Raw genomic sequence first — 136,726 nt, forward strand, 5'->3', positions numbered from 1 at the left:
GAAAGAAAAAAGGCAAGACTGGAGTTTGGACTGACAGAAAGGATTTGGAAATAAACATAACAAAAGGAGTACCTGATGAAACTTGGAAGGTGGATGAGATCATCAATAGCATGTACATATAAGAAGATGCCAATGATATAGAACCATGGAAAGTGCTACAGCTGACCCCTGAACAATGTAAGGGGTCGGCAACAACTTCTCTGTAAGTAACCCCATTCATTTTATCGTTGCAGTTAATATTTTTAAAAAGCCATTTCTTCCAATTGTTCTTTTTTTTTCCTATAGCTATTCATATTAGAAGGTACCTATAATCCTTTCTCTCTCCCATATCATCTTTTGTCCCTCCTGCTCTGCGGTTCCAACTACATGCCATAATTTTGAACAAATTCACTATCTTGGTCATTCTTTTTTGAATATCACATTAAAATTAATGCCCAGAACTGAACACCAGATTCCAGATATGGTGTGACTAATGCCTAGTGTAGGAGGACTGTATATCTCTCAATTTTGGGTATCACTAAGACAAAGGATACAAGTATGCGCCTTCGCTGTTAAAAGGCTTGCAGTGCTCACTAAAATTAGTTGTGATTGGTAATGCAGGTTTTAACTTCCTTCCAGCCCTCCACATTATGCATTAGCAAAAGGCAGGCCTTCTGTTTTTGTCTACATCATAACGCACACTATATCACACTGAAGTACAATTTGCTCTTTTTAAACAGCTTATGGCAAAGCTCAAGGTAAATTACAACACTCTGGACTTTTTCCCATCAGGAACCTGTCATACTGCATTATCCTGTATTTACTTAATATAGGGCCTACATTGATCCAAGCCCTAGTTATGTTCTCTGCCATTTTCCCTTTCTACTTGTGAACTCTCTAACATTAGCGTATTTTATGAGTGATTAATTAGCTGGGATCAACTTAACTGCCTTTTCGTACTTTCATGCAACAGATTACTTTTTAAAAAAATATTTCACATTAGGTTACTGATTAAACGGCCCTTTCCAAACTGAAGACCCTTTGTCTCTAGTACCAGTATCTTACTATATTAAAGTGAATAGCTTTGTATTTAACATGGAACCAGTTTCAGCATTGTTCAAAAATACTACTCAAAGTTTTAAGTTATAGAATTGTTTCCTCTTTGCAGACTTTATTTTACATCTACTATTATTACCCTAAGCAAGATAAAGGAGGACTAACGGAACTTAGCGCCTGTGACTGCTGGGACGTGGGTGGTGTGGGGAGAGTAGTGTGAGTACACACGTTACGGAGCTGTGCGCTGCACATGTGCTTTTTGGCCATTTGACTCTGCACTTGGGGTTGGTCTGTACTTACGTCATTGTAATGATTTCACTCCTGCCTGTGACATTTTTATCAAATGTGTGAATAAATAAAGATTAGTATGAAAATAAAAAGACAAAGGAGGACTAAAATTAACTAGACTATAGCTTACTAAAATTACCTAGACAACAACTAATCAATAAAATTGCTTAGGGAATAGGGATATTATGATTTGCTAAATACTGCAATAAACTTATTGCCATATTGTATAGCTGATCATAAAATACCTTTAATACTAAACTTAAAATAATTTAATTCTGAACTGTAAAGCATGTTTATTAAAGCATGATCCATGTACAACTTGCATCAGAATCACCTATAATTAAAGAAAAAAACTGATTTGGGATGATCCTACAGTGCTTGTTAAAAATGCAGTTTCCCTATGTGTACTGATACAGAACAACCTCCAAGACTCCAAGATACATTAAATGAGAAAAGGCAAGGTTCAGAACAATGTACGCAGTATCCAGCCATTTGTACAAAGGGGAGCACAGGTTTATGTTGACATGTGCACAGACCATGTGTGGAAGGATATACAAATGGATAACACTACCTCTGGAAAGGGGAACCATGTAATGGGAAAACAAGGGGAGGCAGAAGGTATTTTATGCTGTAAACCCCTTTATAATTTTTGACTTTTGTAACATGTTATGAACAATCCGTTCAAACAAACTAAGAGAAAGTCATCTTAGAATGCACATTCTCAGGCTTATTCTGGCCCCCCTTAGTCAGAAATTTCTGGAATTAGGGTTTAGGAATCTTAATATTTAGAATGTTCCCCACATGACTCTCATGAACAAATTTGAGATCACTGCTATGCATATTATCCATGACACTATAAAATTTGCCCTTTATTGGGAAAAAATTTTTAAGTTAGCTCTGCCAAATTCAGTACAAAAGCCCTACAGGGCCTCACTCAGTTTCACTCCACCCTTTTCACTGATACTCCTCAATCTTGAGGACAGATATTGGACAAGAAAGGGAACAATCATTTTGGATAGAGATGAAGTTTTCATTTTTAATACTAGCTTATTTAAAGAAATAGAAGAAACAATAGTGGTGAAGACAAAAATCTAATTTGTAATGCATCATGTAATTGGGGGATGGTTGAGAGGAATCAATTTGTTTTATCTGGGTTATCATTACTGAAACATAAGCATGCACTATAATAACAAGGAGAGCTAGTTTGAGATGCAGAGAAAACTGATAAGTAAATTAGTTGCCGAAACAACTGGTTCAAGAATGCATTAGCATGATAACCAATGCTTCTTTTGACTAGAAAGTTTATAATTTTCTTTAAAAACTGTCAAAGCAGAAGAAGAGATACTAACAAATACTCAAGTCAACTTTATTTCATATAAGATGGTTAATGTGGATCTAGCTACAGCTGTGAAAACCATTAAGCCGTGCCAAAAATAAATAATACTGAAATAATTATCTTCGTAAAAAAATTTAAGTGGCACCACTTGTATATCTGGATGAAGACACCTGAAACTAAATGCAAAAATTTGGAACTTGGGCTGAGAACATTTTTAGAACATAATTAATTGCAAGATGAAGGGAGCAGGCTGGGAAAGTGCTGAGCATAAACTTTGATACCTGACTTTCAATTTCAACTCTGTCACTAAATTGATGTATTAACATTAATTAGCCACTCTGGGCTTTAGTTTTCTCACCTAAAAAATAAGAAATACAGCACCTTCACTTACTCTTAATTTGTTATGATAGTTTTAAACAGGAAAACGCGTGTTAAGACCTAGCATGGTGTCTGTCATTAGTGAGTGATAAATGTCAGTTCTTTTCTTCTCTTAAGTAAGAGAACTGTGAGAAACAAAATTCCAAATTTTTTACTGGGTGACTAAAATGAGACCCGGAAAGATTAAAAAAAAAAAAAAAAAAGAAAAGATGCTTGCTCGAGTTACAAAGACAGTATGTGACACATCTGGGAGAAGAATCAGAGTCTCCTGTTCTATTTCCCCAGCGGCTGTCTCCTACAGTCTCCTGGTCCTCTAAGAGCCTGGGGGAAGATCCTGACCCAAGACGGTATTGAATTACCATTGAATTTTCTGGAAATTATGTGCCCAGGAAGCATCATTTGTCAGAAATAACAAGATGTAAGTAGCCAATAAATTTGAATATGGTTTTACTGAAGCATACGTCATTTCAAAGCAGAAGTATTTATGTCAATTCTAACATATAATACATTTAAGTCATTATATGAATTTAAGTTTTTATTTGTGTATTTCACTGTAGTGCTGTGACAACAAAATGACATTTGTGTACCAGAGCATACATATATCAACAGTAAGATGTAACTTTTCATTACACCACTGCTAGAATATTTAGCTTTTTGTAGGACACATAAGCAGGTAAGATGGCCACACCAAATAATTTTCTGTTTTTTTTTCCTTAGATAACCTTAATTTTTTTTAATCAGCAATACTCTATCAACCTCACTGTTAGTAGAACTGTAAATTATCTGGGTGATGGGGTGTGGGGACAGGGGGGAGGGATCATTCAACTATTATTATACTGTAATAGTCGCTAGAGTAATCTCACACACACCAATAAGGAACTGTCTTCATAATTAAGGGCTAGTTACTGTTGTTAGTTGCACAATGATACAGTTCCTTTTGAAAATATTGGTTAGCCCACTTACATATGAAAAATGCCCTTTCCACTTATGCAGAAGAAAAAAATATTCAGAAAGTTATTTTTGGCCTTGCTATGTCAAAAAGTCAACTGTACAAAGATCTACGTGTCAAACCTAAAATTATAATTTTAAAAGTATTAAAAACAAAAATTTCATGCATTTTTATTATCAATTATGCAGAGGCTTTAAAACTGTTGCAAGACCATATAGTATATATTAGCTTTTATACTGCTAATGCACAACTAACAGCAAACTTGATTAGATTAACAGAAATCTGTCTTAATTACACCTTTATATATCACACTAGAGAGACAAATGCCACAAGATCTGCAGAAACATTCAGTTCTGAGCACTTAAATGGCAGGATAACTTTTTTGTGTTGTAATCCATCACATAAAGAATAGCAAAAGGAAGAAATTCTGCAGTCTCACGTTACAAAAAAACGTACTGCTGTAAAATATTAAGAGGGGGTAAAGGATATCTGTAACACAAAGTAACAACTAGTATCAAACAGCAAACAAAACCTCTAAATAAAAATATCAAAATACACATAGCAACTGAGCACAAATACTGCATTAAATATAGTAAAGATTTAATAGGACTAGTTAATAAAAGACACAAATATAGGGGGAGCTAGGGCAATCAGTAAATAAAACCAAAAATAATGGGAAAAAAAAATCAGAACAATTGTTTTTCCCCTAGTTGGAGCAGTTTTTTGGGGGTGTCTTTCCATTCATATAATACCTAACACTGTACATTAAAAGATTTTAATATCATAGAAAAACTTGGTTCTTCCATGAAATTCTTTAAATTCTTGATAATTTTTTCAAAGTAGACATCATTATGAATGAAAAACAGCCAACAAATGGGCACCTGTTGTCTTTTAACACTGCAGATTTTACAGAAACTTTTTAAAAGTTATCATAATCCTTTTTGTCTTTTTTCCCCTCAGCTTCAAATCCATCAACTCCATCACTATCCCTTCTTCGTTTCCTGTTGTTGTGGATGTTAAAACGTTGGCTCATTTGGGGTAGTGGATCCATGCCCAGAACTTTGTGTATCTGGCGGAATGCAAGGAGTCTCAATGCAAACTACAACAAAAGAAAGAGTCAGAATTTAGTTAATTTAAAAAACCAGTATTAATTCTTATTAGGTTTATAGCCCCAAATGACAATATAAAAAAGCATGTTTAATGAAAGAAACATCTTGAACGATATTAAGTTTCACAAATGAAATACTCCATATGTTCTGATGTTTTTATTTTCAGGCTTTAATGTGTGCATGCTGTTTGTTTTTTAAAGCATAAGTTAAAAAAATAATTCTTAAAAAAAATTAGTATAATGTTCATTAAAAAAATCCTAAAACAATATACAGCAAAAGTGTCTCACTTATTGAATGAACATCTCTTTGGTTCATATTCACTCATCTTCCCCCTCTTCCTGTGGATGCCCATGTACACAGGCTCAGTCATGGGGTACACGTGTGCACACACACACACACACACCTCTCCCCAGGTTTACAAAATGAGGATTATACTTCTACAACTTGTTACTTCATGAACTAAAAAAAAGATTTTTCACTATGTGGCTATGTATACATAGGAGTATGTTAGGCATCAATGTCACAAGACCTTATATGTCACAAGCTATTTGAGACATAATTCCCCAGTTTTCTGGGGGATATATACCCTTTAAACTAATATAAGGAAATTTTACAGTCATTTGATTAAATGGCAATTTTCATTATGTAGTTAAACCTTCAATATAACTGTTTAGACTATTTCTTGAGATATAATTCACATATAAAATTTGCCCTCTTAAAGTGTACAATTCAGCGTTTTTTTTTTTAGTATACTTACAAAGTTTTTCAACCATAACCACTCTCTAATTCCAGAACATTTTCATCACCACCTCTCACCCGTAAAAAAACCCCATGGCCCAAGAGCAGTCATTCCTCAATTCCTCTACCCTGAGGCCCTCACAACCACTAATCTACTTTTCTATCTTGATAGATTTGTCTACTATGGACATTTCATATAAATGAAATCATACAACATGACTTTTTGTGTCTGGCTTCTTTTACTTACATTAAGGTTTTCAGATTCATCTACATTATATTATGTATCAGCACTTCATTCCTTTTAATGGCTGAGTAATTTTCCACTGTATGAATATACTATATTTGTTTATCCACCTATCTATCAATTGATATACACTTGGGATGTTTCCACTTTTTGGCAATTATGCACAATGCTTCTATGAATATTTGTGCATAAATTTCTTTTTTTTAAACTTTTTTATTTTTTATTATTTTTTGTGTATAACTTTTTAATAAACATGTATTTGCAGTTCTTTGAATATACTTAGGAGTCAAACTGCTGGGTCATATGGTAACTCTATGTTTAACTTATTGAGGAAGTGCCAAACTGTTTTCCACAGTGGCTGCTATTTAGACTATTTTTAATCCCTGTTTATTTTCTTCAGCTGAGATACAGTTATTGACTACAATCATCCAAGTGAGAATTTACAGTTCTAAAACTTTTTTCCAGATTAGATGATTCTAGTTCCTTAGAACTCTGCTCATACATTCATTGACTGGCTTTTCAAACCTTGAAAAGTCCCCAAATCATCTTGGTTGGAACTTGATACAGCATTCTGTGTAAGCCTGCAGTTCTGGATCTTTGGCAGTACTGGGTACTTCTCTATCTCATCTAAGTTATAAGGCTGTTAACTTTCTGAAGTGAAACTAGGAATATTTATCATAACAGAATACTAATTCTTTATTTAGAGATACTTATAAAAGGTCCTTCCCAAAGATAAACAGAATAATGTTTTCTTCTGTATTAAAAGAAAATATCCAAAGATATCTGGTGTATAATAATGAATAGTAGTAATACACTTCTACGACAGACATATTGCTACTGATCATCAGCTTTTTCTAATATTAGGAGTTTCTAAATAGAAGAGTACTCCAGTAAGGAAAACTAAAATAGCATCTGAGGATGGAGTGCACACTCTGTAAGCTCTTGTTCTGCATGTGATTGATATACTTTCCTAAATTCTAACAAGGAGAGATTTCTACTGTGTCATTGTAAATTATTTAGCAGCAAACGAAATTTGAGGATACTGAAATTATTCCCATAAAAAGTCATCTTGGAATTTTTAAACAATATCAAGGAAGACAAGGTTTACTTAATTCCTTTTTTGAGGGGGCTGATTAACCTTATTCTCCTCTTAGTACACTTCTGGACTCAAAAAAAGAAAGCTATAGCAGTTTTAGACTGATTGAAATATTAACTTATTTAATCTTCCCAACAATCCTATTTGAGATAGATACTGCTCTTATCCCTTACAGATGAGCTGGCAGAGCTGGTATTCAAACTCAGGGAGTCTTGACTTCAGGGCCCACACTTTTAATTACTACATTAGCTGGCTTTTTCAGTGGCAGGAAAGGCTAAAACATAACAAAAAAATTTCCATAAACCATACAACATATCACTTCTGTACATCCAGAGGACATAAATAGCTTCTCTACTGATCTTGATATACAACGTAATACCCAGATTTAGTGACACTGAAAATACTGCTGTATTTTTATATTTATATAATACACTTAATGAGACACACACATAGTTAAAATAATAAAATTGAAGAGTATATTAATGAAATCTAGTTTAAATTATATTCTCTTTAAGGGTTTACTTACAGTGATTTTTTCTAAAGGACAATTATAAAAAACCAAAACTTTAAGGGCAGTGATAGAACAAAGCTTTGGGATTAGGAAGACACTGGTACCTGTGCACTGGATGTGATGTCTTCACGCTGCTGGTCAGTCATTGTTGCCAAGGTATCAAAGGGATCCTTCTCACAAGGATCCAGAAGTCCAGGACTACCTACAGCAATCACCGTAGGGAGAAAAAAGCATTACCATCATCCATTTGTAAAATAAAGAAGAGTTCTCATTCAACCATCAAACACAAAAACAAACATTAAAAATGAAGTAAAACTTACCTTTAAGAATAATCCCCGAAGAAATGCACTCAAAAACTCTTCTCAGCGCATCTCCAGGACTCTGAGGACTAGAAGCACTACTGATGGCTTTCTCTACCAGTAACTCCATAGCCTAAAAACAGAAACGTAACAATGTGCTTAACAGCTTACAGCCCAAAGGAATTATTCATTTTCAAACACCAGAATGACAAACTACCTGCAAAACTGTCATTAAAAATTTTAAAGATTGAAAAAGTTACATAGACCAAGTCACAAAATTAGAAAAAAATTACATATAACATAAAAATAATCAAAATTAAATAATAAGTAATGAAAACAAAATTAGTAAGACTAGATAATTGACATCTTAAAAATATTTTATAATTTATGCTTAATGAAAAATAGATTAATACGGTTTTTTGTTATTTTTAGTTATTGTTATCCTTTCTTATTAAAATATGACAGTCCTCAAAATTCTTTAGATATTTAGGACTCACATACATATGTTCTTTAATACCTACATACTGATGATACTAAGTAGTTAGAGCAAGACAGTATTCTACTAAGTAAAGACTTGTTTTCTTTACGAACAATTATCTAACTTTCATTTAACATACAACTGTACTTCTATTATCCTTAAGGAAAACACAACTTATGCTTTCACTGTAAATTACACTTGAGAGACTCAAAATATAAACCAATGAATAAAAGAAAAAGTACAGATTTAGATCCAGAAAGCGTTTTGAAGGGTCTCTTATTAGAAAAATTTGTTTCCATTTAGAGTTTAAAAATTGAGATATAACGTACAACTCAGCGGTTTTTAGTACATTTACAAAGTTGTTCAACCATAACCACTCTCTAATTCCAGAACATTTTCATCACCCCCCAAAAAAACTCCATACCTATTAGCAGTCATTCTCCATCCTCCCTTTCTTCCATCCCCTGGCAACAACTAAACCACTTTCTATTTCTATAGATTTGCCTCTTCTAGATACTTCATACAAATGGAACCATATAATATGTGACTTTTTGTATCTGGTTTCTTTCACTTAGCATAATGTTTAATGTTTGTCCAAGTTGTAGCTTTTACTTAAATTATAAATAAAACCACCAATAACACTTCAAAGAAACTAAATAGATTGCAACTAGAATGAAATCCTTAAAATGATACTGAAACTGAAAATACCTTAGGGAGAATCCATTTTTAGTTGTGTACTTAAAAAACTCATAAATTTAATCAGAGGTAAAAACTACATCCGCCTATTCACCCCGAGGCCATTACTCAGATCTTTTAAGTAAGAATAATTCTTAAAAGGCTGGACATTTGGAGGCTTCAGTCCCAAACAAATTAGGAATAAATTGTAAGAGAGATGTGAATTTAAAGAGATAGTGCACATTAAGAGCTATAAAAAAATGATAGCTGGAAGCATGAAGTTAAAAACATCTGAGAATAATGAATGTTAATAATGATAAATGTAAATTACAACAAAAAAATTAAGATGGTTCAGTTTACTCAACTGAAGAATGCAGTAAGATGTTCAGGACAATTTTTAAGGATTTTCATTTTAAAATTTTAGTATTTTAAGAAATCAGCTTCACTTATCTAGACGACTCTATGAATGTAGAATAAACACCTTTCCTTTCCAGACAAGTCAAGTATTATTTCAAGATGTCCAAAAGACTGAAATCTTTGAAGATTAAAGGATTGTCAAGTGTCATTTATTTTGGATTTTAAAAAATTTTATTTATTTTTTTTGGCTTCGTCAGGTCTTAGTTGCGGCACGCGGGGTCTTCGTTGAGGCACGTGGGATCTTTCATCTGGGTGCGGGCTCTTCGTTGTGGTGTGCGGGTTTTCCTCTAGTTGTGGAGCACAGGCTCCAGGGCAGGCGGCTCCAGAGTGTGTGGGCTCTGTAGTTTGCAGCACACGGGCTCTCTCGTTGAGGTGCACGAGCTCAGTAGTTGTGGTGCTGGGCTCAGGTGCCCCGTGACATGTGGGATCTTACTTGCCCAACCAGGGGTCAAATCTGCGTCCCCTGCATTGGAAGGTGGATTATTTACCACTGGGCCACCAGGGAAGTCCCCCAGATGTCATTTATTTTGAACCCCTCTGCCTAGTCTAAGTGGCCAGTATGTAGAAAATACTCAATAGGCTTCCCTGGGGGCGCAGTGGTTAAGAATCCGCCTGCCAATGCAGCGGACATGGGTTCGAGCCCTGGTCTGGGAAGATCCCACATGCCACGGAGCAACTAAGCCCATGCGCCACAACTACTGAGTCTGTGCTCTAGAGCCCGCAAGCCACAACTACTGAGCCCGCGTGCCACAGCTACCAAAGCCCGCATGCCTAGAGCCTGTGCTCCGCAACAAGAGAAGCCACCGCAATGAGAAGCCTGCGCACCACAACGAAGAGTAGCCCCCACTAGCTGCAACTAGAGAAAGCCCGCACACGGCAACGAAGTAAGTAAGTAAATAAATAAATGAAAACACTCAATAAATGTTTATGAAACAGAATACTTTTGGAAAGAAATATGAAAATAATCCTGCTAATAAAAGAAATCAAGGCTTATAACTAACAAGTTAATAAAATACAAAATTGATGTCCTAAAATATGCAACTTTCCCAAAATACCTCAAATTTATAATACTTTTAGAGAATGTTAAGAGAAAAATAAGTATTAAATAATCAGCTATAATATAGCTATGTCAAGATATAAAATGTTACAAGTAATTCAAAGCTCTTTCAAAATCTGCTTACTGACTGACCTTAGAAGTGGGAATTTGTAATTTATACTTATATATTAAGGTAGAAACTAACTAAAAACCAAGGAAGAAATGAATTATTTATGGAATACAGAAAGTCCATATATCTTAATCACACAATAAAACTAAGTCAACTCTCTGCCTTCTGAGATCATTTGCTCTGAAGGAAGCAATTTAAAAATGTTAATTTTCTATGGAACATGGTTGTTCTCCAAGCAGAGGTCTACAGTTAAGAAAGCAACAAAAGTAGAACACAAGAGGTTTATATACTCTGAAATGTACGCATTCAAAAGTAAAAGGACAGAAAACTAGGGCACCTAACAGGTACTGGTGAGGGACCACAGACACCTAAGGGGACGGGAGGAACCCCCAGTGACTGGTTGTTTCAATCATATTTCTATTTTTCCCAATATGTTTTTTTTAATCTTTCTGATTTTATTTTGTTTTTTATTCTTTGTTATTGTATTGATCCTTTCTGGGGTTTTTTTGGCACGCTACATGGCTTGTGGGATCTTGGTTCCCAGGCCGGGGGTCAGGCCCGAGCTCCTGCGGTGGGACCTCTGAGTCCAAACCGCTGGACTAACAGAGAACCTCAGACCCCAGGGAATATTAATCCGAGTGAGGCCTCCCGGAGGTCCTCTTCTCAGCAGGAAGACCCCGCTCTATCCAACGGCCTGCAAACTCCAATGCTGGATGCCTCACGCCAAACTACCAGTAAGACAGGAATACAGCCCAACCCCTCAAAAACAAAAACAAAAACAAAATTGAAATGACAAAAAGATACGTTACAGACGAAGGAGCAAGGTAAGAACCTACAAGACCAAATAAATAAAGACGAAATAGGCAACCTATCTGAAAAAGAATTCAGAGTAATGATAGTAAAGATGATCCAAAATCTTGGAAACAGAATGGAGAAAATACAAGAAACATTTAACAAGGATCTAGAAGAACTAAAGAGCAAACAAACAGTGATGAAAAACACAATAAATGAAATTAAAAATACTCTATAAGGAATTAATAGCAGAATAACTGAGGCAGAAGGACGGATAGGTGAGCTGGAAGATAAAATGGTGGAAATAACTGTGAGGGAGCAGAATAAAGAAAAAAGAATGAAAGGAATCGAGGACAGTCTCAGAGACCTCTGGGACAACATTAAACACACCAACACTTGAATTATAGGGGTCCCAAAGAAGAAGAGAAAAAGAAAAGGTCTGAGAAAATATTTGAAGAGATTATAGTCGAAAACTTCCCTAACATGGGAAAGGAAATAGTCACAAGACCAGGAAGCACAGAGAGTCCCATACAGGATAAGCCCAAAGAGAAACATGACTAGACACATTAATCAAACTATCAAAAATTAAATACAAAGAAAAAATATTAAAAGCAGCAAGGGAAAAGCAACAAATAACATACTAGGGAATCTCTGTAAGGTTAACAACTGATCTTTTAGCAGAAACTCTGCAAGCCAGAAGGCAGTGGCAGGACATATTTAAAGGATGAAAGGGAAGAACCTACAACCAAGATTACTCTACCCAGCAAGGATCTCATTCAGATTTGATGGAGAAATCAAATGCTTTACACACAAGCAAAAGCTACAAGAATTCAGCACCACCAAACCAGCTTTACAACAAATGCTAAAGGAACTTCTCTAAGCAGGGAACACAAGAGAAGAAAAAGACCCACAAAAACAAACCCAAATCAATTAAGAAAATGGTAATAGGAACATACATATTGATAGTCACCTTGAATGTAAATGGATTAAATGCTCCAACCAAAAGACACAGACTGGCTGAATGGATACAAAAACAAGACCCTTACATATGCTGTCTACAAGAGACCCATGTCAGACCTGGGGACACACACAGACTGAAAGTGAGAGGATGGAAAAAGATATTCCATGCAAGTGGAAATCACAAGAAAGCTGGAGTAGCAATACTCATATCAGATAAAATAGACTTTAAAATAAAGACTGTTACAAGAGATAAGAAAGGACACTACATAACGATCAAGGGATCAAACCAAGAAGAAAACGTAGCAATTATAAATATTTATGCACCCAACATAGGAGCACCTCAATACGTAAGGCAAATGTTAACAGCCATAAAAGGAGAAATCGACAGTCAACACAGTAATAGTGGGGGACTTTAACACCCCACTTATACCAATAGACAGATCATCCAGACAGAAAATAAATAAGGAAACAGAAGCTTTGAATGACACAATAGACCAGATAGACTTAATTGGTATTTTTAGGACATTCCACCCGAAAGTGGAAGAATACACTTTCTTCTCAAGTGCACACGGAACATTCTCCAGAATAGATCACATTTTGGGTCAAAAATCAAACCTTGGAAAATTTAAGAAAACTGAAATAGTATCAAGCATCTTTTCCAACTACAGCGCTATGAAAGGAGAAATCAATTACAAGAAAAAAACAGTAAAAAACACAAATACATGGAGGCTAAACAGTGCGCTGCTAAATGACAAAGAGATCATTGAAGAAATCAAAGAGGAAATCAAAAAATACCTAGAGACAAATGACAATGAAAACACGATGATCCAAAACCTATGGGATGCAGCAAAAGCAGTTCTGAGAGGGAAGTATACAGCAATTCAAGCTCACCTCAAGAAACAAGAAAAATCTCAAACAATCTAACCTTAAACCTAAAGCAAGTAGAAAAAGAAGAACAAAGAAAACCCAGAATTAGTAGAAGCAAAGAAATCAAAAAGATCAGAGCAGAACTAAATGAAACAGAAACAAAGAAAAAATATCAAAGATCAATAAAACTAAAAGCTGGTTCTTTGAGAAGATACAAACAAAAATGATAAACCTTTAGCCAGACTCATCAAGAAAAAAAGGGAGAGGACTCAAATCAATAAAATTAGAAATGAAAAAGGAGAGATCACAACTGACACCGCAGAAATACAAAAGATCGTTAAGACACTACTACAAGCAATTATATGCCAATAAAATGGACACCCTGAAAGAAATGGACAAATCCTTGGAAAAGTACAACCTTCCAAGACTGAACCAGGAAGAATTAGAAAACATAAACAGGCCAATCACAGGTAATGAAATTGAAACTGTAATTAAAAATCTTCCAACAAACAAAAGTCCAGGACCAGATGGCTTCACAGGCGAATTGTATCAAACATTTAGAGAAGAGTTAACACCTATCCTTCTCAAGCTCTTCCAAAAAATTACAGAGGGAGTAACACTCCCCAAACTCATTCTACGAGGCCACCACCACCCTGATATCAAAACCAGACAAAGAGATCACAAAAAAAGAAAATTATAGACCAAAATCACTGATGAACATAGACGTGAAAATCCTCAACAAAATACTAGCAAACAGAATCCAGCAACACATTAAAAGGATCATACACCATGATCAAGTGGGATTTTTCCCAGGGATGCAAGGAATCTTCAATATAGGCAAAACAATCAATGTGATACACCATATTAACAAATTAAGGAATAAAAACCACATGATCATCTCAACAGATGCAGAAAAAGCTTTTGACAAAATTCAACACCCATTTATGATAAAAACCCTCCAGAGGGTGGGCAAAGAGGGAACCTACCTCAACATAATAAAGGCCATACACTACAAACCCACAGCAAACATCGTTCTCAAGGGTGAAAAACTGAAAGCATTTCCTCTAAGATCAGGAACAAGACAACGAGGTCCACTCTCACCACTATTATTCAACATAGTTTTGGAAGTCCTAGCCACAGCAATCAGAGAAGAAAAGAAATAAAAGGAATACAAACTGGAAAAGAAGAAGTAAAACTGTCACAGTTTGCCGATGACATGACACTATACATAGAAAATCCTAAAGATACCACTAGAAAACCACTAGAACTAATCAATGAATTTGGTAAGGTTGCAGGATACAAAAGTAATGCATAGAAATCTCTTGCATTCTTATACACTAACAACGAAAGATCAGAAAGAGAAATTAAGGAAACAATCCCATTTACCATCGCAACAAAAAGAATAAAATACCTAGGAATAAACCTACCTAAGGAGGCAAAAGACCTGTACTCAGAAAACTATAAAACACTGATGAAAGAAATCAAAGATAACATAAACTGATGGAGAGATATTCCATGCTCCTGGACAGGAAGAACCAATATTGTGGAAATGACTATACTATCCAAAACAACCTACAAGTTCAATGCAATCCCTATCAAACTACCAATGGTATTTTTCACACAACTAGAATAAGAAATTTTACAATTTGCATGGAAACACAAGAGACCCCGAATAGCCAAAGCAATCTTGAGAAAGAAAAATGGAGCTGGAGGAATCAGGCTCCCCAACTTCAGACTATACTACAAAGCTACAGTAATCAAGACAGTATGGTACTGGCACAAAAACAGAAATCTGAATCAACGAAACAAGATAGAAAGCCCAGAGATAAACCCACACACATATGGTCACCTTATCTTTGACAAAGAAGACAAGACTATACAATGGAGAAAAGACAGCCTCTTCAATAAGTGGTGCTAGGAAAAATAGACAGCTACATATAAAAGAATGAAATTAGAAAACACCCTAACACCATACACAAAAATAAACTCAAAAATGGACTAAAGACCTAAATGTAAGGCCAGACACTATCAAACTCTTAGAGGAAAACATAGGCAGAACACTGTATGACATAAATCACAGCAAGATCCTTTCTGACCCACCTCCTAGAGTAAGGGAAATAAAAACAAAAATAAACAAATGGGACCTAATGAAACTTCAAAGCTTTTGCACAGCAAAGGAAACCATAAACAAGACCAAAAGACAAGCCTCAGAATGGGAGAAAATATTTGCAAACGAAGCAACTGACAAAGGATTAATCTCCAAAATATACAAGCAGCTCATGTGGCTCAATATCACAAAAACAAACAACCCAATCTAAAAATGGGCAGAAGACCTAAACAGACATTTCTACAAAGAAGACATACAGATGGTCAACAAATGCATGAAAAGATGCTCAACATCACTAATCATTAGAGAAATGCAAATCAAAAGTACAATGAGGTGTCACCTAACACCAGTCAGAATGGCCATCATCAAAAAATCTAGGAACAATAAATGCTGGAGAGGGTGTGGAGAAAAGGGAACCCTCTTGCACTGCTGGTGGGAATGTAAATTGATACAACCACTATGGAGAACAGTATGGAGGTTCCTTAAAAAACTAAAAATAGGGCTTCCCTGGTGGTGCAGGGGTTGGGAGTCTGCCTGCTAATGCAGGGGACGCGGGTTCGAGCCCTGGTCTGGGAAGATCCCACGTGCCGCGGAGCGGCTGGGCCCGTGAGCCACAATTACTGAGCCTGCGCGTCTGGAGCCTGTGCCCCGCAACAAGAGAGGCCGCGATAGTGAGAGGCCCACGCACCGCGATGAACAGTGGCCCCCGCTTGCCACAACTAGAGAAAGCCCTCGCACAGAAACGAAGACCCAACACAGCCATAAATAAACAAACAAACAAATAAATAAATAAATAAAATTAAAAAAAAAAACCAAAAAACTAAAAATAGAACTACCATACGACCCAGCAATCCCACTACTGGGCATATACCCTGAGACAACCATAATTCAAAAAGAGCCATGTAGGGCTTCCCTGGTGGTGCAGTGGTTAAGAATCTGCCTGCCAATGCAGGGGACACGGGTTCGAGCCCTGGTCTGGGAAGATCCCACGTGCCGCGGAGCGGCTGGGCCCGTGAGCCACAACTACTGAGCCTGCGTGTCTGGAGCCTGTGCTTCGCAACAAGAGAGGCCACAACAGTGAGAGGCCCGCGCACCGCAATGAAGAGTGGCCCTTGCTCGCCGCAACTAGAGAAAGCCCTCGCACAGAAACGAACACCTAACACAGCCAAAAATAAAAATAAAATTTAAAAAAAAAGAGTCATGTACCACAATGTTCACTGCAGCACTATTTACAATAGCCAGGACATGGAAGCCACCTAAATGTCCATTGACAGATGAATGGATAAAGAAGATGCGGCACATATATACAGTAGAATATTACTCAGCCATAAAAAGAAACGAAATTGAGTTATTTGTAGTGAGGTAGATGGACCTAGAGTCTGTCCTACAGAGTGAAGTGAGTCAGAAAGAGAAAAACAAATACCATATGCTAACGCATATATATGGAATCTAAGAAAACAGTACTGATGAACCTAGTGGCAGGGCAGGAATAAAGATGCAGATGTAGAGAACGGACTTGAGGACACGGGGAGGGGGAAGTGTAAGCTGGGACAAAGTGAGAGAGTGGCGTGGACATATATACACTACCAAATGTAAAATAGATAGCTAGTGGGAAGCAGCCACATAGCACAGGGAGATCAGCTCGGTGCTTTGTGCCCACCTAGAGGGGTGGGATGGGGAGGGTGGGAGGGAGGGAGATGCAAGAGGGAGGAGATATGGGGACATATGTATACGTACAGCTGATTCACTTTATTATACAGCAGAAACTAACACAACATTGTAAAGCAGTTATACTCCAAAAAAGATGTGGGAAAAAAAGAAACAAGTAAAAAGACAACATCAAAGACGAACAGAATCAAATTAGGAAAATGATTATTTAGGTTGCAATGTGAAGCGTCTTGGTGGCTGAAGTTATTTAAAGAAAAAAGCTCTCTTAAGTATTACCTATTAGATGACGTGAAACCTAGGATTGTAATATTTGCTTTAAAAAACATTCATGTGGTATATATTTTTCTTTCCCATCTTTAACAGTAGTAAGAAGAAGAATGCTTAGTAAGGGGCAGGCACCATGCTAAGCACTTTTAAATAAATGATTTCATTTAATTTCTCATAACTAGATGCCACTATACCACAATTTTAAAGATTAAAAAACAGAAAACCTTAAAGAGGTTAAAAGGTCATACAACTAGAAGCTTAAGGGGCTAGGATTTAAACCCAGGTCTGACCGACTCAAACCTTTTTTTTTTTTTTTTTTAAAGACAACTATATTTCAATAAATATCCTTTACAACTGATCCAGACAGATAACATTAACTAGTTTCCTTGGATAGTAGTTTCTAGTTCTGACAGAGGTAAAGGGCTATGAAAAAAAAAAAAAACTTTGGGAGATTATGGTAACACAGGTAACTTTCATTTGGTGGTAGTGTATACCTGTAAAACCTTCTTAAAAAAAAAAAAAAAAATCACACAGTTGGCAAGTTCAAAGGCACATACTAATGAACCCAGTAAAGTCAGTACTAAAGATTTACAATAGGGCTCTTACACTTAATGAAAAAACAAAAAATATTCAGTGAAGCTGCTTATCTGCAATGCACTGGAAACAATCTAAATATCAAACCCTAGGAAGTTTGGTCAAGTAATTGTAATAGTAGTAAAGTTAGCCTCTTCATCATTATATAACTAACACTTACTGAGTGCTTATTATATGCTAAGCACTGTTCTAAGCCTTTACATGCAGTAACCAATTTTAATCATCATAATCACCTCTTGGTGGTAGATACAACTATTATTCCAATTTTACAGATAAAAATGTTTATGCTATTAAAATAGGATTTTATGAATACCATTACAAGCACTGGTCTGTATAAAAGCCATTTCCGCATTCCAGTGGACACAGGTGAAGATTGATACATGCATGACAAACTTCCCACTCCTAAGTCCATGTGTAGGATGTTATATTTTTGCACATGCACAGCACTTTATTTCATACTCATACACATGTTGTATGCACAGCACTTTATTTCATACTCAACAATTCTTAATAAAAACTGTCAAGCCTTTTTTTTTAAAATTTATTTATTTTTGGCCACACTGGGTGTCCGTTGCTGCACGTGGCCTTTCTCTAGTTGCGGCAAGCGGGGGCTACTCTTCATTGCGGTGCGCGGGCTTCTCACTGAGGTGGCTCCTCTTGTTCCTGAGCACAGGCTCTAGGCACACGGGCTTCAGTAGTTGTGGCACAAGGGTTTAGTTGCTCCGCGGCATGTGGGATCTTCCCGGACCAGGGATCGAACCCATGTACCCCGCAATGGCAGGCGGATTCTTAACCTGTGAGCCACCAGGGAAGTCCTTTTTTTAAAAAAAAAATTATTTATTTGGCTATGCTGGGTCTTAGTTGAGGCATGCGGGATCTTTTAAGTTGCAGCATGTGGGCTCCTAGTTGCAGCATGCGGGATCTAGTTCCCTGAGCAGGGATCAAACCCGGGCCCCCTGCATTGGGAGCACAGAGTCTTAGCCACTGGACCACCAGGGAAGTCCCAGAACTGTCAAGTCTTCTTAAAAAAGGTTTACTAACAGCTTTTGGTGATTTGGGGATGTGTATGTACTCAAGTAGATGGTTTCTGTTATGGGGTAGCTAAGTGCTGAGTTATTATTTTTAAGCTAAAGTGAGTGAGATGATACAGTCCAAGTACAACTTGCTGATTCTCCTGCAAGCTAAAAGAATGTTAGCTATTTGCCCTGTGATGTCAGTGTTCTATCACTTAAAACATCTTTTATACAGACAAGTGCTTGTAATGGTATTTACCAAGCTGAAGACTCTTTGTGGAAGACAGGGAAGGAAGAGTAGAAAAATTCCAATTATCCACATCTAATTGTATCTAATAATAAATAGACATTTGACTAACATGTAGATAAAAGAAAAAAGAAATAATGTAAGATCTTCCAAAGGAGTAAGATGCAGGGGAAAATTAATATCAAAGTTGGCTGTGAATTCTCAACACAAGTGTCCCAAAGCGGCTTCACATACCCAAAACCCTCTGTTGGTTCAGGGAAATAGAAATTGTTCTTGAAAGGAGATGGTGAATAGGTTTCGGAAACAAACAGAGCAGATTCTGCATAGGCAAAGCCTCTAGGAGGCCATCCTGGGTTTGAAACCTGAAGTGTAAAGGTGTGCCAATGGAATCCACCTCACAGACTATCACAGCACATTCAATCAGGACACAGGAGAGACAAAGCCCATGTCTGGGAAATTCCCTGGTGGTCTAGTGGTTAGGACTCAGTGCGTTCACTGCTGGGGCCTGGGTTCAATCCCTGGTCGGGGAACTAAGATCCCGCAAGCCAAAAAAAAAAAGCCCAAGGTTTACATGCAGCCAAACCCTACTCCTTTCCATCAGCAATCCTCAAAGCAGAGCTCATGGGGGAAGAAAAAGGAGAATTATTTTAAAAGGTGTGGATACATTCAAATACAGTTCTTGTTTGGTTGTCTCAGCATAAAAGGATGATTTTGTAATGGAACTGACAATGCTAAGCACTAACGAGATGAAAAAACGGAAACAAACCAGACACAACATCTGTGCATTTGGGAGGAACACAGCATGAAAAATAGAGATGAAAAATCTATTCTTGGGACTTCCCTGGTGGTGTGGTGGTTAAGAATCCGCCTGCCAATGCAGGGGACATGGGTGCGAGTCCTGGTCCAGAAAGATCCCACGTGCCGAGGAGCAACTAAGCCCGTGTGCCACAACTACTGAGCCTGCGCTCTAGAGCCCGTAAGCCACAACTACTGAAGCCCTCACGCCTAGAGCCCATGCTCCGCAACAAGAGAAGCCTGTGCACCGTAACTAGAGAAAGAATATCCCCTGCTTGCCGCAACTAGAGAAAGCCTGCATGCAGCAACAAAGACCTAACCCAGCCATTAAAAAAAAAAAAAAAAAAAATCTACTCTCTACGGACTTTGAGCAATAATAGTATGTCACTGCTTGTAACAAGTAGTATCACTTGTTACAACAAATGTATCACTCTGGTGCAAATATTGAGGGGGAGGCTATGTATGTGTAGTGGAGGAGGGTATGTGAGAACTCCGTACTTTCTGCTCAGTTTTGCTGTGAACCAAAAAGTGCTTTAAAAAATATCTATTAAAAAATAATCTATTCTGGAAGAATCTTAATTAAAGGAAATGAAGATATAACCTGCTCACATTCTGAGTAATAGAGAACTTGATAAATACAAAAAGCCAATAAAATTAACAGCTCAAAGTTGAGATGAAAAGGAAGACTGCAGAGCTAATTAAGCAAACTGAAATGCAAAATAACATTATTATAGAACTACTAATGAATTATAAATAGCAAAGAAGATTAGGACATAGTTGGAAACTAAATTACTACCAAAGAGACAATAATAGGGAACGAAAGAGGAAAGAGAACAAAGATTAAAACAATCACAAAGATAATAGATACGCAGGACAAAGGCAATGCAATATAAGGATAATTGGGGGCTTCCCTGGTGGCGCAGTGGTTGAGAATCTGCCTGCCAATGCAGCGGACACGGGTTCGAGCCCTGGTCTGGGAAGATCCCACATGCCACGGAGCAACTGGGCCCGTGAGCCACAGCTGCTGAGCCTGCGCGTCTGGAGCCTGTGCTCCGCAACAAGAGAGGCCGCGATGGTGAGAGGCCCGCGCACCGCGATGAAGAGTGGTCCCCACCTGCCGCAACTAGAGAAAGCCCTCGCGCAGAAACGAAGACTCAACACAGTCATAAATAAATAAATAAAAGAACGTGAATTTCTTTAAAAAAAAAAAAAAAAGCAAACTGGGCTATTCATTTCAGTAACAGTCAAGTGGTCTTAGTTTGCATTCAATTTCCAATCAGTTTCTCAATCTATTTCATCTGAAGTCTTCACAGTACCCACTATAAAAAAAACCCAACCTATTTATTAAAAAAAAAAAAAAAAAAAAGGATAATTGGTATCCCTGAAAATAGAGAATCATATTAATAATCTGTCAAATCTGCAGGGCAAAACGGACAAAGTTTTCAATGAAATGCTGACACTGAACAACAGATTCCAAGACATAATGTGCTTAAGTTACTAAAATTCAAGGATAAAGAATTCTTTCAGCAGCCTGTAGAAAAAGTAAAGGCAAAAAAATTAGGCTGGACTTAGATGTAGTAATACTCAGCGCTGGAAGACAATGGAGCAACACCAATAAATGGAGGAGGAAAAATTGTGACCCAACAATATATTTCTCAATAAAGTAATGGTAACTGGCAAAGATTCTCAAACATGAAAGAAATTTTAAAAACTTAAAACACTTTTTGATAAGAACTATATGATGATAAAATGCAGTCAATTAAGAAATGAAAAGAGGAAGCCCCAGTAAAAGATCTAATGGTTGGCATCAAACCATTCAGATACAGAACATTAAACAAAGGGAATATGACTACAGAAGGTAAATGTAGTTATTTTTAAACCTTCAAGGTTTAAAAAAGCATTAAGTGTAAACTTTCCTTGTTCTAAGTGGAATCAGCATATATTAAGACATAAATCAAGAAACAGGTTTTAATACATTACTTAAAGGAATGAATGAAACAAATGAAAAAAAGAAAATATAACAAAAAACCCAAAAGAGGATTAAGGAGTACGAAGAAGTGGTAATTTTCTCAGCTTTTATAGATGAGAGGTTAACAAACATTGCTTAAAACTGTTAAACAAACAGATTAAAATACCACAAAAAACTATAAATAGGGCAACAACTAATTGTATAAATTATTAGAGGGAAACCCATTCACACATAAAAAAGACCAAGAAAAGGATAAGAATTATGGGAAAGGGCAGAAGAAAACAAAGGAAACAAACAGAATCATACCAGACAAATGCTAATATAAAAAAGCTAGAGTTTAGGAGGCTGGGGGTACAGACAAAATAAGTGAAGGGGATTTAGAGGTACAAACTTCCAGCTTTAAGATAAGTAAGTCAGAGGGATGTAAGTGCACATAGGGAATATGGTCAATAATATTGTAATAACTTTGGTAACAAATCATAACTGGTCATTATTTCAGTAATCATTTCATAATGTATAAAAATATCAAATCACAAAAAAAAAGAAAAATCAAATCACTATGTTGTATACCTGAAACTAATATAATATTGTAAGTTAGTTATAATTCTTTTTTTAAAAGCTAGAGTTTTGATATTAATAAATGGACAAGGCTTATTAATAACAGAAAGTGTTAATTAAATGCCCTTTATAATGGCAAAAGGTTCAAATTCACAATTATGACATAGTTGTATTAAGTGTCTATGTCCAAAATATTACTGCAACAAAACAATAAAGAACAAACTGTAGAAAACACAACAAAATAGCAGATTTTAATTTATCTTTGTCAGTCCATGGACAGATAAAGTAGACAAAAAATATGAAGGAAAGGAGATATGAACAGAATTGATGAAGCTGAACTAAGGGGTATATATTAAATGCTATACCTTGCTGAGAACACATTTTTTAAGTGCCCACACTTAACAAAAACTGTAACATATGAGACCACAAAGAAAACTTGAAATCCCCAAAATTGCAAATAGTAGAATATATTTATTGCATTATTTTTATATGGTATAAAAACTAGAAGTTATTTACAAAAACAAAAGCAACTCTTCTTCAGTCATGTAGAATTTAAAAATTCCCTCAAAACTACTCTTGGCTTAAAGACAATATTAAAATGAATTTCGGATTGCATAGGAAAAAAAGAAAAAATATTATATATACACACACACACACACACACACACGTGTATATATATATATGTATATATGGCCAAAACCTATGTCCAGCCTTAAATTACTGCTTTAAAACCTCTATAATTAAAGAGTGAGTGAATGAAACAAGTATCCAACTCATGAAGTTTGTAAGAGAACAAAAATAAACCCAAGGAAAATAGAAAATTAGAGATGAAATAAGAAATTAATGAATTACTAAGAAGGAAAATGGCAGATCTGGCAGCTAAATCCAAGGAGCTGGCTCTTTGAGGGGAGGAAAAAAATAATAAATTGGATAAACTACTGCCTAAAGGATATAATACTAGGAGAGATTTTTAAATGTCAAAATACTGACATTTTGGTGTGCTTTAACCTACCAAAATACTTGCGTATTTTATGGTATATGTACGTGATTTCAAAGATGGGCCAGCGGCTTTGTTTGCCCTCCCTGATTCTCCCATCATTACCCTGCCATGGCCTATCTTCCCCCAGTTCCTTTCACCTGTGCATCCATCCTCTCTTTTACTCAGTTCTTAGATCTCTGCACCCTCAAAGGAGAGAGGGTCCCTTGAAGTTTATGACTCTCTCTGATAAAGAGGAAAAGTAAGGTGTAGGCAAAGGGCCATCTGTAGTGTTGGACCTCCAAACTCCAAGAGTAGCCCAGGAGTGGCCTGAGAGTTCAGTCTCAAAAGTACTGAAGCTTAGACTTACTACAACAGAAATAGCCTCAAGGGCACCTGGGTTGAAGGGACTGAAGTTGAAGGAATCAGGAAGTAAAATGATAATGCATAATGCTTATATCTTTAAACATTTAAAAAATTTAAAGTTATATAATGCTCATAAATTTTTATATTTAAAATCAATTAAGAATTCAGTGAATTCTCATCACAAATAAATACTGAACACCCATTTGTTATTTTGCTCCTATACAGCAACTGCTATTACTAGCTAGTCCAATCAATCAAAGAATTAAAAGTAATAAAAAAGATGCTACAGGTATTTTTAAAACTCTAAGAGAGCAAAACTCTAAAAATCTGAGTATCTGGCCGAATTGGTCAATTTTTCTAGGAAAAGGTAAGTTGCCAAAAATAACCCCAAGAGAAAGGAAAACTAAACAAACCAATTAATCACAATAAAAGAAACAAGAAAGCACCACCCCTTTTATAAGTGACTGATGGTGTCACATGAATTTTATAAATTATCAAAAAACATAGTTTTTTTAATAGTTTATATATATATATGTATGTATTTATTTATTTACTGGCTGTGTTGGGTCTTAGTTGAGGTGCGTAAGCTCAGTAGTTGTGGCTCATGGGCTTAGTTGTCCTGCGGCATGTGGGATCTTAGTTCCCTGACCAGGGATTGAACCAGCATCCCCTGCATTGTAAGGCGGATTCTTTACCACTGGGTCACCAGGGAAGTCCCAAAAAACATATAGTTTTGATGCTACTAAAAACTGTTTCAGAGTTTAGAGGAAGAACGAAAGCTTCTAAATTATTCTTATAGAGTTAGTGTATTATTGATCCTAAATCTAACGAAGAAGACAAAAATAAAACCACAAAAATTTCCTTTATGTCACTGCAAAATTCCTAAATAGACTATCAGCAAACAGAACTTAACAGTTCATTAAGATTATCCTCAAATATAAGAGAATCATCTCTGGAATGCAAAGGTAGCTCAATATCAGGACATATATTTCTAAATATACAATATTAACAGAATGAAGGAGAAAAACTATACATTCATGTCAAGAAACCTTGAAAAATTGTCTGATAAAGTTCAATTTACATTCCTCATTCAAAATTACTTAGTAAACTAAGAGAGGGTTGACATTTCTAACATTACAAAGAAATATCTCAAATAAAAGGCTATACCACCATGCTTAACAGACTTTACATACTAGAAACATTTTCAAAGCAATTAGAACATAACATGCATGTAAAGTATTATTTCTTTTATTCCATAATTATTCTAGGAGTATCAACCAACTAAATTAGAAAAGAGGTTGGTAGATATGATTCTAAGCCAAGAGAATCACATGAAAAAAATTACTACAAATAAAGGAATGCAGTCAGGTGGTGGGTTACAAAATTAATATATTTAACATATATAAACAATAACCAGAAGATGGTATTTTTAAAGACTCTAAAAGATAAATACCTAGGTACAAACAACTATGCTCAGAACCCATTCAAATCTAAATAAGTGTGTAACATTCATTCCAATAAGTAGGACATCCCATAAAGAAGAGTCAGTATTATAAAAGTGATGACATTCCACCAACTATCTACAGTGCTACTTAAAAATCATCAAGAGAACTTCGGAGAAACTGAACAAAATGGTAGTCAAGTTCTTTCAGAAAAAGAAGCATAGAAAAGCACCCCCCCCCCAAAAAAAATCTTCTGTGTAAGATGGTGTTTATAATGAATAGCAGAGAATGAAGAGGGAAGACTTCTGATGAAGAGGAAGAGGACAATCAGAATTTTAAAACACACTATGAAGCTTTAAAAATTAAAAGAGTTTGGTACTAGAAAAGACTGAGCAATGAAAGAGGGCTGCAGAAGTAGGCCTGGAAAAAAGGAACTTTGGTTTGTGACAGGGTTTCTCTTCCTCAGCGCTACTGATAACCAGTTTTGACAACCAAAGTTATCCCCAAACATTGCCAAATGTCCCCTAGAGGGCAAAACTGATGGTGGCTGAGAACCACTGGTTTATGGTAATGGTGATATTTCAAAATGGGGGCTGGGAGAACAAACATCACTACTAAATAAAATGTTCAATGGTACTGGAATAATTGGTAATTGGTCTGGAAAAACATATAGCTGGATCCACCTTTAATCCATGTATGATTTTTAAATTAATTTTTAATTATACAAATAATAAAATATATATTTCATCCTAGTAAAATCCAAACATTACAGACCTCTACCTAATCCCACTACTCACGACTGAGAGACAACCACTGTTGTAATATGAAATACATCCTTCCAGGAGGTTTGCTATGCATTATGACTAAAGAACTAAAATAAACAAGCAAGCAAGCAAGCATCTGTAGAAAATATAATTTGATGGGAGGAAAAAAAAAGCTCTAGAAGAAAGCATGTGTGAATAATTTATAACCTAAAATATGAAAGAATTTTGTAAGTAGAAATAAAACCATTAAGTCATAAAACATTAATGGATTAGAATTTGCAAAGATTTTAAAGCTTTTATAAAACAGCAAAAATTAAGTTGAAAAGCAGATGAAAAACTGGAAAAAATTATTTTTTAATACAGATAAGAGTTAATTTCTTATAGAAAGAATTATAAATTGCGAAAATGATGAATAATAAAGGAACTGGCAGTTAAGAGAAAAATAATTACAAATGCCAATAATCACGTAAAGAAATCTAAATAAAAAATGAGACACCATTTTTTTTACCTATCGTGTTAAAGGAGTGTGATGATATCCCAAAGTTAGCGAGGGTGTGAAGGAAATGATCAGTTCAACAATTTTTGGAAGTTTTAAATGATCCACCTTTCTGGTAACAATCAACACATGTCCTTTGACCTTGGAATTCTATAGCAATTGACCCTAGCCATTTATCACATGTATATAATACTCATAAAAGCCTGACAACAATACAATGAAAATTTAATAGCAAAAGAATGCAAACAATGCAACTGTCCATCAAATGGATACCAGTTGAATAAAATACTGCATGTCCATACAAAGGCAACACCATGTAGTCAATACAGCTCTCAAAGAGCTGAAAGATGCAAACAATGTAAACAGCATGACCCACTCCTGTGTTAAAAAAAGAATTAAGATAACCCTGGCTATTCAACTCTCCCTAACCTAACTCTGGAATCAGTAGTTTCAGTTATATTTCTGAATGAATCCCTCTCTATCTGAATTCTTGTAGGAACCCAAACAGTTCAATATCAAAGGGATATGTGTACATAAATAAAAATAGGAACATACATGGGACCTCCCTGTGGCGCAGTGGTTAAGACTCTGTGCTCCCAATGCAGGGGGCCTGGCTTCGATCCCTGGTCAGGGAACTAGATCCCACATGCATGCTGCAACTAAGAGTTCACATGCCACAACTAAGGAGTCCACGTGACGCAACTAAGGAGCTGGTGTGCTGCAACTAAGGAGCTGGCAAGCCCCAACTAAGGAGCCCGCTTGCCACAACTAAGACCCAGCACAACCAAATAAATAAATATTTTTTTTAAAAAAGGAACATACACGATATATATGCATGCATTTTTTTCCCCTAGGAAAAAAATCACAACAAACTGTGTCAAGATAGCTTGCCTTTAAACGATGAGAAGGCTCTCATTTCTACTTCGTGCCTTTCTGCATTATTTGAATTTCCTAATTTTATGCATTTTTGAATAATGTATATTTCTAAATCTTAAAAATTCCTTATACATTATTTTGCTAAAATGTCAACAAAACCTTGCATAGGTAGATTAACAGCTCATTTTTAGTTTTCTTTGTACCTTTATGTATGTACAACTAGTAATCGGTCCTATTTTAAAGAAAGTAATAAACACTGTGAGAAGAGTTAAAAAAAAAAAAAAAAAAAAAGGAGAGGAAAATACAGAAAGAAAATCAAGTGGAATTCTCAGAAAATTAAGACCCCAGGATTTCTCACTAGAAGAAGAAAAAAACTACATTTAGGAAATGAAAAGAAAGTTGATAATTAGACGTAAGATGAGTCTATTAAAAAAACTGCAGAAACATTTCCTATATGTTTATTTTTCACACCATACAGTTACATATTACTCACCCAGCTTGGAAAATCGGACCAAGTTGGAACTCGCTGACAGAGGTCCCGAAGAATACGTATGATAATCACACAGGACTGCAGACCATTAGCTCTAGCCTTGAGAGCAACACAAAAACCAACTGAATTAATCTTAGAAATACTGAAAGTATCCCTTGACGAAAAAAAAGTTAAAATACCACTGTTCAATGGAAGCTCAGATAAAAATAAAACAAAAATAACCACGCTTAAAATTGGATTCAATGAGCTGCCATTTACAGCAATATTTTATGCCAGGGTTAGTATTTAAAAGCTGATATTTTAGGTCAAAGTAAACAGATTATACAAGAATAATTGTTCTTGATCCCCTGTGAACCTTGACCTGTGTTCATTTAAAACAGTAAACTTCAAAAAAAAATCTGCCTACATTAGAAATAAAAGAAAAAGTAAAGAGCTAAAAAGTTTGTCTAGGGACTGAAAGATTAAGGAAATCTGTTTGGTTTCCTTTCTGTGCCTTTGCATAACTGCAAAGTCACTAAACCAAACAGCTGCTTCCTCACCTTTCATTCCCTACACTTATTAACTTAGAGAAAGAGGGGGGGAAAAAATCTTAAAACTATACACAAAGCTTTAAACACATATTCCATTATTTAAAGCAAAGTTAATCTGCAGCCTTATGGAATATAATATATGTACACAAACATGTGATGTCCCTAAACAAGTCAACTTTAAATATAGCCACTAAAAATAAAAATTAAAAAACCCAAACCACAAAACACCCCCAAAACCTGAGTTTATTGTCAAATTAATAGTAACTGCAATATGCAGATCTTCATACCCAGCTTTCTATGTTAACATTTTCTCATATTTAATTTAAAATAGTATTGCTTGGGCAATCTTTTGAAATGTTTAAACACAGTTAAACATGTTGTACTGAACTACTCTCTCATAAGGCTACAAGAAAAAAGTAAAATGATGTTCCGAACCTGGAACCACTTAGCGTGGCGTAGAGCAGCCAGAGCGTCAAGGCATTTTTGCCTGTCCAAGACGTCCGGTGGGTCTTTCACCATACCCGAGGTTACATCTAAAATGGATTGAATTGGCAAAATGCAGTGAGGAATGGGTGTTTGACCAGGTGAGCAAGACACTTCCTTAAAGTAGCATCAGTGTCACATGAGCCATTTGAGAGTTTGTCAACACTTTAAAGTACCCAGGGAGTTATTTTCAACAAATTCACATAATCTAATATGAACATCAAGATGAGAGTTAAAACTCTTTATTTTAGAAATATAATAAATAATTTCTGCAAATATAAACCCTACCCACCAAAATAAAATCAAAAGGAAGGATTACTGGACACAGCGCACCAGCACAAAGACGACAAGACAAAAGGGAACACAAAAATCCACCTTAATAAATGAGAATGTACAATAAACTACTGAGTTTGTTCAGTATTTTAAATGGTCATAGGTTATTCTGGGGCTAATATGTCAAAGAACTAATGATAAATATGGGATGATCAATGCAGAAATAATCATAGAAAAAAATAAAGAGCCAAAAACAGGCATTTCTAAGAGTTCAATGACTTCTCTTCCACAAGAGAATTTTAGCTTTAAGAATTGAGGAAATATGAAATGCCCTTTAAAATTCAAAGTTCCCATGAAGTATTTCCAAGAATAATTGGAGAGAAACAATGAGTAAAGTAGAAAAGGGCAATAGGAACTAGCATGGTTAAATTGAATAAGTATAGAAATAGAACAGATGCAGTAAGCAGAATGGTTTGATGATATACCTGTAGAATCTTTTAAGTTGCAAAGTCAGTTATAATAACTGATTTTAATCAGATTATTGTATTAAAACATAAATGAGCTATATAAAACTTGAGAAGAAAATCTGAACCTAAATCAGGACAAGAAGTTAACTTTTCATTCATAAAAGGCCAGCTTTACGTTCATCTAAACATATCTGTAAACTGTGTATAAAAGTTGCTAATCAAATTTGCTAATCAAACTATTCATAAGTGTAAGTCAATCTAATTCACAACTCTTGGTGATTTTAAAATATTTTCTACATATAGGAAAATTACACACCAGGCAAGTAATCTATTGAAAACAGTCTTCTAGATTAAAAGCACCAAAATTATGGGACATTTAGGATTTAATTTTATAAATCATCGAGGGCACCAAATGAATATGTGGAACAAAAGATGAAATATATGGTAAAAGAAAACATGAAGATGATTTTACTTTAAGAGTACTATTGCAACGCTGGGCAAATTACTTGATTGTCTATTTTTATATGAGCATTCAGAAATCTTAAAAGATATCTGTCCTTATTTTGAGTAGATGACATATTAAAAAGCATATTTAAAAAGTAATAAAGAATTCCATTCCTCGTCTGGGCTTTTTATTCTTAGTTCCTACTCCTTACATAATCAGATGGCACAGATTTTCAGAATACATATTAGAAGGGAATTTTACAGATAATCAAAGAACACTGTGTGGCATTCTGAAAATGAACACTGAAAGAGGAATCTGGGTACTAAAAAGAAAAGTATCAAGTCAGAAATATTAGTAATTTTAAAAAACTAATAAACAATCTCAGAACCTGAAAAACCAACTACTGAATCCAGAAATATAATGAACATAAGAAATGGGCTATTCTGAGAGAAGGAAAAGGAACACAGGAAAGCACAGCTAATTAAAGAAGTAAAAAAAAGCAAGAAACAACAACAACAAAAAACCACTCCCCAAAGCAAGGTTACAGAACACGCTGAAGAACCCTTTCCATGTCCCTTATTTATTTACATTATCTGCTAAAGCTAAAATGCAAATAGGTGATAATGTACAATCTCTTTCTAAGTTTCTGAATTTTTAATGTTAATTCGTGTTTTAATTTCCTCCAATACGGAAGAAAAGTTTTCCTTTTGCACACAAGCATTCATAACTTTGGAAATTTAAATTAATATGATACAATATCAAAGATGCCAAGACACCTATTGCAATTTAAAAACAACTTAAGATCTATAAGTAGGAAATTTCTGTCAAATTTAGAGTGTGGATTTTTGCACCCATTCTATATTTCAAGTGGATTAACCCCTTAGATATACTGTACTAAAATCATACTTGCTTCCTAATACCCAGTTAACAAAACAAAAATCAGTTAATTTATTTAAAAGAAAGCAAATTCTTACCCTACAAAAATGTATTTCATAAATTTTAAGGGGTTAATCACCAGTTAGAAGACATGCTGTGTCCACACTATTTTATGATTAAAAGTTAATGGGAATATATTAAATAAATTAACATGGTTATGTAAAATATGTAATCCACCCAACAATTTAAAAACTAGTGTGAACACTGCTCAAATCTAGAAGAGACAAAGACAAAACAAACAAAACAGCCACACAAAGGACAATAAATGCCAGACTCTGCATCCAAAATCCCTCCTTAATCAAATGGCAGGTGTGACACTGAGCTTTTGAAAACCTTGGTCAAAAATCCTTCCGATGTCTTGGCAGCAACCCCTGACAGGAATCAATTCCCTCTGCTAGAAGGCTTTGGACCGGGCCTGATAAGCTAAAGGTGGGGAAAAAAACACACAATACTTGACTTGCTACAGAAGAGACGCTGTAGCAAGGGTTAGAGCATTTTGAACATTTCAAGCTTCAAGTCAATTAAACGTTTACTTAATGTTTAACTGTCAAACACAGTAACATAAAATAGATCTGTAATGTGTTTAACAGTTATTTGGGCAATTTAATCATCTCCTTTAAATAATTTTTGGTATCAAACAGGACCATTACGCATTAAGAGGCTACCACAACTATGCGCAAGTCGCCAGTCTCATGATTTACAAGTGCTCTTCCGGCAAAGCCTTCCTTACCCCTGTACTAACTCCCCAAAGCAAGCTATAGGCTTTAAATGATTTTAAGACACAGAGCATTCAGAGCTGCAGTGAGAGAGAATACATACCGTTACTCTGCAGCAATCTTCATAATGAAGCTAAAGACATGATTTACTGCAGTTATCTGCAGCAAAGAACACTATCAATGTTTCTACACTTTTTGCACATCCAACTTTTCAGCTCAGTGTCTTGAAGTAAAATCTTTCAATTTTGGACTGACCATTTCTCTCACCATAATATTTATGAAATTCAGAACAATAACTCAAGTCTGGGTCAGACAAAAATATAATTTTGTTTCCTTTAGAAGGGATAGGTTATTAAAGACTACTACAAATATGATACTATTAACTTTAGACTTTTGCAACAAAATAAAATTACTTGATACTGCACAAATTTAAGTAAGCCTAAGTATAACTGGACAAGATGTGCTCTGAAATAAAGTTAAATGGTTATATGAGTATAATTTCATATGAAATACAGCAACTATTATTTATAACATAATCTCGAAAATTTCTTTTTCAACTCCTAAGAGTCATATGCTGCATATGAATTGACCAGATTGACTCAGGAACTGTTTTTCCAGCAATATTCACGGCCAGACCTTTAGTGGGAACTCATGCTCATATAAAAGATCCTCTACACAAACCCCATTTATTTTTAAGATGCAAAGCTTACACAACATACAAGTCCTGATATATGGTGTATATATAATGTACGCAAAGTTAGACATGTCTCCCAATGATCCCATTTTTTAGTAAAAATGGTCTTTTCCTGGGTTGTGGAAAGCCCAGTGCCTTAAAAAAAATTGCTTTGCTGTAAGAAAACAAATTTAAAGGGACAGTAATTGAGAGCCTACTTATGCTATTAGACAAATTAATTTTAAGTATTCTTTTCTCCTCTATCTGTATCACAAAGAAATATTAGTGTAGACTATAACTCCATATCAACAAATTAAAATGTACAAAAACAACATGAAAGGAAACAAAGTAAATTTTATCTGACCCATAAAACAACAGAACCAACATACGGCAGACACTGACCATGCTTTTTGGCTTAAAAGCTTTTGAAGCTTTGAAAATGTTACAGAATAGTCCCTAAAGCAACATTGCTGGCACCAGCAGGATTTCATATTCTACAATTGTAAAGTAAGTTTAAAAACCCTGAATTGTGCTATAACTCACTAACTATGCCAACACCGTTTAGTTTTCAATATCTCTAGTATAATAGTGGGGTCAGATGCCCAAATCTACGTGCATTAGGATGCTCTGCATTTATGAAAACGCTTCAAACCAAAGAGCAACCTCAGAGAACCAGAAATATTTACCTCAGGACAAGCCAAATCCATGATTACATATATAACAATGCCTCTTAAACTGTGTTATGAATATTTAACCAATTTTATTTATGGAACTCTCTTGTCTTTTTGTAAGACAAGAACAAGAACTTAACAGAACTTAAATTTGTGGCCCCTCACTAGCACCATTTCTTTAATTTGTTCATGGGTCAACTATGCTGGTAAGAATAATTTTGAACTTTTTTTTTTTTTCCAGAAATCTGAGGTTAGCAAGAAAAGAAAAAAAAAATCAAGAAAATCAATAATACCATGAGTGTTTTATATAAAAGTACATTGCTAAAAAGACATTAATAAAAGATCTGGGAAATGATCTTAAGCAAAACTGGTTGCTATATAAGTCAAATCTATCAAATTCATATGTAATGCCAGCATGTTGCCTTCTAGGGCTTAATGCCATCTTAAAGAGTAGGTAAATGGGGAAAAAAAAAGTTAATAAAAAGTAGAATGTTTAATGGCTTTCCAACCTCCTTCCCTCATGTTCTCTTCTCGAATAATTGGAGACGTCAGGGTGATAGTGACTTGCATTTTGGGTTCCACACATGAGTTCAAAATTATTGCCGCTTCAGAAACTGCACATTTTATGTCATACTTCTCAGGACTTATAACCTATGTAAATGAAGAGCACAGGAAATTAGATGGACCTTTTAACATTATCAAACAAAGCAGTTGCACTATGGCTCTTTCATTTTCTCACTGCCTTAACCATTTTATAAGGACTAGATCATATACTACTCCCCCCAAGAAGCCTTGCAATACGTGCAAATATTATAAATCTCTTGCTCCTCTTTCCTTTTAGAATTTTGTTGAACTAATATTTACCATTACTTGTATCATATGAGTTATTTGTATGTGTGTATGTCTCTCCTAGATGATGAGTTCTTGGATAAAAGAAACACTGCCCTATTTATTACCGTACCTTCCTAATAGCATCTTGGGTAGTTAAGTACTTGCAGAATATGAATGAGACTAAAATAGATATCTGAAACTAACGGGAGCCATAATTCAAACATTCCCAGTGTACCTTGTCAGGGAGCAGAAAGTCCTGATCAACAAAAGAAAAACCAGGATTCACTGCAATTCAGTACACATGAAATAAGTCTCAGTATATATGAACAAATGAAGACTCAACAGAAATTACATGGAGTGTTTACAGCATAGTATCTAGGTTCAAATCCTAGCTCTGCTACTTTACTAATAATAAGAAGATGGGCAAATTATTTAACTCCCCTTTACCTGTTTTTATAAAATGGGGACAGTAATTTTATCTAACCTATAGGATTGTTGGAAGAATAAATGAATTAACTATGTAAACCACTTAAAACAGTGCCTGGTACATAGTAAGAATTATATAAACGTTAACTATAAGAATGATGATGACGATAATAAATTCTATTTCTCTTGCTTATCCACTTGTACAATAAGTACGTAGAATGATTTGGAAAGAGTATGCTGCTTTTAGTGTAACTGTTAATTATTTAGTTAGGATACAGTATTTTCTGCTTTGTAGTTTTTTTGGGCTGTGTTGGGTCTTCATTGCTGCGCGCGGGCTTTCTCTAGTTGCTGCGAGTGGGGGCTATTCTTCCTTGTGGTGTGCGGGCTTCACACTGCTGTGGCTTCTCTTGCTGCAGAGCATGGGCTCCAGGCACGTGGGCTTCAGTAGTTGCAACATGCGGGCTCAGTAGCTGTGGCTCGCGGACTCTAGAGCGCAGGCTCAGTAGTTGTGGCGCACAGGCTTAGTTGCTCTGCAGCATGTGGGATCTTCCCGGACCAGGGCTCGAACCCATGTCCCCTGTACTGGCAGGCGGATTCTTAACCACCGTGCCACCAGGGAAGCCCCCCTGCTTTGTAGATTTACTAAACACCACAATTTAGGATCAAGATGTTTCTTGCAAATTATATAATTTTTTCAAAGTCCTCAAACCTCTTCTGAGTCTCCTCCCCTTCACTGCTCTAGCAGCCTCAACAGAGGGTAACAAGTAGACACACAATTACAATTCTCCTGGCTCCTAATACTTAAAAAAGACTAATCCACAATGAGAAACTTCACATCTGGAACAATGGTAATATAAAGCAAACAACAGTAAGTGCCACAGTCGTCAGAGCTCAAGTTTAATAGCATGCTTCACTATCCCTTTTGGTATCGGTTGCTCTGCTGTGGTCTGGTACTATTTATTCTGACATTACTGTGGAATACATATTACCAATGAAATGTCAATTCTTGGATTTCAAATACCTAAATAAGTTTTATACATTAAATCATTCAAGAAATCTTTATTTTAAAGCCCAGTCTGCGATTCTGACAAAGATACTATATAAAAATTTTAAAAATTCAAACTTAAAAAAGTTTTGTTTTTGTAGGACCAAAAGGGGATATTCCATTAATTGTGCATTGCCACAATTTGCTGAAGAGAGACGGTGAGAGGTAATACCTATGATTATAACGTGTAGAAAACTGAAAGTAATCATAATAAAACTGGGAAAATTCAAATCAGAAAGAGTCTCTATTTTAGTTACTATACTTTATTAAAAACATGTATTCAACTAAATAGGCAAGAAGTTCATGAATTCTAAAAATTTAAGCTTGCTATACATACATGGGCTTTGTTTAAAAAACAAAACAAAACAAAACAAAAAAACCCCATTTTTCCCCTAAAGTCTTATCTCTTAATGATTCAACTCTTGGAGGAAAGAACAGGAAGAGGACATGTGCTGCAACTTTATATTTTAAAATAAATTAGCAAGATGGCTTCATGCCAGAGGAGCACTATAAAACCTAAAAAGACAAAGAAGAAAACAGTTCTACCAATTTGTACAATCAAGCAAAAAATTCAATTTGGAAAGTCAAGCCAAAACTTTAAAGGCTGGCTTAAGATTAAGCTGAAGCACAGTTAGTCCTGCCAAAAACTTTTGAACCAGACAAGGGGTAAAAATGAACATTTCCATAATACTTACAGCAAGCTGCTTGGGTAGGTTTTCTGCAATACGGCTTAATAATGTCTTTGAAGGTTTCTCTGAGCACAGCAAAACAAGGTTGACATTTCTATCTCCTCGGAGAAGTAATCCTTTTGCCAATACTCCCACTCGCAAAACTCCTTTTAAAGCTCTGCAGTGAAATCAAGTTATATTATCACATTTCCCTTCTCAACCAGAACCACGATAATCTCTCAACACACAATAGTAAATGAAGTAACTTTTACACCATTAAAATTCTCAATCAACTACAGTATAAAAACATTCAATATTTTTAGAAGTATCCTTCACTTAGATAAGAAATATGGATAAATTAATAAATCAAGAGCTAAGTTCTCACACGGACAACTGCAAAGCAAAGGCCATTAACACTTTTCTGTGTCTCACTTTACAAATTAGAATAAAAGTCATGTTCAATATATACAAAGGTATTTCCAAATGGTAAGGGGAAAATGAGAAGTTATAGATCATAATGCAAACTTGGTATGAAAGATGTTGCTAAAGGTTGAGCTTATTCACACTTATGGGTCAATGTGTTAAGGAAAAAGAAGCTGCTAAAACAAAGAGTAAACAGATGCAACAAATAAATAAAAACTGAATAGCAGCTAAATGCAATTGAAAACTATAAAGGCTGCTTTGAAAACAGACTTGAAATAGGTTTTATATAAATTTAAATAAAATGAGTAAAATTACAAGGTTGGAGACTGTACGAAATTGTTATTTTTCATTTCAGCAAAAAACAGCTGAATACATTAAATATCTAACACAAGCATAACACATGTAGACTGACAACAGAGAATTTTCAGTCTTTGTAACTTTTATTTCAAGTATAAGAAGCCCACATAAGGGAAACCAAAAGTAAACAAAAGTAAAAAACTCTGAAAACACACCTGTCTTTACCTCCCTCTTTCTTATCATCTCCCTCTTTGCTCTTGCTCTTCTCATGTTCAGACAAGCTGTCTGAAACAAGTTTTAAAGCACGTTCAGTGATAGAAACAATTTTCTGAACTGCCTGTAATTCCTCTTCAGTTGGATAAATGGTTGCATGTTTTGTCATTACATAACGATCATCAGATGAGTCAGGACGACGTAAGGGCTGGAGAAGACAAAAAAGATAACTTCATTAAAAAAAGATGCTTCCCAAGCAAAAGTAAATTATTATTTTTCAACTATACATATGTTTTCAAATCTTTTCAATAAGAAAGTCAATTATGCAAAATGTCCATTTAAAGCTATCTTCTCCCTTTTTTCCATTTCAGTAAAAACAAACATGTAAACTATGGAAAGTTACACTATCAAGAATGAGTATGTAACTACGTATGTACACGTGCTTTGCCTCAAAACAAGTAAAATTACAATACACACCATCTAAGGTTATAAAAATACTTTCTACTCAACTTTAATAACCAGTGACTCTGAAATGTTTTGCTTTTAATAAAACAAGTTTCACAAATACATATTCTATGGAAAGACAAATGAGAAAGAATAGTTTAAAGAGCAGGAATTTGTTGCTGTTTCCTTCTAAGTGCCCTCTAGAAAACAGAACAAAGAATAAAAACATCTTGTTTTCTGTAGTCTGAACTTACATGAAATATTCCTCATAACCCAGGTATGTCTTCTTTTATCTAGCTTCCACAGAACACAAACTCTCAAGATGCAGCTCTTGCCTACAGTTCTCCTAATACATCCACTGTGTGCTCATCTTGGACCATTTACTTACCCCTTATCCTGCACTTAATTTAGAAGTAGTGGTAGGGTTTTTTTTTTCATGATTTGAAAAAGGAAAAAAGACTCTAAACCACTGGTAATGGGAAGATAAGAATAATTCTGAAAGCAAAGCAACTGCTTTCAAAATTAGTTGTTCTTGACAATCTAAAGAACAAGGGCAAGAAAATCTCTTATGTGAAAGAAGAGTTGGCAAAAGAAGCTCTGCTCCCTTAGCTTATACTGAAAGTAAGAAAGATGCATGGAAATTCTACGAAGTCCTCATATATAAGGACACGAGTTGAGAACCTGTAATAAAAGGAGGGAAAATTCTAAATCAGATGAAAAACTTATATTGAGATTTGGATATTATTAAGTCTAAAAATTAGCTCCCCGGGACTTCCCTGGTGGCGCAGTGGTTAAGAATCCACCTGCCAATGCAGGGGACAGGGGTTCGAGCCCTGGTCCGGGAAGAGCCCACATGCCACGGAGCAACTAAGCCCGTGCGCCACAACTACTGAGCCTGCGCTCTAGAGCCCGCATGCTGCAACTACTGAAGGCTGCGCGCCTAGAGCCCGCGCACCGCAAGAGAAGCCATGACAATGAGAAGCCCGTGCACCGCAACAAAGAGTAGTCCCTGCTCGACACAACTAGAGAAAGCCTGCGAGCAGCAACGAAGACCCAAAGCAACCAAAAATAAATAAATTTATATTAAAAAAAAAAAAAATTAGCTCCCCAAACTGTTATCTTTCAATGCTGAGCCAGTCTTACACTTTTACTCCCTATGTAAACAAAGTGGACACTCACTGCCGGCCCCTGTGGCTGAGGAGGCATGCCTGGTCGGACTCCCAGAAGGCCTAGTGGGCCTGGGGGACCATGAGGATAGCCTCCATCAGGCATTCGGCGGCGATCATCCCAATGATGTTGTTCTTCCTCCATTCTTCTCCAGTACATGTCCTCTTCATAACGTCTGAAACATAGAGAATGATACTATAAGTCTGTAAGAAAAATACAACCCAAGAATTTACATCAATAATGATATAAAAAGCAATTTAAAAAATACCCCAAATCAGTCTAGCTTACATCTCTCTTTTCTCCTACTGTATGTGATTACCTTTATTTGCTTTAACTAGCAGTAAATGGAAGTGAATCCCAGTGAAAAGAGAAAATAAGTAAACAAAGATAAAAGCAAAACAAAATTTCACAGCCTGAAGACAGGGTTGAAAGCACAAGCACCAGAAACCTCAGAGTTCCTTCTAACCTCTCCCTCTTTACAGGAGACTGTAAACTTAAATGCCTACCTAATGTGGCCAGACCAACAATGTGTGTGAGTGAAAGACTCAAAGCATACATTCAGAAATTTTCTTCATGTCTCCAAAGAAATGTGCTCTCTCCTATTTTTTTCTAAGAGAGAACTTCTGAAGACTACCTTTAATTTCCTCAACTGATACAGGCAGAGAGACAAAGACACTTCTCTACAGTGAGGAAAAACAACTGAGATAAACGGCAACTCACATCGTGTTTCCCTTTTGGGGACATATTAAGGGTGACAGGAACTATGGTGAAGAAGAAAGCACATGCTCTGAGCCACAGCACAGCTATTAATTATTGCCATAAGGGAATACAGATGGTAATCCCAAGGTCATCAGGATTTTTGTGAAATCTCATGCTCTTTAAGTGTTGGTTCATGTTGGTATCCAAAAAATACCATGTGTACCAAATAAAACACCCATGGACTGAACTTGGACTGTGGGCAACTAGTGTGTAGCCTCTGCTTTAATAGTCAACATTTTCAGAATCTAATTTCTTTTTTACCATGTGACTCTCTCCTTCTCAGTTCTATCTTTGCTTTCAGCTTCACACTAGGATACCAGCAACTCCCAAGGTAGTCCTGTCTTTATAGCAAATTTTTGTAACAATTAAGTTTTTACTAGACAAATTTGTTTAACACAAAACATAAGAAAGAAGTATGTTTCTCAAGTAGCACTGCAGAAACCACCAATTTCTTCAGTCGGGAATAAGCAGTGCTTTTTAGGTCATCCAACTAAGGACAGGAAGAACCATACTTCTATGTTATTTAGGTCTTGAGCTTGAAGGCTCTGGAAAACCATGTTCATTCCAGTACTGAATACTTTGTTATTACTAAAGATGTTTAAGTTAAATAAGGGCAGGGACCTTTATCCATTGTTTACCAATTCATACTTGGTGTCTAACACACTATGTGCTACTTCCTGGCAAACTGTAAGCGCTTAATAAATATCTGATATAACAATAAAAGAGGAAGTAATTGCGTAATCTAGGTATAGAGAAAAATTTCCAGTGCATTACAAAGGCAGAAACTTCATAAAGAAGAAGAAGAATAGATTTAGATACCTAAATAAAAATCGATACATACATAACAACAAAGATTATTTAAAGGTAACATGTTAATAATGGGTTAATAGCTATAATATAAGAAGTGTCTACAAATCAACAACAGGTAAGTTAAACAAATAAACAGGCAATTCACCACAGAAGAAATGTAAGTGGTTAAGCATGAAATAAAAATTTAATTTGCCTCCAATACAAACAATTAAAGTTGAAACAAAACTGGCTTTTATGTTTCACTCTCTCATTGGCAGAGATTTTAATAAGTTACAGAAGCAGTTCTCAAAGTGTGGTCCAGGGACCCTAGGTGGTTCCTGAGACACCTTCAGGGGGATCCATGACATCAAAATTACTTTCATAATAATAACAAGACATTTGCCTTCTCCATTCTCATTCTCTTACGAGTGTACAGTGGAGTTATCCAGAGGCAAAATGTGTTATCACAACCTGTTGAGCAAAGAAGTAGATAGGAAAATCAGGCTACCTTAAGCTAGACATTAAAGAGATCTGAAAAAATATAAAACAATGTCATTCTCATTATTCTGGGGGAGAAATATAGTCATTTTATAGTTAGCATATTATATTTATGCACCATATTATATTAATAAATATGGTCGATCTAATACTATAATTATCAATATTTAACTACATTTTAACAAACAAAGTCCTTTTAAAATTAATTCATAAATATTTAAACTTCTCAGTTTTCATTTCTAATACAATAAATGTTGACAGCTATAACCCATATACACAAGAGCTCTTTTTGGAGTTTTGTAATTATTGAGTCTAAAAGGTCCTGAGACCAAAAAGTTTGAGAACCAGTAAGTTAAACTATCTAGTACAGGCAAAAAGTATGCGTATCTGCAGTCAAACATTTTCATTTCTGGGACTTTATTATTAGCAACTAATCATGATTTATGCAATAATATAGCCTCAAGGATGGTCAATGTGTAATTATAATGGGGAAATACTGTAAAAAACCTAAATATCTAACAATATGTAATTGGCTATAAGGAAAATTTTACATCTGCACAAGATAATACTATGTAGCCATGGAAAATAAGAAAAAATAATTCTAGCTTACTTTTTAAAAGAGTTGGTATGTAAATGAAAAAAAGCAGGTTATAAAATACAGATACATTACACTCCTGTTTATATTTATCTTAATTATATTTTAAAACTTGTACACAAATCCTCATAGCAGCAGTATTCATGATAGCCCAAAAGTGGAGATGACACAAATGTCCATCAACTGATGAATAAACAAAATGTGATACATACACGTAATGGAATATTATTCATCTATAAAAAAGAAGTACTGATATATGCTATAACATGCATGAACCCTGAAAATATTATGCTAAGTGAAAGTAGCCAGACACAAAAGACAACATATTTTATGATTCCATTTATATGAAATCTCCAGAATAGGTGAATCTATTATTAGTGGTTGCCTAGGGGTAGAGGGAGGAGTTGGCGGGGTGGGGGTGGGGGTGGGGGGGAGGATAAGGATTGACTGCTAATGGGTTTGTGGTTTCTTTTGCAGGTCATGAAAATGTTCTAAAATTGACTGTGGTAATGACTGCACAACTCTGCGAATATAATAAAAACCAGTGAATTGTATGATTTAAAGATATGCCAATTATATCAATAAAACTAAACATTTACATATCTCTTGAACACGTTTCTCATTTCTCCTTCCCTGTAGCCTCTAAAGTTTTTATAATAGACGTTTCCTGAGAAACAAAAACAAAACAGGGCTTCCCTGGTGGCGCAGTGGTTGAGAGTCTGCCTGCCAATGCAGGGGACACGGGTTCGAGCCCTGGTCTGGGAAGATCCCACATGCTGCGGAGCAACTAGGCCCGTGAGCCACAACTACTGAGCCTGCGCGTCTGGAGCCTGTGCTCCGCAACAAGAGAGGCCGCGATAGTGAGAGGCCCGCGCACCGCGATGAAGAGTGGCCCCCGCTTGCCGCAACTAGAGAAAGCCCTTGCACAGAAACGAAGACCCAACACAGCCATAAATAAATAAATAAATAAAAATAAATTTAAAAAAAAAAAAACAAAAAAACCAAAAAAACCCCAAAACCCACACATTATTAATGTCTAGAAGCTACTAAATCTGATATTCCGGATATTTTTATCATGTAACCAAATGTTCTATTTTGCTTGTTTTAAACTGAAGCATTTATTTGTAGTATTAAACTATTTCTTTGTGTATTTAAATATATATAAGATACCATTTCCAACATAATTCCTAATACCAAGGACACAGTCAAATATTAGAATAGCCAATAACTTAGTTTTAATGCATTTCTCTCCTAGACCTAAGATCTTCCAGAGAAGTGAAAACTAAAAGTATATTAAATAGGGACTCCCCTGGCGGTCCAGTGGTAAAGAATCCGCCTTACAATGCAGGGTACGCAGGTTCGATCCCTGGTCAGGGAACTAAGATCCCACATGCCGCCAGGCAACTAAGCCTGCACACCACAACTACTGAGCTCACACGCCTCAACTACTGAGCTCGCGTGCCTCAACTAGAGAGCCTGGTGTGCCGCAAACTACAGAGCCCACACGCTCTGGAACCCACGCGCCACAACTACAGAGCCCGTGTGCCCTGGAGCCTGTGTGTCACAACTAGAGAAGAGAAAACCCACACACCACAACTAGAGAGAAGCCCGTGAGCCACAATGAAGATCCCACACACCAAAACGAAGATCCCGCATGCCTCAACGAAGATCCCGTGTGCCACAACTAAGACCTGACGAAGCCAAAAATAAATAAAGTAAATAAATAAAATAATAAATAAATCTAAAAAAAAGTACATTAAATAAATCTGGATTGCTCTGAATGGATGTCACATACTCAGAATAGCTAAGTTTTTTTAGAAAGGCTAAACCACTTATCGTGCTATTAAAAGTTAAAGATACTACCTCATTTCCATTCTCCAGCGTTCCTCTTCTTCTCTTCTTCGCCAATACTCCTCTTTCTGCATTTGCTTCCTCATTTTCTCTTCTTGAATCTTTCTTGCTCGAATACTGGGTTTTACTTCTACTTGCAGATCTGGATTTACTTTTTTCTGTTAATATAGACAAGATATTTGAAAAACCAGCAACCCCTCCAACAATCTACACGTATCTTTAAATCATAAAATGCCACATAGTCTTTCATCATAGGGGCTTTCGTTTGCAAATTTCCTATTATAAGAGTAAATGCGGGCTTCCCTGGTGGTGCAGTGGTTGAGAATCTGCCTGCTAATGCAGGGGACACGGGTTCGAGCCCTGGTCTGGGAAGATTCCCACATGCCGTGGAGCAACTAGGCCCATGAGCCACAACTACTGAGCCTGCGCGTCTGAAGCATGTGCTCCACAATAAGAGAGGCCACGACAGTGAGAGGCCTGCGCACCATGATGAAGAGTGGCCCCCGCTTGCCGCAACTAGAGAAAGCCCTCACAGAAACGAAGACCCAACACAGCCAAAAATAAATAAATAAATAAATTTAAAAAAAAAAACAGTAAATGCAGTAAAATAAGTTGAATCAGAGGAAAAATTCAGAATACATTCATAAACATTCTTTTTTCCTTCCCACCCCCAAAATTCTTAGTTGTTCAAGTTTAAAGTTATACATTTAGTACGTAAAACGTACATAACTTAGTGCTAACCAATAAAAGAAATCCTTAGAAGACTGATGGATATTAATTTTCCTTTGTTTGTAAGTAAATGATTCTAGATACCTGAGTGTGGGGTTAAAAAGTTTCTTTTCATATAAATGTATTGTCCTTTAACAGATTATTTTTAACTTTCACTTCTGTGTTTAGAAAACATGAATCTAGTGCATTAGTCCAACCTAATTAAAAACGTTAAATACATTATTTAGATTTAACTTATCACTTGAAGTGTTTTCAATGAAGAATTTCTCATCTCATAATTCATTTTAGTGGGAATTCTGCCAAGATAAAGGAAAAGAATGGAGACCCAACACTTCTTTCAAACACTTCCTGTGATGCAATTATCTTTACATGATTACTTGATCCAAATAATGTTATAGCTTTATTTTGCCACTACAAGTAATGAAATATGGTATCGTTTTTTCCTAAGTATAACAAACTAGTCAATAAAAACTAAACATCTGACTCTGTGTGAGACATTACATGCCAATTCTGGAGTGGGAGTTCATGGACTTAGTGAGTTATATTTAGAGGCCTTGTTTTTGCATCTAGAATGTTCCAAGCCATATAAAAAGAGAAAATAGCTGAAATTTTACTCACTTTATATTGAAGTCTGTGTCTTCGCCCTTTTAAGTGCATCTCCTTAGCATTGGGATCATTAAAGCTGCACTCGCACAATTTGCAATGGAATCGAATTACTTTTCCTTCATCATTTCGTACCTTGATGTGGAAAAAAAAATTCAAGAATCACCAACAGGAATGTTACAGTTGAAGATTTCAATTATAAACCCTCATGGGTTGTAAATAACTTTTAGAATTTGAAGTGACAAAAAAACGGGGCAATGTCTATACTTTTTAAAAAGGATAATCTACAGAAATGAACTAAAGGTAGAATTTTTAACTGTAGCATGCAAGACGTGTTAGCATGTATTTGGCTCTTGTAATTAACTTTTAATACTTTTGTCTATATGTAAACATTTAGATTTAAATGCAGTTAGATACCTTAAATTCTATAATAAATATTTACTCAATACTTGCTACTGGCCAGGTATTGTTCTTGGAAATGGAGATAAAGATGATGAAAGGCATTATTCACATTTATTTCTATAAAGCCCAAGACTTTATACATGTAACTTTATGGAAAACCAGTATCAATTTTTTTCTAACCGCACAACCAGTTAGGAAGACAAGTAGGCTAGAATGTTATTAAAAAGTCTACAGTGAATTCTAAGTTCAAATGGTGCAAGTTTTAAAAATTGGTTCTGAACTCAATTCTCTGAAGTTTAAGATTACTTTACCCAACATCACTGGCAATTAAGCTGTTCTGGCTGTATTTTTTTTTTTTTTTTTTTTAGACAACCAAGTCTTACTCTTTTAAGAGCTGTAACTTTAATTAATTAATTAATTTTTAAAGAAGTTTATTAACCTTTAAATGTCCTTTTTTTTTTTTTGGCCACGCTATGCACGGCACTGTGGAATCTTAGTTCCCCAACCAGGGATCAAACCCATGCCCCCTGCAGTGGAAGCATGGAGCCTTAATCACTGGACCGCCACGGAATTCCCAAGAGCTATAACTTTAAATTAAAATTGTATGTGAACTACTTTCAAACTGCATAGCCCAGTTTTCCACCCCGTAAACAAAGAACTCAATATGTAATTTTTCTTGATGCGGAAAAGGATGAAGGAACAAATAAATATTTGCTAAAAATATACTGTAGGCTAGGCACTGTGCTAGGTACTTTATTTCATCTAAGCTTCATAACTTTGCTGGCAGATAACCAAATTTTATAGATGTAGACACTGAAGCTCAGAGAACTTGTTCTCTATAATTGTTCTACAATACAGCAAAAGTAAAGAGTAGGGCTACACCACTGTATGTTAGTCTTTCTGCTAACAGCAAATATTTATCAAGCCCCTCTGACGTTCCCTCATCCTCCATTTATTGAGTTACTTTGTCTGTAAAACAGGAATAGTTTTCTCATCAGCTTGAGAAATCAAATAAACAGTATCTGTTACATCAGCAACCTTAATTTTACACATGAAACTGACTGTTCAAGGAAATATTTGCTGTCTTTGTCATTTCTGCTGCTCACAATTTTTATTACTTTTTATGTTCAGAAGAACAGTAGAAGGGTTATATTAAAAGAATGCCGGCCAAGTAGATGGAAAGTTACTTCACACCACAGTGATGGCTGTCAGCAGGGAAAGAGAGAAGTTAACAAAAAAATTGTGATGTCACTTAGGCAAGCTTAAAAAAAAAAAAAAACCTTCAACGAAGATGCCTTTGATATTCCTTTTTACGTAATCTAAACCTAAAATACAATTGAATATAATTTAATTTTACACGTAAAGCATGCTTGTAACAATGACACACGTCTTCCCTTTATCTGATCTCACAGCACTAGTATTCTCAAATCAATACCTCCTCCACATAATCATGGCCCACCGGCTGCACATCACTCTGCAAAGCAGCAAGGGACGCAGGTGTGACTGGTTCTGACACTGTGTCTGGCTTTACTTCCGGGATCTGTACAGCAGTGACAGGAGTGCTTTTAACACATTCGGTTCCTTTTAAGTCTTCTGTTTTATTTCCTGTTGATTGCAGCTTATTACCACCTAGAAGAGCATAAAAGAATTATAGTGATTTAAATTTTCTTTTTGTATAATGTATGACCTGATACAACAAGAACTTCAGATAAAGTTCTGATCTTTTCTAACAATTGTCAAACTCCTGCCTGACGCAGAGCAGGTCAGAAGTTTGCAGAGCCATGTAAACCACTTGGCTTTTTTATCTTATTAATTAAATACATGTCTGAATTTTCTTTCCCCTTCTCTACGTCCCAATATCCAATGGTGCTCTCTGTCCCCACCATGGCTCTTATGGGATCAAGTACCGAAAAGTAAATAGCAAGTACCTGAAATGGTAGAGTCTAAGCCTAAATCGTGCTTATATCCCTTTGCCAAGGAACGGGGCACTGTTCTAAGTTCTAGTAATATAAGAATAAGACAGCGTGGCTGTCTTTGAGGTGCCAACAGTTTAAGGGAATATACAAGTCATTAGAGTACCATGTGGCAAGTGCTGTTGTAAGTATTAACAGGGTATTGTGGGAATGTAAAGGAAAGGAGCCACAACCCTTTAAACTGACCCAGTTAAGAATGGCTTTACCAAGGGTGTGACACTTGAGCTGGGCTTTGAAAGAAGAGCAATGAGTATGAACTGTCAGGCAGAAAAAAAGAGAATGATGTCTAAACAGAAAGAGTAGCATGTACAAGAAAAGCACAAAAACATGGAGTTAAAAAGACTATGGTAAATTCAAAGAAGACTCAGTAATTCAATATGAATTACTACCGAGATAGAGGTGATGATATGAGACAGGGGTCAAACTGTGAAGAGCCTTGGATGACATAATTAAGGAATACAGAGTTTTTCCCTACATGCAAGCGGAAAGCCACAGAAAATTTTTAAATAACAGACTAACACAATTTGATACTTATATGACTTTGACAAAAGTGTTGGAGAAACTGGATGCAGTAAGAGACAACGCTCTGAGGAAGAGACTTTGAAGGCCTAAAAACAAGGCAGTGGCTGTGAAGAAGAAATGACACTTTTTGGAGAAATACTGTAGTGACAGAAACAAAAGGACTAGATAAACTGGAGGCAATAAATAAAAAGAAATCATGTCAGTGAAGTTCTCCATGTGAAAAAGCAGCAGTTTTATGAGATTATTTCACGGTACTCTTGTGACGAGATAAAAAGTTAGATTGAGACACTAGTAGGCATCAACAGAACCATACAGATCGTGACCAGGAAATACCTAAAATATGGCTCTAGAACTCAGGTGGGGGTTTTGAATTGGCCCAACTGATTTTAAACTCACTCCATACACAGTGGAATAGATGAGACCACTCATGAATACTAGGTAAGTGAAATGAGGGCCAAAATCAGAATCTTAGGAACACCACCAGTTAATGAACATGAAGGCAGGAGAACCAATAAAGATACCTGAGGAAGAGGTGAGTGGACATGGAATAGAGAGACAGAAACATATCTTAAGCTTTAAGGTATAGCAGTCAACTGTGTCAAATGTTAGAGAGGTCAACAGCATGAAACAGAAAACTGGCCACTCAATCAATCAGGCAAGTAGGTCTTTGGTGACTCCTGAAAGCAGTTTCAGAAAAGCATAGAGTCGAAACACTGTAAGAGACTGAGGACTGGATAGTAAGTAGAGAAAATAAGAATTAGGTTAGCAGCCTGAGAAATGGGAAAATATATACATATTTTTTTTTAAGATTATGAAAGACACAGGTATACCTGTTGGCTGAAGAAAAGGGAGGGAACTGAAAAAATTTCAAGAAAAAAAATACAGATATGTGATTGAATAAGGTCCCAGGAAAGGAGGAGAAGACTGATACAACAGCAAAAGTAGAAGGGTTAGTCCTGGAATGGAGGAGAAACATCACTTTGAGTTAGAGGGAACACAGAGAATCTTCAGTACTTGCCAACAAAGTTTATTTTGGGTGTAGATGTTTTCTTGGCAGCCATATTTGCAGGCACTGCTGATACTTTAGTGTTGGCTGTGCTATTAAGAGACGAGTTTCCTGTAGTTGTAAGACCTTTCACTGAAGAAGTTGCAATTGATGAAGTATTCACAGTACAATTGCTTGCTGCAATGCTTGAAGGAGAGGCAGTTGGTTTTGAAGCAGACACGGCTGTTGAAGAAGTAGCTTGGCTAACAACGTTTGGTTCTGTTGAAGGAATGGGTTTGCCAAGTTTTGTGTGTAATTTAACCACCTACAAAATAAAAGCATATTTATTTGTCAGGAAACTCAGAGAATGTAAATTTTTTTTAAAAAGTTTGTCTAAAAGACACTATAAAATGAAAATCTTAACTATATTTTTCTTTGTTGTATTTTTTGTTATACATTTTTAGATAAAAACTTATTACTTTCAAAATAATCTCCGTGAAGCAGATATGGATACATATTCCATCTACCACCAGGTAAGGAAATGACTTGGCCACATGCTTACCAACCTAGTCGTAAGCATGACAAAAGGCAGAAAACAATCACATGACTCAATTTCCAGTTGGTGGAAAAAAACGATCCAGTTCAATTTAAAGAAGAAAGGTCTCCAGTCTTTCTTTCCTTAAGCAAAGAGTATTTGATGTCACCTTTATATACATGTAAGCAGGGTGTATAGTGTACTCAAAGTTTTCAAATTTTGAAGCCACCTTTACTTTAAGCCCCGCACTGAAAAGGAAAAGAAAACAGAGTAAGACATAAGGGTGTGTGGGAAAAAAACACCTACTTTCTGATGCTTAGCACCACGAATGTGGGCAGCATATGCATCTGCTCCTGTACAAGACACATCGCAGAGCTCACAACGTAGCTGATTTTGAGTCCCACGAGTAGAGTTGTTGCTGCTGCTGGTATTCTGTGAGGCTTTCAATGCGGCTTCTTTTTTTTTATGTTTCTGCCCTTCTAAATGTTCTTTGTAAGTCTGTTTCAAACAAAAGGAATAAATTTTGCTTCACTAATTTTCTATCTACATCATTTGAAATTATTCAATTCTCAAACCTCTAATACTCATTAAAAAATCAGCACTACACATTTTCAAACACAACTGAACAAGAGCATGTGGTTTCCCTACATACATGATATATCTGTGGTTCTCTGTACCTTGTTTTCCAAGAATACATTTACCTAACACTTTATTTCTTTTTCAAACACAGAATGCATTTTCACATAGAATCTGTGTTAGAATCCATGCCACCCTGAACAAAAGCACATTTAAAATATTTAACAGGCAAAATTTTATCTCTTTCGAAGGAAAAATAGTATTATTGTAATACTAGCCATGAAAATAGTGAAATTATATATTAAAAATTGTCTTCAGGGCTTCCCTGGTGGCGCAGTGGTTAAGAATCCACCTGCCAATGCAGGGGACATGGGTTCGAGCCCTGGTCCAGGAAGATCCCACATGCTGCAGAGCAACTAAGCCCGTGCGCCACAACTAATGAGCTTGCGCTCTAGAGCCCACGAGCCGCAACTACTGAACCCCACGCGCCTAGAGCCTGTGCTCTGCAATGACAAGCTACCACAATGAGAAGCCCACGCACTGCAACCAAGAGTAGCCCCCGCTCGCCGCAACTAGAGAAAAGCCGGCGCGCAGCAACAAAGACCCAATGCAGCCAAACAAAACAAAACAAAACAAAAAACCATTAAAAAAAAAAATTGTCTTCAATGCAGATGACTGAAGAAGGTAGCTTTATTAAAATGAGAGGAGGTCAATAAGGACTGCTGGGTAGTTTGTTTTTTTCTTGAGCGGGGCCAGACAGTTACTCTTTCCTATATTATTTTAAAAATTGTTTTAATACAGACATATGACTAGCGTAAAATTATATATACAGCATAGAATCTCAGAGCTTGATGAGACTTCGGAGATTAACTAAAACAACAATTTTCTAAATTTTAAACAAGAGAATCCTCCTTCAAAATGAAATCTTGTGCACAAGTAAGGAAAGTTACTGTTTTTGAAACAAGAGAGGAAGGCGTAAGACCTAGCCATCTGATTCTCCTCTCACTATCTGCGGCAGTCTAAAGTGGCTCCGTGAAGCAGTTTGAACCTCAATTATTTAGGACAAGTCCGTATTACAGAAGCGAGGAAACAAAAGCCCAAAGAAGTTAAGGTCTCCAACTTGCCCAGGGCCACAAGTTAGTTGCAGAGACAGGACTGGAACCATGGCCCCTTGTATCTGAACCAACTTATTCTCCCTCCTTATGTCTGCACTAGACTCTAACTCACCCTAACTCACCACCTCGATGGTATTTTTCTCTAAGGTTCATTAACCCCTTATGGCACGGCCTCTGACTTGTAGAAGTACCCTTGGCCTGTTCTTGTGTAACCATCCAGCTCCCCCAAATCAATGGTCAGCCTTATATATATACTCATTCTAAATGCTGCAATTAACCTATCACCCTAGAGCCACGTTCTATCCTTTTATATGGTACCACATATTCAACAAGTCTCTTATGGTTTGCATTTAGCCACTCATAGCATCATTCCCTTTAGAACAGTCACTACTGAGTAAGATATACTCCTCAAATCCTAAAACCAACATTCTTGTTCCCGTTCAGGTTTAATCTTGGGTTGCTGCAAACATTCCCCATCTGTCTCCTCTCCCCCAACCAAGTAATCACAATGAACCTGTTTCCTATCATACTGAAAATAGGAAAAAAGGTTTTATGTTACTAGCCACATACATTAAAATATTCCCTAATTTGGTGTAACTCAGCGAATGCTGGTAACTGAAAATACCCTACAAATTCTGTTTTAAAAAGTAGGCAGAACTAATCTAGTAAATTAAAAAGAAGGTACACAGGTTGGGCAAGGGTGGGAGTGGATGTAACTGGAAGAAACTACTAAAGAGTCAAAATCTGGTCTTTTCAAATACTATGCCTTTTGTCTGCCAAACTGCTTATCAAATTTTTATACGAAAACTAGATACTCTTAAATAAAGTATTAACAAAGTTGGGAAGGGAGCTGAACTCACTAGATTTTATAAACAGACTCTTCCCTAAATCACTTATTTTAAGTTTAGCAACAGGAAAGAAACAAAAAACAAAAAACCCAACCACTGAAGACTCATGGTAAAGCATACAACATAAGTACCTGTGGTCCAGCACAGCTGATCTTACAAACATCACAGTAGTGAATCTGGGGTGGTTTGGGAGGCTGTTTTGGTTTCAGTTGTTTATTTTGGAATGGTGCTTTTTTAGTGAAGGTGGTCCCTGTCCAAGCAGCTGTTGCAGCAGCTGCTGCTGCCGCCGCCGCCGCCTGCTTCTGCTGCTGCTGCTGCTGTTGGTAGTAGGAGGACGCAGCTGAATACACGGCTGCTTCGTAACCTGAATAAGATGTACCTTACAGAGAAAATCAAACAAAGGTTATGTTACGTAATTATAAAAGGCCAAGATAAATGCTATGAATTTAAATACAATAAATGCTGCTAAAGGTAGGTTTACATGTGCATATTTACAAATAAAGTATATCTCACAAAACCTGGGGAAAAAAATCTCACTTATCTTCCTTTTAATGTAAGTCAACCAACATAGTATTTATGCAATATGTGCCAGGTGTTACAGAGATATGAAGTATGAATAAGATTTGGTCACTGCTTTCAAGAAGGCTTATAGTTCCGTTGGAGGGAAGTGACAGGCTTGAAAAACTTATGTGGTTATGGAACCTGTTATTAGTATTTCCCCAAGCAGAATTCCTCTGAATAATTTGGCAAGTGCTGGATTTGAGGAAGAGTCTGAACTAGGATACTAGAAAGGAAAAAAAAAGAAAGTCATGAAAGTAAGATTTTACATGCTTGGCGGCTTAGAGGATAAGATATGTGAAAGAAGAGGAAAACACACAAAGATGACACCAAGATTCTGAATCCCAGTGATTGACTGATGGGTTGTGCAACCAATAAAAGCAAGGAGCTGATAGAAGCTGGTTTGGAGAGGCAAAGCTTAGCAGAAGTCCATAATATGGAGTCAGAGTTCAGATGAACATCTAAGACAACAAATAAAAGATTTTGAAATAAAGAACCAAATACACTGGTTCCCATCTTCCAAAAGGTGAAAAAGCACTGAATATTCTGGTTACATGTATGGATTCTATCCATTTCCATTGTTCAAAGTCTTTGATGAATAACACATTAGACTAGTTATTGATATAATATATACATGCTGTTTATGTTATGATTTATAGATGTAAAAATCTATAAAAGCTTTACATGTGACAAAGTTGATGATTTTATTTATAACCCTATCTCAAAACTGGAAAACCTACTGCTTCCTAAACTAAGATCTCTGGAAATTTGTTGGACTCCCTAATTATCATCCCTTCCCCTAAAGTGGAAATGAGTGGGCCAAGAGTTAAGGCTCAAGAGAGAGATTCCTAGTTGCCATGATGGCACAGGAGAACTACTTCAGGAATACTGAACTTTTTGGTATCTCAAATGCAGGCTGCTATACTGAGGAGTAAAGACTTATGACACATTGACTCCAACATATCTTACACACACAAGGGAGAAAATAAGAATTGGAAAGGTGAAGCTTAAGATGCATGCGAAATCAGAATCATAGGAATCTGAAACTGGACAGATCGAGAGAGAGAGAGAGAGAGAGAGGAAGTAGTTGGGCAACTTCTATGAAAAGCCTTTGTAGATTTTATGTCAGGTTATTAAATTATATAAATGCTTATGAAGATACAAAGAAAGAAAATGTGGTAATGGAAGAAAACACCTAAAAATGAAAGTAGGAAGAAGCAGGTAAACATCAATAATAAGCATACGATCAGTTTTAAAAATTAGAAAACACTTGGTATAATTGGTTAAAAGAAAAATTCTATAAATCAATAAATTCTTTACTTGTCAGTCCTACCAGTGGACTCTACTACTGAAGCTTCTGATAAAAGAATATAATTAAGCTCACAGCCAAATACTTCCACATTTATAGTCAGAAACATGTACAGTTTAAATTTCGCTCTTTAAACAACACCATAAAATTGTCTAATTTTTAAAATAACAAAGCTACTTGTGGATTATTACTGGTTAGGACCATAATTTTTATATGAAATCTTTATTAATAGAAAATTTCCAAATGACTAGTTGTGTGTAAGGAACTGTAAACATGCCACTTAAAATATAACTTCATGAAATTATGTATCAAGAAAATAAAAAGGAGAATAAGGGCAGCAGCATCCTACAATGCTGGATGACCAGGACTTCTAGGGTTTTTTTTGTTCCTTTGGCAGCACCTCACGGCTTGCGGGATCTTAGTTCCCCAACCAGGGACCCAGGCCTACAGCAGTGAGAGTGCCGAGTACTAACCATTGGAAACGCCAGGGAATTCCCTAGGTTTAAAATTGAGAATCCACACAATGGGAGGCAGTGTTCCAGACACAGTGAAGTCTCAGACTAGAACTATAAGTTAGGTATTGCAGGTGTTACTATACTTACTTTAGAGATGAAAAAACTAAGGCTAAGAGATTGTAAGGTCCTCTGTGTTACCTAACAAAAATCACTAGGTTAAGCATAATATTTACAAAATAACCTCCTTCATTTGTACACATGTAGTCTAAAACTAATAAAAAGGTAAGCTTAGTTATAGCTTACTACTTAGCTTTCTTTAAAAAAAATCAAAGCATAAACTGAAAGGTAGGCTGAAGGTTCTGGAATTCTGCTAAGGAACACCTTTAAATCTCCTATAACTGCTAGGAAACAAATGTACATTTCTTATAAAGCACTATGGGAAAATAAATATAAGGATGTGTCTCTAAATTAAGTAAAAGCTCAATTTGGAAATGCTAAAACAGTTTCACTTAAAAAGCACCTTTATTATAAATACTTGTCAATTAGAAAGAAAGTTGCATAATTATAGCAGTTAAAATATAATTTTTAAAGGTATGGTATCAGAAACAAAAACTATCATTTCAACAGTAAATGCATCATACTACAAGTCATCATTCAGTAGGTACCAATACTCTAGAACTCATTTTTAATGAGATAAAAAGAATAGCTGACTTAAGTTGTAGCTGATATAAAACTGCAGATACAGAATTCAGAAGCCCTAATAATGATCTCTCTGGATGGCAATTTCACATTGTGTATCACATGTTCTTTAAAAAGTGTATACTCTGATGTAACAGTTCCAAATCTAGGAATTTATCCTAGGGAAACAACTGGCAAACACACAAATCTTTACATAAAAGGATTAGTTTACCTAGTGTCATTTCTAGTTTTTCCTTAATATGAAACTAAATGTCCCCAAAAAGAACCTTTAAAATGTGGTACGTGCATACAATAAGACAGTATTAGTCATTAAAAACTATGTTTTTCTAAGCATAGATCTTGGTTTCTAAATACCAATGCCATACAGAAACCAAGGCTCCTTTGTGACATGGCTAATTGTGAGTCTAGGGCAGGAAAGGCTCAAAGTTTGTTGTTGTTTTGCATTTTATTTATTCCTTAATACACTGTCTTGTTCTGCGCAGGATTTAGGGTGATATGGGCAATTTCAGTTCTTATCTCTCGATGTTTTGTTGCATCTTGGCTGTTAGAAGCCTAGCTGCTGAATTTTAAAAATATTTTTTTATTTCTCAGAGGTTTTTTAATCTCTTACCCTATGTCAAATGCTATGCTGGATGCTAGGGATACAATGGTGAATCAGGCAGAATAACATCTTACTGTGCCAGAAAGGAAAGAAGTGCTCAAAGACAAATGATGCCAAGTTCAAAAGACTCAGAGCTGGTTTGAAAAGGATCCCACTGGCCAAATTTGGGACACTGTGTGCCTCAGAAAGAAAAATGAAAGCAATGGATACTACACTGAATAAAAAAGGAGCCCACAGTAATACTAAAAAAGAAGGGGTGAGGGGACTCTTCTTTAGGGAAGAATGTCTAAGAATCCAAATCCTTTTACATCGATTCTTAGTAAAAGGATTTTGCATTCACCATTGGAGAATCTGATTCAGTTACTGAGATTTTCATAGGATCTAACACCTTAGAGAGGAAGGTAGTTGAGTAATAGGCCCACAGATTACTTGGTTAATTATAAAATGGAAAAAGGTATCTTTACAATGGAAAGATCTGGTAGTCACCACTTTAATCAGTGATTATACTTGGCACCATCAATAAGGAATAAATTGACATTAATTATTTTGTGCACCTGATGTGCTGAAATGTAATGCTCACATAGGTAGTTTAACTAACTAAAAAGCTGCCAGAATCTAAACATAAAGAAAGCAGGTAAATCTAGATTGTGGGATATTCTACAAGACAACTGGTCTGAACTCTTCAAAAACATCAAGGTCATGAGAGACAAGATAAAAATAGGGGTTATTCTACATTAAAGGAAACTGAAACTAACAACCAAATACAACCCATAATCCTTGACTGGACCCTAAATTTAAAACAAAGCACAAACACAAATACATTAACCACAGAGAAAGCCCAGCCATAAAAGACATTTGTGGACAACTGGAGAAAATTTATTAGATAATATCCACGTCCAATTCCTTATCTGAATTGTGGCTATATAAAAGAATGCCCCTATTCTTAGGAAATACATGTGGAAGAATTCTAGACAAAGCACCATGTTGTCTGCAACTTATAAAACACTGCTGAACCATTTGAAAATATGTTTAAAGAGAGGCGAGATAAAGCAAATGTGACAAAATAATACTTGGTGAGTCTAGGTAAATGTTGTACAGGCATTTGTTGTACTGTAATATTTTTCCACTTTTCTGCAGAATTAAAATTTTCTAAAATTGGGGAAAAAACATGAATCCAAGGAATGGTATATCTCTATACTTAGAAAGGACATTCACAATGAGGAAAGGAGTTTACACTACAGTAGATATAAAACAAATTCATTTTTATAAAGAAACCATGATGTTTATATATGCATATTCCCATGGAAGAAAGTCTAGAAAGACATGCACTAAAATGCTAATGGTAATTAGTGTCTAGGGGTAGATGTCTAGTAATTTAATTTTACCTCCTTTTTTAATCCATACTTTCAAGGTTTAAAATGATTACTTATATAATAAAGCAGTAAACAAAAATAATCATCTTCATTCTGTGTAAGGTATATTTAAGCAACTGAGAGAGACAAACACTGAGACAGAGAAAAGATAAAGGGAGAAGGAGCACAGGTAAGAGAGAAACAAGGAATAGGAAAGGGTACTATCATATTCCTTATTTTGTTAAAGCTAATGTGGATTTTTTTTTTTAGAGTCCAAACAGATTTCATTGAAATAACTCCATTTACAGTTATAACTAGCTAATCAGAGACAGGCAGAAAAGTTGTATCTGGGCAATCCTGAATAACAACATCTCCTCAGGCCAGTTCATTTCCACATGGCTGTCTTACTTAACTTACAAATCTGTTCCCATTGCTCCCCTTCTTGATATCTCCTGTTTGGCACCCTGTCTGCCCACAAGATAAAGACAGACACCGCAGCAGACCCTACAAAACTTTCCGCACTGACATTTCCAGCCTTGTCTCCTGATAGTTACCCCATGTATCCTGTATTCCAGCCACAATGAACTGTTGATCCCAAATACATCATGCCTGCCTGATTTCTATCCCTAGCACCAAGCACAGGATTTGACATAGGGTAAGAGATAAAAAAAATCTCTAAAAAATAAAAAAATAGTTTAGAAATTCAGTAGCTAGGCTACTACAAAAACATGAAGAGGTAAGAAATGCAACGGCCTATGTCACCTTAAATCCTCAATGGAACAAGACAGCATATTAAGGAATAAATAAAATGCAAAACAACAACAAACCATACAGTAGTACAAGGCTAAGTGTCTTCAAAAAAGCCATGTGTGACTTTCATCACTGCAATACTACAAAGTACGTCAGCTGGAAATTAGGAAGAGCAGTGGGCACAGCAAGAAGGTTTTAGTAATTATTCTTCTCCAGGGAAAATATATGATTATTTAAGGAAAATAAATCTACTCTGTCCTTCCAAGAGATGTGTTATATAACCATCATCTTATGGATGTTTATAAAGGCCCCCAATATTTTCAAGGTTACTTATTCTTGAGGATAAGTATGAAGATATAGCTCCTTGAGAGCTGAAAAAAACAATATAAAGAATCTGTCAGTGGTACTTCCTGAAGTTAACTTTGAACTTTCAAATTCATTTGGAAAAGTCAGACAGGAAATGACCCTGTAGAATACTAGGTGTTATTTTCTCTAATTAATAAAAAACAAACAAACAAACAAAAAACCTTACAACTTCGATTATGGTTCATTTGTCACATTACACACATATATTTGTATTAACGCCTATCATTAATTCAATTCTTGCTACTGGGAGTAAGATCATTCCACAGAAAGTCAAGATAGTTTCTTAGTGAGTCTCTTTTTAATTTGCTTACTCATTTAAACACAGTTTATCAGCCTTACCAGAATAAGTAACTGCCGTGGTACTATAAGTAGCACTCTGGGTATAGGACGGCACCACAGTAGCTGCAGCTGCTACTGGCTGTACGGTGGAGGATACAGGATAAATGGAGAAAGTAGTGGTAGCTGGACTTGGTGTGGCTGGTTTTATGGCTGTCACTTGTCGAGTTTGCTGGGCTTGTGTATACTGAGTTGCACCTTGGCTATAACCTGCTTTAGGGGCTAAATTGGGAAAGAGACATCAGAAAATTAGAAGGGTGAACCACTATAGTTACTGCACCAATATCCTAGAAAAAAAAAACGTAAACATCATTAACTGCAAATTTTATGTTAGCAATTTCTTCTTGATAAAATTCTTATTACCAACTTAATAAAATATAGCATCTGTATAAATTTACTATCCCTCCACATATGCTTTTTACATATTTCCAAAATGACATTTGTCAAAATTTGCCACTAACTAAAACACCAGCACTATTTAAAACATGATAGCAATAAACAAAGTTTTTAGAAAAGGGTTATGTGTGTGTGTGTGTATTTGGGCTAGTCAGTCTACTTGAGAGTTATGCTTAATACTGGGAACAGCATAGAGAGAGACTCAAAGAATAACTTAAGTCACAGTGAAGTTTTCAATGTTTAATTACATGGAACTTGTACATATACTATTCATGGCATTTTACTGATTTATCCATAGTGAACTTCAATCTAATTACAACCCACAAGGTGCTACTGACTTAATTCTTCAAATGTCAATAGCATGAGTGCAGCTGTTCTTAAATGGCTACCATTAATGTCTCTGCTAAACTTTCCACTGCCCTCGAACATATTAAAACAAATGTATACTTTAAGAATCTTATGAGACTGATTATCATTAAATTAATAATTAATCCCTTATTAATGATCAGTAAAGCATACAAATGTAATTTTCTGAGAAAGGCCCAAATATCAGGGGCCAAACTCACTTCATGCCTAGTTAAGTAAAGGTACTTGAAATAAATAGCACTTAAGAGTTTATAAAACTTTTCCTACACATAGTATGAAATTTGATCCACGCAACATATAGATGAGTACAACATTTTACCAAAAAACCCTGATGTCCAGGAGCTAAATGATTTACAGAAGTCACATGGTCAATGTCAGAGTTCAGACTACACCAAGGTCTTCTTACTCTTAGATTACTTCAGTACTCTTAAGCACAACCTATCTTAACCTTGGTAACTAATCAGGAAGTTCATTATAGTTCACTGTACCCACAAATCATTAGAAAAGAGACGATAAGAAAAGTCAGGGTCATTATAATGCAAAATATTTTTAAACTACTTTTAAGGGACTCATAAAATCAATCTTAGAACTAAAAGTACCCTAGAAAGATCAGAGTCAGGACTTCCCTGGCAGCACAGTGGTTAAGAATCCACCTGCTAATGTAGGGTACATGGGTTTGAGCCCTGGTCTGGGAAGATCCCACATGCTGCGAAGCAACTAAGCCTGTGTGCCACAACTACTGAGCCTGAGCTCTAGAGCCCGCGAGCCACAACTACTGAGGCTGTGCACCACAACTACTGAAGCCCGCGCGCCTAGAGCCCGTGCTCCGCAACAAGAGAAGCCACCACAATGAGAAGCCCATGCACCAAAATGAAGAGCAGCCCCTGCTCGCTACAACTAGAGAGAGCCCGTGCACAGCAACGAAGACCCAATGCAGCCAAAAAATAATTAAATAAAATAATAATAAAAAAGTATTACTCAAAAATAAATCAAATAAAATAAGATATAATTAAAAAAAAAAAAAAAGATCTGAGTCAACTACCCCATTCACAGATAAGAGAACAGAGATGAAATGAGGTAAAAAATCACTTGCCCACATTGTGGTAATGCCAGTGCTAGAAACCAATTCTACTCTTTCCTAATCCAAGGCTCTACCCACACTCTTCATGGTCCTTCAAAAATAATTAAAGTAAAGGAGTTGCTACTTTTCAGAACTAAGAGAGCTTTGCTTTAAAAGTTCTCAATTAAATCTCTATGAAAAAAACCCATCTTTTAAAGACTACAAATATGTAGGCTTCTTTGCAAACAAAATACTTCCTGCTTTCAAACCGTTAATATGTACTGTAATATCAGTGGCTGGTAACGGAACCAACTGTCATTACAGATCACAGAAAGATGAGTTAAAAGTATGGGTCCACAGGAATTCCCTGGTGGTCGGAGTGGTTAAGACTCCAAACTTTCACTGCTGAGGGCCTAGATACAATCCCTGGTTGGGGAACTATTAATCCCACAAACTGCGCGGCACGGCCAAAAAAAAGAAAGGGTCCACAAAATGGAAACCATACTAGGGCCTCCACTAGTTACAAAGGCAATCAGCAGTTATGTCTGCGCATTTCGGACAAAGAGAAGAAGATGGCCAGAAGTTACTGCCACAACTTCTTTTGTACAGCTTATTTCAACAGGAAAAGAACTATAATCTGAAGAACAGATATGAAATACACTTCCAGGAAGGAAGGACATGATTATGAATTGCCTCCAAGATCTTCTCTCTTTGGGACTCAAAGCCATTCTTGTAGAGAAAGAGAAGGACATGCTTAGAACCTGCCCCTCAAGGTAATATAACACAATGAGTTTAGATGGATTCAAAAGCATATTTTCGTTAAAAAACACCTTGAATAATATGTTTCAATAGTGTACAATGAAAGGGCATATGTTAATAAAACCCACCTGTCTGATAGTAGGTCTCAGCAACAGAAGGCTGAGGCTGGGCGGCAGCAGCTACAGCAGCTGCAGTTGCTGTTGGTTGTTGGTAGTACTGCTTACTATCATAAGCTACAGCAGGAGCTGTGGATCTTACATATGAGTACGAGTCCTAAAGAAAGAGAATGAAAGAAAATCTTGCTATGAGTGAAGTGGCAGACGGAAAAAAACCCTCATCTTTACTATATTAAAAATGCAATAAAAGAAAACAAAAGCCTAAATATGTATGAACAGAGACAGAAGATTCAAATTCAATACAAAGGACATTCATTTTGGACATCATCAAATAAGGTCAAAACCATTTTAAGCAGTATGCTTAACTTTTACAATCAGAAAAATCATCAATATTTTAAAGTAAGCATTATTTTTTTAAAAAATTAATTTTATTAAAAAATTGCTTGGCGGATCTGCCTTAAAGATGGATCCCACAGTAAAGAACACCTGGGTGTTCTAAGCTTTGTGACTGTTCCAGCTTTCTTTTCATTCTTCTTTATTTACTACTATTCATTGACATAATAATGAGTAGGAGCTTCCAGGTGGAGAAAAGGGGAACAGAGGCTCCAGGGGAAAGGAACGCTAAATATAAATCTCCAAGGCAATGAAGATCAAGGTGAGCTGGGTGAATTCTGGCACTGCATATAGTGAGGAGAGCTGGGGCGGTACACCTGAGGTATGCAGGAGGAAAGGCTGAAAGAGTTGGCAGGGCCCAGAAAATGACGGGCTTCATACATCCTATCAAAAACAATAAAATTTATTATATTCTGTCTCTGGACATAATGAAAACAATCACACATGTTAAAGTAATCCTGAGTTTAGTAACCTGCTAAATATTAATAGCAAATACTAATATTGCCAATTCATGTCAATTTCTTAGTTAACAAAATAAATCCCTGTATTTTAGAAAGAATATTTAAAAACCAGGCAAAGTCCAGAAGGACCAAAGTTTAAAAAACAGATCCTAAAAGCAAACAAAAAATGGGTTAAAGGATTAGGACCAAATTTAATTAAATAAGCAGGTAATAATTTAGTGTCATATCAGACATAAAGAGAATTATATTATCATAAACAGACTTAGATCTTTATGTCCCTATAAATCTAACAAGAAGCAATTCAATTTCTATTACAAACTAAGAAAGAACACCTTGAGGGAAGAATGTACATTTAGGCAATAGAATTCCCACCCTTGGTAAGTTTCAAGAAGACACTATGTAATTTGTCGTATTTAGCTGAGGCTCATGGTTCTCAAATTAGGAGACACAGGGGTGCCCCAAGTGGATAAATAATGCCATAGTACCAACAAGGGGCAGAAGACCCTAAAATAAATAAATAAAAAAAAATTTTAAAAAGGGGGCAGAAGACCCTATATGTCTTAATTTTTCTCAAAAACTTGTAATAAAATTAAAATACTTAACCAGTAATTAATGTATCTTTTTTTTTTTTTTTTTTGGCCACGCCATGTGGCATGTGCGACCTTAGTTCCCTGACCAGGGATCGAACCCGCACCCCCTGCAGTGGAAGCGTGGAGTCTTAACCACTGGACAGCCAGGGAATTCCCAATGACTGTATTTTTTTAATTAAAGCAAACATATATATAGAGTGGAGTGCAATGCACTGGGGGATTATTAATATAAAACTCACTGCAAGGAAACTTAATGCTTGGAGTATGCCCCCAAATTATCTAGGAATACATTCACTCTTCTGTATCATTAGAGGTATATTTTGGAAGACCCAACTTTGAGAAGCATTGGCTTGGACATTACATTAAACATTGAAGCCACTGAACCTATATGTTAAGGCTAACGAAAGTAGTTTTCTTACCTGGTAGTTTTGTGTAGTAGCTGGGGGTGGTGGTGGAGGTGCTTCTTGTTGCCTCTGTGTATAACCATAGTCGGTCGCTGTGTGTGCAGTGGGGTACCCTCCGTATGCAGCAGCTGTTGCAGCAGCTGCAACAGCTACTGGAGCGGGCCTGGCAACTGCAACTGTGGCGGCTGCTGGTGCATAGGCAGCAGTAACTGTGTGAGCAGCTACTGGAGCCTGATGGACAGTGTAGCTAGCAACCGTAGTTGGATGGGAGTAGGCTACACCCGAAGCTGGCTGCTGGCTATATTGTGGAGTAGAAGAATAAACATAATACAATTTAATTTTTAAAATCTAGGAGTTTAATCAACTTAAATCAAAAGCACATTTCCCAATAATTTAATCATAGACTACAAGAGAACAGGTATTTGAGCTTAATAAACCACCTAACCAACACCCTATTTGTTACTGTTGCATAATTTTCATTCCTTAATTTGAACAAATTAGATAGTCACACATATGTTTCAGATCAAAGATCATATCACAAAGCAGGGAGGACAAACTGGGATAAGAAGCAGTATTAGGAAGAAAGAAAAAACTGATCAACCTAGGAACTTAAAAAAGTATTTCTTACATGTATAGTTCTTTATTATGTTCTATAGTTAAAAAAAATCTCTACAAGGAAATCATATCAAGAAAAATACTGTATTCTAACTCCAATTATGGAAAACATTTCAGGTAGAAACTATTACCGAGATGACTTAAGAAATACTTCTGATGCTGTAAGGCAGTGGTTCTCAGCTAGGGGAGATTCTGCCCTCCAGGAGATATCTGGCCATGTCTGGAGATATTTTTGATGGTTAAACTGCGGAGGAGGAGGTGGTGATGTGTGCTACTGGTATGTAGTGGGTAGAGGCCAGTGATGCTGTTAAAGGACAGCTATCCACAACAAAGAATTATCCAAAGAATGTCAACAGTGCTGAGGTTGAGAAATCCTGCTCTAAGGTGCAGAACTTACAATGGAAGATCCACTATTTTAGATAAATTTTCCAGGTTATAGGCAGCAATTCATTACACACATTTCTTTTTCTCTTAAAAAGTAGCACATGTTGCAAAATGAGACCTAAGTCAGATGCTTTGCAATCATAACCATTTAAACCTCAGAGAGACAAAAACATTTTCTAAAACTGTAAATCAAATGAATCTTCAGCTAAATTTCTTAAAATAACATTTACTTTAATTTTTAAATTGAGAGCCTATATCACATAAAACCAGGCCCACAAACGTTAGCATATGAAAACGTTTTTGTTGTTTTAGGTTCTCTTGAGTAAGTAATACATTCACAATCACACTTGCTAAAGCTGTATTACCAAGGCAGAAAAATGCCTTCTTAAAAAAAGGAGAGCCCCAACAGTTATTTAGCTCATAAGTTTTAATATGAGCCAACAGTTAAGAATAGCTAAGAAAAAAATACCTGACATAAGCTGAAGCTGCACTAATAAACTAGAGTGTTTGATTCATGGGTTATAGTACAGGGTATTCTTCACTGGTATGCACAATACCAAAAAAAAATATGGCACAGAATTAAAATCTGGGGCCATCATATTTTAACTGTATTATGGAAAACACTGATAATTAGGATGTGTTCAAAGGGAATCAATATGAAGTTTATAAGCATGGGTATTATTTCACATAAAAGTAGAGGACCTAGGGACATTCAGTCTAGAAAAGGTGACCTTGGAAGATATGATAGCTGCCTTCTAATAGAAGAGACTTACTCCATGCTGCTCCAGAGAACAGAACTAGAACCAATGGATGGAAGGGTGGCAGATTTCAGCCCAATATGAAAAAGAAAAAAAAACAAAAACTTAGAACAGAGTCCAAAGAAACTCTTATAATTTCTATTTGGATGAGGTTTTCCACGTTTTGTTATTAAAATTAGCTAACATTTCCTACATATATGCCAATTATAAGACAGGAAAAGGGAAGTTTAAACTGTAATAGTGGGAAATTGGTTGGGCATTGACATTTTCTATGGATAATTCCACATCCTTAAGAAAAATTCCAATAACATATACTTCTTCAAAATTCCTAGAACTGAGAAAAAGAATTATGTTTAAAATATAAATACACCAGTTCTGTGAAACCTGTATTTAACGTTTACTGATAAGATTTCCCACGTAGAGGCTACATGGTTATGTAAAATTCAGACAGTCTTGAATTCCTATACTGTTTTCCATTCATCCCACTGCTCTTTATCGAGTATCTGTTCACATTTCATGGTCCCCAAAACATGTCCTATAGGACAAAAAACAAAAGTTGGAGTAGAATAGGAATGTCAAGTACACTAGGCAGGCAATTTGACTTATACTACCACTGATCCTTAAAAGTCCATGCAACTCAGGAAGGGATGACCTCGTGCTCTGGTTTATGCCTATTGCCCCAGCATAATTATTAATAGTATTCTCACTCTCCTATGTGTCTCAGTTTGAACAATAAATTTTATAGTCACCCTTCCCAGGAATCATATAAAAAGATGCCAGTGCATTTAGCAACTACCATAGACATCCCTAGGGCTGTCTAACCTAACTTGCTCTGTAGAGCCAGGTCCCTAACCACCATCCGGGCTGGAACCCCATGCTCCACCAAAGCATCGTGAAGAATGATGATCCAGTCCCAGTTCCCAGGGGGTCAAGGGCTAGGGCAGCTGACTATTGTTCAGAATAAAGATTCTCTGATTTGTTATCTTAGACCCATCTGGGAAATTCTCTTCCAATTTCAAATACCTTTAGGAAAACTGCCTTTCACATGACATAGATGACCAGACTGGACTATAGCCATTCAATTAAATATCAAGTAGCTAAGTCTAAATAAGTAAATTAATTTTTAAAAATTCACATCAAGTTCAAATTAGTTTACATAAAAATTAGTCTTAAGTTGAAACAGTTCAAATCAAGGTTTTTGCCTAGTCTGGGGCCTGAGAATAAAAGGTGTTAAATTATATCCCTACATAAAATGTAAGACTTAACTGTCTTTAAATTTCTTAAATAGGGAATTCCCTGGCGGTCCAATGGTTAGGACTCCATGCTCTCACTGCCGAGGGCCTCAGTTCAACCCCTGGCTGGGGAACTAAAATCCCACAAGCCGTGTGGCCAAAAAAAAAAAAAAATTTTTTTTTTCTTAAATAGAACAGGACATAAAATCCCAAATCTTGTGCCATAGAAAATAATTTGTGAAATATGAGAAGATTTTCATTTACTAAGCATCCAGTAGAGCAGAAGCTTTTACTTAGATGGTAATATCCTTTGTGAATAAATTAAATCTAATCAGCTTCAGTCAGTTTTAAACTGGGACAAATTAAATAATAAATTATGAAACAAACATATAAAAACAACATGGGTAAGAAAGTTTAAGAAACAATCAGACAGGGACTTCCCTGGTGGCGCAGTGGTTAAGAATCTGCCTGCCAATGCAGGGGACACGGGTTCGAGCCCTGGTCTGGGAAGATCCCACATGCCGCGGAGCAACTAAGCCTGTGCGCCACAACTACTGAGCCTGCGCTCTAGAGCCCGCAAGCCACAAATACTGAGCCCACGTGCTGCAACTACTGAAGCCCGCGTGCCTAGAGCCTGTGCTCTGCAACAAGAGAAGCCACCGCAATGAGAAGCCTGTGTACTGCAACGAAGAGCAGCCCCCGCTCGCCACAACTAGAGAAAGCCCGTGCGCAGCAATGAAGACCCAATGCTGCCAAAAATAAATAAACAAACAAACAAAAAGATACCAAAAAAAAGAAAAAGAAACAATCAGACATAAAACGGAAGGGTATTTCTCTTGGCGGTGGGGGGGGGGGGGGTTGGGGGCGGAGAGTACTTAGGAAATTACTAATATCGAAGAGTAAAAACATCCTTCATATTTCTGAACTTAAGCTGGAGGTTAATGGTCTGCTCCCTACTTGCTTACCAAAAAGTGAAGCCAGCCAGAAGCCTTACCAAAATAAACAGCCAGCTAAAATCACCAGATGGACAGATGGAAGATGGCCACGTGAAGATGGAGTTCCATCGCTGTAAGCCAAGGAATGACTGGGGCAACCAGTAGCTGGAAGAGACGAGGAAGGATGCTTCCCTAGAAGATTCGGGGAGGGGGAGCATGGCCCTACCAACACCTTGATTTCAGACTTCCAGCCTCAGAAATGTGACAGAATAAATTTGTTGTCTTAAAAAAAAAAAAAAAAAAAAAATCACCAGATGTTTAAAGAAAGCCTACTATAAACGGCAAAAGAAATAAGAATGAACCCATGGGAAATGGGTATCTCAAAGCAACAGATAAGAACTTTAAAAATCTCTAATTTGTATCCATAAAACAAGAATTTTACACTAGTTAGAAGATAAAGTTGAAGGACATGGACAAGATAAAGATAAAAGAAAAGAGAAAGGGTAAATATAGCAGGTCTAATACGCCAACAAGAAGGAATTCTAGAGAAAAGAAAAAAAGCAGATGGAAGAAATTAAGAAATTTCCCACTCTTGAAGGGAGGCCCGTATTTTCAAATTCAAAGATCTACAGAGTGCAAAACAGAATGAAAGAACAACACTGAGAGACATATATTGATAGCATTTCATAACACCTCAAGACAAAAAAAAAAGATCCTTTAAATCTACAGAGAGAAGAAAAACAGATCACCTACGTACAAGTAAATGAAAATCAGACTTATTGATAACACCCGTGGCTGGAGGACAATAGGGTAATGTCTTCAAAATTCAAGGGAAAATGATTATCAATGCAGAATTCTGCACCCAGTTAAACTATTAACACAGAAGAATGATTTTGACATTCAAGGTCTGAAGGAGTTTACCTCCCACATGCCTTTTCTTAGGAAGCTACATGAAAACATACTTCAGCAAACTATAAAACAAGAAAGATATCATGGGATCCCACAAACAGTGGATTCAAACTCAGGAGACAGATAAAAGCCCAGGTCGGCAGCTATGCAGCAGGCCCAGAAAGGCAGTAAGTTTATGAGACTGAAATCAAAGGAAGGACAGAAGCCTCCAGGAGAAGGATGTCTAGGAAAACAGACGACTGGACAATAAACAGTAGACCAAGAGCCTGGGAAAATTTCATGATATAATCAAGGCACCAAGAAGATTTGGGTGAAAAAAAGGGTAATGAAAGACTTCAGGAAATATAAAACTGCTCAAGAAAAGTCATGATCTCAGTTGAGCAATTAATAGGGTGTAAAAAAGGAAAAATCTGTTTGAACTTGACCCTGCAAAGATTCTCTATTAAGTGATACAGGGTTGTAAAAATGGAATACATGAGGAATTCTAATCATAGAACAGTACTTGGCTCCAGAGTAAATACTATTTACATAATAATGAAACAGTTTTCTGCTTTAAGGTTTTAGAATCAACCTAAATCACAGAAGATAAACTATGATTACAGAAGACAATGTAAGTGTCATCACAAGGAAAACGAGAGCTGAGTTGGGGGATGGGGTGGAGAAAGAGGGAAAGTAAAGCACAAGGGTTTCAAGATTCTTAGAGAGTACCAAGATACTGTCTACCTTTGATGGAACTAGAATTGGTGTGTATTGTTTGAAGTAACAGAAATAGCCATATCACTGAATCTGGGAGGAGAAATGAGAAGCATGAGAGAGCAGGTATGAAATCCTAACCATGATTGTAAGAAATCAAACTATAATGCATAAAGTTGATAAATTAAGACATAAAAAAGCAGCATACTATTTAGTGATATGGAGGTTAGAAATAAAACCAAAATGTGTTAAAGGTGGGGAATTGGGAGGCAGGGAGAAGGAAAATAAGGGACTGTTGTTTTCATTAAGCCTTTCTATACTATTTTCAATTAATTAATGCATTACTCTGAGTAATGAAAGATAAGCAGAAAGATAACAGAATAGAATTCTCAAACTGGCAACTTCAATGACCAACAAACCAACCCGGAATTTAAATACTCCTTTCTAGTTATCCCAACACAACTCTAATATCTACATTTCTGGCCTCAACCCTAATCTATATCCAACTTTAGGCCCATCTTTAAGTGCTTCTGAATTCCATTAATATGACCTGGCTTTATACTACACTACTAAATTTATAGTCACTACTGAAATTAAAATAACTTACGTGTACAAATGGCTTGTCCGCATACGCGGCATCCTACACCTCTGTTAGTTTCTATACAACAGTGGTTCTCAAAATGTGATCCAAGGACTGCTGAGGGTCCCTAAGGCCGTTTCAGAGGGCTCAGGAGGTTGGTTCTCCCTTTTCAATTACAGATTGCCTTCATATATTTTAATCCGAACAATTTATTGCAACAGACTAAATGCAGAAGCAGGTATGAGAATCCACCTTGAGATATTAAAAAGATTTGTAAAAATGTTAAACAATGCTTCTCATCTTACTACTTTTTCAGTGGTTGGAATATAGTTATTTTTCATAAAGATATTTTTGGTTAGCATGTAGTGGGTTTTTCTTACTATTTTAAAACAATTTAAATATTTTAAAAATTTCTAAAATAGTAAATATTAGTATAATCCACATAAGCAAAAGTTTTTGGGGGTTTTTAATAATCAGAAGTTAGAAGGGTCCCCAAACCAAAAAGTTTGAGAACCACCATTTTATGATACAGAACATTAACTTAGAGTCTGTAATGGTATTCACCATTCATTTTCCTGCTCTTTACTTACTGCCCCTTTAAGCAAAATGTTTCCTTCTATCTTATGACATGGAAACAGTACTTGCTCTCAGGTAAAATGAGCACTGCAAAAGTGGCCAGAGCCCCAAGTCTGCTGCCTACAGCTGTGTAATAGTCTTATCTAGGGCTCCAAATCTCCTCCCAGTTTACCTGGTGTGCTGCTGTACAAATATTATTTTCTAAGTTAGCGGAGACATCAAAGGCATAGGGAAGTAATGGTTTAGAATTTTGGAACTCCCACACAAAACTAACAGAAGGTGAATTAGGAAAAAGCCCACTTCCTCCTTTAAGGGACAACTGTAAGGAAACTTTCCTGTCTCAGCCTTGGCTCCAAGTAAAGGAGAGAAGCCTCTCCTGATAATTCTTAACAACAGGCCAGCACTCCCCTACTTTGGGCTCTGGAATTCACATTAGCTAACCAGGAAAACTAACTACTTGGTTTGGCGTTTATTTACTTATTTATTTTCTTCCAGGTACCACAAAATGCTCATTCCTCTCTAACGCTACCATGTTCCAAAAAAGAGGAGATCTCAATCAAAAATCACAAACAAAACCCATAAGGAAACAAGATACTAGGAGCAAGAGTTTGAAAAAAAAAAAAAAAAAAAAAGACTACAAGTATTAGTATTGGATATGAAATATAAAATAAGTACACTTAAAGAAGTAAAGAGACTATGAAAACCAAGACCAAGAACTAAGAGTTCAATCAAAAACAACCTGATGAATTAAAAAACAGAATTTCCAGAAATGAAATACAGTATATAAAAATTATAATCAGAAACTCAGAAAGGCATTACGTAACTGATTAGACATAGCTGGCAAAAAAAAATCTATAAAAATTACTCAGAAGGCACACAAAGAGATGAAAGATATTAAAGAGGTTAAAAGACCAGAAGAAAAAAATAAAAAAATGGTAACTTAACAACTCATTGGAGTTGCAAATGAAGAAAAAGGGAGAGAGGAAACATCTAAATAGAATGTCTGATATAACAATCCTCAGATCCAGGAGCCCACAACTAACCCTAAGTAGGATTAAATAAGGAATTCTCAACCAATACGCATCTGAGTGAAACTGTAAACACCAAAGAGAGAGAAGCACAAGTAGCTTGAGGAAAAAAAAATTCCTAGAAACTAAGTGATGACTTCTCAAGAATGAGAAGGGTGAAATGAAGATATTTTGAGATTAAAAGAGAAAAACCAAAAAAACATTGTTATCAGTAGACCCACATTAAACGACATTCTCAAAGATTTACTTTAGGAAGAATGAAAATGATCTCAGAGTGAATGAATGTTAAATAAAAAAAAAAAAGTGGTAAATACGACAGCAAATTTAAATACTCACTAGCTATATAAAACAATAATTTTGTTCAACAACGGTTGTGGGGTTAAGAACATCTGAAATATAGTACAACAAAAGCACAAAAATCAGGAGGGGACTGACCAAAGTTAAAACATTTTAAGTCCTGGTATTGTTTAGGAGAGTAAAGGTAATGATTAACTTTAGACTAAGTGAAACATGCTAAATTTCTAGAGGAACCACTATAGGACAAATGCGGAATGTTTCATTTCTGAAAGGCCATGAGGGAACCAAGTCTCAGTCAAGAAAATGTAGGCAGCTCCTGTCACTTACATTATTAAATGTGCTTTTTACCCCCTGGAAAAACATACTTTGTATGTGTTTGTTTCAATTTTGCATAAAATGGTAAAGTAACTGATAAAACTTTTGTTTTCTGTCTTTCTCTTGGCACACAAAACACAATTTAACCTTTCCATTAGTCCAAATTTAATGCTCAGCATTGTTGGACTTTTCTAGGTCAAATTATGGCATTTTACGTATCTACAAAATCACTGACAAATTTATCTTTACATTTAGTATTTTATAATGTTGAGAATGATGCAAAATTAAACTTTCTCACAGAATCACCCCAAAGACAAACCACCTTTAAATATTCCTTAAACTTGTTATTGTAATGTCATGCTCCCATTAACCTTCACAGTGCTATTAAAACAATAACTGCATCATTGTAGAATTTTAGAAGAAATTTAAATTCAGGTTCTATTTTCTTCTTAAAAACTAGAATAAATAAAATAACTAATCCTACAATTTCTACCAACTCTTTAGATGGGTAGACTACAAGGGAGAGAGGGTGGTTAAATATCATATGAAAACCACTGACAGTTTTCTTGACATCTTTTAACTCTCAACATACCAGGAGAAATATCATTTGGGTCCACTGGACCTCTTACATTTTCTGTATTTTTGAGGTCATTTGACAATTTACATAAGAATAAGGGATAATGAAAATACTATTAGAAAATTTTAAATACAAAGTACAGTAAACCCAAATTTTTATTCCACATATACACAAAATGGACCATGTTCTCTGAACATAACTGCTCATCAACTTTCATGCATGAACATGGAACACGTCCATCCCATAAATGCTAATTCCACATTTCAAATATTTCTCTAATGAGTTCTAACTTACCATTACTTTTGGTTCATCTTCCTGCATTTGAATTGTCAAAATGCAATGCTTAAAAAAGTTTTGAAATGTTTTATGGCTCATATTTTGTTGAAGAGAGATGGTCATTTACTTTGCTCCATAACCGTAAAACACTGTCAGTGTTTTTGCTTTGGAATGATCTAAAGAATCTTTTAATTTCTACACCATCTATTTCCTTCCAACTACCTTTGTATACATATCTGCCTTAAGGATCTGTCCACTAAAGAACCATATCGAGTAAATTTTGGTTCACAAACATCACAAAACATGAAAGATTTCTGCCACATATACTTTTAGTAAAATGGGATGTTCTGGAACTTGTCACAGAATATTACATAATGAAGTCCTTCCTGTTAACTAGATGAGAATACCTTGCTTTCCTTTTTTATCCTTGTATTGTTCACTCACTGATTCTTCAGTTTGAAAAAAATCATCTAGGACATTGTATCTATAGACTCTTAGGCTGAGATTTTGCTTATACAATCAATTTCACCACTATCATTTGTCTAGAGTGGTGCTATTTTTGTATTCATCTTATTTAGCTAAGAGTTGTCAAATATTGTCTTGTGTTAACTTCTTCTCTTTGCCAGTATGAACAGAGAATGAGTAATTCTGCCTCCTCAACTGTGCTGAAGGAAAACTAAAAGCCAACTATTAAAGACAGCCATCTCTCCTTTCTTTTATACCTTCTTGAAAGACGATGCAATACTTTAGGCAATGCAACATCCTCCAATTATTTCACTATTGTACTATCCTTCTAGGTCAGTGGTCCCCAACCTTTTTGGCACCAGGGACTGGTTTCGTGGAAGACAATTTTTCCACGGATGGGAGGGGGTGGTTCACGCAGTAATGAGAGCAATGGGAGCAGCAGATAAAGCTTCGCTCGCTTGCCCGCCGCTCACCTCCTGCTGTGAGGCCCGGTTCCTAACAGGCCATGGACCAGTACCGGTCCGCGGCCCGGGAGTTGGGGACCCCTGTTCTAGGTGCTTCCAACACCATTTTCCTACTGTATTAGTCTTCTTTTAACATAGTTAGGAATAAGTGATGAGTAAAGAGGAAATAATTCCTAGGATCATGAAATAGCAAAATGTTTCAAGATACAGAAAAATAAGATCACTAAGATTCCATACTCCAAGTCTTAGACTTATAAAAAAAGATCCAGTGGATCCATATGGTAATTAAGATAAAATGAATTTATTCCATTTTGAAAAATAAGCAAATTGTTTTCTTTGGAAGACCTCTAAGAAAGAAAAAGTCATGCAATGTAGATCCTTGTAAATATTCGTGAACAGAATTACTCAAAAAAGAAACAAACTGGGCTTCCCTGGTGGCGCAGTGGTTGAGAATCTGCCTGCCAATGCAGGGGACACGGGTTCGAGCCCTGGTCTGGGAAGATCCCACATGCCACGGAGCAACTGGGCCCGTGAGCCACAATTACTGAGCCTGTGTGTCTGGAGCCTGTGCTCCGCAACAAGAGAGGCCGCGATGGTGAGAGGCCCGCGCACCGCGATGAAGAGTGGTCCCCACTTGCCGCAACTAGAGAAAGCCCTCGCACAGAAACGAAGACTCAACACAGTCATAAATAAATAAAAGAACGTGAATTTCTTAAAAAAAAAAAAAAAAAAAAAAAAGAAACAAACTATTGGGTACAATTAAAGCTAATGGATACCATAAACTAAACCAAAGTGCTCTATAACTTTCTATACTCAAGAAAAACACATCTTTCATTATGTCTCAAACATATTAACATTTCTTCAGAGAAAGGTATGAATATTCACACTGAGATGCAAATAAAAAATTAAAAATAGCCTCCCCCCCTTCATGTTAGTTTCTACTGTCAAGGTTTTTTTTTTTGCAAACTTACTAGCAGCATTTTCAGAATTTTTTGGATTTCATAAATGTGAATAAGGAATTAAGCCTGTACAATAAGATCCCCAAATCCTCTAAATACAGAGCTAGGATAACCAGATATTCTGAAAGTAATGGATAGCAAATGAAGGATTTTAAGCAGAAGAGTGTTGGGATTAAATTTACATTTTATAGTGACCATTCTGCTTATAGTAAAAAATGGTTTGGGATGAGTGGGACTGGGGGAGTGAGAGAAGCAATAAAGCCACCTTCCTTCATAAATCACATCACTCTTTGCCCTCATCTACATGATTAGTTTTTAAAAGGTTTTCTTACTGTTTTTCATTTTTCTATCAAGTGTCAGATTTCCTCAAACCTCTTTTCAAGGAAGTTTTCTGCCCATTTAATGCCGACTACCATACCAATGTAATGCACTTTATACAATATATTATCTTTTCCCAGAAATAAAAAATGAATTAAAATTTTTATTTTCATTTAATTGATCTTCAAAAACAGTGCTTCCGAATACTTTAAGCCCATCTAACCTCTAGGACCCTCAAGAATTTATTTGTGGATAAACAACTGTATAGCACAGGGAACTACATTCAATATCCTGGGATAAACCACAATGGAAAAGAATGTGAAAAAGAATGTATACGTGTGTGTAACTGAGCTGCTTTGCTATACAGCAGAAATTCACACAACACTGTAAATCAACTGCACGTCAACTACAGCAACAAAAAATTTTATTTGAATACTAAATTAGACTACAAGACCTATCTTATGCAAAATTTTATGCTTGTCTTTCTGTAGCTCCAAACGATCAGATTCTAGTTTTTCTATACTGGCTGCCCATGAAAATTATACCAAAGATTTTGCTAACTATCAATCCTTTATCCAGCCTCTCTAAAGCCCTAACATTGCTGATTACTCCATCTTCTTTTGGTTTTTATGAACACTACATTCTTCCAGCTCTCTGCCCACCCCGACCCTGTCCCAGTATTTGCTTCTTTCTTTGGCCCTACTTTAAACACAGATGTCCCCCAAGTTTGTAACTATGGCTGTGTTCTATTTTTTTTTCCCACTCATTCAAAAAACGTTTACTAAATGTTTGATGTATGACAGGCACTGTACTTTCTCTGGTTTCATCCATGCTCACAGCTATAATGGTGGATCACCACCATATGGATGATATTCGGATTTACACTACGACCCTTATCCCTCTTCTGAGCTCCATTTCCAAATGTCTACTGAATATAATATTAACATTGATGGAGATATATGTATGCAGGGGCTATTCCGAGCACTTTACAAATTTTATCTCATTGAATTCTCAAATCACAGTGGAGACTGTAGAGGCCTTCAGGGATGCTGATAGTGTTGTTTTTTTGATCTGGTGCTGGTTATACAGGTGTGTCCAGCTTATGACACTTCATCAAGCTATATGCTTATTATATGTGCAGTTCTTTTTATATATACCATACTTCGACGGAGAATTTTTTTAAAATTTCAATCATATGAGGTAATTATTAGTATTATCTCTAATTTATAGATAAAGAAACTCAAGTACCAAAGGACTGTTTGCCCAATGTCACATGACAAATAGTAGAGGGATCCTGAATTCAGCTCAGCTAGCCTGACTACAGAACCCACCAACTACCAACCATATCAAGAATTTAATTCAGGTAATTCCCTGGCAGTCCAGTGGTTAGGACTCTGCGCTTTCACTGCCGAGGGCTCGGGTTCAATCCTTGGTCTGGGAACTAATATCCCGCATGCCACGCAGCGCAGCCTGCGGGGGTGGGGTGGGGGTGGATTTAATTCATTCCTATCTTGGCTCAACGCATTTTGTCTAAAATGACCTTCCCTCTATTTTCAGAATTAAAGACCATGAAGCCTACCTCAAACTCCATAGTCAGAATCCTCCAATTCCCCATTTTAGTATTTTATTAAAACTCAGTTATGATCGCTATCATGGCATAGTTACCTGTAGGTATACCTGCCCCTACCCTCATCCCCCAAGAGTGTAAACTCCTTGAAAGCAGGGACTATGCATACTGTAAGTTACTCCCTATGAACGTATTTTAATGTATATATTACATGAGGAGACTAATACTAAAACAACAAAAAAAGCCCAGTGTTCTTTGCTTCATTAATTCGCCCTCTGTAAGGACGAATTAAGAGCTGCACTGCACACAGCTTTCACAAAACACTAAGAAATGTTATACTCAGAACAACGACCCTAATTGTGGTAGAGTGATGCCAAGGACAATGTTGTTGGCGCACTCCTCACCTTTAATCTCATTCTAGTAAGTCTAACATACTTTGTCAATTACTACATTTATAAGCCCAAGGACTGTCTTCTGATTATCCTGATGGTGTACTTCTGAATAATAATTTGGTTGATTTGCTTTTTTTGACATATACCTCTATTTAAACAGCTATATATTCTAATCCAACTGCCCATAAGCATACATCTATTTCTGGGCTCTCTATTTTAAGCCGATGATCTATTTGTCTATCCCTCTACCAATACCACATTTTCCTGTTTAATAACATCTTTTGGTCCCTGCTAATACAAGACCTTCCTTACGATATCTTACAAGACTGTCATGACTACTTTTGGACAAATACTCTCTTCACTATCAACATGAGAACTCCTTTATCAAGTTACCCCAAAAAGCCTGTTGTGATTTTTACTGCAATTACATTAAACATATAGACTACTTAGGAGAAAATCGATAACTTGATAGTATTGATTTTTTTTCACTGTATGAACACAGCCCCTCTTCAATTATTTGTCTTCTTTTATGTCCTTTATAGCCTATTGTATTTTTTTTCTTAAAGTGTTTTGCATATCTCATTAGTTTTATTTCTACTTAATAGATTTTGTGGCTATATAAAAAGGACTTATTTGAAATTTGATAATCTAATTCAACATTGCTGAAACAGGAGTGATCTTAGATCCAGAAAATTTGAACTCTTATTATTTCTCATATTAGTCTGTTGATTATCATCATGTTGCTTGCAAATAATTAAAAACTTGGAGGTCCCTATTAAATGGACATTGAAACTGAGGCCTCCAATTGATACTCAAGTACCTACTTTTAAAACACTTGAGATTATGAAGCTCTATATATTAAGTGTGCGATAGCCGTCAACTAAGGAGAGCTTTTAAAACCCTTCTAGTATTATTATACAAATCTCTATAGAAAACTAGCATTGGTTAAATGCCTATTGAAAATCAAGCACCAGGCTAGGCAGTTTTATATTTAATAACTTCACCTCAAAGCAAGTTAGTTGAGGAAACTTGAGTTGTAGAGAGATTAGGTGACTTGCACAAGTGTCTAAAGAGACAGAGTTGAGATTCAAATCCAAAGTCTGACTAGCTCAGGCCCTTTTCATTATATACTGTGAGGCAGGTTATAAAAACACAGTCAAGCATACACCTTAAGCATTCTATACAGGGCTATTCTCCCTCATCCTACTCTTAAGGCTATTAATAACACATACAGGACATATCATCATTGCAAAAGCACTAATCCTTTCGGAAAGAAAATTTTCATTATTTCAAATTCATTCATGCAATATGAATCCTAAGATCTCTGATTCAACAATGGAGGAGCTGATATAATTAGCAGTTGCAGTAAATTTTTTTTTGGTAGAGCCAGTAAATTTCCATCACTAAGATCGGTTTCAAAAACCTGTTCACCTGGTTTTTTCACCATCTCAGTTAGTCATTACTTCTTTCTACCTTACTAGCGTTACTTTTATTCTTTCCTCCAAGATACAATATTCTTAACCCTACATTCAAATAAAAAGCAAAAACGAGAAGGAGAAAAAGGAAAATTCACTGGCCAATCAACCTACCCAAGTTATCTTAGTGATGTGAAAAGATACTTATCCTTTAGGAACAGATGTCCTAAAGACATCTCAAGAATCACTAGATGAGATGCCTTCTTTTGACTAACAGATGCTTAATTTAAGCTAATGTCCAGACAACAGTCGAAATCCACTTAAACATTTATCATTTAACAACATTTGCTGAGATTCTAAGAATATGGGGGCAATTATTTTGTACCTTTATACAATCATTCCTCTATGAAGTTTTTGAACTCAATTAATTCTAGATATTAAACGGGTAAAAAAAAGTTGCCGAATGATTCTTTTAAATAGCTAACTTTATTGAAGGTAGAATAACATTCAGATACCAATGATACACTAAGAGCTATAGATAGAACAAAGAAAATTAGTTTAAGCACAAGCTAAACATTTAGGTTATGCTAGTTAACAGACAAGCGTCCTGAGTAGATAGAGAGGTGACAAGAACGGTATGACCAAGGCTTTTCTAAAGAATACGAGAAACTGGCTGTTTAAAACTCTCAAAGAGAAAGTTATGTCCTATTCATAGTGGGATATAATGGAATTACTTTAGTTTATATTACATATACATATTTGTTTATGCCACAAATCCCCTTCAAAAACTGAAGAACTCCTATGAGAACTTCTGTAAAACTGCCAAAGAAGGAGACAAAAAAACTGATTTGATCCTATGATACTATTAATTAGAAAGTTTTTTCCACTGAGAATTATCTTTCTCACATTCTTTGCTACCCTAAGTTCTTACAACTGTTGAAATCATTTTTTTCAAGATTTTTTATAAAATTAATGTCTGTCTAAAAGTTTTTAAGTATATCTTCTCAAACAAAAAAGGTACTCTACTGAAGTAGGTACCTATCTAACCAAGTTCCCTTTCTGCCATGAAGCCATTCTTATTTTTTCCTCACGCTTGAGATCTGCCTTGTCCTACACACCCCTAAATTAACATTCTACCAGAAATATATATTTATAAACACAATAATTAATACTTAAAACCTTTCTGATTTTGTCACTGCCAAGGGGAAAAAAGCACATGAAAGGTAAGAAAATGAAGATTACATTTGCAATAGTGGCAAATGGCGCAATAGGTTTATTTACTAGCCTTAAAAAAATACAGAAAGCAGGAAGAAAAGCAATCAGTAGCTGATGGAACGTGTAGCACAAGGACTGAATAAATGCTTACCACAAAAATATTTAATATGTATTATACAAAAGAAAAACTTGGTTTATCTAAAGGTTATTAGTAGTAGAACTTATAAGAATCTTTACAACATCTCTTAGAGAACTTTGATACTTAGTATGCCATTATAAATCTCAAATATTAACAAGCAAAAAGCAAGTCTAAATTTAAAATTAATTTAATCAAATACCTCACATAGTTGTAACCAAGAAAACTAAGAACTGGAATTAAATCTAGACTTAGAATAGTTACTCTCAGTTATCTGTACTCAATGACAGGTGAAGCAACTATTCACATAATCTGCAGGTGAATGTTTAAGATCTCCTTGCGTTTACATCCTTCAGAAAAATTTTTTTTTGCAAAGTAAGCCTTGGTCTTCCATGTCTCAAAGTTACATTTTAATGATTTCTAGACAGGAAGAAAGAGGAGCACCATCACTGCATCTTTTGCATATGCTTTTATTATTAATGCTATTTGTTCATCTTCCCTGAACCAAGGTATTAGCATTACTGGACCTGACTTCTTCCCCTTAAAAACAAACAATTCTATATAGTATGTTATATACAAGGACAGAGCATCTTAACAAAGTAATGTCAAAAGACTAGTCGTTTCTCATTAGACACACATGTAACAAGCAATTTAATACTTTGGATTGCTGTTACAGTTTACTGAAACTTTATAAGATTCAAAGCCAAAGAAAAACTAGGTACAGAAATTCTGTAATAGCTTCCTATACTGGGATAAAATACATACATGCAAATATTTGATCAAAAAATTAGCTTTAAATTGGCATTTCCTCCCCTCATTTCTATCTATAGGTTTGCATTAGAAAAAATATTTCAGAACTGCCACAAAGAACAAACCCACTACATTTTCAGTAAACAGTTAATAATCCAACAAATCACTCTGTCCACAGTAACAGAAAAATACTGTGCAAAACAATTAAAACTTAAATGGTTAAATACAGCCTTGTGTAGGACACACAGTACTTGGTAGCAGTAGATTTATGGCACAGTGCTGATTAGCTATATCTTGTTTCCCAGAAAAAGAAAATGGCTTGATTTTTCTCTCTCTCCACGAAAATTATTTGCTCTTTATTAAAGTGGCTGAGACTTTGTTAGTTGTTTATCACAATTTGTAAGCAAAGAATTTTTAAAAACTTTGAAAAGCCCCAAGATCGTGCCCCAATAATTTGTCATCTCAGTTCTTTTTCTGGAAATAAGCTTCAAGGTAAAAGAGACTTGTAAAAAAATGCCCCATGCGTTCAACGCATGTGACAATTAGGAGAATATTAATTTCATCAATAAAACACATTTATACATTTTAACATCTCTTAAAAATCAATGGGGTCTTAAGCACTGAGTCATATTTTAACTGGTAGTGATTTTTTTAGTGATACATAAAATAATGATACCCTTCCTTTACAATAAATGGTATCTTATAATTCCATGAAATATGGCAACTCTGTTCCTCAGAATTACAAGTTTTAACCGAAAATGATAGCCCAATTTTACAGATGAGGAAAATGAAAGACCAAATAAGAGATGTCCCCAACGTCATTAAAATCCGGAGCAAAAAAGACTGGAACCCAGGTCTTCTGGTTCCCAGTGATGTCCTTTCCATTAGACAACCCGCCGCCTGAAGTGAATGAGGTGAGAAAACTACCTGGGTTTATTAAGCAATAGCTAATTTACCTAGTACACAGATATCTAATATAATCTCTCTCTCTATAAAAAGCTGATCACTTAGGAGCCCTGAACGCTTATGGCCTGAGTCTAAAGAGACTGTCTCAGACTGACTCAAAAGTAACAACAACATAATCTAGTGTTCTTCTTTCTTTTGATAAGATATATAACGAACTACAGAAACTTCAGAAACTAGAGCTTCCCTTAAGTAAGAGATTTCATAGGGTGCATTTCACTAACTCGGTACCTCACTTGCACTTTTCATTTCCCTGGAGGGGAAAGACCCGCCAAGGGAAATTACTGGCCCACCTGGAGCCTAAACGCAACAGCTAGAACAAAGCTGTGGACTCATTTATCAGCACTAGAAACTTCGCACATCTCTTCCAGTCTACCAGCTACACAATTCACAGGTGGTTGGTGTGTTTACCTCTCTCCTTGCAGGGAGAACTAAAGAAACCAAACGAATGCGATGACACCCACAGTCTGTTTGTGGGGATCGGGTGGAGGGCCAGGGGAGACCACGAGACGCAGGAGAAGGCACCCGAGAAAACAACACGTTATCTGGGCTCGGGGGGCCGGAGCACCGGGCGAGGACCGGTGCCCGGGCGGCGGCGCGACTCCGCACTCCCCGAAAGGTGTCCTCGCCCACCGTCTCCTTCCCCAAGTGGGAGGGGGGTCGGAGGTGGAGACCGGCCCGGCGGGGGCGGACACCGGAGGCACCGCAGGGGCCGCGGCCTCGGCTCCCTCCCTCCCAGCCCGGCGGGGGTGGCGGCTCGGCTCCGAGGCCGCGGGAGGCCATTTTAGCTGCGGGGCCGCCGAAGGCCCGGGAGGCCCTCCGCCGCCCCCAGCCTCACCGTCTCCCGCTCCCGCCCCCAGCAGGGCCGCTGTCCGCCCCGGGCCGGGCGAGGCCGCGGGGCTCGGCCTGCCGCCGGCCGGCGCTCGGGGAGGGGGCGCGGGGGGGGGCGGCGGGCGTGTGGGCGTCGTGTCGGCGGGATCCGGGCGGAGGGGCGAGCAGGGGAAGAGGAGAGAGAGGGCGGGGAGCCGTTACCTATACTGGGCCGCAGCCGCCGCCGCCGCCGCCCCGCTGTGGGTGAATCCAAAGTAGTTGCCGGTCGCCATTTTGGCATCTTCCCCCAGCCGGCTGGGCACTGCGGCGGGCACGGAGAGTCGGGTCCCATGGCGGGAGGAGAGGCGCGGAGCGGCAGAGACGCCGAGGGAGGGAAGGGGAGAGAGAGAGAGAGAGAGGCGCCGTAAGAAGCTGCCCTCGCCGGGCCGGGCCGCGGCCGCGCCGCCTCCCCCTCCCGCCTCGCACTCACTCACTCGCACGCCCCGGTGGCGGCCGCCGCCTCCTCCCCAGGGCCTGCCCCAACCCCCCGCGCCTCCCCGCCGCCCCGGGCCGGGGAAGGGGCCACGCGGGGACCCCGACGGGGCACATTATACTCACCATAGGTGAAAGAAACTACAGGGCATATGGGAATCATGGGCTCGGGCTGCTGCTGCTGAACTCTGAACTCTCACCCGCTGCCTCCCTCCTCTGCCCCGCTCCTCCTCAGCGGAGAACAGACCGCCGCCTCCCACCGCACTGCGCAGGCGCTCCCGCGCTCGGCACCCTGGGAGCTGTAGTCCCGCCGCCTTCGCGGCTCCGACGGGCGCGTGCCGGGCCACGGCCGAGGCGGGCCTGGGGCGCCCTCCGGAGAAGGCGGGCTTGGTCTCCTCCGCTGTGGTGGCGAAGGCGAGCCGAGCCGCGCCGGCCGGGAGAGGGAATCGGAGAGAGTGACCCGAGAGAGTGACGTCTGCCAGCCTTTTCTTCTTACTTTTCACTTCTTTCACTTTGGCGTGTGCATTTGTTCTCTCCCTTTCGCCCTTCTCCACCGTGCACTTTTCACCAGGACTTGAGCTGGACTAATTTGGATTTTTCCTTATTTCTCGCATTCCCGCTTCTTGTCCTTAGCCTTTAAAGTGGAGAAGGAAAGACGGGGAGAAGAGAAAGAGAAAAAGAACGGCAGGTGTGCTATTGCGTTGGATACCCCTTCCGAGCACTTCTCTTCTGGTCCCTTCTCCCACCCGCACCCACCCCTTGATTCCTACAGCGTGTATGGAGCCCTCACAAAGCGCCAGGCCCTCTTCTGGGTGCTGGAGATAGAGCAGTGAGCAAAACAAAGTCCCTGTTCACACGGAATTTACTTTCTGGGAAAGGGGAGAGTGGGCGGCGGGAGGTTCCGACAATAGCCAAATAAATACGACACGTCGGCTGGTGATTGCAGCTTGAAGAATAAAGCGTGGTAAAGAAGTTAGAGAGCGAGGGACGTGCTCCTTTATGTAGGGCGTGGATAGTGCAGCCAACGGATAGAGTCGTGAAGGGGGTGAGGGGGCAAACCTGGCTGACAGTCGGGGGAAGAGACAGAAAATGGAGGGTCCTAAGGCAGGCGTGCTCGAGAGCAGCGAGGAGGTTAGGCTGGCTGGAGTCGAGTGACGGGGGGTCCAGATCACAGAAGTCCTTGGTAAGAGTGGTGAATCTTTCATGGTAAGGACAGAAGGATACTCTCCCCACCGTGCAGGCCTGCCTTTGTTCCCTCTGCTTTCTCACTGTTTTCTCTTTACTTTCCCTGTGCATTTTCAAGCATTCTCTTTCCTCCAGTAGTCCTTCTGACTACTTCTCCCACCTTACTTCTTTCCTGCCTTCCATCAGTGCCTAAGTGCTCCATTTCACCTCTTCCTCACCTTGTCCACAGCCATCCCCCGGACCCTCTGCTACTCGCCTCTCCGTATTGGATCTGAGCTGGATATGAACATTAAAAAGAAACACAAAGGGTGAATCAGAACTGACTCACTAAGTTTAGGGCCTTATCCCACCTTCTCATGCCAGAGCAGAGACAGTACCTCAGTTCTTATTTGTGCCAACCCTGCTCCCCCATACCTCCTACAAAGGTACAGTTTCTAAAATCCTGTCTGAATTATCCTTTTATTCATTTCAAAAGAGAGAAAATGTAGAATATTTGAGAAAAATCAATGTCACTGTTTTTCAGAATACTGATGTTTCTCCAGGCAAAAGTTATTTGTGCTCCAAGTGTGTTGCTAGGAAAAAAAAAAACCCAAACATCTCCTACACGTAAGATATTAGAACTGCATTTTAAAGGTAATTTGCCTTGAGCTTCATGGAGCAATCAAGCCTTCAAGGCGCTGACTGTAACTGCTTTGATAAATTTGCACTATTAGTTACTAGGCTATTTGACTAAAACTGGAGGAGAAAAGACAGGTGTTAATCACCTGCCCAAGAAGATTCTTTTTTGGCCAATTTTGTGCTTGGTTGCTTGGCAGGCATTTAGAGGATGGAAGAGGGCTGCAGGCACACCCCAATGAGCAGTCAGGTAACTAGAAAGAGGGAGGCATGCCTCTTCTCTTTGGTAACTGTTCCTAGGGGTCAGGGTAGGTGTGGCAGCAGGAATGGCCTCAATCTGCCCCTGATTTGGGATTCTTTAAGGAAGGAGTTTTGGACAGGGCTTGGAATCAAGAAAACTCGGGTCCTTTTCCTGGGCATTTAGTAGTGGAATGACCTGGGTACATTATTTAACCTTTCTGAACCTGTATGACAGGAATAACAATAACGCTCACAGGATTGTGGTGGGGATTAAATGAGGTAGCATTTCTGTAAAACAACAGTCATTCACATTCAGCCAGAGTGATGAGTTCAAAATGAAAATCTGATCAAACACTTCTGTGCTTCGCCTCCCACTTAGCATAAAGCAAAACTTCCATGTGGTCTACAAGCCCTGTGTAGTTTGTCCTCCCCACCTTTTCAGCATCTTCCTCTTTATTCTCTCCATTCCAGCTTCCTTGGCCTCCTATTTACCATGCTCTGTCCCACCCCAGGGCTTTGCATGTTCTCCCTGCCTAGAATGTTCTTCCCTCCTCTCTTCACCTAGTTGACCCTTGTACTTCAAGATCTCCACTCAGGACTTCCCTGGTGGCGCAGTGGTTAAGAATCCGCCTGCCAATGCAGGGGACACGGGTTCGAGCCCTGGTCCCGGAAGATCCCACATGCCGCGGAGCACCTAAGCCGATGCGCCACAAATACTGAGCCTGCGCTCTAGAGCCCGCGCACCACAACTACTGAAGGCTGCGCGCCTAGAGCCCGTGCTCTGCAACAAGAGAAGCCACCGCAATGAGAAGCCCGTGCACTGCAATGAAGAGTAGCCCCTGCTCTCCGCAACTAGAGAAAGCCCATGAGCAGCAACGAAGACCCAACACAGCCATAAATAAATAAATAAATAAATAAATTTATTTTAAAAAAAGATCTCCACTCAGTCAACTCCTCAGCCTCAGTCAATTCCCTGACCCCCTGAATGGATCAGACCCTTATTATGCTTCACACTTAGTTGCCTTTGTCACAGTTGCAATCTTACACTTATCACATGATTATTTGATTAATATGTACTTCCCCCATCAAACTGCAGCTTGTTGAAGGCAGGGCGCTAATATTGGGTGCCTGGTGATAGAACTTATTTAATGAATGAACCAGGCTGCGCACAGCTTAATCTTTCTTGGATGATTCGGAAGGCAGTTCAGGAACCTGTAGTGCCTGCCTCAGCGTCACCACGAGAAACCTTAATTAGCATATGAGGCCAAATGAGGAAATGTCAATTGGCAGACCCAGAATAGGTGGAGCTAGCCTGAGAAGGCCTGCACCTAAACTCACCCGAAATATATCTGTTTGCCTTTCCTCACACCTTTGAGTCAAGAACTGGTATCCTGAAAGGCCTTCTTACAATACAAACGTCAGCCAGAAAGAATAATATAGAAGCTACTCTGTACCACGAGGAGTATGGCATAGTGAAAAAGACTCTGATGCTGGACTAAGCTGGCTTCAGATCTCAGCTCTGTCTCTCAGTGCTGTAACTCACCTCAGTCACAACCTCTTTGTGCCTCATTTTTCTCCTCTGTAAATAGAGATGATGAAAGTACTACCTACAGCAGGGGGTTGTTGGTAGGGCTTAACATCGTTCTAGATGTGAAGCTCCTAGATTAGTGCCTGCCCACTATAAGCACTTTGTGAGTGTTGGCTATTATTCCAACCACCACCCATTCTTATTACAATCATAAAAGAGCCAAAGGATGGGAATATTTTTTGTAGGGGGACAGAGAGACCAAGCCCACAGGGCATAAAATAGGAGGTAGCTAGATAAGGAAGCATGAAAGGGGAGGTGAGGGACAAGCAGCTGCTGCTTCCTCCTTGGTCCTGCAGCCCAGGGACAGAGCGAGGAGGCCAGGAAGCTCATGTGGAACCTGTAATCCTCTCCCAGGAGAGATAATTACAGTCATTGCACTTGGGACTAATAAATAAAGGTAGGGAAATGAGGCTCAGACTCCAGGCATTCTGGAACCTTACCAGCACAGGCATGTGGTAGAGGGGGAGGGGGTAGCATGTGGAGGACAACAGGGCCATGCTAAGGAGCTGACCCAGCTGTCCGATTAGTTCCTAAGGGCCCAATGGGGGTAGGACAGTGCTCACAGTTCAAAGGAAAATCTCTGACTCTGTTTAGGAAATCCTTATCAGAAGGACCCATTCCAGCTGGTGGGGTGTGAAGGTGAAAGACCAGGAAGCAGGCCCATCTAAATTCTTCCCTCCCCACCCCTTCTTTTCTCCTCCTCCCCCCTCCCTTCCCCTCTGCTCTCCTCCTCTCCCTTGGAGGAATAACTCTGTGGTCTAGGAGATATGCTGAGAGATATTCTTTAGAATCCAGTTGAAGTTTTTTCTTGAGTTTTGGCCAATGGATGGTGGATGGTGGATAGATTGATGGATACATGAAGGCCTTTAAAAGAATTAAGGAACAAACTGAGAACCTTGATCCAGGATCAGATAGTAGGGTAATCCACAGAGATAACATGTATCCTTGATAAACACAGTGACAGCTGCTGGTGTGAAAGGGAAATTTAGTGCAGAAGATGATGTATTTATCTCAATAAGAGAGTTTATGATATAGTGGTTTCTTCTAGGGCCAGGTTATTTTTTTTTAATAAATAAATTTATTTATTTATTTTTGGCTGCGTTGGGTCTTCATTGCTGAGCGCAGGCTTTCCCTAGTTGCGGTGAGCAGGGGCTACTCTTTGCTGCGGTGCGCGGGCTTCACATTGCGGTGGCTTCTCTTTCTGTGGAGCACGGGCTCTACGTGTGGGCTTCAGTAGTTGTGGCTCGCGGGCTCTAGAGCACAGGCTCAGTAGTTGTGGCACACAGGCTTACTTGCTCCGCAGCATGTGGGATCTTCCTGGACCAGGGCTTGAACCCGTGTACACTGCATTGTCAGGTGGATTCCTAACCACTGCGCCACGAGGGAAGGCCCTAGGACCAGGTTTTACGGGTTCAAATCCTACCTGCACCACTTACTAGTTGTGTAGATCTAGGGCAATTTATATAACCTCTCTGGACCTCAGTTTCTTCAGGAACTAATGCCACCTAGTTTATATGATTGTTGTGGGCATTACATGAATGAATACATGTAAAGTTCTGGGAGCATTATTTGGCACATGGCAAGTGCTCAATGCAATCCTTTTGGTTAATACCAGACAGAATAGATATTAAAGGATTTCTTGACATAGACAGTCTCTGATTTCTCTCACCCTATTACACTAATTTTTTTTCAATTTAATTTTTTGAGATATAACTCACATACCATAAGATTCACCCTTTTAAAATATTCAATTCAGTGGCTTTTTGTAGATTCACAAAATTGTGCAACTCTCACGACTGTCTAATTTCAGAACATTTTCATCACCCCAATAATAAATCCTGTACCCATTAGCAGTCACTTCCTATGCTCCTCCTCTGAGTCGCTGGAAACCACAAATCTCCTTTCTGTCTTTGTGGATCTGCCTATACTGGACTTTTAATATAAATGGACTTATACAATATGTGGCTTTTTTAGCTGGCTTCTTTCATTTAGTCTTATGTTTTCAAGTTTCATCTATGTTATAGCATGCATTAGTACTTCATTCCTTTTTTATGACAATAATATTCCATTGTTTGGATATACCACATCTTGTTTATCATTCATAAGTTGCTGGACGTTTGGTTGTTTCCACTATTTGGCTATTAAGAATAATGCTGGGCTCCCCTGGTGGTGCAGTGGTTGAGAATCCGCCTGCCAATGCAGGGGACAAGGGTTCGAGCCCTGGTCTGGGAAGATACCACATGCCGCAGAGCAACTAGGCCCGTGAGCCACAACTACTGAGCCTGCGCGTCTGGAGCCTGTGCTCTGCAGTAAGAGAGGCCGCGATAGTGAGAGGCCCACGCACCGCGATGAAGAGTGGTCCCCGCTTGCCACAACTAGAGAAAGCCCTCGCACAGAAACGAAGACCCAACACAGCCAAAAATAAATAAATAAATAATTCTTAAAAAAAAAAAAAAAAGAATAATGCTACTAGATTTGTTCAAGATGGCAAAGTAGAGGGACGTGTGCTCACTCCCTCTTGCGAGGGCATGGGAATCACAACTAACTGCTGAACAATCACTGACAGGAAGACACTGGAACTCACCAAAAAAGATACCCCACATCCAAAGACAAAGGAGAAGCCACAGTGAGACGGTAGGAGGGGCACAATCACAATAAAATCAAATCCTATAACTGCTGGGTGGGTGACTCACAAACTGGAAAACACTTATCAGGCTTCCCAACCCAGGGGTCTGGCAATGGGAGGAAGAATTCCTAGAGAAGCAGACTTTGAAGACTACCGGGATTTGACTGCAGGACTTCAACAGGACTGGGGGAAACAGAGACTCCACTCTTGGAGGGCACACACAAAGTAGTGTGCACATCAGGACCCAGGGGAAGGAGCAGTGACCCCATAGGAGACTGAAACAGAACTACGTGCTAGTGTTGGAGGGTATCCTGTAGAGGTGGGGGTGGCTGTGGCTCACCATGGGGACAAGAACACTGGCAGCAGAAGTTCTGGGAAGTACTCCTTGGCGTGAGCCCTCCCAGAGTCCACCATTAGCCTCACCAAAGAGCCTGGTAGGCTCCAGTGCTGGTTCGCCTCAGACCAAACAACCAGCAGGGAGGGAACCCAGCTCCACCCATCAGCAGACAAGCAGATTAAAGTTTTACTGAGCTCTGCCCACCAGAGCAACACCCAGCTCTACCCACCACCAGTCCCTCCCATCATGAAGCTTGCACAAGTCTCTTAGATAGCCTCATCCACCAGAGGGCAGACAGCAGAAACAAGAAGAACTACAATTCTGCAGCCTGGGGAAGGAAAACCACATTCACAGAAACATAGACAAAATGAAAAGGCAGAGGACTTTGTACCAGATGAAGGAACAAGATAAAACCCCAGAAAAATAATTAAATGACGTGGAGATAGGCAACCTTCCAGAAAAAGAATTCAGAATAATGATAGTGAAGATGATCCAGGACCTCAGGAAAAGAATGGAGGCAAAGATTGAGAAGATGCAAGAAATGCTTAACAAAGACCTAGAAGAATTAAAGAACAAACACCTAGAAGAATTGAAGAACAAACAAACAGAGATGAAAAATACAATAACTGAAATGAAAAATACCCTAGAAGGACTCTATAGCAGAATAACTGAGGCAGAAGAATGCATAAGTGACATGGAAGACAGAACGGTGGAATTCACTGCTGCGGAACAGAATACAGAAAAAAGAATGAAAAGAAATGAAGACAGCTTAAGAGACCTCTGGGACAACATTAAATGCAACAACATTCGCAGTATAGAGGTCCCAGAAGGAGAAGAGAGAGAGAAAGGACTCGAGAAAATATCTGAAGATATTACAGTCGAAAACTTCCCTAACATGGGATAGGAAATAGCCACCCAAGTCCAGGAAGCACAGAGAGTCCCAGGCAGGATAAACCCAAGGAGAAACACGCCAAGACACAGAGCAATCAAATTGACAAAAATTAAAGGCAAAGAAAAATTATTGAAAGCAGCAAGGGAAAAACAGCAAATAACATACAAGGGAACTCCCATAAAGTTAACAGCTGATTTCTCAGCAGAAACTCTACAAGCCAGAAGGGAATGGCAAAATATATTTAAAGTGATGAAAGGGAAGAACCTACAACCAAGATTACTCTACCCATCAAGGATCTCATTCAGATTCGACAGAGAAATCAAAAGCTTTACACACAAGCAAAAGCTAAGAGAATTCAGCACCACCAAACCAGCTCTACAACAAATGCTAAAGGAACTTCTCTAAGTGGGAAACACAAGAGAAGAAAAGGACCTACAAAAACAAACCCATAACAATTAAGAAAATGGTAATAATGGTATAATGTTATAAGTAATAATCCTAGTTATTACTTTAAAATGTATATCTCAGAAATAACTAATTTTCTTGTCAACTGCATTATTATGAACTTTCATCAAATCTTTAAAAAAAAAACCCATAACAATTAAGAAAATGGTAATAGGAACATACATATCGATAATTACCTTAAACGTGAATGGATTAAATGCTCCAACCAAAACACACAGGCTTGCTGAATGGATACAAAAACAAGACCCATATATATGCTGTCTACAAGAGACCTACTTCAGACCCAGGGACACATAGACTGAAAGTGAGGGGATGGAAAAAGATATTCCATGCAGATGGAAATCAAAAGAAAGCTGGAGTAGCAATACTCATATCAGATAAAATAAACTTTAAAAGAAAGAATGTTACAAGAGACAAGGAAGAACACTACATAATGATCCAGGGATCAATCCAAGAAGAAGATATAACAATTATAAATATATATGCACCCAACACAGGAGCACCTCAATACATAAGGCAACTGCTAACAGCTATAAAAGAGGAAATTGACAGTAACACAATAATAGTGAGGGACCTTAACACCTTACTTACACCAATGGATAGATCATCCAGATAGAAAATTAATAAGGAAACACAAGCTTTAAATGACACAATAGACCAGATAGATTTAATTGATATTTATAGGACATTCCATCCAAAAACAGCAGATTACACTTTCTTCTCAAGTGCACACAGAACATTCTCCAGGATAGATCACATCTTGGGTCACAAATCAAGCCTCGGTAAATTTAAGAAAATTGAAATCATATCAAGCATCTTTTCCGACCACAATGCTATGAGATTAAAAATCAATTACAGGGGAAAAAAACGTAAGAAACACAAACACATGGAGGCTAAACAATACGTTACTAAATAACCAAGAGATCACTGAAGAAATCAAAGAGGAAATCCAAAAATACCTAGAGACAAATGACAATGAAAACACAACTATCCAAAACTTATGGGATGCAGCAAAAGCAATTCTAAGAGGGAAGTTTATAGCAATACAAGCCTACCTCAAGAAAGAAGAAGAATCTCAAATAAACAATCTAATCTTACACCTAAAGGAACTAGAGAAAGAAGAACAAACAAAACCCAAAGTTAGCAGAAGGAAAGAAATCATAAAGATCAGAGCAGAAATAAATGAAATAGAAACAAAGAAAACAATAGCAAAGATCAATAAAACTAAAAGCTGGTTCTTTGAGAAGATAAACAAAATTGATAAACCTTTAGCCAGATTCATCAAGAAAAAGAGGGAGAGGACTCAAATCAATAAAATTAGAAATGAAAAAGTTACAACGGACTCAGGAGAAATACAAAGCATCATAATATACTACTACAAGCAACTCTATGCCAATAAAATGGACAACGTGGAAGAAATGGACAAATTCTTAGAAAGGTATAACCTTCCAAGACTGAACCAGGAAGAAATAGAAAATATGAACAGACCAATCACAAGTAATGAAATTGAAACTGTGATTAAAAATCTTCCAAGAAACAAAAGCCCAGGACCAGAAGGCTTCACAGGTGAACTCCATCAAACATTTAGAGAAGAGCTAACAGCCATCCTTCTCAAACTCTTCCAAAAATTGCAGAGGAAGGAACACTCCCAAACTCATTCTATGAGGCCACCATCACCCTGATACCAAAACCAGACAAAGATACTACAAAAAAAGAAAATTACAGACCAATATCACTGATGAATATAGATGCAAAAATCCTTGACAAAATACTAGTAAACAGAATCCAACAACACATTAAAAGGATCATACACCATAATCAAGTGGGATTTATCCCAGGGATGCAAGGATTCTTCAGTATATGCAAATCAATCAATGTGATACACCATATTAACAAATTGAAGAATAAAAACCATATGATCATCTCAATAGGTGCAGAAAAAGCTATTGACGAAATTCAACACCCATTTATGATAATAACTCTCCAGAAAGTGGAAATAGTGGGAACCTACCTCAACATAATAAAGGCCATATATGACAAACCCACAGCAAACATCATTCTCAATGGTAAGAAACTGAAAGCATTTCCTCTAAGATCTGGAACAAGACAAGGATGTCCACTCTCACCACTATTATTCAACATAGTTGTGGAAGTCCTAGCCACGGCAATCAGAGAAGAAAAAGAAATAAAAGGAATACAAATTGGAAAAGAAGAAGTAAAACTGTCACTGTTTGCAGACGACATGATACTATACATAGAGAATCCTAAAGATGCCACCAGAAAACTACTAGACCTAATCGATGAATTTGGTAAAGTTGCAGGATACAAAATTAATGCACAGAAATCTCTTGCATTCCTATACGCTAACAACGAAAGATCAGAAAGAGAAATTAAGGAAACAATCCCATTCACCATCGTAACAAAAAGAATAAAATACCTAGGAATAAACCTAACAAAGGAGGTAAAAGACCTGTACTCAGAAAACTATAAGACACTGATGAAAGAAATCAAAGATGACACAAACAGATGGAGAGATATACCATGTTCTTGGATTGGAAGAATCAATATTATGAAAATGACTATACTACCCAAAGCAAGCTACAGATTCAATGCAATCCCTATCAAATTATCAGTGGCATTTTTTACAGAACTAGAACAAAAAAATCTTAAAACCTGTATGGAGACACAAAACACCCCGAATAGCCAAAGTAGTCTTGAGGGAAAAAAATGGAGCTGGAGCGATCAGACTCCCCAACTTCCGACCATACTACAGATCTACAGTAATCAAAACAATATCGTACTGGCATAAAAACAGAAATACAGATCAATGGAACGGGATAGGAAGCCCAGAGAAAAACCCATGCACTTATGGTCAACCAATCCATGACAAAGGAGGCAAGGATATACAATGGAGAAAAGACAGTCTCTTCAATAAGTGGTGCTGGGAAAACTGGACAGCTACATGTAAAAGAAAGAAATTAGAACACTCCCTAACACCATACACAAAAATAAACTCAAAATGGATTAGAGACCTAAATGTAAGACCAGACACTATAAAACTCTTAGAGGAAAACATAGGAAGAACACTCTTCGACATAAATCACAGCAATATCTTTTTTGATCCACCTCCTAGAGTAAAGGAAATAAAAATAAAAGTAAACAAATGGGACCTAATGAAATTTAATATCTTTTGCAAAGCAAAGGAAACTACAAAGAAGATGAAAAGACAACCCTCAGAATGGGAGAAAATATTTGCAAATGAAGCAACTGACAAAGGATTAATCTCCAAAATATACAAGCAGCTCATGCAGCTCAATATTAAAAAAACAAACAACTCAATCCAAAAATGGGCAGAAGACCTAAATAGACATTTCTCCAAAGAAGACATACAGATGGCCAAGAAGCACATGAAAAGCTGCTCAACATCACTAATTATTAGAGAAATGCAAATCAAAACCACAATGATGTATCACCTCACACCAGTTAGAATGGGCATCATCAGAAAATCTACAAACAATAAATGTTGGAGAGGGTGTGGAGAAAAGGGAACCCTCTTGCACTGTTGGTGGGAATGTAAATTGATACAGCTACTATGGAGAACAGTATGGAGGTTCCTTAAAAAACTAAAAATAGAATTACCAGATGACCAAGCAATCCCACTACTGGACATATACCCAGAGAAAACCATTATTCAAAAAGACACATGCACCCCAATGTTCATTGCAGCACTATTTACAATAGCCAGGTCATGGAAGCAACCTAAATGCCCATCGACAGACAAATGGATAAAGAAGTTGTGATACATATATACAATGGAATATTACTCAGCCATTAAAAGGAACGAAATTGGGTCATTTGTAGAGATGTGGATGGATCTAGAGACTGTCATACAGAGTGAAGTAAGTCAGAAAGAGAAAAACAAATATCGTATATTAATGCATATATGTGGAATCTAGAAAAATGGTACAGATGAACTCGTTTGCAGGGCAGAAATAGAGACACAGATGTATAGAACAAACATATGGACACCAAGGGGGGAAATTGGCGGGGGGGCATTGGTGGTTCTGTGATGAATTGGGAGATTGGGATTGACATATATACACTAATATGTATAAAATAGATAACTAATACGGACCTGCTGTATAAAAAAATAAAATTCAAAAATACAAAAAATAAATTAATTAATTAAATAAAAATAAAATAGAAGCAATATTGTGAACAAATTCAATAAAGACTTTAAAATGGTCCACATCAAAAAAAAAAAAAAGAAAAAAAAAGAATAATGCTACTATGAACATTTATTCATATGTGTCAATCTGACTGAGCTAAGGGATGCCCAGATAGCTGGTTGAACAGTTTTTTTCTGGGCGTGTCTGTGAGGGTGTCTCTGGAAAAGATTAGCATTTGAATCAGTAGATGCCCTCACCACTGTGGGTGACCACCATCCAATCCATTGAGGCCCTGAATACAGCAAAAAGGTGGAGGTTGGGCGAATTCACTCTCTGCCGGAGCTGAGACATCCATCTTCCCCTGCCCTCGGACTTGGAGTTCCTGGTTCTTAGGCCTTTTGGCTCCAACAGGGGCTTACACGATTGGTTCTGATTCTCAGGGCTTCGGTCTCGCACTGAATTTCATCATCAGTTTTCCTGGTTCTCCAACTTGCAGATGGCATATCAAGGGACTTCTCAGCCTCCGTGACAGCATGAGCCACTTCCTGTAATAAATCTCTTATACATATCACTGTATATCTTATTGGTTCTTTTCTCTGGAGAACCCTGACTAACACAAGTTTTTGTGTGGACATATATTTTCAATTCTCCTGAATGGGATTGCTGGTAAATACCGCCCCCCTTCACCACCACTTTTTTAAAACGTCTCAAATTCTCCTCCTTTTCACAGCTTCTTGCCCAGGTCCACTTCAGCAGCCCACTAATTGGTCTCTCTTCCTAAGGATCTAACTCTCTCAAACCCATCTTCTTAAAAATTATCAAAGGATATAAAATTTAAAAAATAGTAGTAATAATAAGAACATCAATGTACATTACAATCATTTATTCTTCATAAAAACCTATGAGAGAAGAACCTAGGGGCAGGACAGGAATAAAGACACAGACCTACTAGAGAATGGACTTGAGGACACGGGGAGTTGGAAGGGTAAGCTGGGACGAAGTGAGAGAGTGGCATGGACACGTGTACGCTACCAAATGTGAAATCGATAGCTAGTGGGAAGCAGCCGCAAAGCACAGGGAGATCAGCTCGGTGCTTTGTGACAACCTAGATGGGTGGGATAGGGAGGGTGGGAGGGAGGGAGACGCAAGAGGGAAGAGATATGGGGATATATGTATATGTATAGCTGATTCACTTTGTTATAAAGCAGAAACTAACACACCATTGTAAAGCAATTATACTCCAATAAAGGTGTTAAAAAAAAAAAAAACCTATGAGAAAAAAAAACCTATGAGGTAGGGACTATTATGCTTATGCCATTTAGAGATGATAAAACTGAGTTCATGAAGTTAATAAGTGGTAGAGGCAGGATTTACATCTCGGCCAACGTGATTCCAGAATGCCTAACCTGCATGACATACCACCTCCCTAGAACACCTCTGACCAACATGTCACTACCTTGCTGAAAATGTTACAAAGATTCCTACCTGCCTAAAGTAAGAACATGTCCTATTAGTGTACATGGCTATTTCTCATTTATAAACTACTGGAACACATATTATCAGCTCTTTAATTACTTCATCCCAAAGTATGCCATACTTTGTATTTCCTAACACACATCAGACTTGCTATTTCTTACTCAATGTCTTTCTTTCCCCAAGGAAAGAATGTAAGTTCCATAGGGTCAGGAACTTTGTTTTATCTGCCACAAAATTCCCAATGCCTAGGACCGTGACAGTAACATAGTAGGCCCTAAATAACTGTTTGTGGGATAGATGAGCTTAATCCTGTGTCCTTCATTTCCTGAGAACAATGGTTTTACGATATATCTTTGGTATCTTCCTCCACCCTCTTCCAACTGCCACCCAGCATGGTGCCAGGCACATAAGCAAATGCCAACCTATTTTAGTCCTCCCAGCAACCTTGACCCTCTAGCACATGTAATCTGCTGCCAGGTCTCAACATCCAACGCCAGTGTTGTAAGCGTTTCTTTGTGTCAATAACATATTCTTTGGAATCCGAAGAACATGCAGAAATCAAGGCAGCCACAAGGAATAGCTATTTAGGGGACTGGAGAAGAGTCCAAGCCACACTGTGACCTGATTTAGAGCTTGATATGATCATTAATGGGAGATGCTGAAGGGCACATTGGTTTAGAGCCCACACTCTAGAGCAACACTGCCCGATAGAAATTTCTTCAAAGATAGAGATGTTCTATATCTGTGCTCTCCAATAGGGTAGCCACTAGCCTCATGTGGCTGTTGAGCACTTGAAATGTGGCTAGTGTGACAGAAATTAAAATTTTAATTTTCTTTAATTTAAATCTAAATACCCATATATGATAGTGACTACCATATTGGATAGTACAGTACTAGAGTCAGATGATCTAGGTTCAAATCCTGGCTCCACTGTTTACTGAGTGTATGACTTTGGCCAATTTACTTAAACTCCTTATGCCCTGGTCTCCTTATCTATAAAATAGGAAAAATGATAGTAGTACTAACTTGTAAATTTGATGTGAGGATTAAATGACTAAATATACACTTTGTACATGGGTCTATCAAGCTAGCACTTGGGTGGCTGGGGGAAAGAGGCTGACCCACATCTATAAATGGGTCATCTGTCCCCCTGATTAATAGAGTGCCTCGTCCTCTGGGAACACCCTCTGGTGAGCATTTACATGATGTATTAGTTTCCTATTGCTGCTATAACAAATTACCACTGACTTCCTGGCTTAAAACAACACATTTATGCATTATAATGCTGTAGTTCAGAAATCTCACTGGGCCGAAATCAAATTGTCAACAGGGCCACATTCCTTCCGAAGGCTCTAGAGGAGAATCCATTTCCTTGCCTTTTCCAACTTCTAGAGGTCACCTACAATCCTTGGCTCACGACCCCTTCCTTCGTCTTCAAAGCCACCGGCAGAGCATCTTCACATCTCCCTCTGATTCAGACACTGCTGTCTTCCTCTTATAAGGACCCTTGTGGTTACATTAGGCCTACCCGGATAATCCAGGATAATCTCTCCCTCTCAAGATCCTTAACTTAATCACATGTGCAAAGTTCCTTTTGCCATGTAAGAGAACATATATTAGCTTTGAGGGCCATTATCCTGCCCACTGCACATGAGGTATGAACATTTTCACATTCAGTGACCATTCTGGAAGATCTATCCACGTACCTCTCCTCCAGACCTTCATGTCACATTTTCTAGCCTTGTTCTTTCCCAGTCCCTGATCAGCTGTGAGTGCTTATTAATAAGTATAGATCTGTATTCAGTCTATCTTTACTTACATATGAAGTAGACAATAAAGTGTACAACCCAAATCCTGCCCTCTCAGAGGACTTCTCTTTTCCACTGTATTTCAGGGTCACCCTGAGTGGGACAGTAGGGCAGCAGTTGTCCAGTTTCAGCTGGAACTAGTATACCATGCAGATCAATCAATGATTCAGGTGTTTGACTCTTCCTTATTCGCTTCCTTCTTTAACTGGTCATGGGGAATTCCCATGGGCTATAAGGATGGCTGGAGGGAGAGAGTGTAAGCTAATAGGAGCAGGTAACATGGGATTCTGGGCCACCAGCTTGTGAGAGTTTATTTGTGCCTTCTGGACTACTCCAGCCTGGTCTCATATATATATGTTGCTTCTATTTTGGAAGACTGCTGTATGGGTTTAGTTTTATGGTTTGGAAGGTAAGATAATACCCAGCTCATGACAGACAGTTCTCATAGTCAGTTGGTGTCCCATGGTCACATGTTCCATCTTTACCAGGGCCCGGAAGGCTCCCAAGCTAGAAGTAAATTTCTAGATATGGTGTTTAATTGATTCCAACCTGCTATAGATTGTGAAAGCAGCAAAGAAAAAAATTCTGCCAATAATATTTGTAAGACACCATTGATTATAAGCTGCATTCCAAGTTCAGAGATGTCAAAACATGAAAACAAAACAAAACAAAACAAAATCCAAACTATGTGCATACCTTAGAATCATTAATCCACCCTTCCACTGCATACATAAGGAAACAGGTCTAGAGAATTAAGTGACTTTTCCAAGATCACACAGCTCCTTAGTGCCATATCCAGATATATCTCCTGACTTTCAGCCCAAAGCCAGTTTCATTTCATCATATACATTTATTATTCATGATTAGTATGAATAATAAAACCCCAACTTTGCAAAATAAATGTTTTAAGTGCCCTTATTTTGCTTTATGTCGGGGATACCAGGAAAAATAGAGGCTGGATCTTTAGGGTCGGCACCCCTCATCCCCACCACCCCTTTGCCCCGGGCAAAACCAAGTAAAATTACAATAAAATTACTCTAAATCCAGTGTTCCCCTCAACTTTCTGATAATAAGAATCACCTAAGGAGTCTTCCAATAATTTAAATTCTTGGATCCAATTGCAGACCCACTAAATCAGAATCCCAGGACCTGTGGTCTGGGAAACCATAGGTTGAACAAGTTTCCTCAAGTGATTCTTATCAACAAGGAACTTTGGGGAACACTATGCCCAGCCCCTTCATGCTAAGGATGAAGATGATGAAGCCCAGAGAAGTTGAGTAACTTATTGAAGATAGCTCTGTGTCTCTTCTTGTGTAAGCACAGGCTGCTTCTGGAGGACCATGCCTTTCTTTGGGGAGGGGGCCTGGAGGATTGGCAATCTAAGAGGCAAAAGAGACTTTTTTTTTTTTACATGCCTGCTTGTGGTGGTTGGAAAAATAAGTTTTCCCTGTATAGTGAATTAACTTTTCAATTAAAAACCTCGTTCTAAGTATATCTGATTGGCAAACACCTTGGAAATGCAGCCATTTGTACCCTGACTTCCCCCACTCCCACCTACCTTGAGTCTGCTTTCCAGCTGACAGGCAGCCTGCTCAGTTCCCTTCCCTCTGCCTACTCCGCCTGTGCGGCCCAACGAGGCTGGAGGCCTGGGCCATTCGAAAAACTCCTTCTCTGCCTCAAGGGCCTTGGTGTGAAGTCATCCTGCCCCTGAGATGCAGTGGGAGCTCCAGAGCTCCGGAGATGGCGGGGCTTGGCTGTCACTCAGCCAAGGCCTTGCTCATAGCACTTGCTAGCTATGCCCCTCAGCAACACTCAGCCTTGAGCCCATTCAGAGAGGGAGGTCACCTTCCTACCTTGCTAGCTTCTCAAAGCCTGGAGGGCAAGATTCTGTGTCAGGTGGGGTTAGAAGAACACATTTAAATGTCTAGATATGAGAATGTAGAGCAAGTGGAACTCTCATAGCTTCAGGGGGAGTGCAGATCATTTCAACCACTTTGGAAAACTGGCAGAATCCATTAAAGCTCAACAAATGCACACTTATGATCCAGCAATACTACTCCTAGGCACCCTTACAGAAATGTGTATATATATATACATGTTTATATGTTTTATAAAAAATATGTACAAGAATCTTCAGAGAAGCAACTATTCATACAGTCCAAAATTGGAAACTACCGGAATATTCTTCAATAGTCAAATGGGTAAAATAAATTCTCTTACATTTGTACAAAAGAAGACTATCAGGGCTTCCCTGGTGGCGCAGTGGCTAAGAATCCGACTGCCAATGCAGGAGACACGGGTTCGAGCCCTGGTCCGGGAAGATCCCACATGCTGCGGAGCAACTAAGCCCATGCGCCACAACTACTGAGCCTGCGCTCTAGAGCCCGCGAGCCACAACTACTGAGCCCATGTGCCACAACTACTGAAGCCCGCGTGCCTGGAGCCCTTGCTCCGCAACAGGAGAGGCCACCGCAATGAGAAGCCCGCGCACCACAACGAAGAGTAGCCCCCGCTCGCCAAAACTAGAGAAACCCTGCACACAGCAACGAAGACCCAACGCAGCCAAAACTAAATAAAATAAAATAAATAAATTTATTTAAAAAAAAAAGAATAGTATCAGCAATGAGAATGAATGACTGATATGTGTAGCAGCATAGATGGTTCTCACAATTACAATGCTGAGGGAAAAAAAGCCACACATAAATTTTATGATGTCACTTACATGAAGTTTTTTTCTTTTTTCCCCCCAGTTTTTTTTTTTAAAGAATCAATTTTATTTATTTATTTATTTTTGATTGCATTGGGTCTTCTTTGATGCACACAGGCTCTCTGTAGTTGTGGCGAGCGGGGGCTACTACTCTTCGTTGCGGTGTGCCACCTTCTCATTGCGGTGGCCTCTCCTGTTGCGGAGCATGGGCTCCAGGCGCGTGGGCTTCAGTAGTTGTGGCACACAGGCTCAGTAGTTGTGGCTCATGGGCTCTAGAGCGCAGGCTCAGTAGTTGTGGCGCACCGGCTTAGCTGCTCCGCGGCATGTGGGATCCTCCTGGACCAGGGATTGAACCCGTGTCCCCTGCATTGACAGGTGTATTCTTAACCACTGCGCCACCAGGGAAGTCCCTCCCCCAGTTTTATTGAGATATAATTGACATATTATGCTGTGCAAGTTTAAGGCGTATGAAATGACTGGATACACTTATTGAATAGTGTATATATTGTGAAATGATTACCACAGTAAGGTTAGTTAACACAGCCATCAACTCACATAAACATGAAGTTTTAATTAAAAACAGGCAACATTGGGAGTTCCCTGGTGGCCTAGTGGTTAGGATTCCGGGCTTTCACTGCCATGGCCCGGGTTCAGTCCCTGGTTGGGCAACATTAATCTCTGGTATGATAAGTCAGGATAGTAAGTGGGACGTGACTGGGAGGAGTATGAGGCAGAGTTCTGTGGAACTGGTAATATTAGGGTCCATCAGAGGAGATGGGTAACATAAAAATTTAATTTATAAATTAAGTTACATTTTTCTGCGTATATGTTTATTTCAATGTAAAGTTTACTTAAAAAAAATAGTCCCCATAGAGTGGTGGTTCTTCACTTTATCAAACCCAAATGCCCCCCTTTTATAACAAATGCTTTGTGACATCCTCTGTACTCTCCTGAAATGAAAGTTGTAGATAATTGTACATACTACATGTATAATTAAAATTTTTTCTTTTTAAAATAAAATTTTAATTTTATAATTAAAATCAACATAGTGCCTTAGTAGAAATATAAAAAAAAAAAGAAGAGGGAAAAACTTTATAATAAAATAATGTGTATTTCAGTGTGTTGATATTTGGTCAGGACTACTCTGGAAGACACTGAGTACAACAGATGCTTGCACCTAGTGTGAAAATCTCCATGAGGGGTTTCCCTGGTGGCGCAGTGGTTGAGAATCTGCCTGCCAATGCAGGGCACACGGGTTCGAGCCCTGGTCTGGGAAGATCCCACATGCCGCGGAGCAACTAGGCCCGTGAGCCACAACTACTGAGCCTGCGCGTCTGGAGCCTGCGCTCCGCAACAAGAGAGGCCGCGATAGTGAGAGGCCTGCGCACCACGATGAAGAGTGGCCCCCACTTGCCGCAACTAGAGAAAGCCCTCGCACAGAAACGAAGACCCAACACAGCCAAAAAAAAAAAAAAAAACAAACAAAAAAAAACTCCATGAATGCAACATTTGCAAGTGCAAATGGCATCAGGTAATGTACTAGTTAATTACTAAGACACTGGTGATGGAATTTTCTGAAATGGTAAACAATCTGTGCTAACATTTTAAACAGAACACAGTGCAACCATCCTTCCATTTCCACAATAATGACATTCCTTTCAAATCTAGAGCATGTTAAAATGTAAAAATACTTTGTTTTTATATAACAAAGCCAACTTCGATTCTAGGCTTAGATTCTACGCTTATAAACACACTTTGCATGTACATGAATGTCCAATTTGATACTGACATAATCCATTGTCCTACAGGACTGTCCTGTGTATTGCAGGATGTTTAACATCCGCGGCCCCTTACCATTAAATGCCAGGGGTGTCATTGCAACATCCACAAACTTCCAATGTTCCCCCGGGAACAGTGTCACTTTGGTGGAGAACCATCTGTGTAGAGGATAACTTCTAGGCTACACTCCATTAATGTTTTCATTCATGAAACCCTTGAGGTACCTGCATGAAAGTAATCTGATGGGCATAACAATTTGAATAAACTCTCTCAGGTCTTCAATCCTCTCTGCTCATTGCACTGCTGATCTGTCCCAAAATTAGGCTCTCTAAGGTATATATGCCAGGCTATATACCAACCTTGTGCTAGGCACTTCACAGGTAACATCTCACTATATTCTTACAACCACCTTATGAGGTAGTCACTGCTATTATTCCTAGGTTTTGATGGGGCAGGAAACTGAGGCACAGAGAGGTTAAGTAACATTCTTAGGGTCACAGAGTTAATCAGCTTAAAAGCCAGGATTTGAACCCATGCATCTGATTCCAAAGCTGGAGCTCTTAACTTTTACGGTATTCTGCCCCCAGTGGGGGAGAATACGCTTTTGCCAAGGACTTGTACCCTGGACGTCTAGAAATGGTACAGTTTTCCATTGGCTAAATGCCTTTTGGAATTCAGCCTGCCTGGGGAGAAGTCCAGTGACCTCCTCCCGTATCAATGAGATTATTACATTCAGTTTCAAATAACAGAAAGCTGACTGGTAACTGTGAACAGTAAGGACATTTGTTGCTTACTCAACATGAAATCCCAGGGCTGGTTAAATGGCTCAGTAATATCGTTAAGCATCCTTGGCCTCACCATCATCAGGGTATTAGCTTTGCTTCCTCATGTATGTTACCTCCTGGTTACAAGATGGCGGCTGCTGCTCCAACTGCACAAGAGAAAGGAAGGGGCAGAGGAAAAAGGATTTTTTATGGCTTTCTATCCCGACTTTCTTTTGATTCTCATTGGTCATAACTGATTGACATGCCCATTCTTTTTTTTTTTTTTGTCAAGCAAAAATAGTCGTTGTTCAAATTTAATGGAAACAGGGGTCACTAGACTTTGCAAGATGGGGAAAAATAAAATAAAAAAAAAATCCTTTTCTTTTCTTTTTTAATTAAAACAATATAACCACAATACCAGAATATGGAACTCTACAGTTTATTTCCTATGGGTTAATGCAGATGTCAATTTTCTTCGACTGTGCTAGACATACCCACTCTTAAGCCCATTATTGGAAAGGGGGGATGGTATTACAATGATTGCCTTAGACAAATCATTATTCATCCCCTGGGATTCTGTTACGAGAGGTTTCCACCCATTACAAAATAAGGGTTCTGTTAGGAAAGAAAGGAAATTGCTGTTGTATTAGTCATCTAATACAAAATTCCATAGAGTGGGTGGCTTAAACAACAGAAAACTGGAGGCTGAAAAGTCCAATATCATGGCCCAGCAGGGTTCATTTCTGGTGAAGACTGTCTTCCTGTTTGGACATGGCCATTATATTGCTGTGTGCTCACGTGGCTTTCCTGAGGTGTGTGCTGGGAGAGAGACACACAGTGGGAGAGAGGAAAAAGAGCAAGCTCTCTGGTATCTCTTCTTATAAGGACACTAATCCCGTCATGAGGGTCCCACCTCCTGACCTCACCTAACCCTAATTACCTCCCAAAGTTCTCAGCTCCAAATACTATCATATTTGGGGGTTAGGGCTCTGACATGTGAATTTTGGGGGGACACACATATTCAGCCTGTAACACCTGCCAAGTAGGCAATAAACAATACCTGCCATTCCTTCTCTTTGGGATGATTAGGTGGTCCCAGCTTGGGTAGCAGACTAAGGATTATATTGGCTGCAGGGGACACCAAAATTATGATTATGGTGCTCTCAGTAAAAGTGAAATCATGTGTGTCTAGCCACTCAGCCCTGACACATTCTCACACATGCTCCCTCACAGACCTCTAGAGCCTGAAACAACTAGTCATGGGCTCTGTGCACAGAGTGTGTCGTAGATCATCTCAGCCATCATGGGACAGGCTGAGTGTTGGTGGGGCATTGCTTCTGTCAGAACAAGACCTGGTTTATCCCAAAGAGTCCAGAATCTATGGAGATGTACAGTAGCCTATTGGCAGTTTCCTGAATACTCCACACATGCAATCTTTGTCTGCCTATGGCCAGTGTCTCCACCACCAACAAACTTATGGCTAGCCATACTGCCCAGTTTCTAGGCAAAGCCTGGGGATGGGCATTTCTAGTCTCCTGCGTAAAGGAAGTAAATGTGACAGATTACTATTTCACCATTAGTAATCCTTTGATACCCCAAAAGGTCTTCATTTCCACCACCTTCACCCCAGATAGCTAGACATGAGCCATCCACTTCTCTGGGGTGTAAAAATTAGGGATCTTTAATTGCAAGCAATAGAAACTAACATGGCTGATACAACTAATAGGGGACTTTTAAAAAAAATTATATATTTATTTATTTATTTATATTTTTGGCTGTGTTGGGTCTTCGTTGCTGAGCGCAGGCTTTCTCTAGTTGCGGCAAGCGGGGGCTACTCTTCCTTGCAGTGCGCGGGCTTCTCGTGGCGGTGGCTTCTCTTGTTGCGGAGCACGGGCTCTAGGTGCGCAGGCTTCAGTAGTTGTGGCATGCAGGCTCAGTAGTTGTGGCTCGCAGGCTTAGTTGCTCCATGGCATGTGGGATCTTCCCAGATTAGGGATCGAACCCGTGTCCCCTGCATTGGCAGGTGGATTCTTAACCACTGTGCCACCAGGGAAGTTAATAGGGGACTTTAGAAGAGGTTTTAGAAAGCTCATATACTTAACAGGAAGGCTGGAAAATCAGGCTTGGAATTGGGCAGGAACAGTCAGCTCTGGAGGATAAGGAAGCAGGAGAGGCAGGAACAGCCTGGATGGACACCACTGCCTAAACAATGAAAACCAACCATTTTCAGTTCAGTTCTCTGCAGAACATTCAAACTGTAGGCAGGATCAATTTTAGACGGATTGCAAATTTAAACGTGAAGGGAAAAATCAATAAAGCCTTTAGAGGAAAACAGAGGAGAGCCTCTTTGGGCCAGAGGGGGCAGGGCAGGGTATCAAACACAAGCCTGGTTTGCCAAAGGGAAGAATCCTGGTCTAGACCAGGAATGGGGAATGGAGGCAGAGCCCAGAGGTTTGGAGGGTGGGGCATGTCTGTGGCTTACGGGTTTGAGAAGCTCAAGCACAGAAGATATATGGCAGCCATGGAAGGATTCCAGATCCCTTCTACTGTGGCTCAGGTTTTCCCACTGCACCTCCTCCTTGGTCAGGGCCAGCTCAGCCTGCTGGGAAAGGGTCTCAGGGCCCACAGCTGAGCAGGAACAGGTAGGGGCTCATGCATCTCTTCTCCCAATGAAGGTGCTTAACTAGCTGGGGCAAGGGCTAAGGAGCCAGATTGGGAGTTTAGCGGTGTGGAAATCCAGTGTTCCTGGGGGAGTTCTCAGAGAGAGTGCAGTACACAGCTCTGAGGTCCAGAGGTTGAAATTCAGGGCCACTGGTGACCTCAACAGGGGGGTAGAGCAGTGGAAGCAGAGACCTTGTGCTTTATGTTTTAATAAAAAAACAACTGTTTAGCACAGGGAACTCTACTCAATACTCTGTAATGACATATATGGGAATAGAATCTAAAAAAGAGTGGATATATGGATGTATATAACTGACTCACTTTGCTGTACTGCAGAAACAAATACAACATTGTAAATCAACTATACTCCAATAAAAATTAATTAAAAAGGGCTTCCCCGGTGGCCCAGTGGTTAAGAATCTGCCTGCCAATGCAGGAGACACGGGTTTGAGCCCTGGTCTGGGAAAATCCCACATGCCGCAGAGCAACTAAGCCCATGCGCCACAACTACTGAGCCTGCGCTCTAGAGCCCGCGAGCCACAACTACTGAAGCCCGCATGCCCTAGAGCCTATGCTCTGCAACAACGGAAGCCACTGCAAGGAAAAGCCTGCTCACCACAACAAAGAGTAGCTCCCGCTCACCACAACTAGAGAAAGCCCACGCTCAGCAACGAAGACCCAAAGCAGCCAAAAATAAATAAAATAAGTAAATAAATAAACTTATAAAAAATTTTAAAAAAATAAAACAGTTAATTAAAAAAACCCCGACTATTACTATTGTGCCAGGCCTGTTCTAAGCACTCTACATGTGCCATCTTACTTAATCCTCCTAATAACTCTCATGTAAATTGCTATTACTCTCCTCATTTTACAGATGAGGAAACAGGATCAGAAAGTTTAAGGCACTTGCCCCAGGTCACACAGCTATTTAAAGAGGCAGATCTGGGGTTTAAATGTTGGCCATATGGCTCCAGAGATACATTCTGCACCTTATATTGCCTCTTACATAAGCCAGGCAGATAAACATAGACCCGAAGCTGACTCTTTGAGCAAGTGCTGGGAACCAGAATGCATCAGAAGTCAAGGAGACACAGATACAGGTGCATTTCAAGGTTGAGAACCAGAGAGCCAAATGCGGTGGCGAGCAGGAGGGAGTGTCAGAGAGTTAGGGTGTGACTGTGTTGAGGTACATGCTGTACAGCCCTGCACCTCCCTTCTGGAGGGCTCCCAAATGTGGTTTTTAAAGGTGCCACGTGGGACTTCTGACACCAGGTTGATAATGAGAATCTTGGGTTCCTTCAGAATTCCACAAAGGAACTTGTCCAGCAAATCCTGCTGCTTTGAGCTGTTTTGCATACACATCGAATTTCTTCAACACTTGCCTCTTATCTTGGTGACAGTGGACATGGTTCTTGTTTGCCTGTAGGACTGTGTACATATTCCTTACCCTGGCCTCCAAAACCCTGCGTAACTCAACAACCCCAAGTCTCAGCTGTGGTCTGCCCAATCTCCCCACTGAGACCCACATAACAAATTCATATTCCAGACTCTTCCACTTTGCTTTCCTGGCATACCCTTTCCCCTTGTCTTTAACCATTGAAATACCACCAATCCTTCACCACCTAGCTCAAGTTCTATCACCTCCACTTAGTCTTCTGTGTTAATCAGGGTTCTCCAGAGAGCCAGAACCACAACTAGAACCAGAATATAAAAACAGAATATACGTATATAAATTAGCTATAAAGAATTGGCTTATGCAATTGGGAAGGTAAGAATTCCCAATATCTGTAGTCAGCAAGCTAGAGGCCCAGGAGAGCCAATGTGTAGCTCCTGGCCAGGTCCGAAGGCTTGGGAACCAGGAGAGCTGACAGTGTACGTTCTAGTCCAAAAGCTGGCAAGCTCAAGACCCAAGAAGGGCCAATGTTTCACCTTGGGTCCAGAGGCTGGAGAAAGACTAACGTCCCAGCAAGCTATCAGGCAAGAGGAGTTCCCTTTCCAGGGAGGGTCAATCTTTTTGTTCTGTTCAAGGCCTTCAGCTGACTGGGTGAACCTCACCCACATTAGGGAAGGCAATCTGCTTTACTCAGTCCATGGATTGAATTGTTACTCTCATCCAAAAACACCATTGCAGACACACCCAGAATAAGTTTTGACCAAATGTCTGGGGACTCCATGGCCCAGTTAAGTTGACACATACATTAACCAACACACCTTTCTTCATTTTTAAATTTGAACTATGCCCTCCAAGCCCCAAATTGTTACCTGTGGTTACTCTTGAGGGATGGGATTCCAGCAGGGGTAGGGAGAACTCCCATTTTTACTCTTTACTATTCAAAAAGAGGGTTAAAAGTGGCGAACTTTGAATAAATTGTACTTTCTTCTTTTGTTGCTTTTCTATATTACCTTCCATTTGTGCTTTTCCAAATCATCTATACAGTCAGCCCTCTGTATCTGCAAGTTCCAAATCCACAGATTCAATGAACCATAGATAGAAGATATCAAAAAAATTTTTTTTCAGAAAGTTCCATATCAGAAAACAATCTAGGGACTTCCCTGGTGGTGCAGTGGTTAAGAATCTGCCTGCCAATGCAGGGGACACAGGTTCGATCCCAGGTCCAGGAAGGTCCCACATGCTGTAGCTACTGAAGCCCGTGTGCCTAGAGCCCGTGCTCTGCAGCAAGAGAAGCCACTGCAATGAGAAGGCCGTGCACTGCAATGAAGAGTAGCCCCCGCTCGCCACAACTAGAGAAAGTCCTCACACAGCAACGAAGACCCAACGCAGCCAAAAAAAAAAATTAAATAAATAAATAAATCTTAAAAAAAAAAGAAAACAATCTGATCAAAAACTAATCACCAGGGGGAGACCTTCAAGATGGCAGAGGAGTCAGACGTGGAGATCACCTTCCTCTTCACAAATATGTCAGAAGTACATCTACATGCGTAACAACACGTACAGAACATCTACTGAATGCTCGCAGAAAACCTCAGACTTCCCAAAAGGCAAGAAAATCCCCACGTACCTGGGTAGGGCAAAAGAAAAAAGAAAAAACAGAGACAAAAGAATAGGGACGGGACCTGCACCTCTGGGAGGGAGATGTGAGGGAGGAAAAGTTTCCAAAGACTAGGAAGCCCCTTCACTAACGGGGATGGGGAGGGGGAAGCTTCGGAAACACAGAGGAGAGCTCAGCAACAGGGGTGCAGAGGGCAAAGCAGAGAGATTCCCACAAAGAGGATCCGTGGCGACCAGCACTCACCAGCCCAAGACGCTTGTCTGCTCCCCCACCAGGGAGGCTTGGGCTTTGGAGGTCAGACCCCAGGGAGAGGGCTGGGGTTGGCTGCATGAACACAGCCTGAAGGGGGAGAGTGTGCCACAACTAGCCAGGAGGGAGTCCGGGAAAATGTCTGGAGCTGCCAAAGAGGCAAGAAACCATTGTTTCGGGGTGCGCAAGGAGAGGGGCTTCCTGCTCCGTGTGCCCACAGATGGCAGAGCACTGCCTAAGCAAGCTCCAGAGAAGGGTACGAGCCACAGCTATCTTCTTGGACCCCAGAGACGGGCACAGACCACTACCGCTGTCGCCGCTGCCACCAAGAATCCTGTGTGCAAGTGCAGGTCACTACCCACAACCCCCTGGGAGCCTGTGCAGCCTGCCACTGCCAGGGTCCTGTGATCCAGGGCCAACCTCCCTGGGAGAACACATGGCATGCATCAGGCTGTTGCAATGTCACGCAGGCCTGCCGCTGCAGGCACACCCTGCATTCCAGTTATGACTACCGTACCCCTCCCTCCCCCCCGGCCTGAGTGAGCAAGAGAGCCCTAATCAGCCACTGCTTTAACCCCCTCCTGTCTGGGCAGGGAACAGATGCCTGAGGGTGACCTACATTCAGAGGCAGCACCAAGACCAAAGCTGAACCCCAGGAGCTGTGCGAACAAAGAAGAGAAAGGGAAATCTCTCCCAGCAGCCTCAGGAGCAGCAGATAAAATCCCCACAGCTGGCTTGATAAACCCTGCATCTGTGCACTACCTGAATAGACAATGAATGTTCCCAAAATTGAGGCGGTGGACTTTGGGAGCAACTGTAGACTTGGGGTTTGCTTTCTGAATTTGATTTGTTTTTGGTTTCATGTTTATCTTAGTTTAGTTTTTAGTGCTTGTTTTCATTGGTGGGATTGTTTATTGGTTTGGTTGCTCTCTTCCTTTTTTATTTTTATTTTTCTCTTTCTGTGAGTGTGTATGTGTATGTTTCTTTGTGTGACTTTGTCTGTTCAGTTTTGCTTTTACCATGTGTCTTGGGGTTCTGTCTGTTCGTTTCTTGTTTTTGTTTTTGTTTTTGTTTTTTTCTTTTTGTGAATGTGTATGTGTATGTTTCTTTGTGTGATTTTTGTCTGTTCAGTTTTGCTTTTACAATTTGTTTTGGGGTTCTGTCTGTTCATTTTTTTCCTTCCTTTTCTTCCATGCTGTGCAGCTGGTAGGGTGTTTGTGCTCCTGCTGGTGTTGGGCCTGAGCATCCGAGGTGGGAGAGCCGAGTCCAGGATATTGGACCACCAGAGACCTCCCGGGCCCATGTAATATCAATCGGCGAGAGCTCTCCCAGAGATCTCCATCTCAGCACTAAGACTGAGCTCCACACAATGGCTAGCAAGCTCCAGTGTTGGATGCCCCATGCCAAAGAACTAGCAAGACAGGAACACAACCCCACCCATTAGCAGAGAGGCTGCCTAAAGTCATACTAAGCTCAGAGACACTCCAAAACACACCACCAGGCGCGGCGCTGCCCACCAGAAAAACAAGATCCAGCCCCACCCACCAGAACACAGGCACCAGTTTCCACCACCAGGAAGCCTACACAAGCCACTGAACGAACCTCACACACTGGGGGAAGACACCAAAAACAACGGGAACTACAAACCTGCAGCCTGCGAAAAGGAGACCCCAGACACAGTTAGTTAAACAAGAGAAAACGGAGAAATACGCAGCAGATTAAAGAGCAAGGTAAAAACCCACCAGACCAAACAAATGAAGAGGAAATAGGCAGTCTACCTGAAAAAGAATTTAGAGTAATGATAATAAAGATGATCTAAAATCTCGGAAATAGAATGGAGAAAATTCAAGAAACGTTTAACAAGGACCTAGAAGAACTAAAGAGTAAACAAACAATGATGAACAACACAATAAATGAAATTAAAAATACTCTAGAAGGAATCAATAGCAGAATAACTGAGGCAGAAGAAAGATAAGTGACCTGGAAGATAAAGTGGTGGAAATAACTGCCACAGAACAGAATAAAGAATAAGAATGAAAAGAATTGAGGACAGTGTCAGAGACCTCTGGGACAACATTAAACACACCAACATTTGAATTATAGGGGTCCCAGAAGAAGAAGAGAAAAAGAAAGGGTCTGAGAAAATATTTGAAGAGATTATGGTCAAAAACTACCCTAACATGGGAAAGGAAGTAGTCAATCAAGTCCAGAAAGAGCAGAGAGTCCCATACAGGATAAATCCAAGAAGAAACACGCCAAGACACATATTAATCAAACTACCAAAAATTAAATACAAAGAAAAAAATATTGAAAGCAGCAAGGGAAAAGCAACTAATAACATAAAAGGGAATCCCCAAAAGGTTAACAGCTGATCTTTCAGCAGAAATACTGCAAGCCAGAGGGAGTGGCAAGACATATTTAAAGAGGTGAAAGGGAAAAACCTACAACCAAGATTACTCTACCCAGCAAGGATATCATTCAGATTCGATGGAGAAATTAAAACCCTTACAGACAAGCAAAAGTTAAGAGAATTCAGCACCACCAAACCAGCTTTACAACAAATGCTAAAGGAACTTCTCTAGGCGGGAAACACAAGAGAAGGAAAAGACTTAGAAAAACAAACCCAAAACAATTAAGAGAATGGTAATAGGAACATACGTATCAATATGTATTGATATGTTGAACATACATATCAAAAAAAGACACAGACTGGCTGAATGGATACAAAAACAAGACCTGTATATATGCTGTCTACAAGAGACCCACTTCAGACCTAGGGACACATACAGACTGAAAGTGAGGGGTTGGAAAATGATATTTCATGCAAATGGAAATCAAAAGAAAGCTGGAGTAGCAATTCTCATGTCAGAGAAAATAGACTTTAAAATAAAGACTATTACAAGAGACAAAGAAGGACACTACATAATGATCAAGGGATCAATCCAAGAAGAATATATAAAAATTGTAAATATTTATGCACCCAACATAGGAGCACCTCAATACATATGGCAAATGCTAACAGCCATAAAAGGGGAAATAGACAGTAACACAATCATAGTAGGGGACTTTAACACCCAACTTTCACCAATGGACAGATCATCCAAAATGAACATAAACAAGGAAACACAAGCTTTAAATGACACATCAAACAAGATGGACTTAATTGATATTTATAGGACATTCCTCCAAAAACAACAGAATACACTTTCTTCTCAAGTGCTCATGGAACATTCTCCAGGATAGATCATATCTTGGGTCACAAATCAAGCCTCAGTCAATTTAAGAAAATTGAAATCGCATCAAGTATCTTTTCCGACCACAACACCATGAGACTAGATATCAATTACAGGAAAAAAAACTGTAAAAAATAGAAACACATGGAGGCTAAACAATACACTACTAAATAATCAAGAGGTCACTGAAGAAATCAAAGAGGAAATCAAAATATACCTAGAAACAAATGACAATGAAAACATGATGACCCAAAACCTGTGGGATGCAGCAAAAGCAGTTCTAAGAGGGAAGTTTATAGCAATACAATCCTACCTCAAGAAACAAGAAAAATCTCAAATAAACAACCTAACCTTACACCTAAAACAATTAGAGAAAGAAGAAGAAGAAGAACAATAACAACAACAACAAACCCCAAAGTTAGCTGAAAGAAAGAAATCATAAAGATCAGATCAGAAATAAATGAAAAAGAAATGAAGGGAACAACAGCAAAGATTAATAAAACGAAAAGCTGGTTGTTTTAGAAGATAAACAAAATTGATAAATCATTAGCCAGAATCATCAAGGAAAAAAGTGAGAAGACTCAGATCAACAGAATTAGAAATGAAAAAGGAGAAGTAACAACTGACACTGCAGAAATACTAAGGATCATGAGAGATTGCTACAAGCAACTATATGCCAATAAAATGGACAACCTGGAAGAAATGGACAAATTCTTAGAAAAGTACAAGCTTCCAAGACTGAACAGGAAGAAATTGAAAATATGAACTGACCATTCACAAGCACTGAAATTGAAACTGTGATTAAAAATCTTCCAACAAACAAAAACCCAGGACCAGAGGGCCTCACAGGTGAACTCTATCAAACATTTAGAGAAGAGCTAACACCTATCCTTCTTAAGCTCTTCCAAAACATAGCAGAGGGAGGAAGACCCCCAAACTCATTCTATGAGGCCACCATACCCTGATACCAAAACCAGACAAAGATGTCACAAAAAAAGAAAACTACAGGCCATTATCACGTTGAACATAAATGCAAAAATCCTCAACAAAATACTAACAAATAGAATCCAGAAGCACATTAAAAGGGTCATACACCACGATCAAGTGGAGTTTATCCCAGGGATGCAAGGATTCTTCAGTATACACAAATCAATCAATGTGATACACCATATTAACAAACTGAAGGATAAAAACCATATGATCATCTCAATAGATGCAGAAAAAGCTATTGACAAAATTCAACACCCATTTATGATAAAAATTCTCCAGAAAGTGGGCACAGAGGGAACTTACCTCAACATAATAAAGTCCATATACAACAAACTCACAGCAAACAGCATTTTCAATGGTGAAAAACTGAAACCATTTCCTCTAAGATCAGGAACAAGACAAGGGTTCCCACTCTCACCACTATTATTCAACATAGTTTTGGAAGTTTTAGCCATGGCAATCACAGAAGAAAAAGAAATAAAAGGAATCCAAGTCAGAAAAGAAGAAGTAAAACTGTCACTGTTTGCAGATGACATGATACTATACAGAGAGAATCCTAAAGATGCTGCCAGAATACTACTAGAGTTAATCAATGAATTTGGTAAAATAGCAGGATAAAAAATTACTGCACAGAAATCCCTTGCATTCCTATACACTAACAATGAAAAACCTGAAAGAGAAATTAAGGAAACACTCCCATTTACCACAGCAACAAAAAGAATAAAATGCCTAGGAATAAAACTACCTAAGGAGGCAAAAGACCTGTAAGCAGAAAACTATAAGACACTGATGAAAGAAATCAAAGATGACACAAACAGATGGAAAGCAATCTACAGATTCAATGCAAGCCCTATCAAACTACCAATGGCATTTTTGCTAGAAAAAAAATTTTACAGTTTGTATGGAAACACACAAAACCCCAAATAGCCAAAGCAATCTTAAGAAAGAAAAAAGGAGCTGGAGGAATCAGGCTCCCTGACTTCAGACTATACTACAAAGCTACAGTAATCTAGATAATATGGTACTGGCACAAAAACAGAAATCTAGATCAATGGAACAAGATAGAAAGCCCAGAGATAAACCCATGTACATATGGTCACCTTATCTTTGACAAAGGAGGCAAGAATATACAATGGAGAAAAGACAACCTCTTCAATACATGGTGCTGGGAAAACTGGACAGCTACATGTAAAGGAATGAAATTAGAACACTTCCTAACACCATACACAAAAATAAACTCGAAATGGATTAAAGACCTAAATGTAAGGCCAGACACTATAAAACTCATAGAGGAAAACATAGGCAGAACACTCTATGACATAAATCACAGTGAGATCCTTTTTGACCCACCTCCTAGAGTAATGGAAGTAAAAACAAAAATAAATAAATGGGACCTAATGAAACTTCTAAGCTTTTGCACAGTAAAGGAAACCATAAACAAGATGAAAAGACAACCCTCAGAATGGGAGAAAATATTTGCAAATGAAGCAATGACAAAGGATTAATCTCCAAAATATACAAGCAGCTCATACAGCTCAATATCAGAAAAGGCAAACAACCCAATCCAAAAATGAGTGGAAGGGGCTTCCCTGGTGGCGCAGGGGTTGGGAGTCCACCTGCCAATGCAGGGGATACGGGTTCTATCCCTGGCCTGGGAAGATCCCACATGCCACAGAGCAACTAAGCCCGGGCGCCACATCTACTGAGCCTCCGCTCTAGAGCCCGTGAGCCACAACTGCTGAAGCCCGCATGCCACAACTGCTGAAGCCCACGTGCCTAGAGCCTGTGCTCTGCAACAAGAGAAGCCAACACAGTGAGAAGACTGCGCACCACAGCAAAGAGTAGCCCCCGCTCGCTGCAACCAGAGAAAGCCTGCATGCAGCAACGAAGACCCAATGCAGCCAAAAATAAATAAATAAATAAAGAATTTAAAAAAAAAAAGGAGTGGAAGACCTAAATAGACATTTCCCCAAAGAAGATATACAGATTGCCAACAAACACATGAAAGGATGCTCAACATCTCTAATCATTAGAGAAATATAAATCAAAACCATGATGAGGTATCACCTCACACTAGTGGGAATAGCCATCATGAAAAAATCTACAAACAATAAATGCTGGAGAGGGTGTGGAGAAAAGGGAACCCTCTTGCACTGTTGGTGGGAATGTAAATTGATACAGCCACTATGGAGAACAGTATGGAGGTTCCTAAAAAAACTAAAAATAGAACTACCATATGACCCAGCAATCCCACTACTGGGCATACCCTGAGAAAACCATAATTCAAAAAAAGACATGTACCACAATGTTCATTGCAGCACTATTTACAATAGCCAGGACATGGAAGCAACCTAAGTGTCATTGACAGATGACTGGATAAAGAAGATGTGGCACATATATACAATGGAATATTACTCAGCCATAAAAAGAAATGAAGTTGAGTTATTTGTAGTGTGTTGGATGGATCTAGAGTCTGTCATACAGAGTGAAGTAAGTCAGAAAGAGAAAAACAAATACCGTATGCTAACACATATATATAGAATCTAAAAAAAAAAATGATTCTGATGAACCTAGGGGCAGATGGGAATAAAGACGCAGACATAGAGAATGGACTTGAGGACACGGGGAGGGGGAAGGGTAAGCTGGGACGAAGTGAGAGAGTGGCATGGACATATATACACTACCAAATGTAAAATAGATAGGTAGTGGGAAGCAGCTGCAAAGCACAGGGAGATCAGCTCGGTGCTTTATGACCACCTAGAGGGGTGGGATAGGGAGGGTGGGAGGGAGATGCAAGAGGGGGGGGCATATGGGGATATATGTATACATATAGCTGATTCACTTTGTTATACAGCAGAAACTAACACAACATTGTAAAGCAATTATACTCCAATAAAGATGTAAAAAAACCCAACAAAAACCAACCAAACAAAAAGACAAATGGAATGAATTGGAGAATCAAATTCAATATAATCTTAGCAGGTTGAAAATAAAAACTAATCAACAGAACCATTTTATTAAACATTTGATCTAATATAAAATAAAAAAGCTCAAAAAAGCAAAACTTCAATTTGCTGCACATAGGCAGCTATTTACATAGCATTTACATTGTATCAGGTATTATAAGTAATCTAGAGATAATTTAAAGTATATGGGAGGATGTGCATAGGTTATATGCAAATACTATGCCATTTTGTATAAGGGACGTGAGTATTGGAGGATTTTGGTATCTGTGAGGATCCTGGAACCAATCCTCGGCAGATACTGAGGGTTGCCTGTATTTTAAAAATAGATATAATTCCAACTTTTGATACCTGTTATTGACAATACAGAGGACAGAAGAAGATATTTGTAAACCACATGATGCAGTACACAAAATCTATGACTATTGGGAACTATTCAGGATAAACAACCTTGTTTCTTCAACAGATAAATTCCAAGTGTTATAAAAAGATGTGGAGCGAAAACCTATAATTAAAAGAGATTTTAAAAACAGCAACCATTTGCAATGTGTTGATATTATTTGGATTCCATTAAAAAAAAAAAAACTCCACAAAATGGAAAAAGAAAAATTCACCGCATTCAGGAGACAATTGAAAATTTAAACACTGACAGGACATTTGACACTATTAAGGGATTTTTTTTTTTTTAAGTGTGATAATTGTATTGTGGTACGTTTTAAAAATGTATCTTTTGGGAATTCCCCAGTGGTCCAGTGGTTAGGACTCGGTGCTTTCGCTGCTGGGACCTGGGTTCAATCCCTTGTCAGGGAACTAAGATCCCGCAAGCCCCGTGGTTCGGCCAAAAAAAAAAAGTATCTTTTAAAGAAGCGTTCTCAAATATTTATGAATAAAATAATGTCATGTCTGAGATTTGCTTCAAAGTAATTCACGGGGAGAGGAAGTCGATCAGGGTGTGGATGGGGTAGGATTGACGGTTTTGGGATAGGTGATAGGTACATTGAGGGCTTTATACTATTTGGACTACTTTTGTGTAAGTTAGAAATTCTCCATAAATAAAAAGATTAAAAAAATTATGATATAGCCAGCACAATTTAGTTACAGTGATTATTTCTACCCCAGCAACTGTGAAAGATTTATTTTAAGAACTTAGAGTTTCTCTCAAAAGATAGCTGAAAATTTCAAACGCTAAGAAATTTTCATCCCAATTTTCCTCCTCCCACACAACATAATTGACATCCTGGCCACAGAACTATTGTGAAACCACACACAATTCAAAGTAAATTGTAGCTCACTCCTGGTTTCTGGCTGCAGCTCAAGCCTGATTTGGCCTTGCTCCTTCAGTTTCAGAGCTGAAGCCTCAGTTAAGACTCACTGGTACTTAGGGGCCAGATACCAAGCTTAAGCAAAATCTGGAAGGGTGACCAAGATGATTAAGACATGGCCCCTGCCCTCAAGAACATTGACCCACCATTACATCCAAAGGGAGAACCATCCATATTTCTCAAGGTGTCTTCCAAATTGTGAGATTCCAGACACGGACTGGACTCCATCCTCAGATCCCTTCTCTCACTACATTTTCTCCCTTGAGAATTCATCCTGCTTCATAGCTTCAAACTCACCCAGGTTCATACCTGCAGCCCTGGCCTTTCTTTCGACTTGCATAGCCAACTGTCTTCAGGACCTTCTCATATAAATGATGGGGGATGGGGGTGAATCTTGAGTTATCATGTGTAAAATAGGTCTCAGGATGCTTCCTCAAGACCTACACCCACTTCACTCTGCCCAGCCTAAGAAGTCATCCTTGATTCTTCTCTTCTCTTCATTCTCCACATCCAAATACTTACTAAGCCCTGTTGACTCTACCTTCAAACCATCCCCCAGGTCTGACTACTTCTGACCACCTCTACTGCTACCACTCCATCCAAACCACTGGTCTGTCTCATCTGGGCTACTGCAGTAACCTTCTACCTGGTCTTGCTGCTTCTACCTTGTCCTTTGTATCAGTGAAGATTAGGTTTTAAAGATATTAATCCATTCACAAGCCAATCCCCTGCTCAACTCTCTCTACTGGCTTCCTTTTTCACTTACAATAAAATTCAAATTCCTTGCATGGATGACAGGCCACTCTAAGACCTGGCCCCTGCCCACCCACCGTTTCCCACTCTTCTTGGCTCACTTTCCTCTAGCCACTGGCCTTCAAGATGGTCTTTGAATGTTTGCTCCAGCCTCAGGATCTTTTTTTTCTTTCTTATAAATTTATTTATTTCATTTATTTATCTTTGGCTGCATTGGGTCTTCATTGCTGTGGACGGGCTTTCTCTAGTTGTGGCGAGCAGGGGCTACTCTTTGTTGTGATGTGCAGGCTTCTCATTGCAGTGGCTTCTCTTGTTGCGGAGCACGGACTCTAGGTGCGCGGGCTCAGTAGTTGTGGCTCGCAGGCTCCAGAGCGCAGGCTCAGCAGCTGTGGCGCACAGGCCCAGCTGCTTCACAGCATGTGGGATCTTCCCGGACCAGAGATCGGACCCGCGTCCCCTGCATTTGCAGGCGGACTCTCAACCACTGTGCCACCAGGGAAGCCCTGCCTCAGGATCTTTATATTCATTTTTCCTATTCTAGATGGTCCTTCCTTAAAACTTCTAATGGCTTTTTTCCCCCCTTGATTTAGGAGTCTACTTAAATGTTAGGATTTCAGAGATGCCTTCTCTCTGCCCTATATAAAGAGCCCTACCTCTTCCCACCATTTACCCTGCTTTTGAAATTTTCATAGCACTTATCACTGATTGAAATTACACATTTACGTGTTTTTCTCTTTATTTTCTGTTTCCTTCCTCTCCTCCTCCCAGGAATGTAAGCTTCATGAGGGCCAGAATTTTGTCTCTTTCACCTTTGTATCTCTAGTGCTTAGCACTGTAGTTGAGTAAGTATTTTCTGAATGAGTTAGTGAGAGAATCTTCCAGAACTGGTCGGATACACACCTATCTTCTCTAGAGGGAAGTGAAAATACTGTTTACCAGCCACTTAGTCTACTTAACATCCCAGAGCGCAGGCGCAAGCTACGGCGCTCATGTGAATTTCCACACGGGCTCCCACGGATCTTTTTCTCCCAAGAGCCTGGTGCCTGGTGCACTGGGATTGACAGCTGGCCCCCAGGATTGTAATCCACGTTCAATCAGAGAGCGATGACTTTACCTTAACCTTCTTGGTGGTGTTCTAAAAGGAAAGCAACTCACCGCAACAGGAGCCAATGCATCTCTGAGGAGCGTCTCAAATAATCTTTAGGCCCAGCTGTCTTGTATCTGTCTCCTGGGGAGAGGAGTCTTGTACTACAATGAAAAAATTAGTCAAGTTTAAGAGCTGTAGATAAAGCCCAGGGTGGTTCTGTTTTATGGCCTCACAGTGTTTAACTGAGGTTGGAAGAAAGTGTTTCACTTCATCAGCAACAGAGGGGAGCTGTACCTTGCCTCTGAGCCCAGGGACATGGGAGCTCTTAGAGGGGTTGATGGGGGTGCCTGGCACAGCGGGAGAGTGGAAACCAAGGCACAAGCGTCACAGTGCCTGTCTGGTGAGGAGTGACTGTTGGAATGACAGGGGAGCTGCATGGCCAACACTGGGTCTGGGGGTGCCAAAGAAGGGGAGTGGATCAGTCAGGTTTCACTGCAATGATTCTGTTTTTTTTTTTTTTTAATAAATTTATTTATTTATTTATTTATTTTTGCCTGCGTTGGGTCTTTGTTGCTGCGCGCGGGCTTTTCTCTAGTTGCGGCGAGCGGGGGCTACTTTTCATTGCGGCGCGCAGGCTTCTCATTGCGGTGGCTTCTCTTGTTGCAGAGCACGGGCTCTAGGCACACGGGCTTCAGTAGCTGTGGCACGCAGGCTCAGTAGTTGTGGCTCATGAGCTCTAGAGCGCAGGCTCAGTAGTTGTGGCACACAGGCTTAGTTGGTCCACGGCATGAGGGATCTTCCCAGACCAAGGCTCGAACCCGTGTCCCCTGCATTGGCAGGCGGATTCTCAACCACTGCACCACCAGGGGAGCCCAATGATCCGATTTAAACAAAGAAACAAACCCAGATTTCGATGGCTTACAGCACCATCAGCACCACATTCATGTTTCTCACTCTAAGTCTTCAGTTTCAGGCTGGTTGTTCTGCTTTAGCCTGTGGCTTCATGACTCTCATGTCATGGAGGATGACAGAAGTTCAAGAAGTCAAACCATAAGTCAAATCAACATGCTGTACACCTTAAACTTATACAGTGCTGTATGTCAATTATGTTTCAATAAAACTGGAAGAAAAAAAAGAAGCAACCAAACCATGCAAGCACATTTATAACCTCTACTTAGGTGATGTCCATGAATATTCCATTGACAAACAAATCACATAGTCAAGCCCCACATCCATGGGGCATGAAAATGTACTGCAGTGGGAGACCCTACGAAGTCACACGGCAAAGCCTGTGGATGTTTCATTCTACTGCAGGGAGGGAGTAGAGGAGCAGGAACCCAGTCTCCCACAGGGCCCCTCAAGGCTGTTTGGAGGCAAAAGTGAGTTACCATGGAGACAAGACCTTACCTTGAGCAAGGAGAGTGATATCTCAATGGTAAGTGTATGCAGCGGAAGACTGCTCCTTTGTTACTGTTACTTTGGATTCATATTCCTCGATTTTACCCTCCAGGCTAAATTTCCAGCCTCCTTGATTTTTACCCCCAGGCTAAATATGAGCCCACAGAAGCTCAAATTACAGGACCATGAACTTCTATCTCTAGCAGGAAGCCACAAGGCTGACGACTTGAACACACAGAGCTTGCAACTTGTAAGATAAAGGGCTACATATCCGTGCAGTCCAATGCAGGAACCAGGCGTGGTGTGGGAAAAGAAGCACCTGGGTCTTCTTCAGGTTTGCTTAAAATCATAGGTAAGATCTTCCTTTCTCTGCATTTATCAGCTTGGTTCTGCAGTGGCTTGTTTTTATATCTAAGAATTATAGCAACACTCAGTGTACCCAACATTGCATGGGAATCAAGGTTCTGCGTAACTGCTATTTCCATGTAATGGAAACTTGCCCCTTCAAGTGCCAAAACAGTGTTTATTTTTATCACTTTTTAAAAATAGAAATTGTTCTAAAATATAAAATTTATTACCTGTCTTAAAAATCAAATGAGCCTAAACATAATTCAACCCTTTTTTAAAGACTCAGAATATTTATCTTTGCCCATTATTGTGCAACACAGCACAATTTCTCCTCTATTTATCTGTATTCTTTTTTGTATTCAGCTTTCACTTCCTTTTTGTATCATTTGATTCATTTCTTAAAAAAAAAATTCCTCAATTTATTTCCTTGCTTCCAATCTATGGTAGGCAAGGAACCTAGTTATCTAGCTTTATTAAAAACATATGTTGGGGCTTCCCTGGTGGCACAGTGGTTAAGAATCTGCCTGCCAATGCAGGGAAACAGGTTCAAGCCCTGGTCCGGGAAGATCCCACATGTCGCGGAGCAACTAAGCCCACGTGCCACAACTACTGAAGCCCGTGTGCCTAGAGCCCGTGCTCCACAACAAGAGAAACCACCACAATGAGAAGCCCACATACCACAATGAAGAGTAGCCCCAGATTGCCGCAACTACAGAAAGCCCGCGCACAGCAATGAAGACCTAATGCAGCCAAAAATAAATAAATAAAATAAAATTTAAAAAAAGAAACATATGTTAAGACCCATACGTGCAAGGGAAGACATTATTCGATAAAGATGACATTTTAACTCAGTAGGGAACAAATGAAAAATTAGCTATTCATTTGGGAAAAAAATAATAAACTGACCTCCTTAACTCTGTGAACAAAAAGAAAGAACAAAAGAGTGTCATTCATCAGCCAGTTATATAAAGGTTAAGTCAAAACCCACTGCAGTGGCCCTCCAGTAGTGTATCCTGAGGGGAATTCAGGATGAAAAAACAGGATGAGGCACTCTGTACTTTAGATAAATGGACCCCTAGATAGTTAGACGTATATCTCAGGAAGAATTTCAATGACCCCAGATTCTTGCCTCTTCCTGTACATAGAAAAGCGCTAAAATCATTAGCTTGAGATATGTGTTCTTTGTGAAGAGCAGTAATCTTTTGCCAAGCTGTATGCTTGAATGCCTATATTTCCCAGCCAAAAAATGCAGGTATATACTGGCTCCTCCCCTACCTCTTTGGAGCAATTCGTCAGAGCTGTCTCCCAGACAATAGTCCTCAGTAAGACCCTGAATAAAACTTAAGCTCACAGCTCTCATGTTGTGCATTTTTCTTTAAGTCGACAACTCCTTTGTAAGTTCCAGATGGATTTTTACATTTATTTCAAAAACAAAGCAACAAAAGTATTTGAATAAACTGTGGAAGAATAAAATATAGAAGAATCTTGAAATAGTGAAGACTTTCTGAACCAAGAAACAAAATGCAGAAGCAAAGAAAAAAAAAGTAACCTCATAAAAATAAAATTTTCTGTATTACCATAGATACACACTCAAAAGACAAGCAAAAGACTGGAAAGGATAATTGCCACAAATATAAAAGGCAAAATATTAGTATCCAAAATGTATAAAGAATGCCTACAAATTAATAAGGAAAAGATAACGTAATAGAAATATGGGCAAAGGAAATGAACAGGCAACTCTGTGAAAAGGAAATACAAATGGCCAGCAAACATATAGAAAGATGTTCATTCTCCCCAGTGATAGAATCATATATAGCAAAACAAAACAGAGACATCCTTTTTACCTACCATATTGACAAAAATTAAAAAGATCAATAGTAACCAGTAATGATGAAGATGTGGGGAAACAGGTATTTGCACACACTCTAGCTCAAATGCAAATCATGTACAGCCTTTTTGGAAAGCAAATTGTCAGTATTTATTAAAATTTTAAATGTTTATACATTCCACCTAGAAATTCACTTCCAGGTAGCTAGCCTAGAGGAGAACTTGCACGTGTACACTATGAAACATATACAAGATCTTCCCTGAGGATATTCACTGCGGAAAGATTAGAAACAACTTAAATATCCATGAACATGGAAATCGTTAAACTCTGGTAAACCCATACTATATGTTGCGGGAACCTCCATTTTTTTCTGGTTTCATATTTCTAATGAAACAGTATTAAATTCGAGTAACACCCCTGTCCCTTTATTCACACCTCTCTATGGGAATAGGGGACACCTAGGATTAATGAATTTGGGAGGAAGAACTGGGCATGCTCAGCTGAGTCCTTTCCTTTTTCTCTTTTTTGCTGACTCTCAGGGACACTGCATTTTGACCTGTTATCCACTATGTGGCAAGTTCTAGTCCTCCAGGACTAGTTGTGACTGAGTGAGGGAGACTATCTAATTTGACCCTGTCTAATTGTCGGCTGAAATGTTTTTAGCCAAAGACTTGAATCCATGTCCAGCCCAATGCTTATCAGTGAAAAAGCAGACACCGTGGTCTGCTGCCTGTTTTCTTAGCTGGTCCTGTTTTGGGGTGGGAATAAAGAACCGTAATATAGTGGTCTTCTAAAAACCCGACCACTTGGAACCTTGGGCAATATAACAGGACTGGCCCTGAGAGCAGAAAGCACATGAGGAGAGAGCGTGCTCCTGGCAGGGCCGGGGCTGCTGGTGGCAGGCTTTGTTGCTGCTGTAGGAAGGGCAGGGCCGGGCCGGGGTGGAGGGGGGCAGTGCAGGCGGCTGTCCTTGACTGTTTGAAATATGGTTTGAAAAGTGGCCACTTTTTACATCTGCTTTTAGGGCCAAGCAGGAAAGTAACCTCTCTGATTCATTTGGCTTTTCTGCAGGTTGAGTCGCAGCCCACCGTGTTGACCAATTATATAACCTCTGGCCATTAGCAGCTTTGGATTTTAGAGACTCAAAAACTATGGCTTCCTTATCAGCATGGATGTGTGTGTGTGTGTGTGTGTGTGTGTGTGTGTGTGTGTGTTTAATAAACATTAAAAAAAATTAAAGCATAACATGCATGCAAAAAAGTGCTCAAACCTAAGAGTACCCACTCAGTGAATGATTACAAGCTGAATACTACCCACATCCACCACCAGATCAAGAACCGAAATGTGTTTTATTAATAAACAATAATGTGGGAATTCCCTGGCAGTCCAGTGGTTTGGACTCCGTGCTTTCACTGCGGTGGGCCTGGGTTCAGTCCCTGATTGGGGAATTAAGATCCCACAGGCCTCGCAGCATGGCCAAAATAATAACAATAATAATAATTTTTAAAAAATAATTTAAAAATAAACAATAATGCCAGTTTCTTGGGTTGAGGTGGAGAAACAACTCAATAAAATTATTGTAAGGCCCAAAGGCAAAGAAAGGGATTAAAAGGCCTGTACCTAGGAGTCAGAGAGTCAAGGGGGAATTAGTGTAGGTTTGAAAAATATGCTTTAGGGTGGAACAGTGGAATAATAAAATAAAATAAAGAGATTCTCTTCAGAGAAGGTTGAGGTTAGCGAGCTGCGGCCTCAGTGTGTGGTCCCCAGACCAGCAAGGGCATCGCTGGGAACTTATTAGAAATGCAAATACTCCGGCCCTACTCCAGACCTATTTCATCAAAGCTCCACAGGTAGGGCCCAGCAATCACTGTGTTAACAAGCCCTCCAGGTGATTCTGATGCCTTCTAAAAGTTTAAGAACTATCTGAGAGCATAGGCTAGGTGGAATTGAATGATAAAATGAAGACAAACTTTTCCACAAACTATCATACTTCCATCTATTCTTCTAAGGGCTCATTCATCTTTCCTAAAAGTTATTTACTCTCTCTGAGGCCTACATATCCTCTCCCCTTTCCCTATTTTTTAAAAAAATTGAAATGTAGTTGACAATATTACATTAGTTTCAGGTGTACTACATAGTGATTTGACATTTGCATGCATTATGAAATGACCACCCCAATAAGTCTAGTCACCATCTGTTCCCAAAGTTATTACAGTATCAACCATATTCCTTATGCTCTACATTATTACATCCCCATGGCTTATTTACTATATAACTGGAGGTTTGTACCTCTGGATTCCCCTTTCCCTATTAAGATGGTATTAAATCCTGAATTCTAAAGCCACGTTGGAGAGTTACTCATTTCCCCCTGATTATCTCCCATATATAAATGAGGTATATATGTTAATAAACTTTTTTTTTTTCTCTTGTTAATCTGTCTTTTATTACAGAAGTTTCAGCTAAGAACTCAGAAGGGTAGAGGGAAAATTATTTTTCTTCCCCTGTAGTATAATGCCTTCAAGATTCATCCATGTTGTAGAATGTTTCAGAATTTCCTTCCTTTTGAAGGCTGAATAATATTCCATTGTATGTATATATCACTTTTTGTGTATCCATTCATCCATCAATGGACATTAAGGTTGTTTTCACCTTTTGCCTGTTATGTATTATGCTGCTATGTACTTGGGTGTAAAAATACCTGAGTCCCTGCTTTCCATTCTTTTGGGTTTATACTCAGAAGTGACATTGCTGGATCATATGTAATTCTATTTTTAATTTTTTGAGCAAACCCATGCTGTTTTCCATAGCAGCTGTACCATTTTATACACACACCAGCAATGCCAAGAGTTCCAATTTTTCCATATCCTCACCAACATTTATTTTCTGTTTTTGTTTGTTTTATAGTAATAGCCATCCTAATGGGTGTGAAGTGGTAACTCTGTAGTTTTGATTTGTATTTCCCTAATGATTAGTGATGTTGAGCATCTTTTCATGTGCTTATTGGTCTTCTATATATCTTCTTTGTAGAAATGTCTATTCAAGTCTGTTAGGAACTTCCCTGGTGGCACAGTGGTTAAGAATCTGCCTGCCAATGCAGGGGTCACGGGTTTGATCCCTGGTCCAGGAAGATCCCACATGCTGCGGAGCAACTAAGCCCACGAGCCACAACTACTGAAGCTCTGTGCGCCTAGATCCTGTGCTCCGCAACAAGAGAAGCCACCACAATGAGAAGTCCACTGCAACGAAGAGTAGACCCCACTCGCGACAACTAGAGAAAGCCCATCTGCAGCAACGAAGACCCAACACAGCCAAACATAAAAAAAAAAAAAAGTCTGTTAGGGTTCTCTAAAGAAATAAGCAATAGGATATTATAGACAGATATAAGAGGAGATTTATTATTGCAATTGGCTCACGCTTTATGGAGGCCAAGAAGTCCCATGATCTGCTGTATGCAAGCTGGAGAACCAGGAAATCAGTGGTAAAATTCAGTCTGAATCTCAAGACCTGAGAACCAGGAGATTTCATGTCCGATGGCAAAAGAAGACAGACTTCCCAGCCCTCAAAGAATTGGATGATGCCAGCCTACGTTAGTAAGAACTGATCTTCTTCATTCAGTCTACTGATTTGAATGCTCATCTCTTCTGAAGAAATCCTCATAGACACACCCAGAAATCGTGTTTACCGGCTATCTAGGTATCCCTTAACCCAGTCAAGCTGAGGCATAACTTTAACCATCACAAAGTCCTTTGCCCACTTTTAATTGGGTTGTTTGTTTTTGTTGTTGAGTTGTAGGAGCTCTTTGTATATTCTGAATGTGAATCCCTTGTCAGATATATGATTTGCAATTCCGTAGGTTGCCTTTTCACTCTGTTGATAATATCCTTTGATGAACAAATGGTTTTAATTTTGATGAAATCTAATTTATCTATTTTTATTTTTGTTGTTGCCTATGCTTTTGGTGTCATATTTAAGAAATTCTTGCCAAATCCAATGTCATAAAGCTTTTCCGTATTTTTTCTACTAGGAGTGTTATAGTTTAACTCTTACATTTAGGCCATTGCTCCATTTTGAGTTAATTTTTGTATACAGTGTTAGGTAAAATCAAAATTAGGGTGCAATTTTATTCCCTAATTTTGTTAGGGTGCAATTTTATTCCTTTGCATGTGGATATCCAATTTTTTCCAGAACTATTTGTTGAAAAGATGTTCTTTCCCCATTGAATGGTCTTGATACCTTTGTTGAAAATCACTTGACCATACATTCAAGGGTTTATTTCTGGGCTCTCTATTCTGTGCCTTGGTCTATATGTCTGTCTTTATGCCATTGCCACACTGTTTTTGATTACTGTACCTTTGTAGTATTTTTTTTAAATTTCACCTTTATTGAGATATAATTCACGTATAAAATAGTAAGATATTTAAATTATATATCGTAGTGATTTGATGTACATATACATTGTGAAAGGATTCTCTCCATCTAGTTAATTAACACATCCATAACCTCACATGTTCATCTTTTTCTTTTATTGGTGAGAACATTTATGTTCTACTCTCTTGGCAAATTTCAATTATACAATACTATAGTTATACAATAGTATATTTCAATTATATAATACTATACATCAACAATAGTCACCTGTTTTACATTAGATCCTCAGACCTTATTCATCTTATAGCTGAAAGTTTGTACCCTTTTACCAACCTATCTCTACTTCCTGGCAACCATGTTTCTGCTCTCTGTTTCTATGAATTTGACTTTTTTTTTTAAAAGATTCCACATATAAGTGATATCATGCAGCATTTGTTTTTCTCTGTTTGGCTTAATTTACCTAGCATAATGCCCTCAAGGTCCATCCATGTTGTCACAAATGACAGGATTTCCTTTGGTCTCATGACTGAATAATATTCCATTGTTTGTCTGTGTGTGTGTGTGTGTGTGTGTGAATGGAGATATATATATCCATTCACCTATTGATGGATACTTCGGTTGTTTCCATATACTGGCTATTATGAATAATGCTGCAGTGAACATGGGAGTGCAGATATCTCTTTGATATCCTGTTTTCATTTCCTTTGGATATATACCAACAAGTGGCATTGCTGAATCATATGACAGTTCTATTTTTAATTTTTGAGGAACCTCCATACTGTTTTCCATAGCAGCTATACCAATTTACATTCCCACCAAAGGTGCACAAGTGTTCCCTTTTCTCCACATCCTCACCAACCCTTGTTATTTCTGTCTTTTTGATGATAGCCATCCTAATGTGTCAAGTGATATCTCATTTTGATTTTGATTTGCATTTCCCTGATGATTATGATGTTGAGCACATTATCATGCACCTGTTGGCCATTTGTATGTCTTCTTGGGAAAAATGTATATTCAGTTCCTCTGCCCATTTTTAAATTGAAGTTTTTGGGTTTTTTGGTTATAGAGTTGTATGAGTTCTTTATATATTTTGGATATTAACCCTTTATCGATACATGATTTGCAAATATTTTCTCCCATTTGGTAGGTTGCCTTTTCATTTTGTTAATGGTTCCCTTTGCTATGCAGAAGCTTTTTAGTTGATGTATTCCCACTTGTTTGTTTTTCTCTTGTTTCCTTTACTTTTGGTGTTAAATCCAAAAAAAACATTGCCAGGGAAATGGTGGTCCAGCATTAGGACTTGGTACTTTTACTGCCGTGGTTTGTGTTCAATCGCTGGCGAGGGATCTAAGATTCTGCAAGCCGCGTGGCATGGCCCCCCAAAAAAAAATCATTGCCAAGAATGATATCAAGGAGCTCACCTCTGTTTTCTTCTGGAAGTCTTATGGTTTCAGATCTTATGTTCAAGTCTTCAATCTATTTTGAGTTGATTTTTGTGCATGGTGTAAGATAGTGGTCCAGTTTCACTCTTTTGTATTTGGCTGTCCAGTTTTCCCAACACCATTTATTGAGGAGACTGTCCTTTCCTCATTGTATATTCTTGGCTCCTTTGTCGTAAATTAATCGACCATTTATATGGTCGATCATTAACCCACAAATTTATATGTGGGTTTATATCTGGGGTCTCTAGTCTGTTCCATTGATCCATGTGTCTATTTTTATGCCAATACCACACTATTTTGATTACTATAGTTTTATAATGTAGTTTGAAATCAGGGAGCATTATGCCTCCAGTTCTGTTTTTCTTTCTCAAGTTTGCTTTGGCTATTCAAGGTCTTTTGTGGTTCCATAAAAATTCTAGGATTGTTTGTTCTATTTATTTATTTATTTATTTGGCTGCGTTGGGTCTTTGTTGCTGCTTGCAGGTTTTTCTCTAGTTGCAGCGAGTGGGGGCTACTCTTCGCTGCGGTGTGTGGGCCTCTCATTGTGGTGGCTTCTCCTGCTGCGGAGCATGGGCTCTAGGCACGTGGGCTTCAGTAGTTGTGGCCCACGGTCTCAGCCACTCTGTGGCATGCCCAGACCAGGGATCAAACCTGTGTCCCCTGAATTGGCAGGTGGATTCTTTTTTTTAAAATTTATTTATTATTTATTTATTATTAATTTTTGGCTGAGTTGGGTCTTCGTTTCTGTGCAAGGGCTTTCTCTAGTTGTGGCAAGCGGGGGCCACTCTTCATCGCGATGCACGGGCCTCTCACTATTGCGGCCTCTCTTGTTGCGGAGCACAGGCTCCAGATGCGCAGGCTCAGCAGTTGTGGCTCACGGGCCTAGCTGCTCCACGGCATGTGGGATCTTCCCAGACCAGGGCTCGAACCTGTGTCCCCTGCATTGGCAGGCAGATTCTCAACCACTGCGCCACCAGGGAAGTCCTTAGGATTGTTTGTTCTATGTCTGTGAAAAATGCCATTGGAATTTTGGTAGGGATTGCATTGAATCTGTAGATCACTTCGGGTAGTATGGACATTTTTACAATATTAATTCTTCCAACTCATGAGCATGGAATATCTTTCCATTTATTTGTGTCTTCTTCAATTTCTTTCATTAGTGTATTACAGTTTTCAGTGTACTAGTCTTTCACCTCTTTGGTTAAATTTACTCCTCAGTATTTTATTCTTTCTGATGCAGTCATAAATGGGATTGTGTTCTTAATTTATCTTTCTGAGAGTTCATTCTTAGGGTAAATAGATTTTTGTGTATTGATTTTGTATCCTGCAACTTTACTGAATTTGTTTATTAGTTCTAACAGTGTTTTTGGTGGAGTCTTTAGGGTTTTCTATATATAATATCATGTCATCTGCAGATAGTGACAGTTTTACTTCTTCTTTTCTTTCTTAGCCGCGCTGGGAGGCTGTGGGATCTTAGTTCCCCGACCAGGGATAGAACCTGGGCCCCTGCCGTGAAAGTGCCAAGTACTAATCACTGGACTGCCAGGGAATTCCCTTATCTTTTCTTTTCTGATTTGAATGCCTTTTATTTATTTTGCTTGCCTAATTGCTCTGGCTAGAATTTTCAACACTATGTGGAATAGAAGTGGCAAAAGCATGCATTCTTGTTTTGTTCCTGATCTTAGAGAAAAGCTTCCATTCTTTCTCTGTTCAGTATGATGTTAGCTCTGGGTTTTAATATATGGCCTTTATTATGTTAGATATTGCATTTTTGAAAGGAGTATCTTTTTGCTGTATAACCTTTGATGGGTGTCATTGGACCATGTGATAGGGCATGTTTTTGGTGGGAAACAGAATATGGAGAGGATTTCTGTTTAGACAACATCAAAATCTAGGCGTTAATAACAAATGGACAGTCCTAACCCATGTTAGTCTTCCGAGGCCAAAATATAAACTGTTCACAAGACAGATCTACAAAAGAACAGTGGTTGGTATCGAGGTAATGGATTCATGAAGGTAGATGCCAGGAGTGTTCTGATAAATGCCTAACCTCTTCTCCAGGGGGGAAGCGGGAGTCAGTTATGCCCCTGTGGATTTTGGGCCAACAGGGTTACAAGAACAAAAGGCTAGAAAGTGTTCAGGGGAATCTCTATTTCCCTGGCCTCAGTTAGATTCTAGATTACACTCCTGTCCTCCCTGTCACCCTTCATTCACTTATTCATCCCTATGAGAAAAGGACTGGTTTACCCAGCTGGTGAGTTAAGGAGAAGGGGCTGGGCACCTTAGCTCAGCCTTTTCACTGCCATCTTCCAAGGTGTCTGCCCTGAGGCCATGCTAGCCTGTGCTCTGCTCCGTAGCAAGCTCTTCAGCCAGAGGACACATTGGGTGTCCAGGGATGCCTGTGACCCAACAAGTCAGTCTATACTCATTCAGGGGTGAAATATTAGCAAGTCCTTCTAGATATGCCCTTAAGCCATATTTTCCAGTCAGCTTGCTAACAATATGGACATTTTTTTAAAAAATTTATTTATTTTATTTATTTATTTTGGGCTTCATTGTGTCTTCGTTGCTGTGTGCGGGCCTTTCTCGAGTTGCACTGAGTGGGGGCCACCCTTCGTTGTGGTGCGTGGGTGGCTTCTTGTTGTAGAGCACGGGCTCTAGGCGCACGGGCTTCAGTAGTTGTGGCTCGCAGGCTCTAGAGCGCAGGCTCAGTAGTTGTGGCGCATGGGCTTAGTTGCTCCACGGCGTATGGGATCTTCCCGGACCAGGGCTCGAACCCGTGACCCCTGCATTGGCAGGCAGATTCTTAACCACTGCGCCACCAGGGAAGCCCCAATATGGACATTTTTATTTCTGTCAGTTTTTTTTTGGTTTATATCTGCTGCGTCCATTGCCTTCTTTCTCCATTGAGCCCAGACTTAGGAAAATGGAATAGTGTGCAGAGTTAAATAGAACTAAATGGCTCCATATGTATGCACATAGAAAGATTTATTGCCAGAAGAAATCTTATTGTTAATTAAGAAAATCATGCTGCAAAAGAAGATAGGTACAGTATGATCCTGTTTGTTGTCTGTTTGCTTTTTTAAAACAAAGCTCCACAGGCTTACAAATCTCTATATTTGTCTATGTACACTTATATATGTAAATACATTATGGAAAGTTCTGGAAGGACATGCTCCAAATTAATAACAATGGCATCTGTATGTTGTATTGGATGTTTCAAACAATAGGATATATCTGTATAATTTATAGTTAAAAATAAAAAGAATCTTGGGACTTTCCTGATGGTCCAGTGGTAAAGAATCCGCCTTCCAATGCAGGGGACGCAGGTTCCGACCCCTGGTCCGGGAAGTAGGATCCCACATGCCGCGGGGCAACTAAGCCTGCGTGCCACAACTACTGAGCTCTCGAGTTACAACTGGTGAGCCCGCGTGCCACAAACTACTACAGAGCCCACGTGGTCTGGAACCCGCACGCCACAACTAGAGAGAGAAAATCTGCACACAACTAGAGAGAAGCCCGCGCACCACAACAAAAGATCCCGTGTGCCTCAACGAAGATTCCGTGTGCCACAACTAAGGCCTGACACAGCCAAATAAATAAATATTTTTTTTAAAAAGGAATATCCTCAAAAAAAAAATAAAATAAAAAGAATCTTGAATGTGTATAGAGGGTCTGGCTGAAGGCTAGCAGCCCCTTTTGAAGGTCCAGAGGCCTTTTTCTATTATTTCCTGGTTAAGAGTTGTCAGATTTTCCCTAATTAGGGTGGTGGGGATGGAGTGGATGTGCAAACCAGGTGGAGCCTAGGGGCCACAGGGTGAATGCAAGCTCTGTCCCTGGGAGCAGATTCTGGGGTCCATGATGAGGGGTGAGTGGTTAGAAAAACAGACACTGGAAAGGAGGGAGAAGCTGGGCAGACAGGCCTGGAGTTGAAGCATGGATGCTGGTGGAGCCCGAGAGACCACGCTGAACTTGGGGCTTGATTTTTATTGAGTGCTTTCCGTGACAGGCACTGGTGGCTTGGCCTGGTTCAGTGGAGAGAGCTGGGCCAGGCAAGAACTGTGCTTTTAAGGGGTTGCTACATGTCTGCATTTGTGAAGTATCAAAGCACCCACATGTTTGATGTGTGTAGAATAAAGGGTGAGGATGCCACTAGAGCTATGATATCTTTACCTGTCAGTCTTGATGCACCTTTGAAGAGGACTCTTCACCTGCAGATCTGTCCCTGAAAAAGCTCTCTGTGCCTGTCGAGTGGTGAAATGCAAAGATACTAAAACTCCTGACGTTCTCTTTCCCTCTAAGATAAATTGTAGTTTACCTTAGAACCACCAGGGGGCGCACGCATTTCGGTCCGAGATCTGTTTTGGGACTGGGCGGGAGCTGAGGTGGTGTTGGGGGAGGGGAAGGATAATTACTTCCAAGCGTGCGGAACTCTGCGGCCTCTTCCCGGAGGCCATAGAAATTAACCCTTCAGTTGGCCAGTTGAATTGTCTTTTTGAGTATTGGTTTCTGCCCTAGGACTATTGGCTCTAAACCAGGTGTATAAAGACACTGTATTAACAAATGTCATTTAACTCTTTTTTTTCCCCCCTTTAACTCTTGATTATCCCAACTTTCATTTGAGAGCTCTTGGAGCTGGTTGCTTCTTTCATATGTGTTAACTTTTAAGTCCTCTGCAAACATGGCAAAAATTGAGTGCGGGAGGAGACAGCCATTTGTCCTCATTTTTGACATCAAAAACTAAATCACAAAAAAGACCTATCATCTTGTAAACAGAAAGAAAAGAGACAAATGGCACAGAAATTCCTAGCAGCAACATTCCATCTTTTGTTTGTCTGTTTTGTTTGTTTTGTTTTAAGGTTGTGAACAGACGGCCCAGCTACATCAAATACACACGAACTCAGAGCTTACTAGAAAAGAGTTAGCTGGGGATTCAGGAGGGCAGGCTGTGCTCAGAGCTCACCCCATCTCCCTTGGGCACTACTTCCCCAGGTATAGTCGGCCTACCACGTACATTTGAACCACCTGGGGGAAGGAGACTTGTAAAAATGCAGCTTTCTGGGCTGCATCTCAACCGATTGAATCAGAATCTGGATCTCTGAATCTACATTTTTAAACAAGTTGCCTCCTTGACTTCGTATGAATATACATTACATCTGAGATTAGAGGTAAGCCTCCTGGGGTGAAATAAGAGGGGGAGATGTGACACCCAGGGGTATTTCTGTATCAGATTTCGAGGACCTTACCCTCGGGTAAAGGTCACATATCCCAGGAAGCTGCTCCCTGTGGAAAACAAAGTGGCTGGCAGCTTGGCCTGAGGATGCCAGGAAAGGCTGTGAAGCTGTAAGAGCTGGACCGTGCTAGTCACTGGGAAGCATCTGGAAGGAGAAATGGGGATTATTGGACAATACAGGAAGCTGCTCTGAAGCATCCCTGAGGAATCCCTGTTCTCCAACACTCAGAAGCACCCAGAAATCCCAAGAAATAAAATTCAACAATATTGGTACCTTCTGCAGAGCACCTGCGAAAGATTTTTCTTGTTCCCAAATGTCTCCCTTACTACAGGAAATCTCACTCAGTTGTGCTTCCTGGAATTTCACCAAGTATAGCTTCATTTGTGTGGGATTTTTGTTTTGTTTTTAAATCTCCTTTTCAAATGCAAATTCCCTTGGGAAAATGAAGCTTCTATTCACACATTGGAGGGAATTTGCTTATTACCTCTTGTTGCCTAATTGTGATCTCTCACACTGAGAAGAAAAGGAAACATTTTTATTGAACTGAGAGGAAAAAAGAATTTTAGAGCCAGGGAAGCTTAAATGAAGGATGGAAGAGTGGGAATAGGACATTGATTCCAGGGACATTCTAAACAGGGAAAACTCCAAGAGCTGCTTCTGGCCTTGCAGGGCCTCAAGCCCTGTGGTAATCTTGGCCAGAAGAAATAAGAAATAGTGAGTACTTGGAAATGAAGTCTTAGTCTGTAGTTCCAGAATAGAAGTCATAGAACTTTCCGTATGATTCTATGTCACCCTAATTTCTGCCTCCCTGTACTGGTCTATAGACTAGATTATGCTGTGACAACAAACAGTCCCCACATCTCAGTGGTTTAACACAATGGAGGCTCTTTCTTGCTTATGTTCCCTGTCTGCCATGGGTAGGCAGAGGGACCCCTAGCTGCTACTGTCACTTATGGATCCAGGCTGGGGACCTCATCTCCACACGTGTTTCAAGGTCACTGTGGCAGAGAAAAAAAGGAAATGTGACAAATTACACATAGGCTCTGCATTGATCCGGGTTCCCCAGAGAAACAAAGCTAATAGAATGTGTGTGTGTGTGTGTGTGTGTGTACAGAGAGAGAGAGAGACAGACCCAGAGAGATTTTCCTTAAGGAATTGGCTCACACAATTGCAGGGGCTGGAAAATCCGAAATCTGCAGGACAGGCTGGAGACCCAGGGAAGAGTTAATGTTACAGCTTGAGTCCAAAGGCATTCTGGAGGCAGAATTCCTTTTTGCTTGGGGGATCTTAGCCTTTTTCTCTTAAAGCGTTCAGCTGATTGGATGAGGCCCACTCACATTATGAAGGGTAATCTGTTTTGCTCAAAGTCTACTTATTTAAATGTTAATCACATCTAAAAAATACTTTCACAGCAACATCTAGACTGGTGTTTGACCAAAAACTGGGGTCCATGGCCTAGCCAAGTTGACACATAAAATTAACCATCACCAACTCTTACCCTTCAGCCAAGGCAGGATACATCTCACTTGTGCTCAAGTATCACTTGTGCCAAAGTATATCACATGACCACAGCTAACTTCAAAGGGGCAGGAAAGGCAAATCCTATCATCTACCCAGGAGGAGGAGAACCAGAATATCTGTGAGCAGCCCTAATGGTCACCATAATCCTCATTTCATTAAGGGAGTAGAAACCCGATCTAAGCCAGCTTGGAGTTCCTCTCTTTTCCTGGGTTCCATCTATGGGGAACTTACGTATGCCACGACAGTGGAGAACATCTGGACCTCAGTCATCATCTATTCCAGTTGGCATGTCCTGAGACACTCATCTGGTCTGTAGTTGTCTGACCACCTCATTCTAGTTTGCAGGACTCCATCAGAGCCAGTGACTTTTTGGCCACATCTGTGCCTCTCTGGAGCAAATGGGAATTATTCTGTACTTTCTGGGCTAAATTAGGGCCCAAGAAACTCTTTGAGGCTGGGGTGTTAGGGCCTATCAGCTGTCCCTCAAAGTCTGCTCTTCTATAGAACAACTATATTCAGCTGGGCACATATTTCCCAGAATTCTATGCACTTTGGTAGAGTCATGAGACTATATTCTGGCCATTGGGATATAGGCAGAAGAGAATATGTACAACATCTGCCAAGGAGACTTAAAGGGAGATGGTGTGCTGTCTGGGACATGCATGAGATGGCTGGACTATGAGCAGCCATTTTGGAGAATGAGGAGACTTTGAGGATGGAGTTCTCGCAGAGTGAAGCAAAACTTAGGCGTATCATTCCAACCCTCAACCACCTCCCATCAATCTGCTATGTGAAAGACAAATTAACTTCTTACTTGTTTAAGCTACATTCCTAGGTTTTCTGTCCCTTGAAGAATGTGAAGTAATGACAGCACAGCAAGAATTTCTTTACATGGCAAGAGGTAGGTCCTTGAGACTGATGAGGCCTCTCTTTCAACTTAATGGCCTAACAGGTAATGAGTCTGCAGCTCCAGACCCCTCTGACCTGGCAGGTTCCCAACTCTAAAGCCACTGCTCAGAGAGGAACTCAGGAGCCATCCACTCACCTGCTTGAATCCTTACCTAGTATGTATCCTTTGCACTCTTATTTGCTGGCTTAGAGGCAAACTGAAGAGAAAGCAGCCCTTGAACTGTGTATAAGTTGTCATTCATGTCACTCTTTGAACCTGTCCTGGATTTTGATGAAATGACTTGCTGTCTTTGAGTTCCCCTGGAAGTATCCCCGAAATAAGGATTTGGGTGCACGTAGTTTATTCAGGAGGTAATTCCAGGAAACTCCAGTAGGGGACTGGAGATGTGAGATGCGGAGAGGAAGGGAGCAATAAAGTGTGCATCAGCAAGCAAGTCTCTCCCATGGGCAGCTGGAGCTGACGCCCCGAGGGGACGCTGGGAGTAGAGAGGAACATGCCTCAGAATGATCCCAAATATCCCTGTTCCCGAGGGGCGAGGAAGGTGAGGGCCATACCCCCTAACTGTCTATTCCCCGGCACTCAGGATTGCCCCATGGGCAGCCCAAGCAGCCTCCTGTGACCAGAAAAGAGTCTTCAGGTGGGTGTTAGCAGTATGCAGCCCTCAGAGTACAGTGGAAAGTGCCCAGGGGAGGTGGGCGGGCACTCGTGTCCACTCCGACTCTCCTCCATTACATTCCCCACTGTGAAGTCACATTATCTCAGAAAGGAAAAAGAGAATCTCTCCTTTAAGAAAGGAATTTACTTAAATTACAGTCAAACGTTCTACTCCTGAGCTATACCCCCTGCTTGAATTGAAAACATGAAATAAATACTTAGAACTTCTGTCTTTCAGGTTCCATACAGTCAATTGCCCTGGCCAGGACAAGCTGCATAATACGTGGCCTCATGCAAAATAAAAATGCAGAGCCCTTGCTTAAAAATTATTAAGAATTTCAAAGTGGTGATAGCAGAGCCTTAACTGAGCACTGGACCCTTCTGTGCATGGGAGCCTATGCAACGATGCATTGGACTCACTGGAGTTTCACAGTATTTTGTAAATTGTAGGGTTCCTTGGAAGCTCTGTTAGTCCAAGCTCAAAGTTCCCAACTCAGATTTTATTTTCCTCCCCCTGATTTTTTTCTGGGTTTTATCCTCCCTCTGACTCCTGATGC

General features: G+C 38.8%; 1 protein-coding gene across 3 annotated transcripts; it reads right to left on the reverse strand.

The window, feature by feature from the left end:
• Positions 1–3,554: 3,554 nt before the first annotated feature.
• ZFR (zinc finger RNA binding protein) lies at positions 3,555–81,796 on the reverse strand. Of its 3 annotated transcripts, XM_068535200.1 has the most exons (21): positions 81,673–81,796; positions 81,277–81,376; positions 64,198–64,221; positions 62,441–62,723; positions 60,590–60,734; positions 57,884–58,102; positions 51,586–51,833; positions 49,222–49,413; positions 48,414–48,705; positions 46,336–46,529; positions 44,514–44,633; positions 43,179–43,324; positions 38,687–38,849; positions 37,066–37,271; positions 36,158–36,308; positions 33,670–33,811; positions 28,932–29,029; positions 27,970–28,065; positions 8,005–8,116; positions 7,789–7,886; positions 3,555–5,085 (listed from the first exon to the last, which is right to left on the reverse strand). In XM_068535200.1, the coding sequence occupies exons 1-21, from the start codon at positions 81,707–81,709 to the stop codon at positions 4,906–4,908; spliced, it is 3,246 nt and encodes a 1,081-aa protein (XP_068391301.1). In that variant the 5' UTR covers positions 81,710–81,796; the 3' UTR covers positions 3,555–4,905. The 3 variants fall into 3 exon arrangements, with proteins under 3 accessions (XP_068391301.1, XP_068391302.1, XP_068391303.1); XM_068535201.1 differs by lacking the exon at positions 64,198–64,221; XM_068535202.1 differs by lacking the exons at positions 3,555–5,085; positions 7,789–7,886; positions 8,005–8,116; positions 28,932–29,029 and having other exon boundaries at positions 27,969–28,065.
• Between the last annotated feature and the right edge of the window lie 54,930 nt (positions 81,797–136,726).

The sequence above is a fragment of the Eschrichtius robustus genome, chromosome 2 (assembly GCF_028021215.1).
Source record: "Eschrichtius robustus isolate mEscRob2 chromosome 2, mEscRob2.pri, whole genome shotgun sequence".
NCBI lineage: Eukaryota > Metazoa > Chordata > Mammalia > Artiodactyla > Eschrichtiidae > Eschrichtius > Eschrichtius robustus.

Excerpts from the sequence above, each read along its gene's own strand:
- ZFR (XM_068535200.1), bottom strand. The coding sequence starts at position 81,709 with ATGATTCCCATATGCCCTGTAGTTTCTTTCACCTATG. Across the intron at positions 81,377-81,672 it reads TGTAGTTTCTTTCACCTATG|TGCCCAGCCGGCTGGGGGAA; the intron begins GTGAGTATAATG and ends TGCCCGCCGCAG. Across the intron at positions 64,222-81,276 it reads GCGGCTGCGGCCCAGTATAG|TTCTGTTCTCTGGAGCAGCA; the intron begins GTAACGGCTCCC and ends CATTGGTTCTAG.